Source organism: Rosa rugosa, chromosome 3 (genome assembly GCF_958449725.1).
Source record: "Rosa rugosa chromosome 3, drRosRugo1.1, whole genome shotgun sequence".
NCBI lineage: Eukaryota > Viridiplantae > Streptophyta > Magnoliopsida > Rosales > Rosaceae > Rosa > Rosa rugosa.
This window is the reverse complement of record NC_084822.1, coordinates 55,730,690-55,834,522: the sequence shown is the minus strand read 5'-3', so window position 1 is coordinate 55,834,522 and position 103,833 is coordinate 55,730,690. Positions and strand designations below refer to the sequence as shown.

The following is a 103,833-nucleotide window of genomic DNA, read 5'->3' as shown; positions in this document are numbered from 1 at the left end:
AACTCAAGGCTTGATGTTTCAAGTGTTGAGTTGAGTTTCCATCATTAATTCATTAGTGATCAAAATTTTGGACTTTCCCATCCCATTTGATGTATCACCCGTCAAATCATTATAAATTTAAAGATTTACAAGTACTTTTGTTAATTGGTTACTCAAGTCTCAATCATGATCTTAGAATTAACGGCTCACACCGTCACTTATAATTTATATTACATAGCTATGTCTCAATGAACCGGTAATCATCACTGTCATTATTTACTTGGCAAATGCCCCTCGATGGTGAAGACTATCAATGAATTTCTTATCCATAAATTTAGGATCCGTCTAACATTTTAATTCAGATTTCTATTGACATTTCAACTAGTATTATGCCTAACATTTTGATTCGGATTTATGTTGACATTTGAACTAGTATTATGCCTAACATTTTAATTCAGATTTCTATTGACATTTCAACTGGTATTGTGTCAAACTCATATTTATATTAGAAGATATAGTCATTCTTAATACTTGAGTATTCACAATCCATAATCAAGCTATAGACACTATGAAGCTTAATGCTTGTTATTACATTTCGATGAATATCATTGCAATGAAACTTAATTCACAAAAGGCTTTTAATAAGCTTGCATTTCCGATATTCATAGAATCAACTAGTTACTATCCAAATGGGATCCAACTAGCATATACATAAGCAATTTCCTAGAATCTTCTTGAGCACCCTATAGCCTTTAAACATTTAACAATGAACGAAAAAATCTTACATCATGTTTAGATCAACAAATGCTTGTATGCTTTCTTTTCTCCACTCTTGAAATATATAGTCTCCACCAGTTTTCAAACTTGAGCATAAATTCTCTGGAATATAAATTTTCTATTGGCTAAAATAATGTCTTAAAATTGTTAGAACAAAATTTGTGGGTATGGATCATGAGTGAGTTTATACTTCTAAGGCACGTTCTAGCAACGCTTTTCTTAAGACATTGTTTGCCCCACTATCAAGTGTGCAAAGGGGAGATCAAATATGCCTCTAGGATACAATGAAGCCCAGCAAAATGCTGTTGTTGGTCTTCGTTTTGCACTCACGAAAACCAACCTAAACACTCAAAAGAAGGTTTGCAAGATGGCTCAAGGTTACTAGGAACTAATTGTACACTATAAATTTCTAGTAGTTTTATGTGTAAGAACACATGAAAATGGTGAATATTGGAGGCTTAGATCTTCTTATGATTCTCTTGGATTGTGTCATTCTGTAGAGAATGATTCATTTATATAGAAGTATATGTTCCACTTCAAATGGTAAGGTACCTTTTCATTTGTATCATTTGAAATTTGGTCATATTACGTCAACCAGACAAATCCAAAAGGTGCAAACATAAATAATATTTTTTCATTTCTTTACTAAAAATTTTATTTTGAAAGTTTCTCCAACAAATTAAGCCAGCATCTGGCACTACTATAATAAAATAAACCCTCAGTGCTCACACTTCACTCTTCAGAAAAGAGAACGAAGAAAAAAAGAAAAAAGAAGACGAGCTTCTTGGTATATTTTGCATTGTGCGTTCATTCTTTTGTGTTTTCTATTGTATAATGGCCGGTTTGATTCATCTCCAAGTTTCGTTAATCAATTTTGTTTAAGAGATAAGTTGAGTCTCCCTAGTTTTCATTTTAGATGATTTCTTTTGTTTTGGAAGGCAGGATGTTGTCTGTCATTCCTCATCCGTAATACTTTACATCTGGGAGGTGTAGGATATGTCCTCTCCTCTTACTTGTATTTCCCTTTATTTTTAATAAATCTTTTTCCTCGCATTTGCGAGGTTTGATTCAAAAAAAAAAATAGTTTTATCTCTCTCAGCTTTTTGATTTTTTTTTCTTCTTATTGCAGGTGTCGAACTGATTCGAAGCAATGAAGGTTGGTATATGGGTTTTATTGTGTAATTTTTTTAAGCTTCTTGTAATTACTACGAGGATTCATAGTTTCTAAGTTTTAATTTTGACAGAAATTGTAGATTTTGTTTGTGTATAGTGTGCTAAGGAAAAAGGCTCAGACCATTTTTTATTTTTCTTTGTTTGAATCTTTTGAGGTTCTCATTTTGGGCATTTTTTGAAACAGGTTAATAATATGCATGATGTTTCAAACGTTCAATCTACAAACCTTTGGATGTCTTGATTGCCATGTGGAAGAGTTTGAGAGCAGACAAAAACTTGATGAGCTTGTGAGGCTCTTCCACACCCTTCCAAGTGTTGCGCCATGTTGTTACATTTGTGGGAAGGTGTTTGAAAAAAATGCACAGGTTGGAGAATCATGGCAGGACCAAATGATACGCTTAAAATGAGTGTCCAAAATTAGCCCTGCAGAAGATTGTAGTATAAGCATAAGTCGTTCTAACTGGGGATTGAGGGTACGCCTGTAAATCAACGTCAAATATAACTATCATTAACAATGATTTTCACGAAAACAAATAAAAGAATAACTGTATATACGAAAATAGATAGGGGATTAAAGTTGTATAATCTAACCTAATGATCATTCAAACCAAGAATAAAGGTAGAGATAGGTGAATGGAAGAAGTAGAGATGCAATTGACTACCACTAAACATGTTGAACAGATTATTAACCATAGAATTGAAATCAAATTATGTCATAGTCAATTAAGAACAGAGATGAACGCATACAAAGTCCTTATTGCTTCCCTTAATTACCTAGCAAAATGAATGCATCATTACTAAGTCTATTGAATATGCAAGCTAGGTATAGAACGCTATCCTAACAAAATCATACTCAATGCATTAAGAAATAATGGAATTTTGATTGATTTTGGAAAAGAACACAAGTGTGGAACGCCTACCTTGCATGCAATCCTAATTGTTGATTTACTTTAGTAAAAAAGTTTTCCACTTATGAATCAAGATCACAGAACGCTGCTTTCTTAAATCTAGAAACAATTATATGTTTATAATTCTAAGTATGCATCCAAAGAACACAAACACATAAAAGATCATTTGAAGCACAAAATCAACAATCATTCAAGAATATAAGATGAAATCGAAAACATATAATGAAAAGCCTAAAACGTCATACATGTCTAGGGTACGAAAATCAATATTTAACATTTAAACTATAATCTCACAAAATTTCAAAACCAAAATACAAAACAAAAACATGTTCTGAATTACAAGAGAAGAAAACTGTAAGCATGGAGAAGGTGGTCATGGTTACACTTTTGAAGTCTTCAAGAACGCAAGAGAAGCTTCAAGAGGTTATCCACGAGATGATGACTATGGCAATGGAGGAGGATGATGCACAACTTCTTGACTTGAAGGATGGAGGCTGAAACCTTGAGAGTAAAGGGAGAGGGTTGCGTTTTCTGATTCAGGGTTTGAGAGATGATTTTTAACGTCAAACATATAGGAGAACGTCTAGCCTTGATGCCTTGTTGATGTAGATGTCCAAGCTAGCCTCAAGGGCACACTCAGGATTCCACTTCTATCATTTTTGTAATTTCCCCAAGCTTGATTCCTAGTTGACTCAGGATTCCTATTTTAACTGGGATTCCTTTTCCTAGTAGGATTGAAAATATTTCATTTCTTCATTCAAAAGAACAGATCCACTAAAGTCACTACTCCGGCTGATGATTCAGTTGGATGAGTGAGTTTGGTTTTCTGATTATTATGGTAGCTCTAACTCTAGCTTACCATAATTTGTTCTCAATATCCTTCACTTTACGAGCTTCAATTTTTTTCTTAAATTCACAGCTACCAGGAGCTCTTACTAACTCATCGCCAAAATAAACAACCACCCAACACAAATTAACCACATCCGGCCCCTAATACTGAACTATTGTAAGATGTAAAGGATTGCAGAAACCAATCAGATCACATTTCCTTCAAGATATTCAGACTTTTGTATTGCCTTTGGATTTAATGTTTCATTAATTAAGTGATTTTTATTCAATGCAGGGATGAATATGAGCAATCATTATAGCATCCGTTCAACCAGTTCAGATTGGAAAAAGTGCTCTTCATTTACCATTTCTGGTTAATGATGAACGAAAAAAGAATTGGGGACTGAATTGCAAAATTGCCAGAGAAAGTGAAAGCAGCATTCCAAAGGATATTTGATACAACAGAGATACAAGACTGCTACGTACGAGTTTGTTGGGAAGGGTTTTGAGAAGTCAGAGGGACCTAATTGTCTTCAACCTTCAAGCAGAAGGTATAACTATATAATCTCTGTGTATTTAGTTATTGACCTCCATCTCAATTCTGTAATTTGTGTGATGGTGGTAACTCTCAATTCCTCATTTAGGTCAAAAACCTCCCTAATGCATGAATTTTCAAGAGTATAGTTATGCATCGAGTCACTATGTTCACCATAGAAATTCACTATATATTTATACTTCTTTACTTGTTTTGTAGATCCTAAAAAAGAAAAATGAGGGGGGGGGGGGGGGGGGGGGGGGGGAACTTCTGCAAGGCTGACATGGATAATTAAGAGTACAGATCGAACATTAACTAAATGGATTAATTTCTACTTTATGGTCTTCTTGTTAAAGACTAGGATTAAGAGACTTATTTTGTTTGCAATTAGAAAAACAAGCGCAGTTTACTGATCATGAAAAGAAAAAAGAGTTTGTTCATTCATCTTCAACCATATATGTGTTTATCAATATCAGGAAGATTCATCTGTGAAGTCCACGGAAAACCTCGAGCGATTTTTTTTTTTTTTTTCTCATTGGAAGGGAAATCAAATTTCAATACCAAATTACCCTAGTTTTTTTTTTTCAACAATCCATGCATACCGGACTAATTAATACAGGAGCTTCTTATCATGCTAATACATATGACATATGATCGGAGTCAAAACTTTTTCATGATTAAAATTGGATCGCTATATTGATTATTATCATATGACGATTTTCGTTAATGTACGTTCTGAATTCTATAAATGATTCTTACTGATCAGTATTGTACAAGCTAAATAAGTCAACAACAAGTCGCTTTTGAATTCATTCCCAACTTTTATTGTATGCTCTCAAGATTGATTATTACTTAACAATTGATAAACCAGTAAAATGAAGAAAGTAGCTTGTACATATATAGATGGAAAGAAATGTATAGTGCCAAATTAAGGTTCAGTTAAGTGTTTCTAAGAATTATTATTACTAAAGTCTTGTGATCCTATTTTGGAGAAATAAGAAAGCATAGATGCAAAAATTTTCGCCCAAGTTTTTTCTCCATTCCTCGATTATGTTTGGATACTAAATTTACACATACAACAAAGAAAGAAACCAAAACGGATGTGATGAATTATGTGTTTATAACTATAAAGTGAGAAATTTATAATTAACTAGCTATCAAAGTACATCATAACATGAAATTACTTGAGCATGTTTACCTGGTTATTTACTGACCAAGAAAAGTACACTCAACCACTCTTGGATATTAATCCAACAGTGAAAATTAAGAATTTTTTAAGTTGAATTGTTTTATTTTAACCGTTTGATTTACATCAAAGTAACCGACCAGCTGAGCGTTTCTACTTAACAAAACGAGTCCAAAACGTGAAATATATGACCCGAGACCAGGAAATGTCCATGAACCCACGGGTCACCCGCTCCGATGAATCTCAGGAGTCAGGCCAGCCCAAATTAAAATCAGCATGATACGTTGTCTCCCTTCCCAAATCCCAACTACCCACCTCCCTCCAAACCGCGCGTACCCACCACTCTCCCCTCAAATCTACCCCAAACAAGGCTCACGCTCTTGATCTTGACCGACGTCCGCACACCCTATCCAGCCTCGGTTGCTAAATCTGCAAAATACATGTGATAGATCTCCGCCGACACCAATCCACCGGCACAGCCAGTAGCTTCTCTCTCTCCCTCTTCTCTAAAAAAAAAAAAAAAATTAGTATAATAATCGTGCCTCCAAGATTCCAGTTCATGCGAGGAAAACGATGGCGTCGATTACACTCAATTCCGTAGAAAGCCATACACAAAAAACAAGCAGATTCAATTTTCGATACCCCAGTATATAAATACTCCATACAACACCGCACCATATGCCAGTTCATCTTACTCTGTCGTTTTCTCAAGTGCTAGATCTCTCCCCTCCAAATCCCAAATCCAATAGAAGCTTCTATTTTCTTCTTCTTCCCCACCCCCCCTGAAATGGGCTGAGACTCTGATCCGGATTTGCAATTCGGGGCGGGTTGGATCGGGTTTTCGGAAATGGAAGGCGGAGACGGGACGATGCGGCTCGGGGCTCTCAACATGAAGGCGGATCGGGTGAGGTTCGATTCGAGTGCCGATGTGTCGGTTTCGTCGCCGGTGACCAAGCAGAAGGCGGCGGCGGCCAAGCAGTTTATTGAGAATCACTACAAGAACTATCTACAAGGACTACAGGATCGGCAAGAGAGGTACTGGATTTGGGCTTGTATACTGTTCAAATCATTTCTGTCGATTGGATCAGTCTTCAATTTAGTGCCTGCTGTTATCTACAATTAATGTGTTTGTATGTAGTGAATTTGTCTCCAAGCCCAATTTCGGGTGCTTTTAGTGTTTTCTAGCGACTCTGCATATTTATGTTGGTTTCAGATTTTTGTTTATGCTATTATGGTTACTGGTTGGTATTTAAGAAACTTGATCAAGTGGAAGAAACAGCTCTGACATGATTACTCGTAGTAGATATGAACTTTATTATTACTGGTTCGACTATCATTTCACATTCAGGTTTCAATCTCAGTAGGTCCCTAAGTATAATTGTATAATAATCAAGATCCTCATTTGCAAGTACACTGGGACGACCTTTTGTATATTTTGGAAAGAAAGAAACATATTGTGACTCAATACATGTTTTCCTGTTTCAGACGTCGAGCACTTCAAAGGAAAGTGCAAGAAGATCAGGTACCGGCTGAGGAACAAGAAGAGATGATGAGGAATTTGGCACGCCGAGAAACAGAATATATGAGACTCCAAAGACGTAAAATCGGAATTGATGATTTTGAGCAATTAACTGTAATTGGAAAAGGTGCCTTTGGCGAGGTATTACATCTCACTCATTTATTTTCAAATGTTACATTTCCATTCAGTTGAAATAGCTCTTGCTTTATGGCAATCTGAAGGCCCTTCGTTTAGTAACATGTGCATTTTGGAATTTTTAATAATATGCTTTGATGGTTTTAGTTCTGTTGATCATATAGATACAGGAATGTGATATACTGTGTCTCATATAAATTTTCATTCCCGTCTATAATTTGTTCAACAAACACAGGTAAGGTTATGCCGTGCAAAAGGTACAGGAGAGATTTTCGCTATGAAGAAATTGAAGAAATCAGAGATGCTTAGCCGTGGACAGGTGCAATATTCTAAATTAGCACTGTCTACTCCTCAAACTTATTTACGCAGCTGTATATAAGAAGTTTCTTAATGCGATTGCATCGATCATCTGAATTCCTATATAATATTGGTTTCAAGGCAAGCTCAGCACCACATAGATTGATTTACATTGAGCTATCTCCTATGGTCATGTTAGCATGATAGTGTCCTGATACTATACAATGCAATGATATTACTCCATGATGATATGTTTTTAATAGTTTTTCATTTTCTTTTCATGTTCCAGGTTGAACATGTGCGTTCTGAGAGAAATTTGCTTGCTGAGGTTGATAGTCGGTGTATTGTGAAACTTTATTATTCATTTCAAGATTCCGATTTCTTATACCTTATCATGGAGTATTTACCTGGTGGTGACATTATGACATTATTGATGAGAGAAGATACTCTTTCTGAAGATGTTGCACGTTTTTATATGGGAGAGAGTATTCTGGCTATTCACTCAATCCATCAACACAACTATGTTCACAGGTATGACACTTGTGTGGTGAATATAAAATGAGTTTTGTTTTCTTTCTTCCTTTTTTTATAGTATCTTTTAGTTCAACATGAAGATGATTTGCATGTGGTACACAAGTTTCATTGCTTGTTCTTGTCATGAAATATACAGACGCAAGAGGCACACACACTAATGATAAGAAGGTAATTTCTAAGTACAAGCATTCGAGCTTACACTTACTGTGTCAGTATTCTTCTTACAGGGACATAAAACCAGACAATCTGATACTGGATAAAACTGGCCATTTGAAGCTTTCAGATTTTGGCTTGTGTAAACCTCTGGATGACAAGTATTCTACATTATTGGAAAATGAGGATTTAACATCTCAAGAATGCATAGCTGAAACTGAAGGACAATCTGGCTGTGATAAGGTTCCTTGGTTGATGCCAAAAGAACAATTACAACAATGGAAACGTAATCGGCGTGCCTTGGTAATTTCTATCCCATTTTCTTTTCAAAATTGATCTCCAAATCCTCATTTAAAATCTTAGATGCAGTATGCAAACATATCAAGAAGTGGTGTAAAACGAAGAAAATTTTGTATCTCCGTCATTTTATAGTCATTGAATGGTTAATGTATAGATGTACCGAGTTACCAAGAACATCCATCTTTTGCAGGCTTATTCAACTGTTGGAACTCTTGACTACATGGCACCCGAGGTTTTGCTGAAGAAAGGATATGGTATGGAGTGTGATTGGTGGTCACTAGGAGCAATCATGTACGAGATGCTAGTAGGCTATCCTCCATTCTGCTCTGATGATCCAAGGATCACATGCCGCAAGGTAATATAATGATTGTTTTAGCTGTATGATATCATCCGTTATAATTGCGGAGTTTACAACGTTACTATTCTCCTTGTAGATTATCAATTGGAGAACATGCCTGAAGTTTCCCGACGAGCCAAAAATTTCAGACGAGGCAAGGGATTTGATCTGTCACTTGTTATGTGATGTTGAAACAAGGCTTGGGACACATGGAGTAGAAGAAATTAAGGTAACCACGTCTGAAAGAACTTTGTTATCTATAAGTATTAAGAATCATATTAAGCTTAAGAAAAATGCTGCTATTTGAAATAGATCATATGCAAAAAATTAATCTAATCTACTGTTGTTGTCTTGATATATTAGTAAAAAGCAGATGCTGATTCTCCTACTGTTTAACAGTTTAAGTTGCAAATAACCAAATGCCTGTTTAAAATTTCCTCAACTCATACTTGTTGGAATAGTCACAATGTATATGGAAAATTATGAAGCATTCTTGTTTGATGCCTGCTCACATATTAGTAATGGTTGTCAGGCACATCCTTGGTTCAGAGGTATTGAGTGGGACAGGCTATATGAAATTGAAGCTGCGTATAAACCTACAGTTGTTGGAGACTTGGACACTCAGAATTTCGAGAAGTTTCCTGATGTAAGTTAACTAGAAATTAATGAGTTGCAATATCTTATCCTTATTGAGATAACATTTATTGAAATGAAGAAATGCCTGATATTATCACAAGTACTTCTATCTTCATGCATTACACTTAATCAAAGTCTCTTGTTGATAGTACTTGCATCCAATTGTTAATTTTTTTTTCATTTTCTTTATTATAGCTAGAAGGTGCACCATCTGCAACACCAACAGTGGGACCGTGGCGGAAGGTAATGACTTATTATTCCCTCGGGTTTAATGGAGTTATGTGTAATGTAAAGCTTGCTGTGAATCAATAGCCAGACGTAGATTTGGCATTCAATAATTTCCAGAATGGTATAAGAAAGTTCAATAAGATCTTTTATTCTATCTAATATTACATTTTTGTACTTTTGCTTTTACAGATGTTAACCTCTAAAGATAACAATTTCATTGGATACACTTTCAAGAAATCAGATGTCCTTAAATCACTTGAAAGTTCAGGTCGGCTGCTTCTCTAGTTAGCTACCTTCACTTATGCATCAATTTCCCTATTGGTTCTTGTACATGTCTGATTGTTTTGGCATATGATCTTGACAAATGTAGAGAGCTGATCCAGCTCAATATGATAAAATAATTCTGGCACAAGAAAATGGATTGTGTTTGCTGAAAATGCCACATTATTCTTTCTAATGTTATAGCTAGTCTTACAATTTAGCCATGCCGTGCAGGTACAGACATGAGATCAAATGGATCTTCAAAGTCCCCATCACTGATATCCTTGTTAGGTATTTTTTACTTGCATCCACTTCTTGATGTTAAGCTATCTGTGAGTAGGTATAGAGTTCAGCTTTTCTTGTGTTTAGAGCACCCAACAAACCACTGGCTTAATTTTAGCTTTATTTTGGCAAACCAGGTAGAATTGACTTGCAAGACAGTGTAATACCAGAGGCCGAACCAAAGCAGGAAGACTAAGTTTTGTATTGGAGCAAATATTATTCTTTTCTTCATGCGCATAATCTGCAAGCGTGTTTTTCTACAAGATCAGATTTCGCAAGATTTGCTGTATGCATGAAGACACGAATAAAAGAGGTCAGCTCGAAAGTTGATATATTCTTGGGTGCTATTCTTTATTGCTCCACCCAAAAATACCCCTTTTGTGTGTAACTTTTACTGTAAAGACAGTAAGTTCTTAAGTTCAACATTGCGACTTCTTTGTCCAGCTTCTTTTATTTTAATGTACATCCCTCTGAGAACCAAGAGAACTTTAATCTTAGTGCACTCATGCAATTTCATCCGTCAAGACTCAAGACCAACCTTTTTATGTTCATTACACTAGTACGATTGCTTTTCAAATCTGGATTTGACATCAAAGGTAAATTTTTTTTTTTTTGTGATTCTAGTTGGACCTCCAAATTTGATATTTGGACCTCATTTGTCTTTTCATATAACTTGACAAAAGGACAAAGAGAGAAAAATGAAGAAAAATAAATAAATAAATACTCTTCTTACCTCCTCCAACCAAATATAACATTCTATTAAATTGTTTGTTTTTTCCTTCAAAATTTCCTTATATTGCCTATATAGTTTTACAATTTACCTAAAATAATTAAGTAAAAATAATAATTTCTATACATGACCCATCATTTAACACAAAAATAAATTCAAAACAATCTGATTTGGAATTTTCTTAAACTAAATTAATTGAATATTATGATATAGTTATTACTCGATCTTTCAACCAAAAACCCTTGAAATCCTTCTTTTAGCAAAATGCAAAGAGATTCCAACAACATATCAAGATCGAGAACCAACCCTCTAATTAATTTTTGTGGAGGAGAGACTTGCTCATAAAAGAGCAACATAATGTGATTTTGATTCATTCTTCTTCTCGTAGTTGAAGATTTAAGTAGAGTAATAGATTGTTGTATCTCATGTTTAAGGGCGTTTTGGTAAAAATAAGGAGGTCTACTTCGTTTTTCAAGTATGCTAAAAAGTATAGGAGGTTCAAATAGCAAATTTAGAGGTTCAACTAGAACCATCCTTCTTTTTTTTTTTAATAAAAAAAAAATAGAGAAAAAAAAAATGCTGAGGCAGCCTCCCTCACTGGCGATGGTAATTAGTAATTTTCGAGAATTTGTCCCAAAGGTGAAATTAGAACTCGGAACCTGGCCGGTAAAGTCCAGTGAGTCTAATGATGTAACCCATGAGGTTTTAATTTTTTATTGAATGAGTGCGGAATTAGATTGATACATTGTATGTAGTATGTACCAGATCCATCTGAGTCGGGCCGGAGACTAGTTTAGTTCGTCATGATCAAGATAGCAGCTCTCAATTCTGTGGTCCCAGCTGAGAGATATTTTCTTAGCCAATCCAATCCATCTTATAATAATATCTCTCAGAATTATTTTAAAATCCAATATCTTGTCTATAATTGGTTGGTTCTAAATCATTATGTTATCTTCTTCACTGTTCTCCACGTCAAAGCCGGAAAGCATCAAATTCTTTTTTGCTTTTTTGCTTCGAAACGTCGAAGAAACGACTTTCATTTGTTGACGCACTTCTATGACTTCCATCATTCAAGTGACACGTCGTTTTCTTCCTCAGCCTAAAAAAATCTTATAATCAGATATTTTCTTTGCTCATCTATCCTTAATCACGTCGAAATAATCTGATAATAAAATATCTTACATGTGCGAAACGAGACCCGGTTGGATGGGGTCAACAACCCGACCCGGAGAGTTAAAGCCGCGCGAAGAAGGATAGTTTAATAAAGGGCGGTGCCACGTAATGTTTATGCAAAGCGAAGACCCCCCAGAAGCAGAAGGGAGATTTAGATATTTTGGAGGCTCCAACTCCCCAAAAAAATATCTGGGTTTCGACACAAACGCCTTTCTGACGTGGCAGCCGGGAAGGCCCCATGACACGTGGAAAAGGCGTGACAACTGTACCGTCCTTTTGTTCCCATCACCGCCCCTCCAATTAAAACCTTTATATTCATTTTCTCTATTTCATCTCACCGTCTTTCTTCTTCATTCTTCGTCGTCTTTGTCTTTCTCAGATCATCTGAGTTTTTGAAAAAAAATAAAAAGATGGAGAATTTGAGAGTAAAAGAGTTGCAGATTTCTGGGTTAAGGGGTGGTGAGAGACCACATGAAGTGGACCCTCCTTCGGAATTGGTACTTTTTGATTCTCTTCCCCTGTATAAAAATCCTTACTTTGTTCTTTTCCCTTGTTTCCTTTTCTTCCTTTTCAGAATCAATCACAACATGTGTCTTCATTTTTCTTCCTAATATAGCAAATGAAGACTTGAGATGTTCATCATTTATTTTTTGTAACTGGGTTGGGAATTGGGATCTATGAAATTTGGAAGGAAACAGGTGGGTGGGTGGGTGGTATTACTTTAATTAATAGTTTTTGTGAATTATGAGACAAAATGGGTTTTTTTTCCTCATGGAAAATAATCTCTGATATTTGTTGTGCACTTGTGTTGTTAGTAATATTATATATGATGCCAATGCTTCTTTCTTGAAAAAAAAAAAAAAAAAAAAAAAGTTGCTCTTTTTGAGCTTATTGAAAGTTTTGATACTGATTGTGTTTGAAATTTGTTTTCTAGTGAACGCATCCTCTTTGCTGGCATTCAAGCTGAAATGTGTTCTAAAAACACATGGATATGTAAATATATGTGGTTGTGTAGTCTGTATTTATCTTGTTTTTTTTTTTTTTGTTATCAGTAGCTTAAATCCTTGTAGCAATTTACAAAACGTTTCTGATCATCGTTACAAACTTATATTAGGGTACTCCGGCCGCAACAGAAACTATGTCTATTGAATGGACAGATGAGAAACACAGTATGTACCTAAAATCTATGGAAGCATCGTTTGTTAACCAGTTGTATAACTCCATGGATACACGTGGTCGGCACAAGGGGAACTTGTCACATATAAAATCATCCAAGCAACCCCAATTCAATTCTCGTGCTGCTTCTGGCCAGGTTTTAATCTGACCTATGTCTTTCAATGGTTCCGCCATTGTGATGTATAAATTTGTCAATTGTTTCTAATATTTGTTTGATGCAGTTTAAGGTACTTCGAGGTGGCTGCTGGCAGAAAATCAATTTTGGAAGAGGTGAAGCTGAAGTAAATAAGTCAGATCAACCTTGTGGTGATCTTCTGGCAAATCCGTGGATCCTGCACTTCAGATCCACCTGCAAGCCAAAAGATGTTGAATCTCCTATTCTCCAAGAACAGGCTGCGGCTATATGTGAAGAAGTTGATTCAAGTTTGAAGAAAGAAATTACTTCTGCACCAGCTACTTGTTCGAAGCAGTTTAATGTATCTCACTCTCATTTGATGCATCAGGATATGGTTGGCGGCAACACAGGTGCTTTCAGCTATATCTTGCTGTGCTTCCCCTTAATTATAGTAGGCAATTTGTCTGTGGCAATATTTTCTTACTCAGCAGCTTTTGATTGGTGTTTTGGTGTACCTCTCCTGTCTCGTATGCTATTTGTTGGCACAATAGATTATCACCCTGCATAGATTCTGATTGGTGGAGTTTATGAACCTTGAATTAATTGCTGAACTCCTACTGTATAGTTTTAAACTCCCCTTACAACTCCTTCCTGTTATCTGGTAATTTAAAGGAGTAAAGAAATGGGGTATATGAGAATATATAACCTCATAAACTAGATGACAGATGGAGCGTTTGGGATTTAGATTACACAGGCAGTTTTCACTCCATGTCAAGCAATGATAGATGGCAATGAAAGCCTGCAATATGGTTGGATTTCTTTCATGCATTTTAGTACATGAGCTTCACTTTCTGTGTTGGAAAATAAGGACAGTGTGTATTCCATCAATTCCAATAGATGATCATCTATGCTGCGCTCTACATATTGTTTCAAATAAACTTCTTCTTGCATCTTCTAGCTGTCAGAAAGTTTTAAACCCTCTTTTGATTCTTGCAGAGGTGTCAGACCAAAACTTCGCTGATGAAGATATCAAAGAGAAAAAGGCCATTACTTCATGCAATTCTAAGAGGATGAAAGCTCTTATACTTCAAGCCTCAAGTAACGATCAGGTAATGTCCACACTATAAATTTATGCCTAACATCATACAGATGTGGCATCATCTCATTTTGTTGCTCTCTTCTTTTATTATAGGTTGTTCCATTCAGAAAGCCTGCTGATACTGAAGATAGATAACTAAGAGCTTTATTTCTGCAGCTTCATGAAGGGAGAGTCTGTAAAAGAAAGCAGATGGATTGTCTGGTCACCTTCTAACATAGTGATGACACTAGTGACCAAGTTTTGAAGTGATGCCTGCGTGCAATCATACATTACTGTCTGTGTGTCAGAGAGAGAGAGAGAGAGATTCAGTCGAGGAATTCGTTCATATGTTTTGGGTGTAAATAGGATTGGCATCAGGAGAATGGGTGGCAGAATGTGCCGTTATTACGCCAGTACAGTTTTAGGGTTTATTATCATTACTGTTTTGGTTAAAACGATGTAGTATCTCATTATTAGGTAGCGGAGTATAGAAATGCTGCTGATTCAGATTGTCTACCGCAGAGGAGATATCTTGCTGCTAAGCCAGGATGATACCATTGTAGTACTGATTTTGTGGATAGCCACAACATGCATAGTGTGCTCGAGTTTCTTTTCTGAGACGATTATTATATGTTTGCTAGTATTATGTGGTCTGCATTCATCATCATCTTTGGGGAACAAAAAACTTATCCATAATTCTAGAACACCCTTACAATTATCTGGTCTCTATTGTCCGGTGAGACATGATTGTTTTAACTTATGGTGACGGTGACGGTGACGGTGACGGTGACAATCACGGATGGTGGTTGGTCGTACTTGGTACAATTGTGAATGAGAACATGCAAGTAGTGTGGACTTTTGAGTTTAAATGTAGTAATAAGTCGGTTGAATATGGTAAGAAGTAGTTCAGTTTCTTTTATAAACTGTGTAATTTGGGGAACGTCTTCCGTGCTCCGAGTTTGGAGTGCTCGGGTTATTTGGGCCCAGCCATGTGAGCAGCACGTGTGAATTCAGAAAGAGAAAACATAAGGGGAAAAGTCTTAGCCTGTTCCCGGTAGTTGAGAAAGAAAAGCAAAAAAAAACAACAACACACTCACCATTCTCATAAACGCAGATTCACCGTAAGCACAAGCAACACATGCAGCCAATTTCAGTCCACAATCTCAATTCAAATATCAATTCCCAGATTTACTTGCAACAACTTAAAACACCATAAACAAGACAACATAACCAATTCGATAACAGAGTCTTCAATTTCACCATATCAAACCAAACTCAGTTCCATAACTTCCGATCACTAACACAAGAACAAAACGTGATTATACCTTCGAAATCGGAAATCAACTTTAATCAACCCAACTCAGTTCCCAAGACAAGCCTGATGACGAAAACTCAATTTCCCAGTGTCACTGCCGAAGATGAATTGGTGAGTGTGATGCCAATAACCAGAAAGCTTTTCGATTGTTAGCCTATGAGTGCATCTGAGCAAGAAACGAAACCCAGAAAGGCCGGAGAAGTTGTCGGCGTTGAAGAACACGGCGGAGCAGAAGGTGTAATACCCCGAAAAATCCAAATTAAATTCCATGGATTTTTAGAAATGATTTCACGAAAACTCAATTTCCCAGTGTCACTGCCGAAGATGAATTGGTGAGTGTGATGCCAATAACCAGAAAGCTTTTCGATTGTTAGCCTATGAGTGCATCTGAGCAAGAAACGAAACCCAGAAAGGCCGGAGAAGTTGTCGGCGTTGAAGAACACGGCGGAGCAGAAGGTGTAATACCCCGAAAAATCCAAATTAAATTCCATGGATTTTTAGAAATGATTTCACGATAGTAGGAGCGAGTACAAAGCTGGAAGAAGTTGTGGAATTAGTTCGAACGATTTTATTTACGAAAACGAACGTTTTTTAGGGGGTCAACAAAGTTGACTTTTTATACATACGGAATTTGGGAAAACTTCCTTCATGAAAGTTGTAGAGCTCGTCGATACGATCTCGTGCATATGTGGAACGCAATATTCGGAGTTCGTATGAATAAGTTATGAATATTTGAAATTTGGGAATTTTCTATAAATAGGGGAAAATTTCTGATTTATTCATTAAGGACGAAAAAATTGAGATTTTGCGGAATAGTCCCCCAGCACCTCCGTTCTCTCTCTTCCTTCGACCCTCAGACCCGGCGGGTTTTCGCCGACCCGACCCGGACGTTTCTCTCTCCTCCGGCATCCTCCGGCCACGACCCGGCCTTCCCCGAGCTCGCCGTCGCACGCACAGCCTCCCTCCGGTGTCGCCTTGCCCCGCCGCTGTCCCTATCCCCGGATCGAAGCCACCCAGCCTCCGATCGGTGACCCGACCGGAAAACCCATTTTCCGGCGTCCCCTCGGCCGATCCTTCCCATTTTCGTGATCTCCTCTTCCCCCTGATCATCCCCATGATTAATCCGACTTCCAAGCTTGATCTAGGACGATCTAGACCGAATCTCGCTTAGCTCCAGGTGATCGATGGATTGATTTGGTGGACGATTCGGATTGATATATTTGGCTTTTTAGAAGACGCAGCTGGATTAGAGGTGAGTAAACCTCACGTGGTTCATATTACGAACCGAATAAATTTAATTACTTTATTTTTATCGCAATTGTGTGAAAATATTTGTGGAATAAATATTTGTTTTAAATCATATGGACTTGATCAACTACGGTCCATAGGTAAGTAAAATGATTTTATTATACAAATTAATTTCACGGTTTTTATGCTTGGACTATAGTTGATATTAGTGGTCATCCCTGAGCGGATGATTACGTATATATATATTTACGTGGAATATATATATTGGTTGATGTGTGATTGGTGTGATGAAATGATTGAGAATGGATCGGATATTATTCAAGCTATTAATCTCGCATTTTAATTGTTGAATAATGAAATGTTGATCATGTGGTGTGAAAGCTATTTTATATGCCCAAATGTGATTATGTGGAAATTATTTTAAGAAATAAATATTTATCTTGAAATAATATGTCTCTTGATGTGGGTGTACATATACATATATACGATCTATAAATGATAAAGATTGTATTTTGTGAATTTGATTATGTCTGAGAAGTACAGTTGTGAAGCCGGGTGATTCCTACAACCCCGTGCTTAAATGAATTACTGGTAAAATTGTTTTGTGATATGAGACGTTAAGCCTGGGCCCTAGTCCCTTCAGATAGTGCACTATTATACTCATAGGAAGGAAGTAGCCGACCTTGGGTATACGTACTTGGGTATAGTACGTTGGACCCTAGTATGCTGCGGCTTTCCCGTACTTTGGGTATAGTATGTTGGACCCTAGTACGTGGATTTGTGATTTGTTACCAGTCAACCTGGCTTACTCGTGCTTTGGGTATAGTACGTTGGACCCTAGCACTTGTATTTATGATTTGTTACCAGTTAATCCGAAAATTCACTAAAAAGAAAAGTGTACTTATATTATTTTGATCAAATATATATTTGTGATATATTGTTAATATGTGAAGGTGTTAGTGAAAAGAGAATCAAGCATGCTTTGCTTTAATGTTATTTCACATATTAATGTTGCAATATTTGTTGGTTGTGATCAGTCAAATGTTGAGTTTTAAAAGAAAGCATCGAGAATATAATTATATGTTTCTGTGATTTTTGGAGTTACCTTGTGAGTGTGTTGATTGTTTACTTGAGTTATAATAAATATAATTGAATAAATCAACAGTTCTTTCTTGTTTACTCATACGGGCTGTCAAAAGCTCATCGGGTTTTGTGTTGTTGCAACTCCCGGTACACTATTCAAATTGTGTAGCGGGTAGTCTTACAGGTCAGGAGAATCAGGGCAGTGATCGTGCGGTTTAGAGTATTAGTATTAGATTTATAGCATTTGTTTTGTGAGGAGAATTGTGCTCTCTTGAGCTTTATAATTTGTTTTGGTGAGAGTGTACTGTAATAAGTAGCTTGAGGATTTGGTTTATGTAATTATCGAGAGGTGTAATGTACAGTTGATTTTGAGAAAAAAATTCTGAGATTATAAACAGGGTATTTGAGGTTCATGCTTCGAATATGAATTACTTAAATTCAGAATTCGGGGTGTGACAGAAGGTAACCCAGAAACCCAATCAGTCAAAATCGTTCGAATTGAAAAAATAATCGGTCTAACGTATAGAGATTGACGAGAGGATGAGTTTTCCTGCCACATGCAGCTTAATCGGTGACCGGAGTCGCCGGAATTCGTTGAAACTCGCCGGAGGAGACTCGGAGCTTCGGGTCTTCGATTCTCCTTCTTCATTCAATGCATGGACAATCAGAGGCCACGGGCGTGACGACGATGGCGAGGTGGAGAGAATTCCGGTGGTCCGCCTCTGTGCTGTGGCCGGATGGAGTAGCGCCAGTCGGATCCTCTTTGCGGGTCTCCGGGTCGCGTCAGGTCAGAGAACTCTGGTTCTCTCTCTCGATCCTTCTGGATGGATCATCTGATTACATGCCTACTTATAGGCTTTTTCAATTAATATTCGATGGCTGTGATCAGTCGGTGAATTTATGGATGGCTAGGATCGCGCCAGGTTGATCTCTGCTTTTCCAAAATATTTTCCTTTAATCTGAAACTTCCAAAAATCACCAAAAACAGCTTGAAAGTCCGGAAAATCCCCCGAAAATTCCAACGAACTCGTCGTGTCGCGTACTTTATTATCCAATCCTTAAATTGAGGATTTCACTCGTGAAAAATTTCAGAAAATATTCTCGAGCACCTTTTCTAAAACCCGAGATCGATAAGTAAATTATCAAACTATCTCAATTAGGCATGATAAACTTTTCCGGGGCTCACAGGTAATGTCAAATTTATCGAATTTCAATTTTGATTTTTTGAATCGCACAATATTCTTATATGTCTACTAATGTGGTATAACAGGTTTATTAGTTGTAATGAAAAGTATACATTCCATGAACAACTATGTGTAGGAAATAGACTTTATCAAAATCGACCGTATGATGTTATCACGATAAGAAGAAATGGTTATGGTCAAAATTTCAGCTATTTTCGACTTCGTTTGGGTCTCGATCTAGTAGGTCAACCCTAAACATTAAATACCACATATAGCTAATATGCTCATAACCGCTCACTCGTAACTTATTTTTTTGATATGTCAGCTATCACACTCTCGTGGGTAGGAGCTGTATCAAATAATGTAAAAATTTAGGGAATTTTATCTCCTCAATGGTCGGCTCCCCTTAGGGAAGTAGAAGCTTTTAAAGAGTTGACCGGTTTATTTCATGTCAAAATGACGGCGGATTGGGTTAATTTTTTTACACAATGCCTACTAATACTCTATAAATAGATGGGTAATATCAAATTTATTGATTTTCAATTTTGATTTTTTGGATTGCACAAAATTCTTATGTCTACTAATGTGGAATAACTAGCTTATTAGTTGTAATGAAAAGTATACCTTCCATAAGCAACAATGTGTAGGAAATAGACTTTATCAAAATCGACCGTATGATGTTATCACGATAAGAAGAAATGGTTATGGTCAAAATTTCAGCTATTTTCGACTTCGTTTGGGTCTCGATCTAGTAGGTCAACCCTAAACATTAAATACCACATATAGCTAATATGCTCATAACCGCTCACTCGTAACTTATTTTTTTGATATGTCAGCTCTCACGCTCTCGTGGGTAGGAGCTGTATCAAATAATGTAAAAATTTAGGGAATTTTATCTCCTCAAGGGTCGGCTCCCCTTAGGGAAGTAGAAGCTTTTAAAGGGTTGACCGGTTTATTTCATGTCAAAATGACGGCGGATTGGGTTAATTTTTTTACACAATGCCTACTAATACTCTATAAATAGATGGGTAATATCAAATTTATTGATTTTCAATTTTGATTTTTTGGATTGCACAAAATTCTTATATGTCTACTAATGTGGAATAACTAGCTTATTAGTTGTAATGAAAAGTATACATTCCATGAGCAACAATGTGTAGGAACTAGACTTTATCAAAATTAGGATGTTATCATAACAAGAAGAAATGGTTATGGTCAAAATTTCAGTTATTTTCGTCATCGTTTGGGTCTCAATCTAGTAGGTCAACCCTAAACCTTAAATACAACATAAAACTAATATGTTCATAACCGCTCACTCGTAACTTATTTTTTCAATCTTTCAGCTCTCACGATCTCATGGGTAGGAGCAATATCAAATAATATAAAAATTTAGGAAATTTTATCTCATCAAGGGTCGGCTCCCCTTAGGGAAGTAGAAGCTTTTAAAGGGTTGACCGGTTTATTTCATGTCAAAATGACGGCGGATTGGGTTAATTTTTTTACACAATTCCTACTAGTACTCTATAAATAGATGGGTAATATCAAATTTATTGATTTTCAAATTTGATTTTTTGGATTGCACAAAATTCTTATATGTCTAATAATGTGGTATAACTAGCTTATTAGTTGTAATGAAAAGCATACCTTCCATGAGCAACAATGTGTAGGAAATAGACTTTATCAAAATTGACGGTAGGATATTATCATGACAATAAGAAATGGTTATGGTCAAAATTTCAGCTATTTTCGTCGTCGTTTGGGTGTCGATCTAGTAGGTCAACCCTAAACCTTAAATACAACATAAAACTAATATGCTCATAACCGCTCACTCGTAACTTATTTTTTCGATCTTTCAGCTCTCACGCTCTTGTGAGTAGGAGCTATATCAAATAATGTAAAAATTTAGGGAATTTTATCTCATCAAGGGTCGGCTCCCCCTTAGGAAAGTAGAAGCTTTTAAATGGTTGACCGGTTTATTTCATGTCGAAATGACAGCTAATTGGGTTAATTTTTTTTACACAATACCTATTAATACGCTATAAATAGATGGGTAATATCAAATTTATCGATTTTTAATTTCAATTTTTTGGATCGCACAAAATTCTTATATGTTCACTAATGTGGTATAACTAGCTTATTAGTTGTAATGAAAAGTATACATTCCATGAGCAACAATGTGTAGGAAACAGACTTTATCAAAATCGACCGTATGATGTTACCATAACAAGACGAAATGGTTATGGTCAAAATTTCAGCTATTTTCGTCGTCGTTTGGGTCTCGATCTAGTAGGTCAACCTTAAACCTTACATACCACATAAAATTAATATGCTCATAACCGCTCACTCGTAACTTATTTTTTCGATCTGTCAGCTCTCACGCTCTCGTGGGTAGGAGCTATATCAACTAATGTAAAAATTTCGGGAATTTAATCTCATCAAGGGTCGGCTCCCCTTAGGGAAGTAGAAGCTTTTAAAGGGTTGACCGGTTCATTTAATGTCAAAATGACGGCGGATCGAGTTAATTTTTTTACACAATACCTATTAATACGCTATAAATAGATGGGTAATGTCAAATTTATTTATTTCCAATTTTAATTTTTTGTATTGCACAAAATTCTTATATGTCTACTAATGTGGTATAACTAGTTTATTAGTTGTAATGAAAAGTATACCTTCTATGAGCAATGATGTGTAGGAAATAGAATTTATCAAAATCGACCGTAGGATGTTATCATGATAAGAAGGAATGGTTATGGTCAAAATTTCAGCTATTTTCGTTTCCGTTAGAGTCTCGATCTATTAGGTCAACCCTAAACCCTAAATACCACATATAACTAATATGGTCATAACCGCTCACTCGCAACTTCTTTTTTCGATCTGTCAGCTCTCACACTCTCGTGGCTATGACCTATATCAACTAATGTAAAAATTTCAGAAAGTTTATCTACTCATGGTTAAGCTTCCCTTAGGGAGTTATAAGTGTTTAAGTGGTTGACCGCTTTATTTGACATCTAAATGATGGCGGATCGGGTTAATTTTTTTACACAATACCTACTAATACACTATAAATAAATGGGTAATGTCAAATTTATCGATTTTCAGTTTCGATTGTTTAGATTGAACGAAATCCTTATATGCCTACTAATGCGATTTAATTTGTTTATTAGTTGTATTGAAAAATATACCTTCCATGATGAACAATGTGGAGGAAATAGACTTTATCAAAATTCACCGTTGGATGTTATCATGATAATAAGATATAATTATGGTCAAAATTTCAGCTATTTTTGAAGTTGTTTGGGTCTCGATCTACTAGGTCAATCCTCAACCCTAAATACCACATAAAACTAATATGCTCATAACCGCTCACTCGCAACTTTTTTTTTTCCGATCTGTCAGCTCTTACGCTCTCGTGGGTAGGAGCTATATCAATAATGTAAAAATTTCGGGAATTTTATCTCATCAAGAGTCGGTTCCCCTTAGGGAAGTAGAACTTTTTAAATGGTTGACCGGTTTATTTCATGTCGAAATGAAGGCGGATGAGGTTAATTTTTTTACATAATATCTATTAATACTCTATAAATAGACGGGTAATTTAAAATTTATCAATTTCTAATTTCGATTGTTTAGATCGCACAAAATCTTTATATGTTTACTAATGTGATATAACTTGTTTATTAGTTGTATCAAATACCATACCTTCCATGAGGAACAATGTGGAGGAAATATACTTTATTAAAATCGACCGTAGGATGTTATCATGATAAGAAGATATAGCTATGGTCAAAATTTCAGCTATTTTCTGCGTCGTTTGGGTCTCGATCTAGTAGGTCAACCATAAACCTTAAATACCACATAAAACTAATATGCTCATAACTGCTCACTCGCAACTTATTTTTTCTATCTGTCAGCTGACGCAGCTCACGAGAGTTGGAGCTATATCAACCAATGTGAAAATTTCGGGAATTTTATCTCCTTAAGGGTCGGCTCCCCTTTGGGAAGTAAAAGCTTTTAAAGGGTTGACCGGTTTATTTCATGTCGATATGACGACGGATGTGAGCCCCGGAAAAATGTATCGAGCTTAGTGGAGATCGTACGAGAAAATTTAACGATCTCGATAAAAGTCAAAGTGCTCGAGAATATTTTCAGAAATTTTCATAAAGTGAAATCCTCGATTTAAGGATTGAATAATAAAGTACACGACACGACAAGTTCGTGAAAATTTTTGGGGAATTTTTAGGATACCCGAGCTATTTATCGTGATTTTATGAAGTTATGAGATTTTAGAAAATAATAGAAAATCAACAGTGCGATCGTGGCCTTCAATTCCACCACCACTTCATCCTAGCCATTGAAATAGATTGAACTTGGGGTTATAAATACCCTTGATCAGATCAAGGATCGAGATCACGTCCAGAGGCTTCGAGGTCTCCCGACTCGAAACCGAGAGCCAGCGACCCGATCCCCTAACCCGACCGGCGCTCCACCGTCAGGCCGCCTCCGGACGGCGCACGAGCACCATCCTCTTCATCTCGATGTCGCCTCCGTTCCTGTGGCCTCGGATCATACATGCAGCGACTGTGAACGGAGAATGGACGATCCAAAGCTTGAAGAACCTCCGGCGAGTTTCAACGAATTCCGGCAACTCTGGCCACCGTTTGGGGTGCATGTGGTATGAAAATCACTCATCTCATCATGCTCTATACGTTGGTGTACTTAGTTTTCGAATTAGATTAAGTTATGATGATTTTCATTTCTGGGTTACTCTCGGCTCCGGCACCGTTCTCCGACATCGGTGGTTTTCCGGCACTTCTTGGCTGGGTTTCTGGTTCGATTGCATCTATAGGAGAGGACTGACCTTGATTGAAGTTAAAGTCTGGAAATTTCGAGTTGGTGACTGTCAGATCGTACTTCATCACTAGTTGAGCTTCGTCGAGTTTCCGGAAAACGTTGAGGATCAAAATAAGGTTAGTTGAGTTACTCTCGGCTTTGTTGAATTGTGATTGTTGTTACGTTGTTGACGGGTTGTTATTTTGGTGGAGTTATAAATTCAGAAACTATGAGTTGTGGACGTTGAGGCTTGGATTGCCAGTTCATCACCAGGTTCTTAGAGAGCTGCTGCGAGGGAATTGGAGAATCATCTCTCAAGATTGGATTGCAGCTTTGGAAAAGCTTCTTCGGACTTGAAATGAGTTTCTGTCAATTTCTTCTTGGGTGTTTTGGGTTTGTATGAAGATGGAAAATAATTGAAGTTGGAGTTGTTGCTGGGTTTCGGTAGCAAAGGACAAGGAAAAAGGAGATGACAAAATAAATGTTTTTTTTCAGGTGGCTTTTTTCTGTGAGCTGGGCAAATGTCAAAGCAAATTTGTATCCATGGAGAGCAGGTCACCCGATTAGCATTTTCAACCATCAGATTTCAGATTGGATATCCAGCGGTCCATATTATGCTGACGTGCCCAAGCATGGCAAGCTCGGAGCATTGTAGAATTTTCGTGTAATTTGCTTCAAACAAAAATTAGAATCAATGTAGGAAGGTTCCTCTAGTGTAGGTTACTGACCAGGTAAGCAATGGAGTATCAGTGATGGTATGATACAATTCTTGAAGGTCCAAGTACACTTGTACATTCTCTCAAGTATAATGTGCTTTTCTTTTTTCTTTATTATATTGGACTGAATTTCAAAATATACCATCGAATAAAAAATAAAAATAATCTAATTCTCTATTGTGGGAGTAACTTGAAGATGTTTGAATTTTGTAGGCTTCATTTTCATATTAAATAAATAAAAGAGCACTTCAGATGTTTAGCGAAGGTAATTATTTATACAGTTGTAAATGGTGAAGTATAACGTCTTTGCTACCTTGGCAATAAAAATCTCCTTGGCTGAAAAGAAATCAGAAAATGCATGCGATTTTATACTTGGGCCCTTGTTTTTAATTGGGCTTAGGATCTCACTTTCAAGTTGGGCTTAGCCCGCCCCAATGCTACCAAAAACCTCCCAATTCACGGTGTCGAAGGTCGCTGCTGGACAAGGTAAATCCTGATTTGGTGCAAAGCCAAAAACGCATTCCAAATCCTCCGATTCGATTCTGACTTCAATCGTCTCCGTCTCAGACTTGTAGGGTCAATTCTGGCCTTTTTTTGAAATCTCCTCAGCTTCTTACTCCTTAGGGTTTCCGAACATTTGGGAATCTCAATCGTCGCAGTTTCCGATGCCGCCGTTCTGGTCGACCACGACCTCGAAGGCGGTGGGGTCCTTACTCTCCCGCGGAAATGGATACAGCTCCGCCAGAAAGTTCAATCGGATTCGCCGCCTGAGTAGCATTGCCGGCATAGAGACCCCGTCGGTCCAGAAATCGCGAGTTTTGGCAAATCCTTTTCATGAGCAAAGGAGGCGGTTTTTGGGCTGCGGCGACGGTGAAGAAGGTGGTGTGTTGTCCAAGGTTTACGAGGAGAAGCGCGTCTTGGGGTAATTTCGATTCGATTTCAGCTGCTTTCTGGATTCTGTTGTTGCAATTAGTGACAATGGCGTTTCGGAGATTTTCGTTTAGCAAATTGATTGAATTGCTATATTTGCTTAGGGTCTTAGCTGCCTGAAATGATGTTAAGCATTAGAAATTGATGATGCCTATTAGTGCATAATAGGGTAATGTAAAGAAGGAATTTTTTTTGTATTAGCATCTGATGAGAATCGTAAAGCCTGTATAATGAAATCATAAAGTTGATGCTGTATGTTTGGTCCAATCACTTCCCTGATATGTTACAATATATGGCATTGCCTTGCTTCATAACCTAATGTTCTTTACTTATGCATGGGAATCTATGTCTAGAATCCCCTGTTTTATTTTTGCATTATATTGGTATTTTCGCCTCTTTGAGTACTCATGGGAGAGGCATTATTGGGTTCTAGGTATTCTCCTGAGCAGTTATTCGATGTGGTTGCTGCTGTAGACTTGTATCATGGTTTTGTCCCCTGGTGCCAGCGGTCAGAGAAAATTCAAACCTATGCGGATGGATCATTTGATGCTGAGCTGGAGATTGGTTTCAAGTTTCTTGTTGAAAGTTACGTGTCCCATGTTGAATTAGAAAGACCAAAGCGTATTAAGGTATTCACTCTCCTTCAAGCTTTATATGACAATCTTGTTATAAGTATTATTTGCCATGTTTCTTCACTTTTCTGCTTGCTGAGAATCAATTGCATTTTAATGGTTCCCTAGTTAACTAATTTCATTTATTTTTTCCATGACCACGTGAACTAAATACCAAAGGCTTTTAAATCTGACTACCAGAGTGTATGTTGAAACCTGGTGTTTGTTGCTGATGATGTGTGAGCACCATCAGGGTTATCTGATGAAATACAAGGACTTGTTTTGGATCATGTTGAAAAAGTTCGGCTTCAGTTAATATCTTCTTTTGGAGCTTAAGAATTAGATTTGCAGGAGGAAAACATAAAGTAGGAATAGATAGCTTAGTTAACATTATATCTCTTACACTGGGGCTTGAGGACAGTATGATTTCTATAGTATCAAAGACGTACTTATTGAGGACTTTTAAGTTGAATGGCACCATACTATGCACATAGATGTTGGTTTGGTGTTCAAGGAATGACATCACATGACCAGCGTTGTATTCTTATTGGAGAATAACATTTTGATGGAATCTTCTATTCTAGTGATCGGAGAAATCTTAATACTTAAACATTCATGAATAGTAACAGGTTGCTGGTGGTGTTTGGATTAAACAAAAGAAGAGAAAAACTCACTACTGCTACTTATGACTTTATGAGTCAATTTGTCCCATGAAATTAATTTTCATAAGTCGCTCGGTCTTTTTCTTGATGTGATTTATCTAACATGACATTTTTTTAGCAGCTCCAATTGATTATGTTACCATGAGTTTGTTTCTTTACACTGTTAATTTTGCTTTTAGTTCCTCGGAATTTCTGCTGCTAACAACCTTTGTTTATGTTTTACTTCTAGACAACTGTGTCAAACAGTACCCTTTTTGATCATCTAATAAACATCTGGGAATTCAATCCTGGACCAGTTCCTGGAGCTTGCAACCTTTATTTCTTGGTGGATTTTAAGTTTCAGTCACCACTTTATAGACAGGTAGGGAGTTTCAGTCTTTCGCCCCTATACCCAAGTCAAACTTTTTTTTTTTTTTTTTCTGTGGTTGATTTCTAAAGCTTATTCACTTCGTTTAAAGACTTTAAAATTTGTTTGGACTTGTATAAATTATAAGCATTTGATGTTGCAATCACCTTTGCATCAGGTGGCCTCTGTGTTCTTCAAAGAGGTGGTCTCTAAGCTTGTTGGTTCATTCAATGACCGATGCCGGCTGATATATGGACCAGGAGTTCGAGTTCTTGAAAACTCATATGGGCAAAGTGCATGAGAGTGAATTATAAGGGAAAAGAGTGGACAACATTTTAAATGAGCTTTATGGGGTTCAGTCAGACAATGCTTGAAATCAAATTGTTCGCCTTGCCTCTCGGTAGTTTTTGTTACTATATGCTGCCGGGAGAGTCTCCCTTGTCTTCGGTGGATCATTATCCCATAGGATGCAGGATTCCTGCTCATATATGATCCAGTTTGATTTGTAGATCAATTGATCAACATGTACTCAATTGGATGACAGTTTTAACATTACATTACTATCTCTTATTAGTAAAATTCTGTTGTAGTGGTGAAAATCAGGCAAACTCCTTATACTTTTCCTGTATGATAATATTACCATCAGCTGATAAGCGCCGAATGGCGTATCGGGAGAAATGCTCTTTGAATGACATGTCTGAGTCTGCTATTATTGGGATCAATTTTCAGTTCAATGGGACTTCATCTGCATTCTTTTCGCTGATAGCTTCATCTGCATTCTTAAATGGGGTTCTATCGAAGCTGTTAGATTGCTTCGTTCATAATTGAACTGATCCGGCCAAGAACTTGTTTATGTACCTCTGTCGATTTCCATCCAAATGTTTTACTATGTCGAAAGAGGCGGATGAAACTCACTGTCACTGGAGATTATAATGAATATTGGATATTTCTCGAACAATTGGTGCTGGCTAGTTGTAGCACACTGAGACTGAGATACTGTAACCGAAAAAAGAGAAGGGGCCGGATGGTGTGACCGACAATGGTCAAAAAGACAAAAAGAATAGACTGTGACCACCACGACCGCCGGTGATCGTAAAAAAACATACCACGAAATTGATCCGTCAATTTTCTCACAGTCGTAAAGATTGAAAATCACATAGATACCTCGACTGAAAACCAATCAATAATTCATGCACTTTATGAGAAAAAAAATAAGATTCGCCAGCTGGAAATAGTGATGTGGCAGCACGAAAATAAGATCTGGGTGTCCCACTAGGATTGTTTTATGATTGGCTAGAGAACGATGATTGGAGATGGGGATATGAGTCTGAACCACAAAACTTAGAGAACAGGAAGAACACAGCTAGCTAGCTGGCTAAGGTTCATATAGAAAGGAAGAAGGAATATTCATGTGTTCATATCTTTATCTTCTTTGACCAAAAAAAAAAAATATCTTTATCTTCTCGGTCGTCGATTGATTGATCTTGCCGTATATTACCAAAAAATTAAAGCATCCAATGGCCCAACTTTCTTTTCCATTGTTCTTCCTATTAGTTCCACCTCTACTTTTTCACTCATTACCACCCCTTAATTATCAGTTTCTAATCATTTTTCATATCGGAGAAATTCAATCGTTGATATAAAGATGTCGACAACAAAGTGGGAAACAGTTGCCTTCCTCGATAGTTATTATGTTTATTTACTAATAGATTTGATACTTCATCGTACAAAAATCTATCATGTTCTGAAATATGTGATGTTCTAGAGTTTTTAACTGTTGGATCAAATGAATGTAAAAGTTAGAGATCATATGCTGCAAAGCATTCTTCTTTAGATTAACATTTTTAACATACGAAAATTCTATCTTATTTTGGAGCATGTGATGCTATGCAGCTTTCTAACTGTCGGTTCAAAATAATGAAAAACTTAGAGCATATGTTTTATGAAGCTTGAAAAAATTCTCTTACTTCTACGTTAGATTAACTTTAAACATTTTCTGTTCATATAACATTATAGCAGCTCGCATATATACATTATTAACCAGATTTGAACCTGTAATAATTGTCATGCATGTATCCTTGGTTGTCCCCAAAATATCCATCATCCATACATGTTTTACATGCATATATACACAGAGGTTGCAGCTGTAGCTTCTATTATACTACATGATTAAACTCAATGTATTGCTAAAAATCCAGTCAGTACGTTCGTGTAGGCTGCTGAACGCAACTCGATCATATTGTGTATTCGAAGTGGATCATCAAAGATAGGGTTGGCTTTCTGCAAGGATATATAAAAGATATGTTAACTGATAAGAGTTGATAACTGGAAAGATATAAAATGAATCATCCAGTCAACGGTAAAAGATGCAAAGCTACAGCTAGATAGAGTTGATGATTATCAAAATCTTGTTCTTCAAATTGTACAATATCAAGAGGTACGGAAATTATAATTCCAACATTGTAAATGTTATGAATTTGATTCTCACTGACATATATAAAGGTGGGGTGGGTTAAGGGTTTAAAAAAAAAAAAAAAAAAAGGTACGGAAATTATGGGAAATTATTTTGAGTCATCATCTACCTAGTGACCACTGTCTCATTTCAAGGGAGGCGTGCATTTATGCAGACATACGCTGCATTTAAGCCAAGAAGTGACCCGGTGCATTCCACTGAGAGTTACATATAATCATGATACACATCATTCATTTATGAATCGTGAATGATATATGATCTTGATGAATCTTCATATTCATCTCATTTATCTGGCGTTTTGCATGCAACGCAGACATATATGTAGAGTTATAGACCAGGTCTCTTCAGCCAGTGTCGATCTATAAATCTTCATCTAGCCAGCCCCAACTCTTAGTGATGATACACGCACAATGCATATCATAACTATTGCTTCTTCAGGCCTCATTATGAGGCTGTCAGAATAAAGATTCATTTGTGTGTGTGTGGTCTGATTTATCTCATATATATTATTGAGGTTATGGCTAGAAGAATAATGTTGGAGAATCGGATATGCAAAATTTTGTATTAGAATATAATATAGTCTCTTTACTATTTGCTAAGTTGTTGAGTTAGGTGTAAATTTTTTTATGTTATATTTTACGTATTAAACTCATTTGCTACATGTGTCCCACACCTCTCAATATAAATTGCCGGCCACTTAACTGAAGGCACCAGATCGACACGAGTTGATGGTTGTTAGAAACACAAGACCATGTTCCCGAACCCGGAAGCTTATGTTACGAAAGTTGCTTCCTAGCACAATGTTGAAGACATGCACGTTGACCAGCTACCGGCCAAACACATACTCCCTCCACCCGCACTGCTTTTTTTTTTTTAATAAAGGTAAATGTGGCTGCCCTCAAGCTTTGATTAATGAAACGGCAGAATACATGGGGGGACATGATGCCTAAACCCCATATTACAATATGCACTAAGAGAACTTCCTGAAATAATAACAAGAGTCTCAACTAAAACAATGTATTCTAGCAAGCACCAATTAGCGAAAAGTGCTCTACTGACTACTCTATTCGCTTTACAATTATGGTAACTGAATATATAGATATATACTCAGATTTATCTCAACCATGCATAACCACATTATATATACGTACAAGGTACAGCACGTACATACTTAGAACTTAGAAGCTAGCTAATTAAAGTCAAGGAAGGTTCATGCATGTACTCGATCGAACCATCTGAAACTAATTAGTGTTGATTAGATTGGCACCAACTCTTTCATTATGGCAATCTTTCAAAAAAAAAAACTCTTTTCATTATAGCAAAGTTAGTGGCTGATCAGAAGCACCACAAATGGAAATTAAAGCAAAGAAAAGCTTTGTTCTTTGTTCTTTGTTCTTTGTTCCTAATTCCTCAAAGAAAACAAACAAAGAGCAAATGAGTACGCCTGAGCAAAGAAAAGCTTTGTTCTTTGTTCTTTATCTGCACTAATGAAGATGAGTTATGTTCATTCAATAGTATGCTTTCCATTTTGCCCCCCAATTTTCTATGCTCTTTGACGCTTTTGTCTCCCTAATTATTTTAACTTTGTTAATTTATTTTGTTACTTTTTTTCTTTTTTGATTGAATTTATTAGATTACAACCAATTAAATCTTTTATTCTTTTTTGGAAAATACAAATTAATCCGTTAATAGATTTGCATACTGATTTGCCTATTGATTTAATTTAATTTATTAAGTAATAAATAGAAGTTTTGCCTAATTATCATGTTGAGCGGAGACTGGAGAGAGAGAGAGGGGATCTATTGTAGTATATCTATATATGAAATATTTTTTAATTAATTTTTTATAGCATACATATTAATTTGATATATGTAGAAAAGTGTGGGGGGTTCGGATCCCTCAGACCTATTGACGGTTCCGCCCCTGAGCATATAAACCAACAAATGATACATCAAAAGATAATTAGTTCTAACTTAAAATGTAGGGTATTTTGGTGAGATCTAACCACTTTTGTAATTTGTATGTAAAGAACATCTTTTGTTAGAATATCCCTTTCTTTTGAAAAATGTAAATATAGAAGTTTGGTTAAAATATAAGCTCCCACTCAACACTTTCATTTTTGAAATATGTATATATTCAAGCCATGTTAGAATACCAGCTTTCATAATATGCAAAACGATAACATATTCAGTTAACATTTCTTATATATTATCATTGCTACTTTATCGCATATAAAATTTAAGATAAAAAAACACAAATCCGCAGCATCGCGCGGGCGAGCTACTTAGTAATTAGTATATATATAGAGGGCAATGATAGGGGGCCTCAATGAGGCCTAAGATTTGTTGTCTCAAATCCTAGGTGTCATGCTATGTGAGCAAATACAAATTTTATTTTCAATTCCACATAATATATCTTGCCACATCATACTATTGCAACACCAACTTTACCCTTTTCTATTTTGTTTTAGATGTTAGGGATCAATTAATGACACTAATGAATTTAATTAGGTGATGAAAAAAAAAATCAGTTATTGATTATGTATTAATTTAAGGGATATGTCTGCAAATTCTTTGATCAATATTTTTCTTCTTTTAATTAAATTTTTTTCTATAATTTTTCTTTCCAAATAGCATTAATATATTGAGTTAGGTGTTAAGAAATAGGCATTAATTTTTCTTTCCAAATATTGATTATTTTCATCCAAAAAATTAAATAAAATTAATAAATTGAATTTGGAAAATATGTATGTCCAAATTAAGAGATAAGAAAATATTTCATGTTAGTAGCAGCCATTAATTATCATCTATAATCTAACGATAAGGGAAAAAGTTAAAAACAAAAAAATAATAAACTCAAATCTAATATTTAAACCACGTGGTGTGGTGTGTTGGTCGAATGGCCTAGTCTGGAACCCCCAGGTCTAGCGTTCGAATCCCAGCTCCATCCCGTGACCAGCAGATTTGAGGGACCCTTTGGGTTCGTGCGTCTGCGGTGCAGTGGATTAGTCTGGCTTTGCCAGGCTTTCGCCGCAATGTCGGTGCAGGTGTCCTGGCGCTAGGATACCACTGCATGGGTGTGTGAGTTATTAACAACTAACCCGATCAAAAAAAAAAAAAATCTAATATTTAAACCCTAGCTACAGAAAGAGAAGAAAAAAAATGAGCAATATATATATATATATATATATATATATATATATATTTTTTTTTTTTTTTTTTTTTTTTTTTTTTTTTTTTGAGGTAGGGCCAAAACGGCTGCCCTTAAGCCATAACCATTAATGAAACCATAGAATACACAGGGGGGACATAAAGCCTAAACCCCAAATTATAAGAAGCCTTGAGAGAACATTCCGAAATAATATCAGAAGTCCCTACTAATATTGTGTATTCAATCACGCACCAATTAGCAAAAAGTGCACATATGGCTACTCCATTTGCTTTACAAATTTGGCGACATACCGGAAAGATAATGCTCACGCGGAGCCATAATAGACTAATAATATCAACTTTCCCACTATGTTGCCACCGGAAAATAAATCCGGTGACACTTGGCTTCATTCTGCCACTAGGAGGCTGCAACCATTTGACAATGCAAGAAGTTTGCCGCCGCCCTAGGCCAGACAAGGCACTCAAGGTGCATAAACCGGGACAGCGTCCACCTCGCCCTACAAACCTAGAGTAGGACATTATTATGGGCATAAAGCCACCTAAAGACACTGAAAAATAAATTAAAATAGATAAGTAAACTGAAAAATAAGTTGGGCCTAGAGCCAAAGCCCAGGCCCATATGATACCAAGCCCAAGCCTAAAAAGAGAATTACAGAAGGCACGACGCAGTCCTCTCGTCCTGCCGCTGACAGCTCCACCGCCGCCCCCTTGACGCCGTGTAAGGGCAGTCTAACCCTCCAACCTTCCATTATCCCCACACCGGCAAGACGCGCCACCCCATCCCCGATCCGAGCAAAGCCGCCTGAACCCAACCGAAGCAAACGGATCCGAACGAAGATCAGAGGAACCCAGCGAATCCGCCACTGGGTCTTCACCGCCAACAGACCGCCGATCCCGCCACCCCAAATCTAAACAACCACCAAAGAGTCTGCGCGCCGCCCGAGGATAGATGGACTCCGATCCCACCTGCCTGCCCCCGCCAACGTCAGAGTCTGCAAACGATCGGGTTTGCGCCGTCACCCCCCTGCAACCTCTTCTCCGACTGGACCGTGCACAACCGGACACTCGGTCCCTTCTGTCCCGTCCGACAACGACGCCGAGAGGGCGCGCCGCCGGACATGCACTACTGCTACTTTGCGTTTTCTCTTAGCTAGGGTTTTTGGCTCTCTTTGCTATTTTAATATATATATATATATATATATATATATATATATATATATATATATATATATAGAGGTAACTTTCACATTATATTTTCAAAATTTGCAGGAACCCAACAAATATATATATATATATATATATTTATATGTAACTTTCACATTATATTTTCAAAATTTGCAGGAACCCAGTAAAGTTCATATACATGTGTTATGCAAATCTATTGATCGAATGTATGTGACTATGTGCAAATCTATTGACTGAATTGCATAAATTTTTTTTAATTCTTGATTCAAGAAAAAAATTGTTGTTTAAATTTAAGCACGACTGTGATGAAAATAAAAAATATAAAAAAGCCATAATAATTTTTTTTTTTTAGAAAAAAACTAAAATAATTTAGAGCCATTAGATTTTGGACAATTCTTAGGTTCACCCTAGGGGTGAACTAGCATATTTACCCTCATTGTCGATTAACATATTTTTACTTAATAAATTTATAATCCAACCATTCATGTTGTATAACGTAATACAAAGATTAGCTCTGTAAAAAATCAATCAAATTGAAGATCGTTTAGTTATTCATTTCTATGAAATACATGGACGGTTCATCATAATAGTAGTAAGTGTTGTTAGAACCTTCCATTTGTTTGGTTCAATTAGATAATAAAGTGATTTCCCATTCGATTGATTTTTTACAGAGATAATATTTAAATACTAATTTAAGATATGGACCGTTAGATTATAAATTTATTAAGTAAAAGTATGTTAATCAACAATGGAGGTGAACCTAAAAATTGTTCTTAGATTTTGGAATGATAAGATTGTATTTTTCTTATGAATTAGATGACATAATTTGACAAATAAGTGATGTGTGTATGTAACATGGCATGACACGGAAGATTGAAACTACAAATCTTAGGCCTAATTTATACGGTGCATTCGAGAATCAGACACCTGCCCCTCTATCCATCCTAGGAGAGTGTACCCTCAGTATCTCCATCAAGATTTTCATCCCCCACAAACACCAATCGTTGTCAAACAGCAACGTCGTGCCGACTCTGAAAAAGGGCCGGAGAGAAGATGAAGATGACGCGTGTGATTATCAGTACATGTTATGTCCATCAGTACCATATCAACTGATCAGGTTTTCCTCCCATGCATTATAGCCACGTTGAAGTTGTCGCCAAACGTCCCAAAAATGACCAAACAGATTCATAAACACTATCCAAGTATCCAACGCTGTGCATGGCATGGTACCAGTATTGTTCAGCATGTGAACTCGAGTATGAAAGCGATGAAGACCAACAGACGATGATGGATCGAGTACTGATGAATATATCCAATTCGCGGCCAATTCGGCCGGTCAGTTCTAGTTCCACCCGCCCTTGTGATATATATCGACATTGTTTATAGTTCCTCATTTAAACTTTGTTCACAAATACAATTCCTTGATAATAATAGAATAACCAAAACAATTTTCTATTCAACTAATTACTGCTTTTAATAAAATAAAAAAACTAATTATTGCTAACTGGTGCTCGAGAATGACCTAATCAAAGTATAAAGGGGAACTGATGATCAGATTTCATGTCTTTTGGAAAACGAATGCAACTTTTGTGCAGAATTAACGTCGCTACCACCCTTCAAAAAAAAAAAAACATCTCTACCAATCCAAGAAGAAGAAGGTGAGCTCAAATACAAACCATGATTTTTTTTTTTTTAATACAAGAAAAAAAAAACTACAACAAAAAGTCACGAACACAACCCCCGCCTAGCTGATCCAAATAGAACGCTGGGGACACAGAAACGGGGAGACAAGAAAACCACACTGCATAATTAATTCTATCATGACCAAGGTCAGCTAACTTGTCTGCAACAAAATTAGTTTCTCAAAAAATATGCCTAAACTGGATGAACTGAAACTGATCAGCCAAGAGAGGAATGTTCTGCACAAGCAACTTAATTATCCAAGGAATTGACATCTTGTTGAGCACACAGTCAATGAGAACTTTTGAGTCGCCTTCAACCCAAACAGGAGTAAAATGATTCAGAAGAGCGGAACTTAAACCATCTCGAAGAGCAGTTGCTTCAGCAAAAAGGATTCCTGATTGACCAATTTTCTTTGAAGCAACAATGAGTGGATTACCATTTTCATTCCTAATCACAAAGCCAGTAGAAGCCACATCATTTCTCACAGAACCATCAAAATTTAGTTTAACGTTATGAGAATCAGGATGTTGCCATTTAATGTGAAATGACTTAGAAACTTTCTCTTTAGAAACATGAAGATTAACTTGACAGTAACTCGTTCCAAAACAAGCAACCCCGTAAAAGGTTAGAATTGGGGAAGGAACTAGCTGCTGAAAGACTAATATGTTCCATGTGTTCTAGATAGACCAAGTAATGAATAAATTTTGAGATATAAGATCAGGGAAAATATCAGGATTATTAAACAGATACTATAATCAATCAATAAAACCGCCATGCCAGAATAAAGGAGTATGAGAGTGAGAAGAAAGATTCCAAACCTGTAATGCAAAAGAACAGTAGGATTTTTGAGACTATATACAATTCAGAATTTCAAATAGATCATCCTTTAATCCTTTATATTTTTTTAGTGATGTTCATCTAATTAGTCCATGGGGCAATGACTGTGATTTCTGTGAAAGGGAAAGATGCCCGTGTTTCTCTTTGCAGAGGTCTTTTGTGTCCTTCAAAAATGATTGAGATTGCATGTGTACACAGATATGTGCCCAATTTTAATAGGTCGATAGCCCATTTGGCTAGTACTTGACTACTTGGTGGTTGGTGCAGTTCCGGCCTGCATCATTATTTATGTCAGTGAGATTCAAAACTGTAATTAAGGATATAAACTCGTATTCTGATGCATGCAATTGATTTTTTTATACGACCTTAATCCATAGTCCCTGACCCCACTTTGAGTCGCAATGGATTAAGTTGCTATATGCATTTTGTTTTCCGATATAGGATTTAGGATTTAGGATTTATACCTAACAGTCACATAATTATTACGTCAATGAGACTAATTTGATTAAAGGATGCATTGTCATGTTCATTCTATGGAATTATGACCCCTAATCAATCGGAATGGATTAGGTTGCAAGTAAATGCCCTTGGAACCCCACAATTGTTACTCAGAGCCACCAAGACACAACTCACACAAGGGACAAGCAATACTCTTATACTCCTGATGTTAAGGATGTGAAAAATGAAACTTTCGCAGTGAAAAACACATGCAAGTGACATGAGTGGTTAATTATAAAATCTCATGCGTATCATTGCTTAAGGTGGTTGGGTTTTTATTAATTTTTTTTATTTTTTTATGCGAGCTTAAGATGGTTGGTTAAGTATTAACAATATCGGTGTCTTATAACTTACACTAACTCATGAGGATTTCGTGCACAACAATTGATATAAAAGCCGAACATATGCGTCTCAACCCAATAGTCAAGAGAATGATTTAAGGGGAAATATCCCTTTACCTAAATTTGAGCTACACTAACCTGGCCTTTACCCCAGCAAATTATAAGTTTTCCCACTTACATTTTGTTCCCTAATAACCAATTATGTTTTTTTTTTCTTCTCTTTTTTGTTTATTTTGGGACCATTTTTCCCTCTCTCCCTTTGTAACATAGAGAGAGTGGAAGAGAGAGAAGTCGCCGGTCACCGATCGCCGAACTTCGCCGGCAACATTGTTGGAGGTCGCCGGATGTCCCCAAAGAGGTTGTCGGAGATCTCATAGGTCACCGGAGACTATTATTGCCCACTAATAACTCTCAATAAACTTGTATTGCCCCCTAATAAAATTACTGGGGGAAACAAAAGTTTGTTAGGTTTTATTGGGGGGCAACAAAAATTTATTGGGGGAATGGAGGACTAATCTCTCTACAATTAGACAAATAAAACTTTGATTGAGGAAGAAAATGAGGAGATTACATCAATTCAAAACCTTTTATTGCAGTTAATGGGTTTTATTAGGGGTAATAAAACTAATAAAATTTGGGCATTGGGAAGTGGGACTAATCTCCCTAAAATTAGAAAAATAAAACTTTGATTGAGGAAGAAGATGAGAAAATTACATCAGTTCAAAACTTTTTATTAGGAGGCAATAAAAGTTTATAGGGTTTTATTGGGGGACAATAAAAGTTTATTTGGATGAAGGAGGACTAATCTTCCTAAAATTAAATAAATAAAACTTTGATTGAGGAAGAAGATGAGGAGATTACATCAATTCAAAACCTTTTATTGGGAGAAATAAAAGTTTATAGGACTTTATTGGGGGCAATCAAACCAATAAAATATGGGCATTGGTAAGGGGGGACTAATCTCCCTAAAATTAGACAAATAAAACCTTGATTGAGGAAGGAGATGAAGAGATTACATCAATTCAAAACCTTTTATTGCGGGCAATAAGACCAATAAAATTTGGGCATTGGGAAGGGGGACTAATCTTCCTAAAATCAGATAAATAAAACTTTGATTGAAGAAGAAGATGAGGTGGATATGTTTAGTGGCATTTTTGTGGAAACTCGGAAAAATCAGCTCCAAACCTAGAATTTGTTTCCAACGCCAGAACTTTGCGGCGTCCTCATTGTCTCGTTAGGCCATGAAATTTGTCCCATTCTCTTATTCTTCAAACCCTCTTTCCAATCATATATATCTTGCACCATGTTATTCACCAAACACAACGAATCGAAGAAAAGAAGGTCCGGCCCTTTTCCAGCATCATTTTCAAATTCCGGCCAACTACGATCAAATTGGAAAGGGAGACCGACTAGGCTTTGTTCGTCTTGCAATTCTTTATAAACCTTTCAAGTATCACATCTCAATTCAACCCGAAGACGAAGATCGACCACCGGAATTTTGTGGCAGTGCAAGAGAGGGAGAGAGTTTAGTGGCAGTGCATAATTTTTGACTTTACAGAGCCTAAAATAAACATTTTGCTCTTAGATTGGGTGAGTGAGAATTCAAATCTCTTGCTGAATTAAGTGGGCATGGGAGCAATTAATTTTACCTTAGGGTCCTTGACCCAAAGCACCAAAATTGGCTAAAATTATCACACTTACCCCAGCAATAGATTTTTATTCTCACTTACCCAATTTCAAGTAAAATGACAATTTGGTCCTCAGCATAATTAAAAAACTACATCCATGCCATTGATTTCTCTCTCTCCTCTCTCTCATCCATCTCCGATCAGACTCTCTCTCTCTTCTCTCTCATCCCTCTCCGATAAGACACTCTCTCTCTCTCTCCAGAAGGCGTTTGTATATCCACGTCGTCGCTTTCCTCCTCCTCTCCACAGCCGTGTTCTTCCCCTTCTCCTCTGACCCGGCCCTAGAGCTCGCCAGGATCCAACTCATCCACGTCGGAGTCCACTCGTCGTCGGAAATCACCCTGGATCTCTCCTTCTCGCTGACGATCAAGGTCGATCAGTTCTCCGATCCACCGCCGGTCATGGAATCAGACTCATCCTCGAGCCCAGAACCAGACTTCACCTTCGCCTTCAACTACCGCAATTTCTCTGATCAGGTTATGGAAATTGACGAAACCGCAAAGTCTTTTGGCTCTATCTCCACATTGATGAAGGAAGAGTGCCAGTTCTCCGAGAATCTGGACGGAGTGCAGTGTGCAGGTCCGGGATTTGCTTCGGGTCGGAGCTCGCGTCGCACTGTGTCATTGGATCCGGTGATTATTGGTCCGGCTCTTGACTTGGGTGCCCAGAGCATTTTCTGGGTGCCCAAATCAGTTTTTTTTTTTTTTTTTTTTTTAAGTAATGGGACAGAAGGACAAAAAAAAAAACAGTTTTGAATATCTATTGAGGGGCAATAGATGTATGTTAAAGGTCTATTGGGGGGCAATATATGGCTGATAGTCGTCTATTGGGGGCAATAGACGTCTATTAGGGGCAATAGACGTCTATTAGGGGGCAATAGACTATTGGGGCAATAAACGTCTATTGGGGGGCAATAGACCTCTATTGCCCCTCTATTAGGGGGCAATAGATATCTATTGGGTGCAAAAAAACTTTCCCGTGAGATTTTCAGCAAATTCCGGTGGGCGGTAGCTGGTGACCGGAATCCGGCGAACATTGACTGGAATCCGGCGAACGTTGACCGGATTCGGCGGCCGGTGACCGGATTCCGACGGCCGGTGACGGGCTCCGGCGAAGTCTCCTATGGTTTCTCTCTCTCTCTAAGTAATAAAGGGGTGAGGGGTAAAATGGTATTAAAAACAAACAAAAAATCTTAATGGGGTATTAGGGAAGACTCCCTTAGAGTGTATTGGGTAAGAGATAATTAAAAAAACTTAATGGGGTAAATGAGAAAAAAATCTCTGAAATTGGGGTAAATAGACAAAAACCCTTTACCTTAATTTCAACATTGGGTCACGGCTTCATGATTTAAATATTGATACAATAAGGTGCAGTGTTATATCTTTTCTCTTTTTTTTTGAAAGGGGCAGTGTTATATCTTATTTTGAGGTTGTATAACACTATAACTTAATCCAAACCAAAGATATTTATTAACACCCTGCTAGATCACCTTAAAAATTCAAAATAATAAATAGTTAATTAACTAACCGGATCATGCAGAGAGGGGTCCGGGGAATCAAGGACTCAAGGAGGACCAGCAGACTGATCCGATCCGGAAGATCGGAGACGATGAGCTGGATGCCACTACACTATTACATACGCCCTAGCCATGTATCCCCACCAATATTATTGATATATTATTCCCTGTCAAAACCTCGATCTTTTCCAAGATGGACATGCAATGCAAATGCGTATTCTTTGTGATCGTTTTGCTGTGAATCTCAAAACACCGTTGATGAATGATGTCGGAATATGTCAGATTTTCGTGTATTCATTTAACAAGAAGCGGAGTTGACTTGAGCACATGTACATCCTTCGTGGATTCGGAGCCAGTACCTGATTGGTATGCCGACGTTATTCTACCAACGGAGTTAGTACTTTGTCGGATTTAGAGTCTCTATGGTCGGCATAACTATTTTTCCAATCTCATGGTGTATTGGAGAGTTTGTAGCTCCCTTATTGTCCTTCTGAACATTAGAAGATAAATTTAGACTCGACAATTGGGCGCCGACGCAAACCGTGTGTGGCCGTTGGAATTCTTTTTTCTAGTGTGACTATTGTTCATTTTACTTGTAACAATTTCTTTGTATAAATGAATTACCTTCATTGGATAGAAAAATAATAATGCAAAATCTGTAAGGTTTAATTAATAAAATGCAGTATTATAATTAGCTACAGTACTGTGTTGTTCATGAATCACCAGCAAACTCTTTTCTGGTTCCCTCGATTAAGGAAGTTAATAGATTAATTATGGCGGGGTCGAAGTCAACAGAAAATGCTAGTGATTCCTGGAAGTAAATTATTAAGAGGCCGGTGGAGGTAGCCTTGTCAATCTTCATTACCCTTCTTAACTACCAAGTACCAACAAGGAAAGGTTGAAATTTTACAAATAAACGTCCATTTTTCAAAGCCAAAACAGATTTTTTTTTTTTTTTTTTTTTACTTTGTCAAGGGGAACCCAAAGACTTTTTACGCTCAAGATAAACCCCTTTGGCACATGTGAAATGCTCCAACTATGCATTGCAGCACAGTGCCTAGCCACTTTGACAGCTTCGGGGTTCGAACCTAGGTAGCTAAAACAGATTTGGAATGGACACTCTTGATTAGCTAGAACATTTCCGAATACCCTTCTATTAATTGGATTAGACAAGATATAAGTTTTGTCTACAATAGCCTCCATTTCTAGTAATATTGAGAAACCTTATAGCAAGACACTCAGAGCTCGTGATTGGCTTTGTGAATGATGTAACAAAACCATATTGGAGGCTTCTGTAGGTCGTTAGAGATATCACACACATTACTCGTTCATTTGACAATACCACCTTTAAATATAATTTTTGAGAAGCAAATTTTGTTGCTGATGCATTGACCAATCTGGAGTATTTCACTCATGAAGACAAAATATGGGAGAATATTGTTCCTTGTCAAGTGTGTAAAGCCCTTTTATTTGACCGTTCAAGATCGGGCTGCCCTATAGGCTTTTGTATATAATTGTTGTAGTACTTTTCTTATGAAGAAAAAAAAAAAAAAAAAAAAAACCCGTACAGCTAATGCATCAATGTGCTAAGGTCAATTATCAATATACTAGAATAGGTAATTGTCAATTTACTATTTATCTAAAATTGACAATTGTTTTTAGTCAATCAATACAATCATGGAAGTCAATTTAGAAACTCATGACCATTTATTTGGAATAATTATATTAGAGTCATTAAGCATACCATGTGACAATGAGTTAAACAAAATTGGTCATGCCAACGAATTGCCCAACTGCATGAGACCCATTAATTGATCAACCGATTTTTCATTGCTGCATTTAATTTTTTCACCTTTTTTTTTTCAAAGATTAGCATGCAAATCACCCGGGGGTGTATCTTCTCTTACTATCTTACACACCAAGAGTTGAAGTGAATAAGCAGCTATGTACTTGTTTTGATTTGCCTCAACCTTCTTTGAACTGCTGGAAAGTGGGATTCTCATGCACACACAAGTTTGAATATAAATGGAAAACTATTGTCCAATATGCCTGCTTGAAGTCCACAAATTTTTGAGAGAGTTGTTCAAAATTTACCAAAATTCTAGGTAATTTGGTTCCAAAAAAAAGTGTTATGGTTGACATTTAATTATATGATGTGAAAAAATTGAGTTATAATTAAGCTAAATCAAGACTTCAATTCTTAGTAGTAATAGTAATAATAGCTAGCATTTCTCCACACGTGCTCCGCATATGCAAGTTTTTTTTTTTTTTTTTTTAGAAAATAAAAAAAGAGGTTATTGCAGAGAAGATAGTAAGAGAGAAAAGTGGGTTGTGAGTTCTTTTCTTGTTTATTTTTTAATAAAAATATATTTAGTAAATGTCATAATTGTCTTTGTGACTAACGAACCTCTTCTCTTAATAATAACTAGTCTTGCCCGCATATGCTATGCATATGTAAAACATATTTTTTGTTTTAAATTATCTTTTTGTAATATTTATGTCTTGGCAATTATTGAAGTGGGAGAAATATGGGGAGTTATTTGCGGATGATGGCAGCAGGAAGTTATCTGCATAATAGGGTAGTGGGAAGTTATCCACGTACAAAATGGGTTAGTGGGAACATATTTTTTTCTTTTAACAATTTATCAGTCTTGCCCACATATGCTATGCATATGTAAAACATATTTTTTGTTTTAAATTTTCTTTTTGAATACCCTTCAAATATTAGAAATTATTTAAAAATAATATATGACATGGGAGTCTTCATGTCTTTTCACATCCATTTTGATTAACAAAACGGGTTCTCTTAAGGCCTCGTTTGATTTACAGAAAGAAAATCAATTCTTTAGGAAATCTCATGGGAAAGGAAAATAAAATTCCCACTAGCTTTCCTTTCCGCTGTTTGGAAACATTGGGAAAGCAACGGGAAAAGATATGTTTGTTTCCATTTTAGTGTTTGGTTTGTGTAAGGAAAGGAAACTAAATTATACTAATATTCCATTATATCCTCGAGAGATTATTCAGAGCACCGCCGTGCACTTGCACCAACATAAATGAATGGTGAGATTGCATTAAATACACTTTTTGTTTATTAAAAATAAAGTTGATAATAAATATCAAGGGTTGAGATTATTTTATAAGGGTTGGGTCACTTGCACCGTCGGTGCATAGAATAATTTCCATTATATCCTCATATATAAAAACACAAATCATAAACTTTCCGAATAAAATTGTCAATAACAATTTTCAACAAGGATATAAATGTATTTTTATCATGTAATTAATACACATTTAATGCTGGGAAAGTAGGAGGAAAAATGAATCATTTAGAGGATGAGAGGATTCACTTTCCCCCATATTTTCCATTCTTAAAAGAAAGTTATTCCTTCAGACCCACGGGTAAACTCTCCTCTAGAGCTCCAAAAAACCCGGCTTCTCTGGTCTAGGGTTTTGAAATTTTGCTCGTCCGGTGGTGCTCGGGATCGGTATGGGCTTCCCTAGCCGCTGATGAGTCACTGTTGGACGGGTATCAATAGCTATTTTGCTCGGTTTGTTCTAGAGAGTAGTTTCGGCTCAAGGGGCAGAGGGCTAATTGGTTGGTGAGCATCAGACGTAGGCTCTATGCGTGGTGGTTGGGTTGTGCATGGATGGCTTGAGCGGCGGCGTTGGTTCTGCAGATCTAGCGAGGGCGGCGTGGGTTGGATGGACTGAGCGGCGGTAAGGTTCCTAGGGGCTATGCAACAGCGAGGTTTTCTGACTGATCCGGCGTTGGCAGGTGTGGGACGCTGGGTTTCGGCCAGCGAGGACGTGGTCGGCGCGGCTGGATGCGACGGCGGTGCTACACAGCCACTGTGTGTGATGGAGATAGGTTTGGGCTTGCACCAGCAACCCTGCAGGACCTGGAGTTTTGTCCTTTCTCTTTGAGCTGCTGGGCTTCGCATTTGGGCTAGGGCTTTCGCCCTTGACCCATCACTATGTTTTTTAGTTTTTTTGTCTAGTTTACAATAAGGTTCCGTTTTCAGGGACAGTCTACGCACCTTTGTGCATCTAGTTTTAGTATTTGGTCTTGTCGACTTAATTCTCAGTGTCTCTAGTTGTACACCGAATGAGGTCTCTAGGCGACTAGTTTTACTGGTTAAGAGTTAGGTTGGGAAGGTCGGATCTTTCTAGCGCCTCCAGCGTAGTACCAAAGGGGGATCCCGCTATGTCTAGGTATTTGATTGTACAATTAGTAGGTTTATTTCTATGTACCACTGTGGGTACTATCACTATCTTCTTGTCTGTCTAGATGGCAGCGGAAGGGTATGTAAAGGCCTATTCTGGCTTTCGATGAATATATATTCGCCCACTGGCTCTTTTTCAAACAAAAAATAAAAGAAAGTTATTCATTCCCTTGTGTACACCAAACATAGGAAATGATACATTTCATTTCCCAAGCCCTCAATTCCGTGAACCAAACGAGGCCAAATAATAACTAGACCAAAACACAGACTCTGTGTGTGGATTTAAGTTTCAAAAATAAAAATAAAAACAAAAACAAAATAATCATTGGAGAAAACGTGGGGAGTTCTTGAAGTTTTTTTTTTCTCCCTCTTTTGTTGTGGAAGTGGGAAGTTATAGAGAGATATTTTAGGAGGAAATAAATTAAAAGATACTTTTAGATAATCTATGGTCTAAGAATTTAGTCGTTTTTTCACGTCCACTTTAGCTAACAAAGCATATTCTCTTAATAATATAAATGATGATGATAATGATGATGATAATAATAATAATAATAATAATAATAATAAATAGATTACAGAAAAATTTCAAATTTCATTAAAATATTAACTTCTCATACTACATTAACAATAAAAAACGTATGGCCTAAGAGCAACTCCAACAGCTTCCCCATATTTTGATTTTTTTCTATTTTAGGGAAAAAAGATGGTTTTTTGCTCCAACAGATTCCCTATAACTATCCCTATTTTAAAAATAGTGAGGAAAGAGAAAACCAAATTCCCTAAATTTACAGCAATCTCTAAAATCTCTATAATTCCTCTTTTACCGATGAATATGACATCACTTGCTGGCCCAACCTAAGAAACCATATACGCACCTGAGACACAAATCCCAGAGTGACACTTGTCAGTTTCTGCTGCACTAGGCTCTATATAAGGGTACCTCCTCTCGGAGTGTCTCACCAAAACATAGAAATCATTTCATTGGTTTCTCACTACAAAACTCTCACTCACTATTTCACAGTCACTAGCTCTCACCCAGAATCACAGAGATGGTCGCAATTTTCACATACGCTTTCGTTTCTCTCTTAACCATAATCTTCTCGTACATTTTCATGAAGAAGAACAAGGGAGGAGAAGAAGAGCTCCATGATCATGGTAATGAAAATAGGGCTCAGCTCCCTCCAGGCTCACTGGGTTGGCCTTATATCGGAGAGACTCTCCAGCTCTATTCTCAGGACCCAAACATTTTCTTCTCTGCCAGACAGAGAAGGTATGTTTTTGCTGCTAGCTTTCTCTTTCTGGTTTTTATCAATTCTGTCTAGTACGTTTATGATTCTAATATATGGCTCTCCCTATGGATTCAAAGGTATGGGAAAATTTTCAAGACCCATATACTTGGGTGTCCATGTGTGATGCTGGCCAGCCCGGAGGCTGCAAAGTTTGTGTTGGTCACTCAAGCTCACTTGTTCAGGCCCACCTATCCCAAAAGCAAAGAGGGTCTGATTGGTCCCTCCGCACTATTTTTCCACCAAGGAGATTACCATATCAGACTGAGGAAGCTTGTTCAGGGATCTCTCAACCTTGATGCTATTCGGAATTTGGTGCCCCATATCGATGCCGCGGCTGCCTTTATGACCTCGGAGTCATGGGGCACCGGGAAGGTCATTAACACCTTCCATGAGATGCAGAAGGTGGGTAAATTGATGCTATAGACACAAGTTTGGATTGGAACAATTCGAAAAGTACTCTGGACTGTTTCTTTCACAAAACGGTCTGTGTATATTAAATCGCCAGACTGTCAATTAGAATATCTCATTAGGTGTTTACTTGGTACTTAAATGCCTGGTGTTAAATTGACAGTCTTGTATGTTTTCTCACCATATTATTAATTTGGTCATGCGTGATTAGATAAATTCCTAGTATGCATAACGCATGCGTGCAAGTTGCTATGCTGTCAATTTGGACATCTAATGTGTGACACGAAATTAGAATATGCAACGAAAATATTATCCCCCTTTCAAAAAAAAAAAATATATATATATATATATATATTATTCAATTTAGTATATGTAAGTTATCTTTAAAAAGTCTATAGTAATTAACACGGCAAATAAAAAGTTATAGCCTAATTTTTTTTTTTTAATATATATTTTGCTCATAATCATGTAACATAAAGTTTGGTTTGTCATTTGCAGTTTTCTTTCGAAGTTGGCACACTAGCAATTTTTGGCCATTTGGAGACCCGCTACAAAGAAGAACTCAAAAAGAACTATATGGTAGTGGACAAGGGCTACAATTCATTCCCCATAAATATTCCCGGAACACCATATAAAAAGGCTTTACTGGTGAGTTAATTTGAATTTGTTTTCCGTAAGTAATGTTTTCTTGCTAAATATATTTTGTATTCTATCGTGACAGTGTGACACTTTAAATCAATAATATGTAACAATATGTCAAATATTCAGCTTAATAATTTTACAATATAACATGACAAATTATGTAACAAAAAGTCGTACAATTTCTCATAAGTTTTTCTCTCCCTATTCATGATTGTGTTTTAGGCGAGAGAGAGGCTGAGACATATTTTGGGTGACATTATCCACGAGAGAAAGGAGAAGAGATTACCCGAAAAGGATCTCTTGGGTTGTTTGCTGAGCTCAATAAACGGAGGGGACGTTTTGAGTGATGACCAAATCGCAGACAACATAATAGGTGTGCTCTTTGCTGCTCAAGACACCACAGCCAGTGTCATGACCTGGATTATCAAGTACCTCCACGACGAGCCCAAACTTCTAGAAGCTGTCAAGGTATATGTTGTATTATGGACGTTGGCTCCATCACATCATATTTTCCATTGCTGGATAAGTTGAAAGCTCAACCTTGTTGTCTGTATCTTCAAATTAGAGACATGAAAACTAAGTATATCAACTTCAATTATTTTGATAATAACCACTTGCTTAATTTGCAGGCCGAACAAAATGCAATTCGCATATCAAATGAACAAGGCAATCAACCATTGAGTTGGGCACAGACTAAAATCATGCCAATTAGTTATAAGGTACATACTTACACATGCACTGTCTACCATATACATTTACCTATACGAAGGCTTTTTCTGTAGTGTGTGTTGACTTGTTATTATTATTATTATTATTCTCAGGTTGTGTTGGAGAGTTTGCGAATGGCAAGCATTATATCATTCCTCTTTAGGGAGGCTGTGGTTGATGTGAAATACAAAGGTAATTACAGGAGTATATTGTGTTGATTTTTCTTATTACATGATAGTGTCAGAACAATTCAATTAAAAAATGACGTTTTTACTTTAAAATAAATAAATTTTTAAGTCAATAACGATATTAATTGTGTCGTAGTTTCAATTGTCACATCACAGTGTTTCCGTGTATTTTTGTAGTGTGGGGGGTTTAATGATCAGATTCCCGGCTTTAGAGCATCTTTTAAATACGCAAGAATGCATTAATTTTGTCCAACAAGAAAAAAATGAGGTGTAGATGATTGGCCTTGGAAATTGTGGCTGCAGGTTACTTGATTCCAAAAGGTTGGAAGGTGATGCCTTTGTTCAGGAACATTCATCATAATCCTGAATTCTTCACCGACCCTCAGAAATTCGATCTTTCTAGATTCCAGGTATGGCCGGTACAGTGCTATCGTTTCTCTATCTTTATGGAGTTGCTGTCACGGCCAATAAAAGAGAGTCTGATAATTGAAACTATCTCTGATCCATGACTAGGTTGCACCAAAGCCAAATACATTTATGCCATTTGGCATTGGAGTCCATGCTTGTCCAGGAAATGAGCTTGCTAAGCTGGAATTACTGATCATGATCCACCATTTAGTCACCAAGTTCAGGTATATTATATACAAGTCCTAAAAACTATGTTTAGTTCGAGCTTAGAGCAATTCAATAAGAGAAATTAACTTAGCTATGTTACTGTTTTGCAGGTGGGAAATTGAGGGATCCCAAAGCGGGATTGAGTATAGTCCATTTCCTGTGCCTCTGAAGGGACTTCCAGTCAAATTTTGGAGATTAGAATAGGGCTAAGGGGAGCCATACCCTCCCCAAATTAACCTCATCTAGCTTCTTCTCACAGTCCATATTCTAGACCAAGGACCTTTCATTTGTATTCTCTCTGTTTGCTCCCATCCTAATATTGCTGGGAGTAGTTCGGTGCCCTTTTTTTTTTTTTTTTTTTTTTTTCTTGCCAAATTTTGATGATGCAATTAATTTTTGTCATTCTAGTGAGTGTACTCTATCAGCTGTCTCATTCTCCTGTGGATTTAAATTTAATGTTAATTGCTCAGACCACAGATTTTATGAACTACTCACAGTTCAAATCGTCTGCAACCTGCATTTGCACCAAACTGACCTCGACAAGAACATATATCAAACTTACAAGCAGAAAATGGGAAACTATATCTGTAATAGCATTTATCGGAGAGCGCAAATGTACTGAAAAGGAAGCTTTCTTTGCTTATATGTGAGAACATAATGTTTGCAGTATTACAACCAGCCTCATCAATTATATCATACAGATTGCACAAAGAACTATTACAAATTGGTCCAAAGGAACTCATCAATCATCATCACATATATGTCTAGGGATCACTATAAATTTACTGATTCAATTCTGTAGGCAAAACCTTATTAGCTCAAATCAATTCAGATGTTTCAGGAGATGTGTATTTACGAATTGCCGCAGTGATCCTCTCCTTGTCCCTGGTTGGGAATGCTTCCAAGAGAACACCGTCTTTATAGAAGTGGAAGAGGGGCACCGTCTGCATCATTTCATTTCATCTTAAATTTAGAGCAATTCAAGCAGTATGGAATAGAAAGACAGATACAGAGTTGACCAGTATATCAACTGATGCAGAAAAACCATACATGTAGACCGTAAAGAAATGCTTGGTGTGCAAGTGATAATCAAGTGTCCTCAACAGAGGTCTTCTACAACATCATTGCTCTCCAGGATATAGGATTAAGGAGAGTTATTACCAGAGGAAGTTACCTTAATTCTAAGCCGGTCTGCAACCTCGGATTGTTCATCATACTCATCAATTACCTGCATCATATACCCTTTTAGAATTATGTATTGAGCTGCTAAAAGAAAGTTCAACGACTTCGGATGGAAATAAAATAAGATATAACTATGTCCATGCCATACATTGTGCTTCAAGAAGATTACTTCAGCTTCTCCTTCACCAGCCCTCTTGCATAACTTTGAAAACCCTTGCTCTATGTACTTGCAGCTTCCACACGAAGTACGATAAAAATCTACAACAACTAAAGAATTGCTTTTTTTGGCCGTATCAAGAATTTTGAAGAACTCCTCATCAGTATAAAATTCTCTAACACATTCAACTGGACAGAGATCATCATCTTCATCAGACAATTCTCCTTGATTTTCATCAGCCACTCTGATCTTCTTTATAGCACGAAATCCATGGCTAAACATTGAAACTTCCCAACCTGTAATTCTGATGCTAGGGCATAATCTAACATGTGTTCTCTCAGGAAATGAGATGGGAATTTCATATCGACTTTTTATGATTGGTTTTGATCCAAAATTGAATGAGGCCTCGGCCTTGCTATAAAGAACATTCTGTCTATACATGAGAGCAAATGGCAAACCTCCAAAACAACGATTATCACAGATAATCGATCTCCTTTTAGATTCTGGACAATGCTTTGCCGGATGAGCTATTGATCTCCTGTGTCTTTACTTTCTGTCATCTACCACTGGTCGAGTGTGCAAAAGCAAAAACAGAAACATTAGGGCCTGTTGTTACCAAATTAGACGAAATTCAAGCAGAACCCAAAGTTTGCCCCGCTTTCTGATTCTAAAAGGTTGTTCAAATAGTTTGGAAATATTTCTCACAGATAAATGCAACACTCTCATCTACAAATCAGGGACGATACTTCTGTAATCTCCAAGAAGCAACAACTAGCTAATGCAGCCAACTAAAAGTCCAAAAGGATCATAATTTAGCTAATACTTTACTGGAATTCACATATACTTTGATACCAATGAGCAAGGAAAAACAATTGCCTAGAAACCAAACTAGACATAATGCCTAGCTCAAAGTCTCAAACTTTCTGGTGATTCAAAATATTATTTCTTTTTCTGGGTTTGTTGGAATTATGTTACTCCATTATCATATATCAGCATGACTAACTCAACATGGACTATTCTATTAGCAGCTGAACTTCCAACTGAAGCCTCAATGTGATTAGTTTTCAGAGTAATACCTAAAAACTGAAAATTAACGATGGCAAACTCCAAATTTAGAGAGAAACCTATTACATGAACTATACTCGGAAAAAACGCTGACAGAGATAAAAATTAAAAGGGGTGATTAGAACTTAGCTTACCTCCGGAAGTTGAGAACCCACTGTGCCATATCTCAAATTCTGAAATTGCTACGAATGACAAGAGGACACGACACCACCCACCATATCTGACTCCTCTTCTGTTGCTCAATCATTCATTGCATCCACCATGGACCGAGCCCAATTACGTTTCATGGGCCGAGCCCAACTACGTTCTGTTAAATCCCATTGCCATTCATGACGTCAGACAAGAACCCAGAAAAGAAAAATGGGCGTTGTTGGAAGGCGTGCCTGATCCGTCGTCATCTCAAACTCTGGTAATCTGCACGGCGTGGTTAGTTCGCGCTTGATTTATATATTATATTATATAACGCAATTAAAGTTCTCCCATTATTTATATCCCCCAACCAACCAAGTGAACCAACCAACCAATCTGATAAACCACGGTACGAATTGAAAGTTTGAAACGATAATAAAACGACGTAATTGCGCAGTTCCCATCTTGTCGGCGAAGAAAAACAGAGCACACAAGGAAGAAGAATGGGGAGCAACGACGAGCTCATGTCGGAGGCTTTGCTGGAGCTGATGAAGCAGCACCTCAACACCGACGCCGGAAAAGCCATCGTCGAGAAGATCGGTTTCGTTTATCAGATCAACATCGCACCCAAGGTAATTAAGGCCTTTTCCACCGCACGTCCCTTTTTTGATTTAAAAAAAAAAAAAAAAAAAAAAAAAATCTGATTCGGAATTTTTTGATCGCAGAAAATTGGGTTCGATGAGGTGATTTATACCATTGATTTTAAGAAAGGGGAGGTCAAGAAAGGTTAGGAGGTTTCCAAATTTGCGGATTTTGTTTGTTTTGGTGTTGGGTTTGTAATGAAATTAGAGACTGAAATTTGCAGGGGCGTATGAAGGAGGAAAGGCGGATGCGATATTTTCGTTCAAGGACGAGGATTTCGTGAAGATTGCGCTGGGGAAGATGAATCCGCAGATTGCTTTCATGAGGGGCGCCATGAAGATTAAGGGCAGCTTGAGCGCGGCCACCAAATTCACACCTGACATATTCCCCAAGCCTTCCAAGATGTGACTCACTACTTGGCTCCAATAAGTTTCTGAAATACTTGAAGACGAATTTTAGGTAGAAATCCATTTGAGGAAAGCAACATACTGTCTCAATAAGCTGCCTCATGTTGATGGCTTAGAATCTGTATTTGCTTTTCAGTTGCATATTAAATCTGTCTACTGCCTCTTGTTATGTTTATTCAGTTAGCTGTTTGTGTTGCTTATTGCTAATCAACATGTGAATGGAATAGGATGAATGTAAAGTTCAATGTTTTTGTTGGTGGTTTCGATAAGGATGACAAGTAGGTCGTGGTGGAGACCTGGAGGACTCTATGTCTATGCCTAATCCACAGCCCTTTTCTTTTCTTCCTGTTTGATTCATTTTTGTGATCCAGGTTTGATAGACCATTCATTTGAGCAATAAGCCCGTCTAGCTCAGTTGGTAGAGCGCAAGGCTCTTAACCTTGTGGTCGTGGGTTCGAGCCCCACGGTGGGCGCTTTCTTTTTTTTCTCTCTATCTCTTTTTTCATTTTTGGGTTCTTTAATCAATAAAGATAACAATATCTTTAGGAATGTCTGACCAATCTGTCATTGCTAGTAAGATTGGAGTTAAAACAACGCATATATATATATATATACATACAAGATTACTACTACATTGTTATGTAGGTGGGTTGTTAAAAAACCGACTAGACAAATCTTTTATTTTTTTTGTACTGTAGAAACATTATTGAAATTATGTGATTTTGTGTGAGACGGTGAATTTCACATTATTTTAAGACAGTAAATTTCACAGTTAACTTAAAATTATTGATTTATTTATTTATTTTTCTTTTCGTACAAGTACCACACGGAGAAAAAGAATTGAATTTCACAGGCACCAATCGCGCCAAACGGCAGAATATGAACTGGGCCTGTTCTATTGGTCTCTCTACAAAGCCTGGCCTTGTCTACTTCCACTCTCTTCTAAATTCTCACATTCAAACCAAAAATCCAAAACAAGCTTTACTGCTTTTTCGTCAGTTGTACGAGTACAATGTGAAACCCAATGATCTCACTTCCTCTTTGCTCCTAAAAGCTTGCACATCTTCTTCCTCATATTTAAATTCAGCTAATGCTGAAATAGAAGCGAACCAGATTCATACCCACTTGATAAAATCGGGTGTTGACCGATTCGTATATGTGGGTACAGCTCTTCTTGATCTGTACATGAAATTGGGGCGTGTGAGAAATGCTCAGAAGCTGTTCGATGATATGCCTGAGAGAGATGATGTCTCTTGGAATGCACTGATTTGTGGGGTTTCCAGAAACGGTCGTCATTTCGAAGCCTTGGAACTCTTTGTTCAAATGTGTAGAGAGGGGTTTCGTCCTCGTCATACGACTTTGGTTAGTTTGGTACCGTCTTGTGGCAGGCATGAGTTGGCTTTTCAGGGGAAATCTGTTCATGGGTTTGGAATTAAGGCTGGCCTTGATTCGGATTCGCAAGTGAAGAATGCTCTTACTTCGATGTATGGTAAATGCGCAGATTTGGAAGCGGCAGAAGTCTTGTTTGAAGAGATTGGTGACAAGAGTGTGGTTTCTTGGAATACTATGATCGGTGCTTATGGCCAAAATGGTTGCTTTGACGAGGCAATGCTTGTGTTTAAACGTATGCGAGAGGAGAATGTGCAAGCCAATCTGGTGACCGTGGTAAGCCTTCTGTCAGCAAATGCCGGTCCAGAGTCTGCTCATTGTCATGCCATTAAGACTGGTCTTGTAAATAATGCTTCTGTGATTACTTCGCTGATTTGTGAATATGCAACACGCGGCAACACAGAATCCGGAGAACTGCTTTACAAATCATTGCCTCAGAAGAGTTTGGTTTCCCTAACAGCACTTATTTCAAGTTATGCTGAGAAAGGTAACCTCGGCCAGGTGATGGAGTGTTTTGCTCACTTGCAGCAGTTAGACATGAAACTAGATGCAGTGGCTATGGTTAGCATCCTCCATGGGATAAAGCATCCTGCTGACTTTGGCCTTGGACTTGCTTTCCATGGTTACGGATTGAAGACGGGGTTGACCGCTGATTCTTTGGTTGTAAATGGGTTGATAAGCATGTACTCAAGGTTTGACAAGATAGTGGATGCGTTTTCGTTATTCTCTAATATGCGTGAAAAACCATTGATTACTTGGAATTCTTTGATATCAGGCTGTGTTCAAGCTGGTAGGTCAAGTGATGCGCTGGAGTTGTTTTCTCAGATGAAAATGTCTGGACATAGTCCAGATTCCATTTCTATCTCTAGTTTACTATCTGGGTGTTGCCAAATTGAGTACTTGAAATTTGGGGAGGGACTTCATACTTATGTACTAAGAAACAACTTCGAAGGAGAAGATTTTGTTGGAACTGCTCTTATAGACATGTACACCAAGTGTGGAAGAATAGACCGTGCTGAAAGGGTGTTCAAGAGTATAAAAGAGCCATGCTTGGCAACATGGAACTCAATGATCTCAGGTTATAGCTTATACGGGTTAGAAAATAAAGCACTTGTTTGCTTCTCCGAAATGCAAGAACAAGGACTGAAGCCTGATAAAATCACTTTTTTAGGAGTATTTGCTGCTTGTACACACGGAGGTCTTGTTCAGGAAGGAAGAACATATTTCCAAGTGATGAAGGAAAGGTTCAACCTGATGCCAAGCTTGCAACACTGTGCTTGCATGGTCAATCTCTTTGGTCGTGCCGGTTTGTTGGACGAGGCATTGATGGTTATTCGGGACATGGAAATAGACCCTGATTTCGCAGTTTGGGGAGCTTTGCTCAATGCTTGTTGCATCCATCAAGACGTGAATCTTGGGGAATACACAGCCAAAAAGTTGTTCTTCTTGGACAGTAAAAATGCCGGCTTCCTCGTGTTGATGTCGAATCTTTACGCAGTTAAAGGCAGGTGGGAAGATGTAGCAAGAGTGAGGGAGATGATGAGAGAGACCGGAGGTGATGGATGTTCAGGAATTAGTGTTATTGAGGCAAGTGAGCAGGCCATATGATGGGCTTACACAGTAAAGCCCATATAGAAATGTACCGTTGAAGAAGTCAAACCAGTGTACTAGTGGGATCTCGTACCTAATTAACCTCTAGCTCTAGGTCACTCTCATAAACCCTAAAATTTCAAAACCGAAAAAGCGCTCCCATTTCAAAATTTGAATCTTTTTGGTGTTCCCCAATAGAGCCATCTCTCTGAGATTCTCAAACCCTAGTTTTTCTTGATCGTGGAAGATGGGTGGGGCTCACAGCCGCGAAGATCTTGAGCTTATAGACTCAGACGAAGAAGAGCAACAAAGCGAAGGGGAAGAGAACTTCCAGGACGCCGAGGAAAAGATTCAGAGATCGGCGGAGCGCGGACCCAGAACGCCGGCGTCGGTGGATGACGTGGAGGCCAAGCTCAAGGCTTTGAAGCTCAAGTACGCGTCGACGTCGCAGGCCCCAAATCTGAAAAATGCGGTGAAGCTGTATGTTCATGTTGGAGGGAACACCCCCAAAGCGAAATGGGTAACCTCTGAAAAACTCACCTCTTACTCTTTTTGTAAGACCTGTAGAATGGAAGTGGATGATGATGAGGAAGATGTTGAGGAGGAGAGGGAAGATTCGTGGTGGATTTTGAGGGTGGGTTCGAAGATTAGGGTTAAAGTTTCGGCTGAGATGCAAATGAAGACGTTTGGGAGGGAGCGTCGGGTTGATTTTGTGGCCCGGGGAGTCTGGGCTATGAAGTTCTTTAGTGTGGAGGATTATAGGGTTTTCGTTGCTAAGTATACTGATTGTATGTTTGAGAACACTTATGGATATGAGGCAACGGAGCAGAACAGGGTTAAGGTGTATGGGAAGGATTTTATTGGGTGGGCAAAGCCAGAAGCAGCGGATGATTCTGTTTGGGAGGATGCTGAGGAGAGTTTACTGAGAAGCCCGGGCTCTGCAACCCCGGTGAGAGCGAATCAGGACTTGAGGGAGGAGTTTGAGGAAGCGGCACATGGAGGTATACAGAGCTTGGCATTGGGTGCATTGGACAATAGTTTCTTGGTGGGAGACTCTGGCATTCAGGTTGTTAAGAATTACAGTCATGGAATACAGGGGAAAGGTGTTTATGTCAATTTTGATGATGGGAGTTATAGAGGTGGCTCAAATTTGGCACGCTCCACGCCTAGGAAGGCTCTGCTGATGAAGGCTGAAACCAATATGCTGCTCATGAGTCCAATGAATGAGGGCATGCCTCATACAACAGGACTTCATCAGTTTGACATTGAAACTGGAAAGGTTGTGACTGAGTGGAAGTTCGAAAAGGATGGGACTGATATTACAATGAAGGATATTGCAAATGACAGCAAGGGAGCACAGTTGGATCCTTCAGGGTCCACATTCTTGGGACTGGATGATAACAGGCTTTGCCGTTGGGATATGCGTGATAGGAAAGGGATGGTTCAGGATCTTGCAAGTGCTAATACTCCTATTCTCAATTGGAACCAAGGGCATCAGTTCTCCAGAGGAACTAACTTTCAGTGCTTTGCTAGTACTGGTGATGGCTCAATTGTTGTGGGGTCTCTTGATGGGAAGATCCGGTTGTATTCAATCAATTCTATGAGGCAAGCCAAAACAGCTTTTCCTGGCCTTGGTTCTCCTATTACGCATGTGGATGTTACGTACGATGGAAAGTGGATCCTGGGAACAACTGACACCTATTTGATCCTCATCTGTACCATGTTTACTGATAAGGATGGGAAGACAAAGACAGGCTTTGCTGGGCGTATGGGGAATAGGATCTCCGCTCCAAGGTTGTTGAAGCTGAATCCTCTGGATTCTCACTTGGCAGGCACTAATAACAAGTTTCGTAATGCCCAGTTTTCATGGGTAAGTCTATGATCTTCAGCCTATTAGAGTTATTATTTTGGCATTACTTTGTGGAGTTTTAATCATTGGTTGCTTCATTTTTTTTTCTTTGTGGTGCTGAAACTTACTTAACTTCCATTGGTTTAATAGCTTAATGTGCATTATTTAGCGGCATTCTTTAGTATTAAGTTGCAGGAAGAGAAACTGCATGTATGTATCTAGGAGTCTAGGGTGTCAGAATATTTGGACTGTGTTTCCCCTTTCTTTTTCCCATAATTAGAATTTAGAGGTGTATGCACTATCGAGTTGAGATGCGAACCTTGGCATAATTTTTGATATACCATATGCATTCAATAATGAATTACTTGAGGACAGTGGGACTGGTTTTACTTAACAGATTCTACAGGTAGTATGTGGTGTGGCAATTTTCCCTCTTCGTAGTTGTTTTTGGAACTTGAGCACTGATTACTCTTCTGGTAATTTAATAAATCTCCATACAGGAGGTTTCACATAAAAATGGTTTCAGATAAATTTCAAGAATATATATGCTTATTATGGCTTTTGGAACAATTGAGAACAGCAGCATCCAACATTTCTTATTTCATAGCTTTTAGTTTGATGGATTTCTGCATGTGTGTTTTGTTAAATATCAGGACTAGTTATTGGAGCACTATCCTTGCATAGTGTCTAGTTAAGTAGCTTGAGCATTTCTTTTACTTTTTCAAAAGTGAGCTTGAATCTTCTAAACATTGTTTATTTGTGTCTTTGTTATACAATCTATATACACAACACATCTTCTATGAACTCAGATAACATTTAGTTGTAGTTTTGTGAGTTGATTGGTACAACATATAATTATCTTTGTTTTACGTATTGTTCAGGTCACAGAGAATGGGAAGCAGGAGCGCCATTTGGTTGCAACTGTTGGAAAGTTTAGTGTGATTTGGAATTTCCAACAGGTGAAGGACGGGTCACATGAGTGCTACCTAAATCAGGAGGGCTTGAAGAGTTGTTATTGCTATAAGATAGTCCTGAAGGATGATTCCATTGTTGATAGTCGCTTCATGCACGACAAATTTGCAGTCACCGACTCACCTGAAGCCCCACTTGTGATTGCAACGCCATTGAAAGTCAGCTCCTTCAGCATATCCAGTAGGCGATGACGTTCAGAGACATTATCCTTCATCTACTCTGAGCTTTCTTAGCTTGATTGATGAAGTTTCTAATGCTTTTGTTTTAGGACTTCTGAATTGTATTTTTCACATGTTCGATTAGGCAATATGTTGTTTAGGTAATTTCAGTATGGAATGATGTCTAATTGGTAGGGGACTTGAGTGGAAACTATAATGTACTAATTTGCTTCTCTATGAAATCTCTAGCTTTCATAGTAGAATGGTACTCTTCCTTTGGAGCCGTCGGATTATTGCATCAAGATCAGGACATTTCTCTTTCTTTCGTTTTCCAAAGTGGACCCTGTTTTCTAAGTGATTATATATAGGTGAAATTTGTGGACCTGTTGTAATTTGAAAGGAGCTGTTGATAGAAAGATAAAGGGAGAGAAATGGTAGTTGCAGCAGGAAGAGCTTTCCTTGTGCAGCCATCTTCTTTATGCTTTGCTTCGCATAACAATTTACCGAAGCATTCATTTGGTAACACAAGCACATCCTTGCTTGCTAAACCAGGAAATGCTCGAGGTTTTGCCCAACACACGGTTCGAGCTCAGGTGCGCCCTACTTGGCTTCCTGGGCTCGACCCCCCGGCATATCTGGATGGAAGGTGAGTCCCTCGAGAAACTGGTCGTATCGGTATCATTGTTCATACTCTCAAGTTTTGATAGAGGTTCACTCTCTGCCTGTGGAGGGGTTATTTCTTCTTTTCAATAGCTTGGCTGGGGATTTCGGGTTTGACCCACTTGGGCTTGGAGAGGATCCGGAAAGCTTGAGGTGGTATGTGCAGGCAGAGCTGGTTCATTGTCGCTTTGCAATGCTTGGAGTTGCAGGAATTCTCCTAACAGATGTCAGTAAATCCAAACCATTAATTTAGTTTGCATTCTTTTGGCCTTGTAAAATCCAAATGGCTTTCTGTTTATTTCTGACTTCAGGGCTTTCGTTAATACCAACCACATATTGTAGATTAAACTGTTGAGGCCTTATGCAATATATGAATTTGATACATAGCACAAGTAGTTTAAAGCAAATATTAATAAAGGGTCCACGCATTGCATTTCACTCAGTAAAATAAAAATAAGCTGCACTCTTTTTCTTCATTTCGATCAATGAAGGCCATTTTCTTGCAATGCTGGTGATCTTCTTAATACTTTGTTGCAGTTACTGCGTGTAACAGGAGTTCTCAGTATACCAGTTTGGTACAACGCAGGGGCAGTTAAATTTGGGTTCGCCAATACAGAGACTTTGATCATTGTGCAGTTCCTTTTGATGGGGTAAATTCTTTCCCATTATTAACCATTGATCCCTTGATGATTTGCTGGTTATAATTGAAGAAAATAGTTTATTGAGTTTGCATATAGTTTGTTTAATTTTCGTGTTCACCTTTCCTGCTATGCTTAGATTTGTTGAAACTAAAAGATACATGGATTTCAAGACTCCTGGATCTCAAGCGAAAGATGGATCCTTCTTCGGACTGGAAGCTGCATTAGAAGGTTTAGAACCCGGGTAATCTACCTTGACTGAAAACAATGTTTCCATCTCCATTTTGAAGTTGGTAATATGTACATCTTTACAAGAACATGTTGATGATTAACAGGTATCCTGGTGGTCCATTGCTAAATCCTCTTGGTCTGGCAAAAGATATCAAGAATGCTCATGAGTGGAAGCTTAAAGAGATTAAGAATGGTTAGATGTGCTGTATTTTCTGTATTCTGAAGACAAATAATATTTTTCATTTTATCACTTTTGTTCTAAATTGTTCTTGTTACAGGACGGCTTGCCATGGTAGCCATGCTCGGCATGTTTGTACAAGCTTCTGTTACTCATGCAGGACCCGTCGATAATCTTCTGTTACACCTCTCGGACCCATGGCACAGGACCATTGTTCAGACCCTAGCTAACTCTGGCTCTTAAATGTAAACTGAAGTTGGTCTTTGCATCACATGTAAACTGATGAAATGTAAACTTCTTCAATTTTATGCTTGTGAAATATCACGTGTGAAATAACGGTAAAAGATGTTCAGTAAATAAAAATATAAGGAATTTTGATCAACGATCGGTCGTAAATAAAAACGGTTTAATAAATCAAATTTAGAGAATTACTTTTGATTTTTGACAATGAAGAGAACGTTGGTAAAACGTGTTTCACATTACTCTTGTGATTTTTTCTTTTTGGAAGTCGAAAATTAATTGGTTTCCATTTATGGCATCTCACATATCCAAATCAAAAGTTTTTTTTTTTTTTTTGAGGTAGGGCCAAAACGGCTGCCCTTAAGCCATAACCATTAATGAAACCATAGAATATATTCAATATAAGGGGGGGACATAGTTCCTAAACCTCATATGACAATAAATCATTTCTCAAAAAATAAAAAAAAATGACAATAAGTCTTAAGAGAGTATCTTGAAATAATATCAGGAGTCTCTAACTAATCTTGTGTATTGTAACACGCACCAATTAGTAAATAGTGCACGACTGACTACTCCATTTGCTTTACAATTTTGGCACATACCGGAAAGATAATGATCATGCGGAGCCATAAAACACTAAAACCAACTTTCCCACTATGTTGCCTCCGAAAGAAAAATTCAATGACACTTCCTACCACTAGGAGGCTGCGACCATTTGATGAGGCAAGAAGCTGATGTGCTCATATTATCTTATATTTCTATGCCTCTTAATCTTCATATTTTTGTTTAGTTCTCTTTATTTATTATTTATTTACGTTAGTTTAGCGTTTTTGTAGGTTTGTTCCATAGAAACAAGAAAAGAAGCCAAAATGAGCTAAGTAGGATTGAAAGGCAATGTGCAATCTGAGACTGGGAATCTGTCTGTGCAGAACATCCAACTTCCTCGAATTACTGGGAGTTACTCAGATCGAATCAGACAATGAACCTTATATCATTGGAAAGCTACGGATGTCTACTTTCTGTAGAATTTTACGGATCTTGATTTCGATACTTCTGGAGAAAGTTATGATTATTTGAGTGAAGATAGGTCGGACTGGAAATCTGCTCGGGAATTTACAACCATTCGTGGAGAACTCAAGTTTCGCTGCATAAGATCGTCAATCTAATGTTTCAAGGAAGTTAATTCAGATGAAGATTCAATGAGGAACTTATTCCTACTTCTACAAGAGATATTTCAAGGTTTTCCCATTCCAAATGAAGAAAGGAATCTAAACCCAAGTCTAACAAGGAAACATGAAGCCAAAGATGAGCAGAAATTTTCCCTATATAAGGGAGCACGAATTTACATGAAAAAAGGAGTCTCGGGAGCACAATGTAGACGCCTAAGGAGCAGAGACGACTCATCCATCTTCCCTTTATTTCCCCTTTCCATTCTTTTTATGTTCTTTCTATGTTTTATTTAGTTATATTTTGCTAACCCTTTTCTAGGGTTAAGATGATGCCTTAGCATGCATGTTTATGTACTTTGATGATATATTGATGGATTTATAGTTTCTTTATGATGAATTCTTAGTCACTATTTGAATTGATGCTTTATGTTTAAGTTCTTTGATTGATCACCTTAGGGCTTTGCATCTAGTAATTAGAAGATGAATTTGAGGCGTACCTGCAATATAATTCAAATTAGCTTCTTGTGATTAAGAGTTGTGAATTACATTATTGTCGTACCTGAAGTAATGGTTTGCATGATTCTCTTGTTTTCTAGAACGTAATGAGTCTTATGTGTTAAATTTATGCCGTACCTGGATAAACTGCATGTTAGGATATACGACCTCTGCCGTACCTGGAGAGAATCATACACTTAAGGAAAACTATGGTTTAAGTGCCGTACCTGGACTTAGATACGGGAATTGTCATCAAAAGAAACAAAAGAATCTGTTAATTGCATTGAAACATAAATAGGATTGTTAGTGGTTGATTCCGAAACCCTAGGTTTTATCATTATTTGTTTCTTTCTTTCTTTCTTTATTTAATTTTCACATTATTTGTTTAGTTGAAAACCTTAAAAATCAATATCTTCTTTAGTTTGATTGTTTATGTGTTTTTGTGTTTGGACTAATTAGGTTAGGATTTAAATTGATTATCAATCCTCAGTTGGAACGACCTCGTACTTGCACACTATACTAACGACGATTCGTGCGCTTGCGAGTTTTAATTAAAATTTCACAACAGGAGCTCGCTGTAGTCCTAGGCTAGACACGGCACTCAAGGTGCATAGACCGGGACAAAGTCTACCTCGTCCTACCAAATAATGGTAGCCACTTATTAACGGCATAAGGCCATTAACTACTCAAAAGCATAAATAAATTAAAGGAAGAATATCACAAATGGTCACTGAACTATGACCCATTCGACACTTTGGTCACTCAACTTTTGAAAATATCACTTTAGTCACTCAAGTTAGATATCGTCTATCACTTTAGTCATTGGTTTATTTCTGTTTATTTTATTCGTTAAAATCTCATAAATAATACATTATCTGAAGGATATTTTAGTCAAATTACTCAAAAATTAAACTTTTTTTTGTTGTCTCCTTTTCTTTTTCTGCTTTTTATTTGTTTCTTTCCCTTCCCTGTCTCTTTGATCTGCGCATGGAGCCATAGACAAAATTTTCAGAAACCCTTTCATGATCATTAAATCAAATTATCAGATCCGATTCGGCCTCGGCGGAGCGATAATTCTTGTTGAGCCTGTCTTCGGTGTCCTTGAGAAGCTTCTCGCAGGAGGCGTGGAGCTCCTCGAGCTGGAGAATGGCCTTGCAGTCTCGCTTCTCTTTCTCGGCGGAGTCGCGGAACTCCTGCTCGAGCTCGGCGAGGTGGGCCTGCCACTGGAAGCGGTCGACGTCGGAGGGGCGGGGGAAGAGAACGAGGTCCTTGAGCTTCTTAGAGAGAGTGGGCTCGATGTGGTCGAGCTTGGCCGTGGCGGTGTCGACGGCCTCGTGGTCGGGACGGTCGCCGAGGGCGTTGAGGACGGAGCGGGTCTGGGCGACGGCGGAGACGGCGCGTGTGAAGACTTGATTTGGCTTAAGTTAATAAAAGTCTAGTTTACCACTACTAAATTATGTTATAGCTAGATACTTATTTGTTTTAGTAAAAGAAGGGTCAAATATAGAGGTCTAGCTTTGTGTATGGGTTCATTGCTTGATCTCTGCTGACTTTAGTTTTTGTCAAAAACTAACTAGCTTTTATTGACAAAATACTAGAGTAGAACACAAGTGTTTCTTACAAAGAAAAGCAAACATTAACCTGTTTACATTCATTGTCAAAGAATGAAAAAAAAAAAGAAAAAAAAAGAGATAGCACAGATTGTGCTCGGTTTCAATAAGGTTACATAGATAGCTACAAGTACTATATTTACATTAATACATGTTTCCAAATGTCACAATACATCAATTTCTTATTTATGTTTTGTACTTATAGCTTCCTTGACTTGCTTCCATTACTTTTTGCAAAAGTATCAAAATTTCCAGCAAATATTTAGCTCTTTGTACTTCTTCTTCTTCTTGGGTTTCTTTAGCTGGAAGTTCTATTGAAACCTGCAATGCATGCACAGAAACATATTAGAAGAAGAAAAAAAAAAAACCTGGAAGGTTATTTTGTTTTATTTAACTGCTGTGTCCAGTGGCGGAGCCACATTGGGGCACACTGGGTCCCGTGCCCCAGTAAACTTTCGGATAGTTATATATAATTAAGTGACCAAGTAGGACAGATGGTTGGGATAGTGCAGTGGTCTGCCTTGCTATAGCTACATTACAGGTCCTGGGTTCCAATTAGGTTAACTGCAGATTTTTTATTTAGATTTTTTCCAATGTTTAATTCTAGCTTGCAGCACTAATTATTATTACTATTACTTATTTTTTCTATTACTATTTTTTTCATGTGGCTTGCTAGACATAATTTTAACAATATTCTTATCTTAAATTAATCTTACTACTAGATTATAATATTTCTATCAAATTTTTTTAATCGGAATTTTCATTAAAAATTCTTATATATAATTTGAGTTCTAAATTTTTTCTTCTCAATTTCTAAAGGTCCTTACCTAGGATGAAGTTCTAGCTTTGTCACTCGGTGTTACTTTTTAGTGATTTAGAAAATCTCTTAAAATAGAAAAGCATAGTTGCAACATGTATCGACTCTCAACTCAATCACAAATTTCTTATTATTTTTCAAGATTTTATTATTATTATTTTATTTTTGTGCTCCAGTAACCCTATGTTTCTGGCTCCGCCCCTGGCTGTGTCACCTAGTAGCTTGTTGAAAACACATGTTTACACACTTCTAACCACAATTAAGAGTCTGCAAACATAAAGTTACTTGTGTGCAGCAAGTGGCTGCTCTTAGAGCAGCTTAAAACTTGGGCAACAAGCTCAAAGCAGGAGCTGGCAGTTTGAGATAATCTTCAGATGATTTTTCTAAGCAGGAGCTGGTAGTAAGCTACTCCCAGTGTTTATCTAACTGACTGAGCTAAACAGGAGGTGGCTAGTCTACATATAGGTTCTCATGATTACATCTTCTAGTATAAAAGAGGCCTTTACCTGCAATAAGAAACACAAGTTAGAAAAGAGAGCAGAAAAACAATTTAGAGAATCTGGAAATAGCAGGGTCCGGAGACAAGTCTTTAGAGGTCTGGAAACAAAGTCTCAGCTTTACTAAATCAGGTTTAAGGTAGGGGAAGTTTTGGGGAACCTCAAGTTTGATTATATAGGTCTATTCATATGATTTTGAGTGACATTTGCTGCTGATCAGAATGTTTATGTTGTGTAACATATATGCTTAGTTCATCATCATGTTGTTTTATCTGATCCTAGCTTGAAGAAAGAGTGAAAATGGTTGTGTAGTTGAGTCTAATACTCGTAAGGGACTAGCAATGTCAGCCAATGGTATATACACTTGGGGAGAGAAGCCCCTTCAATTATTATTGATAAAACGATCTAATGTTTGGCAAGAAGACACTGGTGACCAAGATTAGTACAAGATTACTAACAACTGGAGTATAAGGAGTTATTTTCTATCTTGCACCATCACTAATTATATGTATGAGGTTTGCTCTACTGATCTTTAAGCTCACCCCTTTTATGATATTGTGCAGATCATGCTCTTGAGGGTTAGAATTTAATTTCTGGAAATCTGAAAGTAGGAGAAGGGGAAATAAATTTTTAGTTTGCTGTTTTGGTTTATCTGTGTACAATAAAGCTTATTTCCTAAGCTTGCTTTTGTTTCTCTTGTAAGAACTTACTTTTGTAATAAAGAGTTCAACATCCAAGTCACCTCTGATTCTCATTTTTTTCAATATAGTTTTTATTTGCCAAAGTGTTTCTTATCTTTGACAATTAAAAGTTATTCACATCCTTACTCACAAAAAAAAAAAAAAAAAATTTGCAGATTTCCAGGTTAGGGTGTGACAGCGCGGGTCATGGCGGCAATGACTTTGGGGTCGGAGAGGTGGGGCATCTGGTTGAGGAGGCCTGAGGATGAGGATGGTTGCTGGGGTTTGATCAACTGGGGCTGGCCATCGTCGATTTGGATGGACCCGAGGTCGGAGATGTTAGGGTAGGAGATGGAGTTTTAGGGCTTGTGAAATTGGTGATGCAGCCTAGTTAGCATGGTTCATTGATAAGCAAATTGAGATTCTGAGATTCAAATGGGAGAGTGGGAAATTAATCATAATCAGCCATGGATTTTCTTCTTTTTGAAAAAGCTCAAAGACCACCAATAATTTAGATTTTTTTTTATATAGTGATTAGACAAATTTTCCCTCAAATTAAGGATTTATAACAGTAAATCTAACGGTAGTGACTAAAGTCATAAATGATGTGTAAGTTAAGTGACTAAAGTGATATTTCAAAAAATTGAGTGACTAAAGTGTCGAACATGTAATAGTTTCAGTGACCATTTGTGATATACTCCCTAAATTAAATTCTGCAAATAAAAGACAAGCAAACAAGGGCCCAAAGATTTGGTCCAAGCCCAAACAATAGTCAAGATTGCAAGGAGAGATATGCGGCCCATGAGTCAGGCCCACAATTGCCTCTGCACACCTCCCACCGCCGCAGTACTGCTCTTTCAGGCGTGCCACCATAGCCATACCCCCACCCCATTAGTGCCACCCCTCCCCAGACCACAATGATCCCAGATTCGATCCTCTCCGATTTGGATTCCTAGCACCTGTCGCCCAATGGTCTCGAGCATCACCAATCCTTTTCTCCCTTCCACAATCCCACGATCGCATATCCAGAGAGGAGGCTGGGGATAGCACCACCCACCACCGCATGCCATTCCGATCCAGTCTTGACGGAAATCCCATCCCAGTCGACCCTATCGTTCCGCTGCAACGACCCAGAATCAACCCAAATTCCCAACCAGCTAAGTTGTAAGAGCAAGTTCACCCGTTGGGTCACCGGGTCACCTACTATTCACTGCTTTTTAGTGTATATTTTCATTCTCTTGGTCACGAAATACACTGTGCCCGTGATCCAGGGCACAAAATACACTGTGCAGGTCACCATGGTGACCCAGAACACTGTACAGGGTGACCCAGGGTACGAAATACACTGTGCTCGTGACCCATATGGTGAAATTAACACTAAACAACAGTGAATAGTGGGTGACCTGGTGACCCAACGGGTGAACTTGCTCTAATAATATCTCGCCACCCTCCTTGCCACCATCTTGAAAAAAGCCAGGATTTGAAACCTTAACCCGAAGCCAAGCAGCCAAAATAGGCCTCTGAAAACAAGCCCGTCTGATGACAGCGTCACCGAGACGCGCCGCCGGACAGAGGACGAAGGCTATGACAACCTACAATGCGTTCCTTTTTCTCTCTAGGAGAGGGCGTTGTTTTTATTATGTTTGCTAAATTTTGAAGAGATGGGTTTATGTATGCCAAATCAAAGTTTATTTGATACAAGTTTATCAAGACTTTGAACACTACAAAAATCAATTTCATAACTTCTTTTTTAGTAATGTTAGGTAAACCACATTTTTAGATTCACCTGCATCTTAACTTATGTGGCAATTGATGTGACATTGTCACATAATAAGTTGGGTTCTGTACTTCTATGTCACATCAACTGCCACATAAGGTGGGATGCATGTGGAATTCCAAAAAGTGGTTCACCTAGTATTATTCATTTTTTTGTCTTATAAATGCACAGCTTTATTTGCTTTCTCAGGTAAAAACATAAATGAATAGAATTGAATGATCTAGGACAATTTTATTTTTTTAGGAGAAAGTTTCCAAGTTAATTCTCACGGAGTTTGAAAAAGCATATGATATCTTTCGGTGTGCTTATTGCTTAGCCTCGCTTGAATGAGCATGTCAACTGTTAACCTTACCAGACATGTTCCCCCTAGTCTCATTTGTATAGGCATGACTCATGAGCATGCCCATTGTTAGCCTAGTTGACATGCCCATTATTATAATCATTGACCTTGCCTACCGTTAACCTCACTAGACATGAACGCCCCTCACTAGACATGAACACCGAGAGCCTTGTACATCATGGGTACTGCCAGTGTTGCTTCTATGCCAACCCCATCATCGTTGGCCTCGCTTGCAACTCTCAACTTAACATGTCCAACATTAGCCTCAACTTGCATGGAGGTGGAAACTGTTAAAGTCTCACAGTTATAAATGTGGCACTCCGTTGATACTCGAAGAAAAAACTCGGACCCATATAATTTTCATTACAGCAAACAGCAATTGAGCTGACTTTACATTCCAAGCCTACACATCACAGAATCACTCTTATTATCTCTAGCTAAGCACCAACGACCTTATTGCCCCCAAAAACCAACCAGCCATACAATCCTTATAATGAGCAAAATTATCGTCCAATCAACTTATCATACAAAAAATAATATACCAATGTCGACATGTACAGTGAAGTAATAATCTGTCAGATCAAATCCCGCATTTACAGTCACTCTGGAAATCGCCCTGAGAAAAGATGTAAACTCACAACAACAAAGATATGCATTGATTTCAACGTGCAGCTTGATTTTTCGCATGCTTTCTTCTGGCCAAAAACATAAAAATCCGTGGGAAAAATGACTTCTTCTTCTTCTTTCCACCCTTTACTTCTTGGGGGGATGGCTCACTTCCAGTGACATTTCCTGATGCATGGTTGGGGCTTGAACCATAAGGGTCACCTACTGCAGAGACAGGTGCCTGGTCAAAGCCCTTAGAATCTTTCACTCCCTCAAAACTACCCCTTGGGCTTCTAGTGGGGTTTACGGCTGCCTGACCAGGTTCACCAAGCTTTCGTCGTTGCTCGTGTTCGGCTCTCCACTTTCTCAGCTCCTGTTCAACACCCAATTTCCCTTCCTTGGCCTTCTCAGCCTTCTCCATTGCCATCCTGAGTGCTTCTTTTCTCGAAGCCATTTCCCTACTCACTTCTTCCAACTTCTCCGAGCTTCTCAGCTCAGACTCCTTGGCTGCCTCAATTTTGGAACTTGCAGCAGCAACTCTCGTGTTTGCCTGCTCCTCTGCCTCATGGGCACGTTTGCTGAGCTCATAATACTCCCCTATAGAGAGTGTTACTCCAGGCGGTGAATCAGCATCAGCGGGGGTGGATCGGGCTTGCTCACTCTCCTGCAATGCTTTGATTGCTGCTAACGCTAACCTTTCAGAAGCCCTTGCAGCCTCTATTTCCTTTTGTGCTGCTAATAATCTACTCTCCATAGTACTTGCTCCAGCCTTTGCTTGATCTGCTTCTTCTTTTGCCTTACGCAGATCTTCAGCAGCCATTTTGGCTAGTACCTTTGCCTGGTCAGCCTGTTGTGCTGATTGTTGCAACTCTTTGGGTAGCTCCACCATCTTCTCTCTGGCATCTTTCTCCTTCATCTGAACTACAGCTATTTCTGACCTAGTCCTGTCCAGTTCAGCTTCTAGAGATGCCACAGCCACTGATGCCATTCCTTCTCTTTGCCTAATGGTGGCACGAGCTGATTTCTCACTTTCAAGTTCAGAATTCAATGCCGAGGCAGCCACCTTTAAGCAATTTACTTCAGCAATTGCTTTCTCTATGTTGAGCTTCACTTCCTCCAGCTCCTTCTTTGCTGAAGCAACTGCTGCTTGTATATCAGTATGAGTTTTCCTCTCCGGTGTTTCTTGCTCATCTTTCGATTGTCCTCCATCACTGTCCTCCTTGAATCTTGATTCCATATAAGCAGCTAATTCAGCTTTTAAATCAAGAAGCAAGGCCGAGGCTGTGTCCAGTTTGGATTTAAGATCCTTAGCTGACAGAATTTGCTGGTTAAGTCTCTGAAGCTCCTCCTCTGCCTGCTTTATCTCCTTTTCCCAATGATGAGAATCTTGTTCCTTGGCCATGACTGCTCCAATCCTTTGTTCCTCTGCTTCCAAATGGGCAGCATGTGCAGACTCCAATGACTCCTTTGTGGCAATCAGTTCAATAGTTAGGTCTTCAACTGTTTTCTCAACTTCCTTGGATGCAGCAATGGCCTCTTCGGCATTTTTGATAGCCAAGTCTTTCTCAGTCACTAAAGAAGCATATTCCTTGTGCAGTGCTTCCAGCTCCTCTTTAACAGATTTTAGCTCTGTCACTGCAGCTGTATGCCTCGCCTTGGCAACCTCAAGCTGTGCCTTGGCTGCAACACTGGCCTCATCAGCAATACCTTGCTCCATCTCTTCCACCCTTAGTTTGGCAAGTTCCGAGTCTTGTTTTGCCTGACTCTCTTCTGTTTGTGCTCTTTCCAGGTTAAGCTTCAATTCTTCTACAAGTCTCTTCGTGCTGTCCAGCTCCTTCAATACTTTTGTTTTCTCATCTTCAGCAATCTCGGATCGTCTCTGATACTCCGGAATCTCCTCCTGTGCTTTCTCCAGTTCTTGCTCCACAAGTTTGCGTCTCTGCGCAGCCAACAGAGAATTTACATGTTACTTTGCCAAACATAGGTACACTTTCTGACAAGTAAAGTGTGACACTAAAATCAAGTTTTTTTCCCAAAACTCATATTACTACTCAGTTATGGATTCTGAAAACTGGGGTCTCTCTCTCTCTCACACACACACACACACCTAAAAAAAAAAAAAGGTCATAACTAGGAAAAACAAAAAGGACTCGAGAGATGTGTTATAGAGACTGGCTAACAAAAGAAAAGGCAAAGCAAATGTACCTCCACAGTTTGGATTCTATGGGCTTTCCAATCAACAATTCCTCCAAATTTGGAAACAGCTTCTTTAACTGATTCGAAAGGAGAAGTTGTATCAATAAGGCCTCTGCTCTTAGCACTATTAGGAGAATCACTGACTCCTGCTTTTCTCGCAGACAAGCTAGCATACTTTACATTGGGTGATAATACTGCATTGTTCACATAAGCCAGCTTAGCACTGTTAGGAGAAGAGGTGGCCTCAGATTTAGTAATTGCAGTTCTGGAGGTCTTTATATTGGGCAGAGAACGCACGGTGGATGGCACTACAAGGTCAACATTCTTAGGAACAGAATCTGCGACAGTATTCAGTATATTTGTCTCCGTTTTGTCAGCTGCAATAGTTGAGGTTGAGGCTGGAGTATCTGTTGGAAGATGTTGATTTTGTTGTAATAATGGGTCAACATCTTTAGGACCAGAATCTTTCTTCAGAGTTTCCTGAGTAACTGTAACTGTCGACTGTGAGGTTGTGGTATCTGTTGGAAGAGGCTGGTTTTGTTGTAATAATGGATCGACATCTTTAGGACCAGAATCTTTCTTCAGAGTTTCCTGAGTAACAGTAACTGTCGACTGTGAGGCTGTGGTATCTGTTGGCAGAGGCTGGTTTTGCTCTAGAGATGGGATCTTTGAAGTCTGTTCTGCAGTTGGTAATTTACCATTTTCTATTGTTAATGAGGTAGAAGACGGATTATCTGTTGGATGTAGTTGATTTTGTGCCAGAGATGGAACATCAGAAGCACTTTGTGCAGCCTCTGGTTTAGAATTCTCGTTCTTTAACAAATGACTATCACTTTCAACTCTGTCATGCTTTTCTGGGTTTGTAGGAGCATCCCTACCAGAGTGATCATCATGGTGGTTGGATGAAGAGGATTCTGGAGGAAGCATTTTTTCTGCAACTTTGACATCCTCCATTCCAAGAAAGTGGAAAGGAGTGACACAAGCGTATCTACAATCCAATAATGAAACTGGATCAGGAAAAAAAAGAAAAAAGAAAAAAAAAAAAGGAGATTAAAGTAAATGAAAGATCATATGAAACTCAACCGATCCTGAGATCTTCAGTTTCATTACTGCATAAAAGCAAACATAATCAGAGCTTTTGGCTATACAGGAACCTATACCATAATTTATTTCTATCATTAACAATACTAAGCGTCCAGGATCTCCCAAACATGTTACCAGAGTTGACATTCACATGCTTGATCTACAAGCAATTTAATATAGAAATAAGGAAGAGGTAAATACGGATATATATTAGCAAGACTAAACTATAATTGTGTATCATAAGCTATAACTTCTATTCAAATTCTCAAATCCAAATATAGAAACATGCAGCCTAATCAACAAATGTGTGAATGAAATGAACCAAGTAGTTAAAATCCCTAGTTACAGGTTTGCTGATATTGACCAACACAACAGTTCATAAACATCATGTTTATGATCCTATGTTAGCTCCTTTTTTAGAAACATCCACAAAACTATATCCTTTCGAAATCAAAGATGTCTACCCTGAGATCTGATCTCAGTTTGTAAATTTCAATGATCATTTCATTCTAAACTCAAAACTTAAGGACTCCGCAAAGAAAAGTATTTTCCACCGCAAACAGACTCCCAAGTTTTTAACAATATTACCAAAACCAAACAATGACAATAATAAAACACTCAAGTACTCAAGATTAAAAGGAAACAAGAAGAAAGCAAAATGACATCAGAGTAATATTTGAATTATCCAGTTACATTCATATTCATCTGAAGGTCTGAAGGCAATATGGTAATATAAATATGCACATAAAATCATGTTCTACAAAAATTCAGTAATTATTACTTCCATATAAATTTACTGACATGTAATTTTCCTTTTTCCCCAGTTTCGAATTTTTGCTGATGATCAAGTTGATGCTTACTCAAGAAATTCCCGCACTCAATCAAAAAAAAAAAACAGTGCGTCAAAAATATAAGCAAGCAATAAAAATATGACACGCATAGTAAAATAAAACCATACGCCATATTCGAATTTATCATCATATTGGCTGAGAAATTTTTCTTATTGTGTTCATTGACTTTCAATTTCCGAAATTCTTAGTTCAATGATCAAACTCAAAACTTGAAAAAGGCATAAAGAGCTGCATGCCTTCATACAGAAACAACCACCACAAACAACCCACAGATCAAACAAAACCAATCCATAACTAATAATAAGCAAAAAGCGCACACCTTTACTGAACTCAACCGATTAATTCTACACAGAACTCAAAATCCAATGCGAAACAGATTCAAATTCCAGGGTTGAGAAACTCAGAGCTCCAATCAGAAACTCAAAATCGTAACTTTAAGCCAAAACTGAAACCAGAATAAAGAGAAAGGAGCGGAGGAACATACCTGTATAGCTAGAAGCGAGTGGATTGGAATCGAAGATGATTAAAGATTGCTGAAAATAGCCATGAACAAAAAACGAAAAACGAAAATTAAAATTAGAAAACTCTGTATATGTAAGCAGCTAAGAAATCGCAGCTAAGAATAGGAGATGAGATGAGAAACAAACAGGAGTGGAGCCTACCTTCTCCTCCTCACACTGACTCGATCAATCTCTCTTCTAGTCTCAAATTTTTCGCTTTTTTTTTTTTTTTTTTTTTTTTTTGGGTAATATTCGCTGCGAGCTCTTAAAGGCTGTGGTTTTGGTGAAGTTGATTACTCTGTTCTCTGGTTTTTCGGGTTTTGACCAGAATCGGAGAGGGAGGGCTCGGCTCAGCTGCCCTTTTTGGTCCGGCTTGCCATGAAAATTTAGAATGAAAAGAATTTAAAGCAATAGGAAAAAGGAAAATGATGAAAGAAAAGTGAGGGAAAAAAAAAGGAGAAACTTTTTCTTTGATGTGGAAAAAAACTATTGGGAGCTGTCCTGTCTAGGTTTATTTTAATGGAACTAAAACAAGAGTAATAGGAGAAGATAAGATAGTCTAATATTTCTTTAGAAAAGGTACTTATGATTGGGTTTGGAAGGTTGCTTTATTATTATAGTTGTGGATGGCCACTAAGCGTTTTGCAACAAAAGAAAAATGTTTTCATTTTGGGTTGGTTATTTAAAAGGAGTATATATCAATCATGTAGGAATGTAGGATTACAGAAACATGAGTTTAATAGGTGGATTTAGTGTATTTTCAACAACTTCTCTAAGTTAATTTTTTTTTAGTGAAGATGAGCAAAACCAAGTTTTTCTACATTAAGTTTCAAGTCTTGTTAGTGTTGTTCTTATTAGTGAATCGGAAGGGACAAATATATATATATATTATTTTTATAATATTAGACAGATGCATCAATGAGTCCCACATTACGAATTATAATTTTTTTTTTTACTTTAGTCACCTAGAAAGAAATTTATACCGAGTTTTTTCAAAGCCTTAGAATTAGTGTTTGTGATGCATTTCTTATAAACCACCCCTAAATAACCGATGTCTCATTATTGTGTTTTATCTTTAATTTTTATCTATCTTCTATAGTATTACATTGAAATTTTAAAACTGAAAACAGTTAAATCACCCAGTATCATTTGGTCTAGTGACATAGTCTTCCCTTCGTAAGAGGGAGGTTGTGAGTTTGATTCAGGAAATACTAGTTGTAGCATTTGAGTTGTTTATCTGATAAAAAAAACATTTAAATTAATAAATTATAAACCAATATAACAATTTTGAACTCCAGAATTTCGTATTATTACAATCCTCATTCCGCCTAAAATTCTCGGAATTCGTTGATAGTTAGAATAAATTCGTAGGTCGAATGGTTAAAGCGCCAAACTCATAATTGGCGAATTCGTAGGTTCAATTCCTACTTGATGCACGTCAATGGAACCCTCCAATAAGTCCACTGTAGAGAACCGCACCGGTCCCCACAATTAAAACCTATGAAGATTGCAACGGTACATTTGAATTTCATTTCATTAAATGCAAAATGAATGAAAATGAATTTCCTAGATTGGTACAGCAGGTAATTAAACCAGAAGATTCAGACAAAAACTAATAAAATCAGAAAATACAAAAATAAATAAAGACACCACACCGACCACCGTTGATTACGTCTGTACTCTTGACTTGCCTGATAGAGCGTGGAGCTAACTCTAAGTCAAAATGACTCTTTTAACCTTCATCGCGCCACTCCCTAATGTAAACAGCGTGGGTAATTGTGTACAAGTCACGTGTTAATTACGCGGTTGACATAAATTGCATGTGTAGTATTGGAAAATATACAAGTAAATCTGTCCTGAGGCCCAACGGTCCTAAACACCAAAGCCAAAGTCCAAACCAGAAAAGGATCCAAGAATATGTATATATTTTTTTTGATAGTGATGTCTGAGAAATAAAATAAATAAAGTCGCAAGTTCCTAACCCCATTTAATCTAATCCAGCAAATGTTTTTTTTTTCTTTTCTTAATTCTAAATTTTTAATCTAGTGTTGGGCAAATTAGCACCATGGAAGTATTTGAATTGAATATTGATAGTGACTGCACAATTCCAAAGTCCACCGTTATCTGAGAGTGAGAGTGAGAGTGAAAAGAGAAGAAGAATCTTCCTATTCGTAACTTGGATGCAGAAGAAGAAGAATAAGAAGGCAATGGTTTGGGATTTGTGGAGGGCAGACCCTTGTTTCCATATAGTGCTAAATCTTGCCATGAATTTTCGCTCCATGTAGTTCTTTCTTGAGGTGTGGACGTGTGGAAACTAACACCTTGAAACTTGAAACTTGAAAGCCAGATGAGGAAGGCAAGGAGGGTGCAACGCCCAAGGTCAAGTGCTACTTGTTTTGTTTAAGGGATGAAGACACTAGTGGAAGATTAGTCTGTTTTGGTCTTGTGGAGAAAGCCCAATCACATTTTGTTCTGGATTGCTATTCTACATTCATTCCTCCGGGCCTGGGCTATCAGCTTCTGTTGGCAGTTTGGCACCCACAATACCTGTCATCAACTATATTCAAAATTCTTCTAGGTCTTTCATAATCCTTCTGCCCTCTTGTTTTCCATGCATCCTCTCATTTTCCATGGTGTTTGAGTTCGGTCACGTTAAATTGACAGGTCAAAATGATAAGTTTGATGAATTAATGAAGAAAAGAGATTCAAAATTGAGAGGACTTTTTGTTAGAGATAAACACATTATTCACTAGATCAAATATTAGTTTGTGAATGATAACCAAGGGCTAAGACAATGAAATTGCATTTGCTCCCTCCTTGATGCATGGTTACAAACTCGAAACAGACAAGGAATTAGTTATGGAAATCAAGAAAGTTAACTTTTTAGATGAAATGGTTGCAACCATGTTGGTCTGAGCTTAGCTGATTATATCTGCTACGTTTGTCATGGAGTCTGTGTTGGGGTTGTTGCTCTAGAGAGGGAGAAAGAGCAAGAGACCCGTCAAGAAAGTACATTTCTAACTACTGCCATATACTAATTGATCTTTGATCTTTGCTAATCATGAGGATGTTTAAGACTCAAGTCACCTAATGGTAGTTGTTAAACCATTAATTATCTATCCTAATCACGTTTAGTATATATATGATAACATAGCATTGATTTTTCTGTGGTACCAAGGAGTTTTAATTTCTAATAAATATGTATATGAGACTTTAGTTGGTACACCTAAACTAGTGTTGCTCAGACATATCTTTCACCATCGATCCGGTCAATCCTTGCCTTGCACCCAAATCAAATTGCTGAGTTGTTTCCCTTAATAACATAGTGACGACCAACTATATCTCATAGATTCATGAGCTTACTTGTTTCTAACATATATTCTAGAGCAACATGAAATCTGTCTTTTTTTTTTAGGAGAGGAGATAGACAACATGAAATCTGTCACACTGATAAGTTAACAAGAAAACCATCCCACATATGATATGAACATAGGGGCATTATGTACGTATATTAGTAAATGACATGATTCTATCAACAACAAAAAATTTAAAGTGGAACAATAAAAAAAAAAAAAAAAAAAGAACAGATCCTAATCATCTTCCACAGTATGTTTCCGTCTTGGATCTGTAATATTGATTTTCCAGTGTCCATTAGGAAACTTCAATATTCTTGCCTTTCTTCGCTCCCAGTTCACATTAGTCCTCCTCTCCTTCGTCAACAGACAAAACCTCTTCAACTTCTCGTCCAACTTATCATGAACCTCCCACCACCTCCGGTGTGCCACGTCACTCGCGTACACGAACTGGTCCACGATGTCCCAGTTACAGTCGTAATCCCTGTAACATAGCCATGGCTTCAACCCCAAGTAATGTATCGAGTACAGCTTCGGTGGGTCTGCCCCGAACAGCCCGTTTTTCGCTTTCTGCTCAAGCGTAGTGTTGGCCCAAAAATTCTTCAAGTAATTAACCCTCCTAGGCAGTCGGTGCCACCACACGAAGATCTCGTTGAGGAAGCCCTGGTCGCCGCCGTTGTACGAAACGATGTCGTCTCGGTGATCCATTAGGTGCTGGAATGTGCAGTTGGAGGGCTCGATGACCATGACGCCGGAGTTGAAGAGGTGGATGTCGTTGCCGGTGGCCGACATCTGAGGGAAGTGAAAGAGGAGGTCGAGGTTTCGGAGGACGATGATGTCGGCATCGATGAAGATGACCTTGTCGTAGTCGGTGAGCTGCCAGAGGCGGAACTTGCTGTAGTTGTACTCGTTGTAGGTGCCATTTTCGGCTTTCGGATTTCGGATACGTTTTATGAAACGGAGCTTCCAACCGGCGGCGGATAGGGCGGCGCGTTTTGGGGCGGGGATGGTGTCGTCGAGGAGGAGGACGAGGTCGCGCTTTGTGCCGGTTTGGATGAGGCTCTGGGCTAAGGTTAGGGCGCCGCAGACGTAGGAGCTACTTGTGTGGAGGACGGTGACGTAGGCTTCTTTGGCTGCATTCTTTGTGGACCCTTGGATCTTGGACAGGTCATACACTTCGTCGATTCCTGCAACCATAGGATTTCCTTGTAAATTCTCAATTCCAACGGCGCTAATGTTTAAAATTAGCTTAATTTTTGGAGTTATTGAAAGATATTTTAATCAATTTGCTTGAGCAAAATGTGAATCGAATGGCCTCATACGTATGTATATGTCGGGGTTAGAGTCACTCAATCCTATTTCTAATTCTAACAAAAAATAATATTTCAGACAAAAATTGATACGATGATAAAAACGATAGCATGAAGTAAGCTATAAACTCAATTTTGCTTTTGGTTTGTGAGTGATGAAATGCACTTCAACTTGAAATGTTTGCATCCATTAAAAGAATTGGTGGATTACCAAGTAGAGTAATCAAAGACGAGGGTAGGGAGAGCTAGCATACCTTGTCCCCAGAGAGGCAAAGCTAGATTGCAAGAGCCAACAGGCAATGATACCTTTTGCTTCAACTTCGCCATATCTGACTCAAACAACCACCAATCTCCTTCTTGTTTCACCAAGTCACTGCACCTAAAAATCTCAAGCATTGGCCTACACTTGCTCCAAAACACCACCTTTGTCTTCAAATTCCTGTCCCTGACTCCTCTATTCACAGCCAGATTCGCCGCTATGAGATGGACTTGGAGCCTAAACACCTCCCTATTCCACCCTTCTTCCGGATACTTGCAAGGCAATTTAGCCACGACGAGGTTCATCCTGTCGTAGATTTGGTACTCCGGCATTGGTATCTCCGGGCAAAACGGCACATCAGTCTCTTCCTCTTCATCAATCCATTCAGGAAATAAATCCTCCCATTTGAATAACTCTGAAACCCGGTCGAAATGAATCGGTATGACCTGTCCAAATCTCTTCCACTCGCTAACATCATCTTCTTCCATATTCACCATCCCAATCTTAATCCCCTTCAATATTATTCCTTCCAAAAAGCTCGGTACCTCCATTTTAGTACTCGTATTCAACCCTTCATGCTGTGTGGCTATGTACTCTTCTTTTGTCTCCTTTACTACCTGCTTCATCATCTTAACGCCATCAACCACCTGTACAGATACAATGTCAACAAAATCATCGAATCATAGACGAAAATTAGGAAACATACAAGTACATTGTTAGCATCGATTGACGTATAATCGAAGTGGAGAATACATAAAAGAGAGGGATCGTCTCACCTTACCGTTCTGATGGCAGTCGCGAAATGAGCACCTAATCAGAGATACTGCTGCGTTCTGGTAATAGATAGTGGCAGCCGGCTGGAGAAGAAGAGCAGCGTAAACAACAAAAAAGAGAGCAAGGAAAACCAGGTTGACTCGGATGACCAAAGCCTTCGAAGAAGCGATCTTCGACATCTTCTGGAAACCAAGTCCTTCAATCATCTTAACCTTCTGAGGTTATGATCGACTACGACTGATCGAATATATATCTAACTAAGTTTCTGCTTACGGCAAAACTCAATAAGCACTAGCCGATCATGGAGACTAGAACATTTGAGAAAGGATTAATTAATCTTAAGCTAGAACTCTGGTGGTACTTAATTAGAGAACTCAGACAGCGAAGGATTGGAGTAAACCTCAAACAAAGCAAAACCATAGATAAAAAGCTCCAAGTGTCGTTTCCTTGTTTTTGTACTTCCTTTCCTTCGCAGAAAACAAGCTGCGAGCTGACAAGCTTTGCTTCTTCCGCATAACAAGCTGGTAATACTTGTGGTTATAGACAATTTGTGTTTTTTGAATTCCATTTCTATCCTTGGTTTGTCTCCACTCTACGCCTTTTGTGAGTCTGTCCTTGTAGAAAATTATTTTTAAATTTTTAAATTTACTCCAACAACTCTTTCCTGCAATTTTTTTTTTTTTTTTAGAATGCTTTCTTTCTTGCAAAATTAGATTCTAAAAAATAGATGAAAACGAAATGTGATGAGCAATTCATACTATTTGAACTTTTTTTCTTCATAAATTTTCCTTTTTCCATTAAACAAAAGGAGAGAGAGAAATGGTATTATAAGTAGTCTAAAGTAAACATTAAGGTAGAGAATTTAGAAATCTTGAAAGAGAGGCAGCCGTCCCTCCAACTCCAACCACTATTTAGTTGGCTAGTCTACTTCTGCTACATGCACTGCAATGTCGATTTTGCCCCATTACTAATTCTTTCCCTATGACATGACATGACCAAGTATAATCATCATTCATTATTTCATTTAAAGTATGATTTAGGTTAGATATCAGTACATCACGGAACAATAAATGATTAGAGAACCTGCCTTTGTATGGTAAACTATCCCGACGTCAATATCTTGATTGGAACCAACTGACAGACTTAGAGAATGTGGTCTCAAGTGAATTTTATTCCTAGTGCATGAACTTTCAATTTTGTTAGCTCCTTCAATCAACAATTAAAACCACATTTTGTACCAATCTTGACATTGTTGAATCACTCGCAAAAATAGGTTGTGGCAACAATTTAGTTTCCCCCTTTTACTCACAACTAGGAAAAAACTCTGCCAACAAACAAAGCGTGCGCACCAAAAGTTAAAAAAGTATCTTCATAAAACCTTCATCCATATCCGCAAAAACCCTTGGAAGTTCAAATAGTATTTGTGCCTGAACGCTGTCGTTAAACCACACTTTCAAAAGATGTACAACCACCGGTTACCACCTTTTGTGGATCTATCCAGTAAAAGAGTGCCGCAAGGATAATCTAATCCCATTCCATACTAGATTTTCAATATTTGAGTTACACAGGGGTTGAAGTGCAAATTGATATTAAACTAGTTGTGAAGACTAACCCCTCTATGAGTCTATGAGATGAGAAACTTTAGTACAATATCTTGAGAACAATGATAGCATTACAACCAACTTCCTCAAGTGGCAATCCACTAATCTCCGCCAAAATATATTCTGCTTGTTTCAATCGCTATATTCACTTCCAAGCTCAGCTTCCCTCTGCATATCATTAACCAATTGCAAGCCTCTCCCTAGGAATTCACATTACTACACGGGAAAAAAGAAAGAGGAGCGCGAAAGTTAGCTGACCTGCTTTATTACGAACAACTGGAAAACATATAATGACCGGACTGCTAAACTAAGTTCTTGTATGGTTAGTTGAAGTTGGCTTTATAGGCTTCATTTTTTAACCACATCTTGAATGTGTTGGGAGTAGCTTTTGCCAGGTGGAATAAAAATCAGATCTTCCCAGCCCGAATTCTTCTCACTTGACTGCATTCACATTAAACTTCTTTTAACAAAAGTACTAGAAGACACAGAATATATAAATATATATAATTCATGCAGTAAACAGAATGAGTACCTCCATTTTTCTCAAAACATCTTCCAGACTACCAACCTGTAAAAACAATTTATAATGAAATAATGAGAATGTTGAGAATGCAATAATAAAACAAAGAGACATAAAAGTTACATTTCCGCTGTACATTCATATTTTCCTCATGAATTCAGTTTATTATTTAGCATTTCTTTTTTCAGGAACCAAATATAAAAAAAATTCCACTCTTCTAACAGTTTTCTGATATCAACTATCTAAAACATTAAAACAGTTATTTCATTGCATGATAAATGAGGCAAAACTGATGGAAGCTTATCTAATACCATAATATTTTGAGAAACCCCTGGTCCTCGGGATGATCTGGAAACCTTTGACAATTCCTTTTCTATATCTTCCTGCATGGTATAGCAATATTTTACTACTGTTAAATCAATCTGATAAATGCAAGCCACTAAACATTAAACAATCTAACACATCCACAAGAGCTCAAGGCATCAAAACTTACCTTAGTGAAATATATTGGGCAGTAACGCTTGTTTTTCTTCTTCACAACCAGAAGGTCGGACTGTAAAAAAGAAATTAGTCATAAGCTATATCGCCATATTGCATATCTAAGCAACACAATAATCAATTCGATTGCTTGAAATATATTGGGCAGTTACACTTGTAGATTATGCAGTAGAGCAGGGAACAGCAGTGTGACAACTCTACTGCATGGGCACTTGCACGAGCCCATACTGTCAGGAAATCTCCAAAATACTGAACTTGTACTTTCTTCAATACAAATGTAAGCTTACTACTTATAGATGCATAACACTACTGCCATACATATGATGCAGTACATACTCATTTCCTCTATTGACCCAACTCAAGAGCTATCATCTTTGTAGAATTTGAAAGAACACCATTGCAATGAAAGAAGTAGATTATCCTACCTGAAAAACAGGAACTCCATCAAATGCACTCCTGTCCGCAGCTTTGAGCTATAAAACAGAAAATATACCGTGAGCCAATCTTGATTGTTACAGTAAATGAAATCACAAAATCATGAGATAGTAACCCTGTTTTAAGTATTTAAGCAGATGCAAGTGATTTTTACAGGAAACTCAATGTTTAGCTTTTTACAAGCAGTAGCATAGCAGTCACATAATAGTTCAAAAAGTTGTATGACTGTCTCTGCTAGATCCATTACATCAATGCTCCACATTCCCGCACTATGCACTCAGAAAACCCAATATCCAAAACTTATACGTAGAACCTATTACTGTATTACATGCGTGGGTGCTTGTGTGTATATCAGTTATATCAAGGTTCTTTTAACCGTGATTTCCAACAAAGACGGAAGTCTTATACACAGCCAAAGAAGACAAACTTTAAAAATAGAGAATTAGAAACCTACCTCAAGTGCATTCTTTATTTGAACTGGATCAGGCAAAAACCTAAATGCAATTCCTTCTACCTTCAGCATGTACACCTACAACGCAATGCAAGTAAAAACTGAATTATAAGTAGTATGACCAGCTTAGCACTCTACCCAAAATTATAATCTACTACTGTAATACCAAATATCAACACTACCCCAACGACTAGCATCATCACTACTACTACCGCATTACTTATATTTAAGTCAGCTGAGCTCTGAATAGTCACCTGGTCAAGAGTGATTGGGACGACCTTCACCGGACTTCTTAACTCTCGTGTCCTAGTCCGAACCTGAATCACCAACACACACACACATATATACTTCGATCACTGATTCGTCAATCAAGCAATTAAGTTACACTGAAATCAATGTAAATGCAACCAATTCTTCCAACTAATTGACCTGGAAATGCAACTAATTTCAATCTCATCAAGCTCACATTTCTGATATCTTCATTTCAAAAATAGAAGCTAAACTACTGACCTGAGCGAGGAAGGCTTCGGCGTCTTCTTTGCGGAAGCAAAGGAGGCCAATGGACTTGGCTTCACTGGGGTCAGAGATAAGCACGAACTCATTGTTCGCATTGCTAACCGTATACACCGCCGTGCCGACTAGGCTCTTCGCCACGTGGTCGGAGCTCAGAGTCGCGGTGGTGGCGGCCAAGGCGTGGTTCGGCTGGCCCACCCAAGCCAGCGGCGGAGTGCCCGGGGCGGAAAGCAGGCGCCTGGTCGCCGGCGGCAGGAAGTTTCCTGCGAGGCGTTTGGTGTCTTCGAGGCGGCTGGAGAGGTCGGCGGCGAGGCGGAGGCAGTGGTGGTGTATGAAGGTGGAGAGGGAGAGCAAGGGTGGTTTTGGGGACTCCATCAGTGAAAATGAGAGAGAGTCTCTGAGCTAAACGGTGGTTTTCGTTTTTGATAATTTTGCCGACGGATTCGAGGACTGTTATTTTCACTTGCGTTTTCGTCGCGTGGATGGCACCACTAGAGGATAGTTTATACTTTATATGGTCATGGTGGTGTGCAACTTGTTAGTGAGCGCGTGTGGATGGCTAGAGTGGCCCAATCATACTCAAGGCCCAGACTATAGGATATACAGAAGTGGCCCGTTCCAGCCCAAGGCTATAGCCCACAGTATATTTTCTGGGTCAAATTGTGAGAACAACCTGCTTCTGATTTAAGTGAAGTCTTTGATAGACAAAGGGTCCAAGTGACAGAAATCCTCATCCTAAGCAGAAAACCAATACGCTGCATATAATATAGTTTCTAATTTCCAAAAAGTTAATTTAATTTACAAGAAAATATAAATACTCTTGTGAATGAGGATAATACATATTATTAAATAACTGAGATATTACGACAAATAAAAGTACATATATAGAAACCAGATCTTATCCAGAGCGGAGCTCCGCTTTGAAAATTTACGTGTGAAGTTCGAGTTTTGGGTCACTTTTCGGTCGCATATCCACATCTCGACCGTTCAGTTTTTAGGTACTAGTGTATAGATCCTCTCTACAAATTTTCAGCCAAATTGATGATCGTTAAGGTATCTAACTCGCTTAAACCAATGGACGGATTGAATCTGTCAACTTGAACCGTACTAGCTTTAAGGCAATTATCAATGCCTTAACGATCATCATTTTGGCTAAAAATTTGCAGAGACGATCTATACACTAGTACCCAAAAACTGAACGGTCGAGATGTGGATATGCGACCGAAAAGTGACCCAAAACTCGAACTTCACACGTAAATTTTCAAAGCGGAGCTCCGCTCTGGATAGGATCTGATATAAACTGATCAATATCATTTAATATAGTGGCATAAGTTTTCTTTTTGTAAGGAAATACTAGATGTTATATTTCTCAATTGTTGATGCAATTGTTAAATATATATATATATATATATATATATATATATATATATATATATAGGCTTGCTCTGCTAAGGAGGTTCGTTTCTTAGCTAAGGAATAGATTTTCATATTTTAATCACTTTCCGATCACATATTCACATTTTAACCGTTCAGTTTTTAGGTCTTAATGTATAGATCACTTCTGCAAATTTTCAGTCAAATTGATGATCGTTAAAGTATCGAACTCAATTAAATCAATGAACGAACCGAATCTGTCCAACCTGAACTGTTCGTGTTCATAATTGTAAATTGCAGTTTTGGATGCCTTAACGATCATCAATTTGGCTGAAAATTTGCAGAGATGATCTATTCATTATAACCTAAAAACTGAACGGTTAAAATGTGAATATGTGATTGAAAAGTGGTCAAAATATGAAAATCCGTTTCTTAACTAAGGAACGGACCTCCTTAGCAGAGCAAGCCTGTATATATATATATATATATATATATATATATATATATATATATAGAAAGAGCTAGAGAGAGAGAGAGAGATAGAGAGAGAGAGAGAGAGAGAGTGGATTTCCTTTATATGTTACTTAGATTAGTGGCAATGTTGTCATTTGTGGAAGAAGATTTGACTTTGCCCTTATTTGTATTGTACCCATAGGATTTCGTTTGGATGAACACATTTTTGTTTTTGGCTGAGAGATGACAACACTCTATCTCCATGGTGTCGGTAGAATATTGACCACATAGTGAGATCTCATTTTCTTATAGTACTAGTAGTGGAGAGCACACACCCTTATATATGTCTACAAAATAGATGCTTTTTTTTTTTTAGAATTCGAATGAACATATATTGAGTAAAAAATAGATGCTTCAGATATCAAATAAGGACCTTAGACTCTATCTGATGGTCCATTCCAAAGGAGTGACCCTAAGAACACAAGGTGGTGTTAGCCACTTTCGCATTTACAATTAATGCACTTTGTGTTCTCAGGACACCTTTTTGGAACACACTGTTTACCTATACAATTTTGGTTATGGATTATGATTCGAGTATGAGCCCAAACAAATGCAACCACCATGCGGGTGTCGCCCATTTATGTAACTAAGAAAGCAATCCTACAACACATATATTTGGTTTTGAAAGTGTCTACTTGGAGCTAGGGAGAAACTTTAGTTTTCGGTGTTTCATGACTAAAATTAGTGTTGTCAGAGTTATAATTTGTTGATATCACTTGCACTACATTGCAAAAACACTACTTTCAATCGCTCCTATCTTGTCATCCTAGCTATATTTCTATAACTTCTTGCAGATATATTGAAATAATAAAATTCAATTTAAAAGTGTAGGATGAGATAATTGAATACTAAAGAAGGACGTAGCTAGAAAAAATAACCCTAAATCAGTAACATTTAGTCTTCGACAGTTCGACGTTGGTAGTGTTAGGATTTTTCGACGGACAAAAAGTTCTGGTCATTAAGTAACTTGTTGAACACTAGTAATCTACCCGTAGTGTATATGACTAGACTCATTAGAGGGAGATTCTATAGAATTTTGAAAGGGTGATTGACCCCCACCTACTGGGGGCATGCCCAGCTTTTAAGAACTTTCTGTTTCTATATATATCCAGATCTATCCATATGGCATATATACTGAAAATACAAGGACAGAATATGATTTTCTGGAAAACGAGGATTGCAGTGCACTGATCAATCCTTACTGGGCAGCAGAAACCAAAATAACAAACTAAACACCAGATTTTGGTTACGCAGTGAAAACCTCAAGTATGAGATTAAAAACACTGCGGGGCTCTTACTCTTGAGAACCCAAAATAAATATCATCATATTGAAAAGGATATGTTCTTTTACAAACTTTGAATAGCACTAGCTCGGCTATAAGATTCACACAAAATCTAATACAAAGTTTGTATTCCTTCTAGAACTCCTTCACTTGAACAATCTTCAAATCTTGTTCTTCTTTCTTCACAGTCTCCCTACTGATCTCGAGAGAGTATTATGCATATGAAACTATGATCACAAACACTTATACATGGACCAAGTGTTTTGACTCTTTGTGAAGACACAAACTCAAACAAAACTAACAAGCAAGACTCTATCAAAAATTCTTGCGTTCGGGAATCTCTGCCTTTGACCGTGTATAATACTCAATATATATTCAACTGACAGCAACCAACTCCCTACAAAAAGATTTTACCCTAATACATATTAATTAGGAAATAAACTTCCCTTATATGAACTCCACAAATCTTAAGGGAAATCAATTAGGAATAGGCACGGCCTAAAAAACCCTAGGACATCAATACTATGATTTTAACCATCAGAAGACCTTTTAAAAACGTAAAAACATAAAATCAAAAATCTACTTTCCAAAATCGGACTTCACAAGAAACTGACTGCAGACTCGGGGATTGCAACACCTGTTGCAATCCCATGCTTATGCAAATGCATTTACCTGTTTTCCTGAGATCAGTAAAGAGTCTTCAAGCTTTGTATGGGAATGCCAATATGACATGTACAAGAATTGTACCTACATATACCAAATTACCAATAGTGGCGATGGTACGTTGTTCCAGTATCTAGGCTCCATAGCCTCAATCTCATGCATAGTTGCATATTTATTTGATCCAAAAAGAAGAACAAAGCATACAAATCTGCCAGCCTAACTAACACTGTGGAGGTCACGGGTTCAAATCTCACTGACATCAGAAATGGAGAATTACATTGTCGTCCAGAGTCAAAAAAAAAAAAAAACATGAAAGAATAAATATCTATTGATTGGCCTTGATTCTACTCCGATATTTTTTTTAATAAAGAATTAATACAGGATCATGCAATGTTAGTTATTCTATAATGGAGACAAGCAGTTGTGGACTAGTAGGGTTAGACAACCCAGAGCACGCAAAAAAAACCTAGGTTTTGAGAATTTGCTCGTCCAGCGGCGCTCGGAATCGGTGAGGGTTTGCCTTGCCGCTAATGGGCCGCTGTCGGACGGGACTTGCTATTTGCACGGGGAGGTCTTGGGAGAGGTATTGAAACTCAAGGATCTAGACGGGTGGCGGTGGTGAGGTCCCGACGAAATCTCTGGGTGTGTTTTGTGTTGTGCAAGGTTGGCGAGCTTCGGACTAAGCTCTGCAGATCAAGGGCGACGGGGTTTCTGATGGGGAGCGGCGACGTCGCTCTGAGGGGCTGTGCAGCAGTGAAGATCTAGAGGATCCGGGCGGCTCTTCTGACGATCTGGAGTGGTGCGTCGTTCTGCTGGGTCGTGTCGGCGAAGTGGGCCATGTCGGTGGTGCGTCGGTTTGCTGGGATTGTGTCGGTGAGGCTGGTTGGGGCGTGATCGACGCGGCGCGGATATGGCAGATTGGTGGTGGCACGGGGTTGTACGGGCAAACGCATGCGGCTGATGACCTTTGGGCCTTGCTCCAAATCCTACTGGGCCTTGGGGTTGGGCTTTTCTCCTTTTGAGCTTCCCAGTGGGCCTCTAATTTGGACTAGGGCTTGCCTTTGGCCCAATTCTATGTTAGATAGATTTTTCTTTCCAAGTTATACCCTATTTTTTTAGGGACCTATGCGCTTTTGTTTTGTTTTTTATGTGCCTATTTACTATGTATGTTCATAGTTCATAGGCTCGCTGAATATGTGAGCACTGGTTGTCTAATGGGTGGTGCTAGCATACCACGTCCTAAACTTGTCCTTGGTATGGCAAGGGAAGGTATGTATCCGTGCCATTCTGGCTTGAGTATGAATGAAATTGATGTTTGGTTCAAAAAAAAAAAAAAAAAGTTATTCTATAACGGTCAATTTGGGGTCCTCACAAGCCCAAAAGAAATGGGGTCAATAATTCTACTCTCCCAAAAGAAATGGGGTCAATAATTCTACTCACAATCCCAAAAGAAATGGGGTCAATAATTCTACTCCGATCCCCAACACAACAATTCATTTTTAATCTAAACTTGCAACTGATGATGGCTAAGCTAGATACCCTAAAACACAGTGCTTGTTCGATCACTTTATATTTGATGTGATATATATCTGGGTAGATAAGTTTGAGGACTAGATCGATCGATCCTTGTCGATCTTTTATTCTTAGATGGGGAAGACCGAAGACCCAACACATGCCCTGTTGGTTCTATCATATCTGAATTAATACTGTCAAAGTCTCATTACAAGAGTATTACTGTGATAATCATCACCCGCCACCTGCAGCTCATTTACTTCGACTTGGAGAGTTGGAGATATATTTAAGAATCTGGTTATTAAAATTAATTAAGATCGATGCTTTTTTAAAGAGCACAGGAATCCCATGGTGGATTCTTATTCGCACCAATCCAATATAGTATTAGTTAACTGACACTCTAGTCTACTGAAGATACATATATAGAAACCTAGTTTGAACTTTGAACCTCTCCAGCATACAAGGATGCCACAGTACCATATTAGCTGCTTCCTTTAGTTTGGTAAGTAAGCATGAAACTACATATATATGCGCTAATTAATCAATGTTTGATGTTTCTTTAAGTTTTTCTAAGAGGCTTCGCACTCCCAAAAGTTGAATTCAGATTCCTTTCAAGCGAGTGGAATCAATATATCATTGGCAGATGAAGCATTTTTACTGTTGTTACCAGCTTACTTTGACCATATAATGTAGAAAAGCTCCCAATTCCTTTTGACCAAGTCTAAGCATCTATTATCCTCTCGTTCCTCTGTGAATATTATGTTCCATGCTTCCCTGGCACGTTGTCCATATATGATAGCAGGCTTTGTTTATTGAACTTAAAATGGGGGTTGAGAAGGAATCCGAAAGAAGAGGAATGGATGAAAAGATAGAAAGAGTGAACGCGAATCACTCTCGATCCTCCTAGGTGTTTTTAGTATTCATAATTGAGTGTAAATGCCCGAATAATTTTAGACTATAAAAAAAACACCGAGAGTCTGTTTTGTATAAAAGAATGGGGCCGACACAAACAAACAGAAAACGAAAAACTGAACAAGACAAACAATCCAAATAAAACCCATCCATGTAGCAAAGTAGCAAACCCTCCAAAGGGGAAAGGGCAGCAAGTGTCACCTACAGTTTTGGCTGTAGGTGACACAGAGACTTCACACAATTGGTAATCGGAAACCTGGAGAACGCCCAAATCAACCGAACATAGGAACACCACAACAGATCCAGCTCAATTGCAATTCTAACGGAGGAGGAAAAAGCTTGTGCCAACCCGGCCACAAACTAAACCACTGCATGACACAGACGTCACAGAAGCTGCAATCAAGAGCTGGGAAGCCAGATCCCATCCAGAAGACTCCATCATCCAAATCTCAAAACCATATAAAACAACAATTAACACCTTCAGCAGATCGCCAGGCAAAGAATTGTCAGGCAGAACGTACGGTAGCCAAAGAAAAAAGAAAGAGGAATGGGAACTTTGAATGAAAAGTTGATTCATCCTTGAATGGGAGTCACCATCAACACAACACTGAAATGAAAATGAATGAGTTATTTTCTCGATAAACCCACAAAAATTTGATTCCTGTTGTTAGTATACACAAGATTGAAGAAAAATGAGAGTAAATAAGAGAAATTTTCATTCCTATTATGGTTTTGTAAACACAGTAATGAACTATAATTTATGGAAGCACTTAAATTACCTATAAATAATCTAATTATGTTTGTACTTTCTAAATGACCATCAAATACTTATTGGTAGTTATCAAGTATATTGATCCGGTCCTAAACATAATTGGCATGTTTACATAGAAGGGCGGAACCAGGACTATGAGTTTGGGGGGTCGAAATATAAAAGCATTTTTCTTTGTGTCATCTTAACTATAAAAATTGAAGTATTTATTAAAATAAACAAAGAATTAACGATAGTTAATGTCCTTTTATAATCATATTGAATGTGTTGCTAGATAAAAATTGGAGTAACTAATATTTAGTCCTAAACAAAGATGAAATTAGCATTAGCTTAACTTTGAAAAGTAACTCTTCTCCAATAGCGACATACCTAGCACTCTGCTAGGGTTGATAAACCTCTCCCTTGAGACAGGAGCTTCTTGCAAATTCCTCGGTTCCTTGTCAATGATGGTTATGGCAGATCTCTGTTTGCTCTTTCTATTCCTCGTTGTGCTGGGTGGCGAGGGATCTGTAATGGGTTCGGTAAACGATGGCAGTGCTACTGTGGGTGTTGGTGGCGTTGTACCTAAGCTGGACGGTGCTGATTGGGTCGGGTGCCCGGTGTTGAATATTTGGATTTGTTTGACTACGTGGAGGCTCTGTTCGTGGTTATTCAGCTTATCAGCTATGGTGGTGGAGGAGAGGGTTCTTGGATTAGGGTGGGTTAAGATCAGGTCTGATTGATTGACTCTGATCGAACATACATACTGGATTCTCTATTTGCCGGTGACAACGACAGGGTGTGCTCGTTGGTGGCAGATGACTTGGGTACGTGGCTAGCTTATCCATGCAGGATTGCGGATTCTGTCGCGGATTTGATGGAGGTGGTCGACTACAAATGGGGTCTGGTTCGCTGACGTGGTTCAGAAGTGGCGACGCGTTGACAGATCGCGGAGCTGCATGTGGTGGGCGGCCTAGTTGACTGGTGGCCGGAGTTTCTAGTATGGTTGCAACGGTGGCTGCAGACTTGACACGCTGGTGGCAGCCCATTAGACTAGGGTTTTTTCCTTGGTCAACGATCTGGAATTCTGGGAACCTGGGCTACTTTTATTAGTTTTTACTTTTGCTTTTATTTTGTTTGACAACTCGATTTAGTTTTTACTTTTGCTTTTATTTTGTTTCACAACTCGATTTATTGGATGAGTTATTATGTGTAATTTTGCTGATTTATAAAATAGTTGACAGTATAAAACAAATTTTTTTTTAGATTAGATTGGATATCACATAAGTGACTCACAGAAAATATATTAAAATAAGGGAAGTGAAATTCACAGTCCCCATTTTAGAATTCACACTTCATGTTTCTTTTTTTAGTATGTTAATAGTGTAGATTGTAAAAATGTGATGTTGAAATACTAAAAAAAGAAACATAAAGTATGAATTGTAAAATGGGGAGTGTGAATTTCATTATCTTAAAATAATGTATACAATCCAATCCAAAGTGCAGATGCACATGAAAAAGCTAGCTAGCTCTTGCAGAGCACTCCACTCGCGCTCTAAACTAGAGAAACACTATACCCAGATAACAGAACAAGCCTTTCTTCTAGAGCTAGCTAGAACTTGAACTATATATATATATGGTTAGGGATGTCGATCTTCCCTTTTCTGAACAAGAAATCGAACGATCTGCTTCTTTTTTTGTACCCGGCATGACCTACTGCCCTGAGCAGAAGGCCATTAAGAAGGTCCCAATTCACTGTATCAGCAAGGAGCAAGTCTGCGATTTTTTCAAAAGATTTGATAGGAACGGTGACGGCAAACTCTGCAAGGAAGAGATCAAGGCAGCCTTTCGGAAACTCGGATCACGTTGGAGCTCTTACAGAGCCTGGAGAGCATTAGACCATGCAGATTCCAATGGCGATGGCATCATCTCTAATGAGGAGCTCGACGACCTTATCAACTATGCCCTAGATTGTGGTTATAAGCTATTAGCGCCACATATATGTGTGTTATAAGCTATTAGCGCCACATATATAGCTCGACGACCTTATCAACTGTGCCCGAGATTGTGGTTATAAGCGATTAGCGCCACATATAGATGTTCTAGTTAATTATAGTCTTCCATCTATGTTGACTATTATATGGAAGAATCTTGGCTATATAGTGTACGTCTGTGTTTATCGAATGTCATGTTAATGTTATGGTAGCGGAAGGACGGAGGTGACCTCTTGTTGCCCCTCCTTGCCCGGGAGGATGAACAGATTAAAACTAAATAAGTGAAGCACTCTAGCACCCGAATGCAATAGCGTCTTCAACTATAAGTTACATGCACTATTAGAAAACTCTCCAATGACTCCTAATTTACGAATAACTTACCTCCATAACTTAGTGTACATATCGAATAGATGATAGTAAAGCTCTGTCAAAGCTTTTATCATATATTGAACTGAGGGGTGGCATGATACAACCAAACAATAGAAATTGTAATTGATGAAATTTTTGATTGATGGAGTTAAAGATTCTATCATTTATAAATTCTTACGGAACTCACCATGAATAAAAAGTTGATTCATCCATGAATGGGACTCGCCATCAACACTAAAATGAAAATAAATGAGCCATTTTCTTGACAGGCACACAAAAATTTGATTATTCTTTTTAGTAAACACTAGATTGAAGAAAAATGAGAGTGATTTTTGTTATTTTCATTCTCATTATGGTTTAGTAAACACGGTAATAAACTATGAACAATTCTTAGGTTCACCCCTAGGTGAACAAGCATATTCACCCCTATTATCGATTAACTCACTTTTACTTAATAAATTTATAATCCAACGGTCCATATCTTAAATTAGCATTTAAAGATCATCTCTGTAAAAAATCAATTGAATCGGAAATCGTTTAATTATCTAATTGAATCAAATAAATGGACGGTTCTAACAATACTTACTGCTATTATGATGAACCGTCCATGTATTTCATATAAATGAATAATTAAAAGGTCTTCAATTTGATTGATTTTTTACAGAACTAATCTTTGTATTACATTATACAACTTGAATGGTTGGATTAGAAAATTAAAAAGTTATTACGCGTTAATCATAAGAGATGGTGAATATGATGCTTCACCCCAAGGGGTGAACCTGAGAATTGTTCATAAACGATAATCTATCAAGAGAAGCACCTAAGTTACCTATATATAATTCAATTAATGATGTTTGCACTTTCTAAACGACCATCAAATACTTATTAGTAGCGATCAAGTATGTCGATCCGGTCCTGAACATAATTTGCATTTTTACATAATTACATTACAGGCTTATAATAACTTGCCTGAAATACTCAACAGACTTTAGTTACCTAGCTACAAGACATCATAACTATGCTTGAAATCATAATCATTATTGTAACATCCCGATTTGCACCCCATCAAATCGAGCACATTACAGGCCGCATATTTTTAGAGACTAAGCTAACTACTTAACTCAAGTTCACATGCACCGAAGGGGTTTATCTTGGGCCTAGGAAGCCTTTGGGTTCCCCTTGACAAAGTCAAAAAAACTACTTAACTCAAGTCCTAAGAACCTGCAAAGCAAAGAAGAAATTAAAATTTATTTGTAACGTAAATTACATAATTTAAATGCAGAAGCATTTAATTTGAAATGAGGTGAAAACTATAAAACTAATAGAAATCCTTTAAAAACCAATACAAGTCTTTCTAAAACAAAAATCGAATTTTAGTCCAGTTCAAGTCCAAAATCCGAAGAGTTTATGAGTAAATTACTACCAAAAAAACTCCCCATCACACACTGATTTGGTTCACACAAATATTCACACGGAGAAGATTCTGTATGTAAAACACTGTAAACACACAGATATTTGTGTGCAAAATTATATTCACACAGTCTTCCGTGTGAAATGAAAACTAAAAGTGAGACCGTCAAAATTCACACGGATTTCCGTGTGAAATTCACACAGATATCTGTATGAATTATGATCACACATAGACGTCCATGTTAAAATTTATTTATGTATTAAAAATTATTTTATTTGTGTCAGACATTCACACAGACTTCCATGTGAATTAGAGTTGATGCAGAAAAAAATCCGTGTGAATCTTATTTCAAAATAAAATAAAAACAACTTACTATTTAAAAATATTTATGCACAGTACATTAATTCCAAAAAAAAATTGTTTCACACAGATATCCGTGTGAAGTCTTTTTGATAACTCTCTGAAAATTCCTATATCCCAATTCATTACTTTCTTTCCGTAAATTCTTTGTCTATTATCTTCTCCCTGGACACTGGGATCACAACATAGCTATAAGTTACTTCGTCTTGCTAGATGCATCTAATGCTATATATTTTAGACTCGGAGTGGAAATCGGAACCCCATGCTGAAGAATTTCAAAATGTATTTAAATATATTATTTTTTATTTTATCATTTTGTCACAATTGTAGTTTTTGTCACAATTTTTTATATATATTTTTTAATTTTCTTTTATCATTTTGTCACAATTGTAGTGAAAATAGTACAAAAACTTGTGGCAAAAAAAAAAAGTGAAAATATCGAGGTAGGGGATCGAAACGACGAAACCTAAGGAAGTTGCTATACTCCTCTCACTCTCAGCTCATCAATAATAACTCATAGAAAATTGAAAACAGATTTTCATGCATCAATATTTACAATAACAATACATGCATAAAATCAATAACCGAGACGAGTAGTCCCAAAACCAGAGTTCTTAATCAACATCAAATAGTAACACTAGGTCTTTAGTACGACAAAATCACCGTCCCCTCATATACTCAATTCTCTCATACCAACCAAGTTGTAAGTCAACAAGATATAAAATATATCATAATCACCTTAATACCATCTTCAGACTTCATTAACTAGAGAAGGGAGATTTATCCCTCAAGGACTTTGCCCGACCTTGCATATTGGCTTATCCAACTTGCAATCCTTCTTGAACCTCAAACAAATAACATCATCAAGGTTACTCCCTTCACATGGTTCGCAACAATTCAATTCAGGAAGGATAGGACATATAGTCATGTATACCAACAAGCCGCCACGTTGAGCAATTAGTTTGGTATGTTTGACTTGATTCCTGAGATTGCTTGATCAACACAAACAACAGCTATACCTATACGACCCTATTGACATGCACAGTATCCATCGGCTTCACCCACTAACCCCACTTCATGGATTCTACAAATTGAACATTCCAATTAGCAAGTGTTTGAACTTTGAAGGCGTGAACTTAAAACTAAGCCAACAGAGCTCAAACTACCGCCAGGCACAGTGAAACAACCGGTGGCCGACAAACCCAAACTACTAACTTCTTCAAATCTTAATCGAAATCAAAAACTCAAACTACCCTTGGCCGTCGATTCTCTTTCCTTGTTCAACTAAATGACAAACCAATGCAAAAGGCAAAACTGAAGCAAGGTGAGGAATCGAATGGGACCGGTGCGCCCAGTGGCGAAACTGTGTAGTAGGCTACTTGGGCTATAGCCCAACCGAGATTTGGGCTGAAAATGCCTTAAGTATAGGTATATCTGCTCTTACCCTTAAGCCCATAGGAAAAAAAAAAAATTTACTCGGTGACCTGCTGAGTGCAGACCGAGCCCTCGTTCTCAATCTTCACTCCTCAGTAGTCAGTCCTCAGTGCTTCGCTCGACTTCGCTCCTCAAGACCTCAACAAGCCTTCGTTCTGACGGATCCTCAGTCCTCAGTCTCTCTCTCTCTCAAGTCTCATCTGAAATTTCGCAAACCCACTTCGTTCAACTCAGTACAGGTACGAATTCTTCAAACAAGCAGTCAAATTTTATGAATTTCATATTAAAATTGATGGGTTTTGCTTGAAATTGAGTATTTTAGTATCTTACCTCTGTGTTTTGGCTTGAAATTGAGGAGCTCAGCCGGCAGCTGCTCAAGAAGACAAGCAGATCGGACTATCGGAGACTCGGAGTCCGGACTTCGGAGGTCGACGGGGTTACTCGGTGAGTCGGTGTCTTGGAATGGTGACTGCTTTCAGATTTCAGATTGCGTATGTGACTGCATCTGTGAGTCTTCCTTTGGAAATTGGAATGAAATTGCTTTGCTGTTTGATTATGTAATTTATGTGGCTTGTTGAGTTGTTGAGTCTTAATTGTTTGATTATGCGTCTGTCAGTCTGTGGGTCTTCATTTATATGCTTGAGCTTGCAGAGTTGCAGCTTGTTTGATTATCAATTATATGAAAGAGTCAAAACTCAAAAGATAGAAATGTTGAACTGTCAAAAGGAATTGATACATTATACATATTATTCTGTTGTTTTGCATATTATTCTAATATTGATACATATATTATTCAGAGAGAGCATTTTCATCTATGAAAATCATAAAAAACAAACTTCGAAATAAGATTGAAGATGACTTTCTTGATGACTTGATGGTTCTTTACATTGAAAAGGAGTTCGGCGATAGTATTGATAATGATTCTGTGATTACTGAGTTTGAAGTGAGTGGGCCTCGGAGAGTACGATTAAGTTAGTTTTGAATTTATACTTGTAACTTTTAATTTACGGGGTTTTGGTTTTATGTCCCCCCCATTGTATGTTTTGAATGAAAAAAATAAAGCCGTGAGGATGAGCCTCCCATGGGTTCCAAACCTCAAAAATATAAAAGTTTGCAAAAAATTTTATGTACTAAAAATTAGCCTAACCCATGTTTAGATCCTGGTTCCGCCACTGGGTGCGCCGCCATTTCATCGCCGAATGGAGAGGTTCCGGTCGGGTCGCTGCGCGGGTCGTCCACGACCCGGATCATCTGGGGGATAATTTGGATTTGGGCACTTGGCTTCACTGGGGTCAGAGATAAGCACGAACTCATTGTTCCCATTGCTAACCGTATACACCGCCGTGCCAACTAGGGTCTTCGACACGTGGTGGCGACCAAGGAGTGGTTCGGCGGCAGGAAGTTTCCGGAGAGGCGGCTGGAGAGGTCGGCGGCGAGGCGGAGGCAGTGGTGGTGTGTGAAGGTGGAGAGCGAGAGCAGAGGGCCCAAGGGGTTTGGGGACTCCATCAGTGAGTGAGAGAGAGAGAGAGAGAGTAGAAGCGAGCTAAACGGTGGTTTTGCCGAGGGATTCGAGGTGTGTTATTTTCACTTGCGGTTTTGTCGCGTGGATGGCACGATTAGAGGATAGTTTATATGGTGCTGCACACCTTGTTGGTGAGCGAGTGTGGATGGCTAGAGTTGGCGATTTTCGTATGTTGGTGGCCCAATAAAACTCAAGGCCCAGAGTATAGGCTATACAGCAGAGTGGCTCGTTCCAGTCGCCATTTCCAGCCCAAGGCTATAGCCCACAGTATAATTTCTGGGTCAACTTGTGAGAACAACCTGCTTCTGATTTAAGTGAATTCTTTGATAGACGAAGGGTCGAAGTGACAGAAAACCATATGCAGCGCATATATAATATAGTTTCTAATTTCCAAAAAGTTCATTTAATTTATAAGAAAATATAAATACTTCTGTGAACGAGGATAGTACATATTACATATTATTAAATAACTGAAATATTACGATAAATATAAGTACATATGTAAAGGCTCAGTATCGTTTGATGTAATGACATGAGTATCTTTTGGTAATGAAATATTATATGTTGTATTTCTGAGTTGTTGATGTAATTGTTAAAAAATATGTGTGTGTGGAGGATTTCTTTTATATGTTACTTAGATTAGTGGCAATGTTGTCATTCGGGGAAGAAGATTTGACTTTGCCTTTATTTGTAACCATAGGATCTCGTTTGGATGACAACATTTTTGTTTTTGGCTGAGAGGTGACTACACTATATCTCCATGGTGTCGGTAGAATGACCACATAGTGACCTTAGGATCGATCTCATTTTCTTATAGTACTAGTAGTCTAGCACACACCCTTGTATATATGTCTACGTAATAGATGCTTGAGATATCAAATAAGGACCTTAGCCTCTATCAGATGGTCCATTCCAAAGGAGTGATCCTAAGAACACAAGGTGGTGTTAGCCACTTTTGCATTTACAATTAATGCACCTTGTGTTCTCAGGACACCCCTTTAGAACACACTGTTTACCTATACAATTTCGGTTATGGACGACGATTCGAGTATGAGCCCAAACCACCAAATGCAACCACCATGCGGGTGTCACCCATTTGTAACTAAGAAAGCAATCCTGCAACTCATATTCCGTTGGTTTTGAGAGTGTCTACTCGGAGCTAGGGAGAAAGTTTAAATTTTGGTGTTTCATGACTTAGAGAGATAAGTTAGTGTTCTAAGAGTTATAATTTGTTGATATCACTTGCACTACATTGTAAAAGCGCTATTTTCACTCACTCCTATCTTGTCATCCTAACTATATTCCTATAGGGCGCGTTTGTTTTGCCTGATTTATAGAGTGGATAGGAATACATGTATCCAATCAGGCCACTTGTGATGTTTGGAGGCCCAGATAAGTTTGGGTTAGAAATTTTGTATCCAATCAGACTTAGATAAGAAATATTGTTGAGATGGTAAGATAAATTAAATCCTAGGGCTGGGCATATGTCGGGCCGGTTCGGTCTTAGGCCCAAACCGTTTTCGGACCGGAATAGTCGGTTAGGCCCAAATCCAAACCGAGCACCGAATAAAAAAAGAGTGGGCCGAAATTTCGGGTCGGCCCGGTTCGGTTTTTAAGTGGGCCGAACTTTCAGTTCTTGGGTCGTTTTATTTTTTAGTCACTTTTGGCCCAATATTTGCAGGCCCAAGTTTATCATTTTCACATTTTACCTGCTGTTTTTTTTGGATCATTCAGCCATTCTCAAGGCCATCTACAAGGCATACAATTCAAATATAACACCTGCTTTTACATCCTAAACGACCTAAACACCTAAACAATAAACATTTAAGCAAAAGAGCTGCAGCCATACAGAAAATCAAAAGAGCTGCAACCAAACTCCAAACTTAGTTAATACTTATAGTTACAGACCTAAATAAAAATAGAGAACAATTCAACCAAACTCCAAACTTAGTTAATACTTATAGTTACAGACCTAAATAAAAATAGAGAACAATTCAACCAAACTCCAAGTTATTACAAGCCATGTTCCATTCTCCAAAGTCCAAACTTATAGACAAACCTAAATAAAAAGAGCTGCAGCTTGTAGAGTTGTAGGTTTGCTTCAATGCTTCATCAGTCTCCCAATTCAACAGGTACATCTTGAGTAACACAAGAATCTGCAATTAATCAGATCAACATCAAATTCTAAAAGGCCAAAACATAAACAGACCAGTCAGTACTTCATTTAAGCTACTTGCTTCCATCTTTTCCAATTCAGCATATTGCTCCATTTCAGTCCTAGCAGGCTCTTTGAACAATGGCTTACTAGCAACCCTCAACCAATCACTTGAACAGACAAGAGCCTCAACCATTTTAGGGGTCAAACTTGCCCTAAATGGATCCACAATCCTCTTTCCAAGACTGAAGGCGCTTTCGGAAGCTACGGTTGATGCAGGCACAGCCAAAACATCCCTAGCAATCTGCGACAAGATTGGAAACCTCACAGCATTTTCTTTCCACCAATCCAACAATTGAAAGCTTTGATTTGAAGGGTCCTCAGATGGCTCCAGCAGGTATTTGTCTACTTCATTCTTGATCTCGACAACATCCTTTTCTTGCCTAAGCTTCATGAACTCATTCATGCTTGCAGCATGGCTATCCTCATCCTCTAAACTTGCATTTACAGCGCCAAACAGTGGCTGGGTTGCAGAAAAGGAAGCTTGTGCTGCCTCGGGATCATTTTCAACATACTCAGTAAAGAGCTGCAGAAACAAGCTCTTGACTTCGAGTACCATCGAAGCCACCATGGTCTTGTCTTGCTGCAGTTTTGGAAAGAAATACTCCAAGTACAGTAGTTTGTACCTACACAAAAATTAAGAAAGGCCATTTCATTATCATTTAATCACAAAACCGAGGGCTGCACTATCATTATCATTTCACAACAGTTCATGTCATTAACATTATAACATCATTATTAACTGAAGAAGACAAGTCAGACCATCATGCCAACAAACATTAATGCAGTTCATTATCAGTTAATTAAATCAGAAATCAAACTGACATTAACAGAAAATTACCTTGGATCCAACACCACTGCTATCAGCAGTATCTTGTTCAAATCTTCAAGCCTCCCCCAATATTTGTCGAACTTCTTTTTCATTGAATTCCCAATGTTCACCATCAATGCATCATCACCTTGTAAATACACAAATAAATCCACAATTAGAAATCACAGAAAATTGACAAGTGAAAAACCAGTAACAAAAAAACAAATTGAAATAAGCAATGTTCTTTACCTTTGATACACTTGTCCAGCTCTCCAATGATGGTACACATCCAAAGCAATGGCTGGTTTGCTGTCACAACACTTGTCCCACTAAACTTGAGCGTTGCATCGTAAAATATCTTCAAGAACTTGACCAGCCTTGCAGCCTTCTCCCAATCAAGTCCAATCGGAGGTCCATCTCTCTTCTTTCCACCAACTCTCTCATTGAAATAGGATTCAAACTGTGAATCCTCATCCTCCAACCTAAGAAAGGCTTTTCGGTACTTTATTGCTATGTCTAGCATAAAGTACGTCGAGTTCCATCTAGTGCAAACATCTAAAGGCACTATCCCACCCTTGTGGTCGACTTTTTCTTGAGCTGCACACTTACGGAATTTTTCCAGCCTAGCAGGACTTGACCTAATATACTTGACACAATTTCTGATCCCCTCTATTGAGGAATCCAGCTCCTGCATTCCATCCTTAACAACTAAGTTAAGGATGTGACAGCAGCACCTCATATGCAGAAATTCCCCACGTAAAACCAACTCTCTCCAATTCCCTATCTTTTCTCTCATGTAATCTAAAGCCACTTGATTAGGAGATGCATTATCCACGACAATTGTAAATACTTTCTCTATTCCCCACCCAATTAAACAGGTCTCAACTAGCTGCCCTATTGTCTTGCCCCTATGGTTCGGTATCACAGTGAAATTAAGGATTCGTTTGTGCAGAACCCAATCATCATCAATGAAGTGGGCTGTGAGAACCATGTAGTTGATATTTTGGACCGAAGTCCAAGTATCAGTGGTTAGGGACACTCTCTGACCATAGGTGGCTAAGATATTTTTAATCCTAGTCCTCTCCGATTGATAGAGATCCCAGATCTCTCTAGCAATGGTCCTGCGGGATAGTTGCTTAAACTGTGGCTGAAGTGTTTTCATGAAATCAATGAATCCCTGCCCCTCAACAAAGCTAAAGGGCAGTTCATCCCTAATGACCATCCTAGCACAAGCTAACCTAGACACATCTTGATCAAAAGACCTTGCAACTAGCTTTCCCCCAACTTCCCCAGACTCAAACACTAAGTTTTTCTGCTTTTTGGCTGGAAGGTAAAGTGGGCATTTCTTACACTGATAGAGCATGTGATTTCTCATCGAGCTTGTGCCGTTGGACTTGGAGTGCACCAGGTAAGTCTGCGGGCAGTAGTTGCATTTCGCCTTCGGCTTCAACATCTTTGTACCATCAGGGTTCAGCAGCTTCGTGAAGTGATCCCATGCCACACTTTGGTTCTTTCTCTTCGAACCAGACAACATTTCAACCTCCGACGCAGCAGTAGGTGTTGCAGTAGCACCAGGTGTTGCAGCAGCACCAGGTGTTGCAGCAGCACCAGGTGTTGCAGCAGCACCAGGTGTTGCAGCAGCACCAGGTGTTGCAGCAGCACCAGTCCCTTGAGCTAGAATTGGAATGCTTGAACTGGATGCAGCAACACTAGTTCCCATGCTAGAATCCATATCAGTTCCAACGGTTGAAGCTCTAGTATGTTCTTCCATCATCTGCATTATCAAAACAAAATTCCATTAATAAACACATACCATTAGAAATTTAGAATGAAACCTAGTCAACAAAATTTCATAGCCAAAAACCCACAGTTTATCACAGAATCACAGTTTATCATTAACAGTTTAAGCACAGGTCATGGAGATCACAGTTTATCTTAAACTTTATAAACCCACAGTTTTATCTTAAACTTTATAAAACATTAAAACCCATAGTTTGTCACAGATCATTTCATATATAGTTTATCACAGAATCACAGAACCACAGAACCACATATAATTAACAAAACCAGTATCACAGTTTAGCACACAATCACAGATCATACAACCCTATTAACAAAACCTGTAATTAAAAAATTCAAAACCCAGGACGTTTGTTCGAAATAATTAACATCACAACCTTGTTCGAAATCCCAAACATTAGAACACCAAACATTAACAATCAAAACATGAAAACACACACAACATTGTTCGAAATCCCTACATCAGAACCACAGAACCACATATAATTAACAAAACCAGTATCAGTATCACAGTTTAGCACACAATCATAGATCATACAACCCTATTAACAAAACCTGTAATAAAAAAATTCAAAACCCAGGACGTTTGTTCAAAATAATTAACATTAACAATCAAAACATGAAAACACACACAACATTGTTCGAAATCCCTACATCAGAACCACAAAACCACATATAATTAACAAAACTAGTATCAGTATCACAGTTCGAAATCCCTACATCAGAACCCTAAGTCCCTAAGATCAAGACCCAAAATCAAAAAAATTAAAAAAAAAAGAGAGAGAGGACGACCCGATTAGGAAGAGCGAGAGCGAGATCCGACAAGTTTTGGGCTTTAGAGCGAACGCAACAAGTGATTAAAATGAGCTGCGAGAGAGGACGACCGGATTAGGAAGAGCAAGAGCGAGATCCGACAGGTTTTGGGCTTAGAGCGAACGCAACAAGTGATTGAGAGAGAGGTGGTTAGGGTTTTTTGAGAGAGAGGTGGTTACTGGTTAGGGTTTTTTGAGAGAGAGGCGGAGGGTGAGTGTTTCAGACTGAGAGAGAGAGAGAGAGGCGCAAATGTTAGGGTTTTTTGAGAGAGAGGCGGAGGTGAGTGTTTCACAGTTTCAGACTAAGAGAGAGAGAGGCGCAAATGAGGCCGCTCGATTAGCTCTTTAGGGTTTTCAATAGATCTTGTGATCTGGTGAGGTTTAGCCTACTCAGAGAATGTGTTCCACACCAATAATATGAAGACAGGTATAAAAAATATATATAAAAAATAATTAAAATATAAGTATTTATATTTCGGTTCGGTCCGGTTTAAACCGGTCGGTTCAAGAATGCAAACCGAGGCCGACCCGGTTCACATCCGGTTCGGGCCGGTTTTGGAATATTTCGGTCACAGATCTATCGGTTCGGTTACCGAACCGGGAAAACCGGTCCGGTTCGGTCGGTTTCGTGCCTCCAATCGGTTTTCTGCCCACCCCTATTAAATCCAGCCACGCGAGTCTCCGTCTTCGATCTCAGCTATAAACATAACATCTCCAACTCTCTCTTTTTCAGCGACCTTCATCTTCTTATACTCATGGTAAAGCTTCCTGGCCGTCTGCGGCCATCTCTGACCTATCAAACCCATGCATATAAGCAACAATACCTTCGAGCTTTTTAGATCCCAGGTCTTCCTCGATGATGCCATCTGTTTCGAACTCTTTCCTCCACTTTAGGCACTTGATTATCATGTTGAAAGCGTCGACGACCCGGAAATCCTGGGCTAAGAGAAAATGGAGGAGGATGACGTCAGCCTTGGCATCTCAAGCGAACAATTTGACACCCCACATGGCCCCGTCACGGGATTCGGAGGTAATAAGCTTCTTGTTGAGCTCCTAGAGCGCCTTCTCCGGACTTGAGACTCGAGATGAAGTAGGTGACTTCCTTGAAAGACGGTGTTCGGAAGGTGGCGACCTCCATTAGAGAGGTGATGAAGTTTTCTCAGAGGATTTTGGCGAGGCGAGAGAAATTGGGGATGAGGAGTCCATTATTGGGGGTTTTGAGACAAAAGCAAGATGAAATTCAATCAGATTGGCTTATCCAATCAACCGTAATTGGATAACTCACCAAACGTAATATTGGATAGGAGTTGGAAATGTCCAATCCAATCTAGTCAAGCTTGATCAGGATTGGTTTTCTAATCAAATACAATCTATTGTACCAAACACAGCCATAACTTCTTGTAGATATTTTGAATTAATAAAATTCAATTTAAAAGTGTAGGATGACATAATTGAATACTAACAAGGAGTCAAGGACGTAACAAAAAAAAATAACTCTATCTGTTAAATGAGTAACATGCACCTAGTCTTCGACAGTTCGATGTTGGTT

At 38.1% G+C, this 103,833-nt stretch overlaps 12 protein-coding genes, 1 long non-coding RNA gene and 1 other non-coding gene across 25 annotated transcripts; 10 read left to right on the top strand and 4 right to left on the bottom strand.

Moving 5' to 3' along the window:
- The first annotated feature begins 5,738 nt into the window (after window positions 1-5,738).
- LOC133737206 (uncharacterized) lies at window positions 5,739-10,592 on the top strand. Of its 2 annotated transcripts, XM_062164813.1 has the most exons (12): window positions 5,744-6,421; window positions 6,872-7,046; window positions 7,276-7,359; window positions 7,627-7,868; window positions 8,099-8,327; window positions 8,515-8,679; window positions 8,759-8,890; window positions 9,194-9,307; window positions 9,493-9,540; window positions 9,715-9,793; window positions 10,021-10,077; window positions 10,206-10,592. In XM_062164813.1, the coding sequence occupies exons 1-12, from the start codon at window positions 6,234-6,236 to the stop codon at window positions 10,262-10,264; spliced, it is 1,572 nt and encodes a 523-aa protein (XP_062020797.1). In that variant the 5' UTR covers window positions 5,744-6,233; the 3' UTR covers window positions 10,265-10,592. The 2 variants fall into 2 exon arrangements, with proteins under 2 accessions (XP_062020798.1, XP_062020797.1); XM_062164814.1 differs by lacking the exon at window positions 7,276-7,359 and having other exon boundaries at window positions 5,739-6,421.
- A 1,591-nt stretch (window positions 10,593-12,183) lies between these two features.
- LOC133740943 (cold-regulated protein 27) lies at window positions 12,184-14,960 on the top strand. Of its 5 annotated transcripts, none has more exons than XM_062168878.1 (5): window positions 12,184-12,468; window positions 13,086-13,283; window positions 13,369-13,623; window positions 14,259-14,371; window positions 14,518-14,960. In XM_062168878.1, exons 1-4 carry the CDS (start codon window positions 12,382-12,384, stop codon window positions 14,334-14,336), a joined length of 618 nt encoding a protein of 205 aa, XP_062024862.1. In that variant the 5' UTR covers window positions 12,184-12,381; the 3' UTR covers window positions 14,337-14,371; window positions 14,518-14,960. The 5 variants fall into 5 exon arrangements, with proteins under 5 accessions (XP_062024862.1, XP_062024861.1, XP_062024857.1 ...); XM_062168877.1 differs by having other exon boundaries at window positions 12,186-12,468; window positions 14,455-14,960; XM_062168873.1 differs by having other exon boundaries at window positions 12,194-12,468; window positions 13,369-13,672.
- Window positions 14,961-25,171: 10,211 nt separating this feature from the next.
- On the top strand, window positions 25,172-28,028 carry LOC133737010 (uncharacterized). 2 transcript variants are annotated; one of them, XM_062164641.1, is made up of 4 exons: window positions 25,174-25,638; window positions 26,080-26,275; window positions 27,149-27,280; window positions 27,444-28,028. In XM_062164641.1, the coding sequence occupies exons 1-4, from the start codon at window positions 25,382-25,384 to the stop codon at window positions 27,564-27,566; spliced, it is 708 nt and encodes a 235-aa protein (XP_062020625.1). In that variant the 5' UTR covers window positions 25,174-25,381; the 3' UTR covers window positions 27,567-28,028. The 2 variants fall into 2 exon arrangements, with proteins under 2 accessions (XP_062020627.1, XP_062020625.1); XM_062164643.1 differs by lacking the exon at window positions 27,149-27,280 and having other exon boundaries at window positions 25,172-25,638.
- Window positions 28,029-45,778: 17,750 nt separating this feature from the next.
- Window positions 45,779-49,116, top strand: LOC133740341 (abscisic acid 8'-hydroxylase CYP707A1-like). The gene is made up of 9 exons (XM_062168282.1): window positions 45,779-46,149; window positions 46,246-46,570; window positions 47,075-47,224; window positions 47,441-47,686; window positions 47,848-47,937; window positions 48,040-48,118; window positions 48,418-48,524; window positions 48,628-48,746; window positions 48,840-49,116. Exons 1-9 carry the CDS (start codon window positions 45,929-45,931, stop codon window positions 48,931-48,933), a joined length of 1,431 nt encoding a protein of 476 aa, XP_062024266.1. The 5' UTR covers window positions 45,779-45,928; the 3' UTR covers window positions 48,934-49,116.
- Window positions 49,117-49,343: 227 nt separating this feature from the next.
- On the bottom strand, window positions 49,344-51,406 carry LOC133740344 (thioredoxin-like 4, chloroplastic). The gene is made up of 4 exons (XM_062168284.1): window positions 51,268-51,406; window positions 50,060-50,634; window positions 49,904-49,957; window positions 49,344-49,673 (listed from the first exon to the last, which is right to left on the bottom strand). The coding sequence occupies exons 2-4, from the start codon at window positions 50,507-50,509 to the stop codon at window positions 49,548-49,550; spliced, it is 630 nt and encodes a 209-aa protein (XP_062024268.1). The 5' UTR covers window positions 50,510-50,634; window positions 51,268-51,406; the 3' UTR covers window positions 49,344-49,547.
- Window positions 51,393-52,486, top strand: LOC133740345 (sterol carrier protein 2). Of its 2 annotated transcripts, none has more exons than XM_062168285.1 (4): window positions 51,393-51,542; window positions 51,720-51,894; window positions 51,988-52,048; window positions 52,128-52,486. In XM_062168285.1, exons 1-4 carry the CDS (start codon window positions 51,463-51,465, stop codon window positions 52,310-52,312), a joined length of 501 nt encoding a protein of 166 aa, XP_062024269.1. In that variant the 5' UTR covers window positions 51,393-51,462; the 3' UTR covers window positions 52,313-52,486. The 2 variants fall into 2 exon arrangements, with proteins under 2 accessions (XP_062024269.1, XP_062024270.1); XM_062168286.1 differs by having other exon boundaries at window positions 51,434-51,559.
- Window positions 52,487-52,629: 143 nt separating this feature from the next.
- Window positions 52,630-55,308, top strand: LOC133740339 (pentatricopeptide repeat-containing protein At2g04860). The gene has a single exon (XM_062168280.1). It carries the CDS (start codon window positions 53,191-53,193, stop codon window positions 55,306-55,308), a length of 2,118 nt encoding a protein of 705 aa, XP_062024264.1. The 5' UTR covers window positions 52,630-53,190.
- TRNAK-CUU (transfer RNA lysine (anticodon CUU)) lies at window positions 52,712-52,784 on the top strand. The gene has a single exon. It is a non-coding gene; the product is annotated as a tRNA-Lys (tRNA).
- An 85-nt stretch (window positions 55,309-55,393) lies between the features above and the next one.
- Window positions 55,394-58,590, top strand: LOC133740340 (protein CYPRO4). The gene is made up of 2 exons (XM_062168281.1): window positions 55,394-57,160; window positions 58,021-58,590. Exons 1-2 carry the CDS (start codon window positions 55,538-55,540, stop codon window positions 58,300-58,302), a joined length of 1,905 nt encoding a protein of 634 aa, XP_062024265.1. The 5' UTR covers window positions 55,394-55,537; the 3' UTR covers window positions 58,303-58,590.
- Window positions 58,591-58,645: 55 nt separating this feature from the next.
- Window positions 58,646-60,376, top strand: LOC133740343 (photosystem I chlorophyll a/b-binding protein 5, chloroplastic-like). The gene is made up of 6 exons (XM_062168283.1): window positions 58,646-58,915; window positions 59,023-59,155; window positions 59,467-59,579; window positions 59,707-59,811; window positions 59,903-59,991; window positions 60,077-60,376. Exons 1-6 carry the CDS (start codon window positions 58,701-58,703, stop codon window positions 60,217-60,219), a joined length of 798 nt encoding a protein of 265 aa, XP_062024267.1. The 5' UTR covers window positions 58,646-58,700; the 3' UTR covers window positions 60,220-60,376.
- Window positions 60,377-67,928: 7,552 nt separating this feature from the next.
- On the bottom strand, window positions 67,929-73,146 carry LOC133736100 (protein WEAK CHLOROPLAST MOVEMENT UNDER BLUE LIGHT 1-like). 4 transcript variants are annotated; one of them, XM_062163533.1, is made up of 4 exons: window positions 73,000-73,146; window positions 72,822-72,870; window positions 70,413-71,391; window positions 67,929-70,146 (listed from the first exon to the last, which is right to left on the bottom strand). In XM_062163533.1, the coding sequence occupies exons 3-4, from the start codon at window positions 71,355-71,357 to the stop codon at window positions 68,263-68,265; spliced, it is 2,829 nt and encodes a 942-aa protein (XP_062019517.1). In that variant the 5' UTR covers window positions 71,358-71,391; window positions 72,822-72,870; window positions 73,000-73,146; the 3' UTR covers window positions 67,929-68,262. The 4 variants fall into 4 exon arrangements, with proteins under 4 accessions (XP_062019517.1, XP_062019518.1, XP_062019520.1 ...); XM_062163534.1 differs by lacking the exons at window positions 72,822-72,870; window positions 73,000-73,146 and adding an exon at window positions 72,657-72,802; XM_062163536.1 differs by lacking the exons at window positions 72,822-72,870; window positions 73,000-73,146 and adding an exon at window positions 72,288-72,617.
- A 3,067-nt stretch (window positions 73,147-76,213) lies between these two features.
- LOC133738864 (UDP-glucuronate:xylan alpha-glucuronosyltransferase 2) lies at window positions 76,214-79,060 on the bottom strand. Of its 2 annotated transcripts, none has more exons than XM_062166534.1 (3): window positions 78,536-79,060; window positions 77,755-78,406; window positions 76,214-77,377 (listed from the first exon to the last, which is right to left on the bottom strand). In XM_062166534.1, the coding sequence occupies exons 1-3, from the start codon at window positions 78,737-78,739 to the stop codon at window positions 76,428-76,430; spliced, it is 1,806 nt and encodes a 601-aa protein (XP_062022518.1). In that variant the 5' UTR covers window positions 78,740-79,060; the 3' UTR covers window positions 76,214-76,427. The 2 variants fall into 2 exon arrangements, with proteins under 2 accessions (XP_062022518.1, XP_062022519.1); XM_062166535.1 differs by having other exon boundaries at window positions 78,541-78,678.
- Window positions 79,061-80,051: 991 nt separating this feature from the next.
- On the bottom strand, window positions 80,052-83,024 carry LOC133738130 (protein TIC 22, chloroplastic). Its single transcript, XM_062165582.1, has 8 exons — window positions 82,549-83,024; window positions 82,293-82,355; window positions 82,042-82,116; window positions 81,578-81,625; window positions 81,148-81,207; window positions 80,966-81,037; window positions 80,667-80,702; window positions 80,052-80,575 (listed from the first exon to the last, which is right to left on the bottom strand). The coding sequence occupies exons 1-8, from the start codon at window positions 82,924-82,926 to the stop codon at window positions 80,483-80,485; spliced, it is 825 nt and encodes a 274-aa protein (XP_062021566.1). The 5' UTR covers window positions 82,927-83,024; the 3' UTR covers window positions 80,052-80,482.
- LOC133738131 (uncharacterized) lies at window positions 82,760-97,922 on the top strand. Its single transcript, XR_009859964.1, has 2 exons — window positions 82,760-82,888; window positions 96,587-97,922. It is a non-coding gene; the product is annotated as an uncharacterized LOC133738131 (long non-coding RNA).
- The last annotated feature ends 5,911 nt before the right edge of the window (window positions 97,923-103,833 follow it).

Excerpts from the sequence above, each read along its gene's own strand:
- LOC133737206 (XM_062164813.1), top strand. The coding sequence starts at position 6,234 with ATGGAAGGCGGAGACGGGACGATGCGGCTCGGGGCTCTCAACATGAAG. Across the intron at positions 7,047-7,275 it reads GAAAAGGTGCCTTTGGCGAG|GTAAGGTTATGCCGTGCAAA; the intron begins GTATTACATCTC and ends CAACAAACACAG. Across the intron at positions 7,360-7,626 it reads AGATGCTTAGCCGTGGACAG|GTTGAACATGTGCGTTCTGA; the intron begins GTGCAATATTCT and ends TTCATGTTCCAG.
- LOC133740943 (XM_062168873.1), top strand. The coding sequence starts at position 12,382 with ATGGAGAATTTGAGAGTAAAAGAGTTGCAGATTTCTGGGTTAAGGGGT. Across the intron at positions 12,469-13,085 it reads TGGACCCTCCTTCGGAATTG|GGTACTCCGGCCGCAACAGA; the intron begins GTACTTTTTGAT and ends AACTTATATTAG. Across the intron at positions 13,284-13,368 it reads CTCGTGCTGCTTCTGGCCAG|TTTAAGGTACTTCGAGGTGG; the intron begins GTTTTAATCTGA and ends TGTTTGATGCAG.
- LOC133737010 (XM_062164641.1), top strand. The coding sequence starts at position 25,382 with ATGCCGCCGTTCTGGTCGACCACGACCTCGAAGGCGGTGGGGTCCTTA. Across the intron at positions 25,639-26,079 it reads GAGGAGAAGCGCGTCTTGGG|GTATTCTCCTGAGCAGTTAT; the intron begins GTAATTTCGATT and ends ATTGGGTTCTAG. Across the intron at positions 27,281-27,443 it reads AGTCACCACTTTATAGACAG|GTGGCCTCTGTGTTCTTCAA; the intron begins GTAGGGAGTTTC and ends CCTTTGCATCAG.
- LOC133740341 (XM_062168282.1), top strand. The coding sequence starts at position 45,929 with ATGGTCGCAATTTTCACATACGCTTTCGTTTCTCTCTTAACCATAATC. Across the intron at positions 46,150-46,245 it reads TTCTCTGCCAGACAGAGAAG|GTATGGGAAAATTTTCAAGA; the intron begins GTATGTTTTTGC and ends ATGGATTCAAAG. Across the intron at positions 48,525-48,627 it reads TCGATCTTTCTAGATTCCAG|GTTGCACCAAAGCCAAATAC; the intron begins GTATGGCCGGTA and ends ATCCATGACTAG.
- LOC133740344 (XM_062168284.1), bottom strand. The coding sequence starts at position 50,509 with ATGTATAGACAGAATGTTCTTTATAGCAAGGCCGAGGCCTCATTCAAT. Across the intron at positions 49,958-50,059 it reads TAATCTTCTTGAAGCACAAT|GTAATTGATGAGTATGATGA; the intron begins GTATGGCATGGA and ends TATATGATGCAG. Across the intron at positions 49,674-49,903 it reads CAGACCGGCTTAGAATTAAG|ACGGTGCCCCTCTTCCACTT; the intron begins GTAACTTCCTCT and ends GAAATGATGCAG.
- LOC133740345 (XM_062168285.1), top strand. The coding sequence starts at position 51,463 with ATGACGTCAGACAAGAACCCAGAAAAGAAAAATGGGCGTTGTTGGAAG. Across the intron at positions 51,895-51,987 it reads AGATCAACATCGCACCCAAG|AAAATTGGGTTCGATGAGGT; the intron begins GTAATTAAGGCC and ends TTTTGATCGCAG. Across the intron at positions 52,049-52,127 it reads GAAAGGGGAGGTCAAGAAAG|GGGCGTATGAAGGAGGAAAG; the intron begins GTTAGGAGGTTT and ends TGAAATTTGCAG.
- LOC133740339 (XM_062168280.1), top strand. The coding sequence starts at position 53,191 with ATGAACTGGGCCTGTTCTATTGGTCTCTCTACAAAGCCTGGCCTTGTC.
- LOC133740340 (XM_062168281.1), top strand. The coding sequence starts at position 55,538 with ATGGGTGGGGCTCACAGCCGCGAAGATCTTGAGCTTATAGACTCAGAC. Across the intron at positions 57,161-58,020 it reads GTAATGCCCAGTTTTCATGG|GTCACAGAGAATGGGAAGCA; the intron begins GTAAGTCTATGA and ends CGTATTGTTCAG.
- LOC133740343 (XM_062168283.1), top strand. The coding sequence starts at position 58,701 with ATGGTAGTTGCAGCAGGAAGAGCTTTCCTTGTGCAGCCATCTTCTTTA. Across the intron at positions 59,156-59,466 it reads CAGGAATTCTCCTAACAGAT|TTACTGCGTGTAACAGGAGT; the intron begins GTCAGTAAATCC and ends ACTTTGTTGCAG. Across the intron at positions 59,992-60,076 it reads GCTTAAAGAGATTAAGAATG|GACGGCTTGCCATGGTAGCC; the intron begins GTTAGATGTGCT and ends TTCTTGTTACAG.
- LOC133736100 (XM_062163533.1), bottom strand. The coding sequence starts at position 71,357 with ATGGAGGATGTCAAAGTTGCAGAAAAAATGCTTCCTCCAGAATCCTCT. Across the intron at positions 70,147-70,412 it reads ATAGAATCCAAACTGTGGAG|AGACGCAAACTTGTGGAGCA; the intron begins GTACATTTGCTT and ends TTGGCTGCGCAG.
- LOC133738864 (XM_062166534.1), bottom strand. The coding sequence starts at position 78,739 with ATGATTGAAGGACTTGGTTTCCAGAAGATGTCGAAGATCGCTTCTTCG. Across the intron at positions 78,407-78,535 it reads ACTGCCATCAGAACGGTAAG|GTGGTTGATGGCGTTAAGAT; the intron begins GTGAGACGATCC and ends GTATCTGTACAG. Across the intron at positions 77,378-77,754 it reads TTTGCCTCTCTGGGGACAAG|GAATCGACGAAGTGTATGAC; the intron begins GTATGCTAGCTC and ends CTATGGTTGCAG.
- LOC133738130 (XM_062165582.1), bottom strand. The coding sequence starts at position 82,926 with ATGGAGTCCCCAAAACCACCCTTGCTCTCCCTCTCCACCTTCATACAC. Across the intron at positions 80,703-80,965 it reads GGGTTTCTCAAAATATTATG|GTTGGTAGTCTGGAAGATGT; the intron begins GTATTAGATAAG and ends TTGTTTTTACAG. Across the intron at positions 80,576-80,666 it reads ATGTTTTGAGAAAAATGGAG|TCAAGTGAGAAGAATTCGGG; the intron begins GTACTCATTCTG and ends ATGTGAATGCAG.